At 41.4% G+C, this 144,179-nt stretch overlaps 7 protein-coding genes across 10 annotated transcripts; 1 reads left to right on the top strand and 6 right to left on the bottom strand.

The window, feature by feature from the left end:
• Positions 1-51,450: 51,450 nt before the first annotated feature.
• On the bottom strand, positions 51,451-54,992 carry LOC117432632 (gastrula zinc finger protein XlCGF7.1-like). Its single transcript, XM_034054610.3, has 2 exons — positions 54,653-54,992; positions 51,451-53,653 (listed from the first exon to the last, which is right to left on the bottom strand). The coding sequence occupies exon 2, from the start codon at positions 53,618-53,620 to the stop codon at positions 52,679-52,681; it is 942 nt and encodes a 313-aa protein (XP_033910501.3). The 5' UTR covers positions 53,621-53,653; positions 54,653-54,992; the 3' UTR covers positions 51,451-52,678.
• Positions 54,993-56,459: 1,467 nt separating this feature from the next.
• On the bottom strand, positions 56,460-66,889 carry LOC117432622 (probable ATP-dependent RNA helicase DHX35). Its single transcript, XM_034054599.3, has 22 exons — positions 66,663-66,889; positions 65,858-65,988; positions 65,385-65,477; positions 64,699-64,776; positions 63,602-63,706; positions 63,033-63,094; positions 62,700-62,769; positions 62,307-62,366; positions 61,679-61,791; positions 61,101-61,197; positions 60,824-60,982; positions 60,526-60,736; positions 60,265-60,389; positions 60,066-60,120; positions 59,488-59,583; positions 59,183-59,277; positions 58,860-58,937; positions 58,486-58,615; positions 57,865-57,946; positions 57,646-57,717; positions 57,237-57,348; positions 56,460-57,137 (listed from the first exon to the last, which is right to left on the bottom strand). Exons 1-22 carry the CDS (start codon positions 66,700-66,702, stop codon positions 57,102-57,104), a joined length of 2,100 nt encoding a protein of 699 aa, XP_033910490.3. The 5' UTR covers positions 66,703-66,889; the 3' UTR covers positions 56,460-57,101.
• Positions 66,890-67,886: 997 nt separating this feature from the next.
• LOC117430276 (protein FAM83D-like) lies at positions 67,887-72,755 on the bottom strand. The gene is made up of 4 exons (XM_034050153.3): positions 72,223-72,755; positions 71,121-71,288; positions 70,555-70,679; positions 67,887-70,468 (listed from the first exon to the last, which is right to left on the bottom strand). The coding sequence occupies exons 1-4, from the start codon at positions 72,706-72,708 to the stop codon at positions 69,511-69,513; spliced, it is 1,737 nt and encodes a 578-aa protein (XP_033906044.3). The 5' UTR covers positions 72,709-72,755; the 3' UTR covers positions 67,887-69,510.
• A 1,097-nt stretch (positions 72,756-73,852) lies between these two features.
• LOC117964517 (GEL complex subunit OPTI-like) lies at positions 73,853-77,681 on the bottom strand. Its single transcript, XM_034908318.2, has 4 exons — positions 77,326-77,681; positions 75,718-75,821; positions 75,016-75,145; positions 73,853-74,350 (listed from the first exon to the last, which is right to left on the bottom strand). The coding sequence occupies exons 1-4, from the start codon at positions 77,431-77,433 to the stop codon at positions 74,309-74,311; spliced, it is 384 nt and encodes a 127-aa protein (XP_034764209.2). The 5' UTR covers positions 77,434-77,681; the 3' UTR covers positions 73,853-74,308.
• A 1,759-nt stretch (positions 77,682-79,440) lies between these two features.
• LOC117433102 (zinc fingers and homeoboxes protein 3-like) lies at positions 79,441-91,065 on the top strand. Of its 2 annotated transcripts, none has more exons than XM_059003789.1 (3): positions 79,441-79,657; positions 87,062-90,120; positions 90,459-91,065. In XM_059003789.1, exons 2-3 carry the CDS (start codon positions 87,237-87,239, stop codon positions 90,467-90,469), a joined length of 2,895 nt encoding a protein of 964 aa, XP_058859772.1. In that variant the 5' UTR covers positions 79,441-79,657; positions 87,062-87,236; the 3' UTR covers positions 90,470-91,065. The 2 variants fall into 2 exon arrangements, with proteins under 2 accessions (XP_058859772.1, XP_034764130.2); XM_034908239.2 differs by lacking the exon at positions 79,441-79,657 and adding an exon at positions 79,664-79,936.
• A 1,957-nt stretch (positions 91,066-93,022) lies between these two features.
• On the bottom strand, positions 93,023-122,010 carry LOC117430821 (1-phosphatidylinositol 4,5-bisphosphate phosphodiesterase gamma-1-like). 2 transcript variants are annotated; one of them, XM_034051332.3, is made up of 33 exons: positions 120,747-122,009; positions 111,907-112,059; positions 111,091-111,184; positions 110,788-110,835; positions 109,011-109,095; positions 108,446-108,529; positions 106,867-106,889; positions 106,629-106,701; positions 106,278-106,379; positions 105,524-105,642; positions 105,299-105,384; positions 104,913-105,033; positions 104,473-104,641; positions 103,665-103,787; positions 103,379-103,480; positions 103,039-103,226; positions 102,484-102,684; positions 101,904-102,023; positions 101,500-101,680; positions 101,324-101,401; positions 100,681-100,784; positions 100,344-100,437; positions 100,179-100,248; positions 99,681-99,844; positions 99,270-99,366; positions 98,780-99,004; positions 98,279-98,427; positions 97,969-98,083; positions 97,567-97,728; positions 97,329-97,417; positions 97,017-97,213; positions 96,881-96,943; positions 93,023-96,751 (listed from the first exon to the last, which is right to left on the bottom strand). In XM_034051332.3, the coding sequence occupies exons 1-32, from the start codon at positions 120,967-120,969 to the stop codon at positions 96,883-96,885; spliced, it is 3,900 nt and encodes a 1,299-aa protein (XP_033907223.2). In that variant the 5' UTR covers positions 120,970-122,009; the 3' UTR covers positions 93,023-96,751; positions 96,881-96,882. The 2 variants fall into 2 exon arrangements, with proteins under 2 accessions (XP_033907223.2, XP_033907232.2); XM_034051341.3 differs by lacking the exon at positions 96,881-96,943 and having other exon boundaries at positions 120,747-122,010.
• A 1,789-nt stretch (positions 122,011-123,799) lies between these two features.
• On the bottom strand, positions 123,800-141,101 carry LOC117425897 (DNA topoisomerase 1). Of its 2 annotated transcripts, XM_034043208.3 has the most exons (21): positions 140,937-141,101; positions 140,570-140,594; positions 133,363-133,459; positions 132,308-132,422; positions 131,858-131,916; positions 131,647-131,736; positions 130,460-130,532; positions 129,872-129,966; positions 129,356-129,471; positions 128,864-128,985; positions 128,588-128,710; positions 128,297-128,484; positions 127,908-128,052; positions 127,611-127,754; positions 127,195-127,380; positions 126,533-126,601; positions 126,093-126,207; positions 125,722-125,849; positions 125,499-125,593; positions 125,236-125,385; positions 123,800-125,124 (listed from the first exon to the last, which is right to left on the bottom strand). In XM_034043208.3, exons 1-21 carry the CDS (start codon positions 140,967-140,969, stop codon positions 125,022-125,024), a joined length of 2,271 nt encoding a protein of 756 aa, XP_033899099.1. In that variant the 5' UTR covers positions 140,970-141,101; the 3' UTR covers positions 123,800-125,021. The 2 variants fall into 2 exon arrangements, with proteins under 2 accessions (XP_033899099.1, XP_058859767.1); XM_059003784.1 differs by lacking the exons at positions 131,647-131,736; positions 131,858-131,916; positions 132,308-132,422; ... (1 more) ...; positions 140,570-140,594; positions 140,937-141,101 and having other exon boundaries at positions 129,356-129,494; positions 130,460-130,512.
• Between the last annotated feature and the right edge of the window lie 3,078 nt (positions 141,102-144,179).

Genomic DNA, 144,179 nt, shown 5'->3' with positions numbered 1-144,179 from the left:
GTATTCAGATAGTCTTCTTGCATATTCAGGCTGTTTTTGAGGTATATTCGTGATGATTCTTCCTTGCTATCCACTGAGCAAATAAAACCACAAGCAGTGTCATTCTGAGCCTCCCTATAAGCAGGCCTCAGACCTGCCCTGGAGAGTCCAACCTCTAAGGCAGGGGTGGCCAGAGTTTGCCCTTTCATTCCTGGTCTTTGTTCCTGCCCTGTTCTAAATTGTTTAATTTAACCAATGAAACCTCCACCCGGACCCAAAAGTAGTTCATTCTATCATTTTACCTGTTAACCCTTGAGTGAAATGATTGGACACCACTGGTCTAAGGGGTGAAGAAGCAGTTCAGCCTGGGCTCATCTAATCCATGGCTTGTAAAAGCTGCCCAGTTTTTTTTTTCTTACAACAGCATCATCATTTCTCAGTACAGTATTTAGTCTTACAGGCATTAGTTTAATGAAGTAGGTGTAAGGAGTGTATAATTCTAGACTCGCTTTGTGGCACATTTTCTACACAGATGAGAAAGGCTAAGTGCACATTAACCCATGTGCCCACCCAGCTCTTTTTCCAAGACAGGTTGAAGCTACAACAAATAGCAGGGAGGGAGAAATAGCCAACTCAAACAGCAGTGAGGGAGAAAAAGCCCACTCAAACGAAAGCTACTGAGCTGTGAGTTATAAAGAATGTCCAAGTTGTTTAACTATCGGAGGCCTTGCGGCTCACTTGAAGAGCGCAGATCCACAATTTTATCTCCTGCAATCCTGGCTTTTCCAGCTCAGCAGCTGAGAAAGTGCCAATTGCACAGTTTAAAGGCCCCACTGGCGCGAGCATGATAGATAGTTTAAAAATGAGGACGTGTGTAAAAACACACAGACGCAGCTGTCAGGCAGCGAGAGGCCAGGCTAGCATGACGGTGTTTCTAGAGGAGGAACGAGACAGCCTCACAACTGGAGCCATCGCTCAGTTTTTACACAGCTGTGTGGGAGAGACAGCTCTGGGGCGTCATTGTGTTGCCTGTCAGCGAGAATGTTATTACACAAACAGGACACCACAGGGCCAGGACCCCAAACATTACTGGAGCACTGACAGAACACACCGCAATTCAGATACCTGTACAGAAAACCTGCTATCTACTGGAGAAAAGTGCCTTCTTTTTAAGCTGCTGTGTCCATAACGATAGCTACACATCCTATTCTTTTATTCTTGTTTATCCCAGATCTCATCTTATTCCTGTTGATATGTGTTTATTAGGTATTCTGTACTACAATGATCTCTGGTAACAAGAGGCTGTTGTCGCGTATGCAGCACTTGGATACAAGAAGATGGCTTTATACCATGAGGCAGGCTCAACTGTATAGATGTATTGTAAATCAGGGATGGAAACAAGACTCCTATTGCATAGCAGTTTCACTCATTCCTGGTTTTAATACAAGCTTGATTAGCCTCAGTGTAAAGATAACAAGCTCAGGTGTGTCTTATTAAACTCGTAGTAACACCAAAAATGGATCAAACTGTTATGCAATGGGAGTCTTATTTCCATGCCTGTAAATGCTGTAATGGGAGCAGGATATATTTATTTTGGTTTTAAGTTGTATCTTGTAAGAATCTGCGCTGTCTCACAAAACAGTTTGTGCCTGGCATGGTATTTTGCAGTGATGTATGTATTTCTGTGCACACCACTCATGGTAAATTAATAAGAAGTAACGTATAGGAATGGGAGTGAAGGGTTTTGATTGGCTCAGAGGGACTGGTAATACTTCAGATACTGTATATTTCATGATTTAAGTAGTCAAGCTGAGATTCCAGTGAGAGGAGACCTAATTTGAGATGCTCGCAGCGCTGTACAAAAACACCTTGCTGCTGTTATAAATCTACATAGAGTTTGGTAATTTCATGTCAAGTCAGACACAGCCGTCTTTTGTTTTGTTTCCAATTAAATACTGTACAGGATCACAATAATGTTGCTTGAGAACTCAATATTTATGCCTGATCTGCTGAATGTGAAAGTGCTTTTGGTTCTGTTCCAGTCGTTTTATTACCAGCGTATTGGAAATACTTAGCTCTCTAATACGATTCATTTCCAGCATCAGAGGCAGTTTTAGTACCGTTGATTATTAAAAATGACCCAAAATGTATTTTGTTTTTTAAATTTTATTTCTATTATAATTTTTTAAAACTTTGAAGTTTCTAAAAGAATCACTGCTACACACATATAGCTGAAATTGTGCATCTGTGCTCAAACACTAATCCCATATTTAATGAATTAAGATGGATACAATCAAATATATGTATTCACATAAATGTATTTCTAGCAGGGATGGAAATAAGTCTCCCATTGCATAGCAGTGTGAGGCGTTCCTTGTTTTACAATGAGTTTAGTACGACACACCTGAGCTTGTTATCTGCACTCTATGGCTAATTAAACTCATAGTAAAACCTGGAATTAACCTTATATTAACCTTTAAGCTTTTTAACAGAAACATGTTGTTTCCTTTATGCGAAAAACATTAAATGGTGTTAATTTAGCATGGCGGTTTGTGGATATATCCAATATTTTTAATAATTATAAAACATGTGTTTCTTATATTTTGTGGTAACCCACATAATCACACAGTGATTTGGAAAGAGGACCCATCGCCTGTGTTATTGTTTCACTGTGCCTCACTCTGTCAGTCAGGGCCAGCTGGATCTCCCAAGCAGACACGCTGCTAACTAATCGCTTGCTTCTGACCCCAATGGAAATCAATGGCTTGGTAATTGCAGCTTTTATCAAACCTCGCTCTGGAATCTGGACAATCCATAGCTGCACGGGGACTTCCCATAAGTCTCTGCTGACCACAGGATAATTTCAGTCAGATAGCCAGCACAGGGGCCAGTACTGGACTGGTGGAAGATTGTGCAGGACTTCCGAAAGCCTGCCAGCTTAATGATGCATTTCACCAGACAAGCTCAATGCAATTATTATGTGTAGGGACCCGGGATATGGGGACCCCTTATAATATATATATGCAAGATTACCAAGGGTACGCTTCTTTTCGATTTTTAATAGGAAGTGTGTTTTCTGTGATGTAATACAGGAATCAAGGTCGTGACTCACTTTTTAATTTGAGGATTTGAAATGTTTACTAATGGTTGTAAAATGGCTTTTGAAGCGATTTTATTTGTTCTGTAAATTGATCCAATTTCTCCCAGGCTGGTACAATCATGAGATCTGTTTATGCTTTAATTAAAAATCCCATTTCACTCCAATGTAATCAATTACACCGCAAAGCGAAGGGGCTCATTACTGAAAAGCACACCCCCTGCAGGGAGGAGTAGCTGAGGGTGTGTAGCTGGGTGGCTGTGCATGTAAGGCAGCGATCAGACACCTAACAACCAGGGCTTCATGCAGAAGCATGCATGCCAGTTGTGAGCTAAACTGTGTATTAATCTCCTACACGCACAGACACTCACACACTCTTTGGACATGAGGCCCTGGGGACAGTGGGACTGATGCGTAAGGGGTGGCAGTGATGAATGGAGGGCTTGTTCAAATCTTTTTAATAGCCTTTACAGAGTGCGCCTCTATGAAACTCGATACACTGTACCTGCAAACAGAAATCCTGTAAAAGAACTGTCTTGCGGTTGTTAACAGCAGAATCTCAGGGAAGAAAAGAAATGATACTGCCTGTCAAATTGAATGGTTAGTAGCCAGTTCATTTACTGCAATTATGTGGGCATTACAGTAAAGACAGCTTTTTAAGAATTGTATTATACAACAGTCACAGCCATGCCACCGTGCATAGAAAAAATACCAAACACATTGGATAAGCCCTAATAAAAACCTTTGAAAAAGAAAGGATACATTGCACAAAGGTATTGGATATCACATAAGCCCTTGATTTAATATACAGTACAGAACAGCAGGGCTTTCATTTGTGAACGAATCCACCCCAAGATGAGATGTAATGCATTCAATGGACAGCAGGTGGCATTGGTGTAAATAGATGTTCGTTGGTCATTATGGTAAAATATTTACATATTTTGTTTATTCATTTGTCATGTCTTGAGTTAAGTGTTTTAATGAGGGTCAATGATGGCATGTGAAAGACACATAGAATTATTAAACAGAATCATGTATTGATTCAAGCAAGTACAATACTAGAGAAATTAAAAACCTGGAACTGACTGCTACAGTTGAAGAAATTGGAGAATCTCCAGCCCCTCCTTCATTTCAGTGAGCTAGCTTGTACTGTATATTTCATTAGTTCTGGGTATGAGTCTGCAAGTTTTTCTACTTCAATTTTACCCCATTTGTCCAACAGGGGTCAGTATTCTCTAACACCTGTTACACATACACACATAGACACGCACACACAAACAACTGAAGCTATTGGTGCATCCCAAGTTATCAAGGTTCTGAAGTACAGAAAATGGTTAAAATGCTAGTCATAGACTTGTCATTTCATGTGCCAATGTATCACATGCCTCCGTAGCCATTCAGACCAAGAATCTTAGTTCTTATAGAAGCCAGTCAGAAGTGTCACTGTGTGGGCACTGCTGGTGCTAGCCCTGCTCTGGAGTAATAAGGAAGACGATCTCCAATGGTGCCAATCCTGCAGCTTTCAGAAACGCTCAAATAAAAATGTTAGAAATGTGCGTTTGTTGACGTCCCGCTGTCTCGCAGTTCAGCGAACACTTTTCACAATGTATTCCTTGGGTAATCACAGTCTCTGAGATTGATTCAGACACCCCTTATCAGTGAAGCTGACAGATTTAAAGGTAATAAAATAAGCATCAAAACGGTCGCGGCAGGCAGGATTTAAACATGATGACATGATTGAAAAACACTGCGCTATCTTTTCGGTATCCCGCTGGAGCTGTCAGTAAACAGCAGCCCGTCTCTTTCTACACCCCCCCCCCCCCCCCCCACAACACACACACACACACACACACACACGACAGCAGTGGGGGGAGAGCGTAAGTGTTAAACTCCAGTCGCAGCCTCCCTCCATGGAGGTGTAAATTGGGGAAATGATTGGCACCCGTGCCATTCAACAATGCAGCCAGCTCGTGCTGTGCAGAGCCTCACCTACCAACAAATTGACTCTTAATGCCAATGCCTTTTGAAAAACTCTCTGCGCTCCACTGATCTATAGCTATCCGTCTAAACACGGAGTGATATGAAGTTAGAAACCAGTGATAAAAACATGTGTGAGTGTAAGAGCTTTGCGGCCTCCCTCTGCGCTGCGCTGTTGGAAAGGAAGGAGGCTTTTGCACTCACTTGACAGCCTCCCTCAGCTCCACCTCCTTGAGCAAAGTAGAAAGGGCTTGTGCCAACCTTAAATCTTGCAGGCCTGTTCCTGAGTCGTGTTCCTGTATGTTTGGTGGTGCCCTCTATACCCACTTGCGGATCCTTGTAGACTGTGCTGTGCTGACACACCTACGCTGTCCCGCCACAAATACTTTAAACACCGCACCTTACTGCTCTACCCTGCTTATTCTGTATTACCCATGTAAAGGTATAAGGACTAAAACAATGAAGGGACTCCCATGAGCTGGAGCTATGGCCTTGTGCAGCTCCAGCCTGACTCTAATGAAGCCTGGCCTGGGTTTGTGAGCAGAGGGAGTGTGCACCTGTGCTCCCATTGTCCTCCAACATGCCCCACCCCCCAGCACCTATTGTCTCAACAGCGATGGCCCGCTGATCATTAATAAACATCCGGGGAGGGCCCGCAGCTGTGACTGTCCACCAATTACTCCCTAACAATGCCGCTTTGGCAATAAAAATTGGCCGTGCACTGCAGAAAAGTCTGGGGCCAGATTTATGTGGCAGCCAAGAAGTAATTAGCACTTGTGTGCAAGAATGCAAAAAAGAATAATGAATTAACCGTTGATGTGGGGGCTGCGTGTTTAGAGATGAGGACTGGAAGACAGGCTGACCTACTGGCTCGGTTTGCAGGATTAAGAGTTTAGCAGGACTAGTAGCTGGAGCCCTGGGATTGAGATGGAGTGTGAGCTGGCCTAGCCGTTGGAGCTAAAGACCAGGAGGTAAGTTGGTCTAATAGGATCTCAGGGGCTGGGAAGCAGTCTTGTGGCTGGTCAGTTGAGGGTTATGCTAGCTTCACCCCTGGGGAGAGGTTGGATCAGCTCTTATCTCAAGATATTTTAGTACTGTCAGGGGAGTGCAGGTTGTGTCCTGGCTGTGTGAAGTCGTCGGTCTTCGCTGGGGATTGCGCAGGGAGGTGATGCATTGGGTTAGGGAGGCAATGCCAGCAGGGATTGCTTCTCATCACGCTACAGTGGATCTTTCTGGCCAGGCCTCGTGACACCTGCAGGGCCGGCCTTTGTTCTCCAGAGGCCGGTAGCTCACTGACATCCGCTCTCGAGTTCCTGAGTGTGAAAGAGGAAGCTGGCCCGGTCATGGGACTGGAGGATGCACACTGAACCTTCAGTTCTGCTGAGCCATGTGGGGAATTGCTGTGATGAGTTCTCCAAACCCGCTGCTGGACATTTAAAAAATGACACACCTCTCCCTGCTGCAGCTGCGAGTCTGCTGGGTGCCCCCTCCAGTTAATCAGCGTGCATGTTTAGGACCTTGAATGAAAGTATTGCTATTGGCATCGGGTCTTTGTGCCGACCTTGAGAAGTTGATGACACACACAGGTTCAGGTGTGGCTGCTTCTGTGAAACAACATTCTCTGTCACTGTCAGTGATGTTCTCCTCTAAGCCCTGCGTATTCTATGACAGCAACTGATTCAGCATGCACATTTTAAAAGCAGTCACGTTTTTAAGACTTAAGAGAAGGGTATGGATCATAAAAGGACAAGCCTTTTTTTCACTTGCAGCTATTTTTAAAAACTTAAAAACCCAGGAAAAGGAAGCTATCATCTCTGAGCCCATTTACTACCTTCTCTGAATATGTCTGTATATACATTTTACATGTTCACTAACTCTGTCAGCTAACACAACCACAGTTAAGCCCCAGGGTTAAGTTACAAACCAGTGCTGAGCATTCATACGAGTGTAGAGAATGACATTCCCCCTGTCATCTTCTGAGAGAATTCCTACCTAGTTTGTAACAAAATATTATTTAGAACTAAACTGTCATCAGGAAGCATTTATTATTAGCAGTCATCTGAAATATGATTAGCAGTGAGCAGTGATGTGATTTTATTGTTGAAGAAACTGCTGAAGATAATCATCCCTTAAACACAGCATGCATCAAACAGACATTTAATGTGTTAAAATCATGAGACCTCTCCCAGCAGTATTTATGGTACCTCGTCAAAAAAGTGGGAAATATCAAGTATTTGCATGAATAGATCTAGTACTGATATCCCCCGGGTTCAAATGTGAAATGTGTAAAATAAACCAATTGGTGGGTCTGGTAAGCACAAAGAGGCTGAGAAGCGTGTTTTTTCTTTTAAAAAGGTGCCAATGAATTTTGTCGCCTCAGCTGTGATGGCTGTTCAGATTGAAAAAGAGCAGTGAATGAGGTGGGAGCTCACTAACTAATTCTGCTCAGAAAACACAGCGACAAGAAGCTGTCAAATTTCACAGCCAGGGGAGGTGCTTGTGGGTGAGAACACAGAGAGCTCACTCCTCACAGCACACACACTAACCCATGAGAACACAGAGCTCACTCCTCACAGCACACACACTAACCCATGAGAACACAGAGAGCTCACTCTCCGAGCGGTTGTTCAAACGGTTTCTTCTTGAAATACATTTGAGACTGACTCAACTATCACAAGGAAACTGACAATTTGGATGACCAGATCCAACCAGTCAGTACATTTTAAACTCTGTTTAACATTGAAAGAGAAAGGCAGTTAGGTCGGCACATTTGAACCTGGAGTCAGCTCAAAGCACATTAGCAAAAGATATATCCAAATAATTTAGTGGTTTACCTGGAAAAGGCACTACTGCATGGACTGCTGGGAGAGACATGCATTAAATCATTGGGGGCAGTGATTCACTGAGCCCGACTGAAAAGGCACCTGAAAAGTCCTGTTGGGGACCAGCTTGTAAAGAGGTGATTGACGTGACGTGAAGTCTGTATTTTTACTGTTCAGTTCTGATCAGTAAGTGGGTAGCAGCATTTAAAACTGAGAGGAAAATGGGGGTAAAACAATTTCACACAACTGCAATGATATCTTCTTGTAACAAATATGCATGTTGTGAAAAAATAGCCTTTGTTGCCCCCACCAATCAAAGATGAGAACTCGGGCCTATTAGGCAGCAATGAGTCAAGAAAATATTCTGGAGAAAGTGCTACGTCTGATTACCATGGGATCAAAGCTTGACACCATTTCATTCGAAATGAATGTATATGTTTGTACCATCAGTACAAATTATTAAAGACATTTTGATAGCTATGATTTCCCTATCATAGCAATATCACTCCTGTATCTTATGTCTCCAATTATATGTGTCATCAGATAGTTTCAAAGTGTATTATGAAGCAGTTTTTTCTGAACAGCCTCTGTTGCACAGTAAGAGAACTCCATATACCAGTCGAATTAGCTGAATGCATTAAAATGAGAATTTATATACATTTAAGACACATATTAAACACCTCACACCCAGCCAGCCATCCAGTAGGTCCCTTTGTTTGTTCGTAGTGCAGAATTAATCATTAATTCAAATGATTAAAGCACTGAATGGAGTGGCATGCAAGCAAGGCATACATATGGTGACGAGGGAAACGAGGAATAAACAATGATATGGAGTATATGTGCAGTAAATAAAATGGAATAAAGATGCCTTTAGGAGTGTCTTATATTTTACATTAAGCAAGATACAGATAAAATGAAGAAAAAGGAACATTATCACTTTAAACATACTGTACAAACCGCTCCAATTAGATCAGTGAAGCTTTCCCGGCAATTAAAAAACTACAAAGCTTGGCAATTTTTTTATTTCTCCTCATCAAATTATATGTTTTTTTTTCTCTCCCTCCCTCCATCCCCCCCTAATTCCAGCAGGAAAACATGTTTTCAGGAGAATTTTTTTTGTTGTTGTTGTAAAGGTTAAAAAAAGCCTGAATGCGTAGTTTGGCAGGTAGAGGGCTGTGAGTGCAGGCTGTCAGCCGGGGCCCCCTGATTACCCAGCACCATTCATCAAAGTGTCACCCCCCTGACAGCCGCTAATAAATATACTGCCACAGACCCTGCTCGCACCTGGCAGCCGCCGCAACGCGCCGCAACACAACGCAAACCTCATTTGCTAATTGCTGCTTTTCCCATCAATTTTACTCCTGTCTTGTTCAGTGTCAACAAGAACTAAAAAAAGCACGAGAAACGCGTAGAGATTATAGTGGATCACGTTTTGTTAACCTGTTTTTTTTCTGCCTTCCTCTTTTTAGTTTCAAATCATTCACTCCAGTAACCAAAGGGGTCTAGGTGGTGCAGGGGTTTCATGCTCCAGCCTCTCACCTCTGCAGGCTCAGGTCAGCGCAGCGGTTCACGTCACAAAGCCACCGTTCAATTTGACACACATGGCACTGGGCACATTATGCTTGGATGCGGAGGCTGAACTTCTCATCCCCCGGAGAGGATTGCCTCTCCAGGGTATGTCTGAGGCATGCATGCTTGGAGAAGTGTGGGGCAAGCTTTCTGCCTGCCTGTGCTATCCCTGCTCTGTGGATAAGAAGTGAGCAAAAGTAGGGATCATTTTACAGTATCTTTGTATGATGTGATTACATTTGAAGCCACTGACTTGCACTCATGGCTTATTATTGTCAACCTGCAGGTCAGGTTAGCCCCAATTGCATCTTGTATGATTCAATGGCTGACCACTGTTTTTCACTTGCCTTGTATGTAAAGGTCTTTGACCAACCTGATGCGAACAGACAGACAAACTCATATGTTTGAAACTACGAGAGGTTTAGCGGCGGGCAGGCCTTGCCCATACGGAGAGAGTCCTGCTGCAGTCTGTTTGTTGTGCGGCCCGCTGGTGCCAGTCCAGGGCTCGCTGTGCCAGCAGATGGTGTGGCATGGGCTCCCCCAGTCGAGTCAGCACAGCCGCCCGCCCAGGAGGAGGGGGACGGGCACTTGGCATGGCATCCGACATCTGCTCTCACAGCCATCCAGGGCCACCCACTACCGCCCACAGACAGACATGCACCTCCCCTCATGTCGGGACACCAGGTTCCTCACAACAGCTTGCGTTCAGTTTTATCAGCTATCCTCTAGAAGAAGCTACTACCACACCAACTTAGAAAGCTGAGTATCCTGACAACAATATGGGCAACGCTTCAGTTTAGGGGTTTCAAATGAAGCTTTTTACTGATGCATCAGTAAGTATTTTTAAGCAGTGTATAGGTAAGAGGCAGTGATGTGTGATCCACTTCTGTTTCGGATTCGAAACCCTGCAGGTGACGGGGTTCTACAGATGCTTGAGTACAGGCCTGGCTCTTGCACAGTGGTTCAGGTGCTCATCCAGGGAAGCATGGTCGCAAATAGATACAGTTGTACTACAATGAAGCTGCATAGAGGAGGCTATACCACAGCACTACCCCCACATATTAAGGCTTTAGACCCTACCCAAACCCCACAACCTACATGATCCAGCACGCCTAATGACAAAATACAGTAGCAAATCATAAATAATTGTTTTGTTACTGCCATTTCATTAGCATCTTCCCATGTGACATATATTTTATTGTGACATGTGTCACGTGGCGTCAGTGAATGATAACCTCTCCTCAATAACTTTCCACTGTTGCAATGTAGACTTTACCATTGCAGACTCCAAGCTCTAAGTGGCTTTAATGCTGGCACAGTGTATCTCTGCTGCCTCAGTCTCCAGTGTGCCACAATACAAGGAATACCAATGTTCCCATTGAGCCTCTCAGTGATTTATGAAGTGATCACAAAGCTGCCTTTTCAGTCTCTGGAATTCTGTTTCTGTGGAATCCAGACATTTCTTTAAACCACTTTGAGCTTTGAGCTTGGTCTTCTTTCTTTCTTTCTTTCTTTCTTTCTTTCTTTCTTTCTTTCTTTCTTTCTGGACCCATACTGTCTGATTCATGGAAGTTCCTGTGAAATGTTTAACACTTCCAGTATTTTTATTATTGTCATGTTCTAATGACTCAGCCAGCAGGCAGTCTCTGGTAACAGTGGACAGGTGGAGTCCAAGGGGGCCGCTTTGCTGTTAACACGCTCGTCCCGGCTCTATCAAACACACAGCTGTTAATTAGGGTCCAGTGATTAATGAAGGAGCGATTATGAAACGCTCTGTTTTTGCACCCCTCCTCCCAGCGTGTTTTGCATCAAGGCAGGACGAGGCAGCACGGCGTGCCTCTGCATTCAGGAGGTGTCAAGTGGAGGGGAGAGAGAGCATTCTAAATCATCAGGTGCTGTTCATACCATCCGTCTCGGATCACGGGTGTCAGAAGCCCCTTAACAATGATGGAATGACACCCTGTTGTGATTTACCCAACGGGGGTCCCGCTGTAACCATTTTTAAACCTGTACGTTTATCCCCATTTTATACTGCAAGAGCCCCCAGACTTTTGTATCTGTTATCATACCTACAGCCTACAGTTTGCTAATCCGGTTACCTTTCTGTGTATGGTTAATGGACTATGAAGCAGTTTGTTTGTTTTAATTTTTTTCAGTGGGGTCGTGACGATTTTTTTGTTCAGTTGAAAAGCGTCACTTTATTAAAACACTACATTTAAGGAAGGCACTCTTAAGTGGGTATTTTGGAGGGTGTGATTGCTTTGGGCTTTACCTGGATTTGTTATGCAGTTATGCACATTCATTTAATGGTGCTTCAGAAAATCCCTGTTTTCAGTGCAGTCTTCCTTTGTGAGCTGGGTGTCTCTGCTGGTGTTTTGGATCAACGCTGTGTCTGTAAGATCGCTTTTCCTCTTTCTTTCTTGCATTGCCTTTTCCTTGGCATTATGATGTCATGGCATTATGAATGATTTGATTATGGCAGCATGGCCTGACTGAGCTGCCCCATTGAAATGAATGGACACCAGACACCACTTGTAGTATAGCTGTTGGGAATCAAAGCACAAGTGTGTGTGTGTGTTATAATCGTAATAATAGATGTTATACTGTTATATGATTAATTATAGTTCTAGAATTAAATAACTTGCAAACTAATTACAGTATGTGTCCAGAATTACTAAGTGTAAACTACTCCTAGATATGTGATCCAATTATTTGCATTCAGAATGACTATTAATCACGAACAATATGCACTACAGCCAAAATTCTACTCATGTAAATGATGATTGTAAGACTGTGGAGTTTTACATATCACAACCAGTCACAATCGAGATCAGCAGGGGTATCCTTGTTCAGCACATGTCTGAGAAAGAGGCTGCAGTCGCCACTGTAAAATTCCAGCTCTACATTGTTGTTGGGATGAAGGGCTGTCTTTGTCAGAAACAAGGATAATAAAACTAGAAACAGAAATAAACAAACACCTCCTCGTTCCCAGCGAGTGCTTCAGCCACAAATCCAATCTACACATACTCAAACAGGAGCAGACGCCAGCAATAAGTGTTATTTAGCAATCCATATTAATTTGAACACTGGCACTTCCTATACGTCTTATGAGAAAGCAGTTACACAAAATCATTGGGAGCTCATTAAAGAGAGGGTGGCTGGGGAGGCTGTGTAACGATTAGACTTCACTGTCTGCAAACACTGCTGATCTCCGTCCTCCTAACCTGCTGCCTCCTCCTGAACCAGGAGCTCTGACCTCGAGAAATCTCTCAGTGGAATGTCTACACAGACGAAGTGACGCAGTGGAAGGAAGAGCCCTGACCCAGGTTCAAAGCTGACAAAGAGAAGTTGGCAGCTTGGACTTAGTGCCCAGTGAACAGTAGACCCCTTTTATAAAGCTTAAAAAATTATTAAAGTGACAGCCTATGGCCGACTTAACTACCTTTCACATTTCTTATGGATATTTAGAGAGTTTAGTTGGAGAAAGTGTGACTTAGTGTTTAAAGGCGGGGGACTGGGAGGCAGTGTGGCCTAATGGTTAGAGCTGATGAACTGGGAGGCAGTGAAGCCTAGTTAAATGACTGCAAAGCAGTGTGGCCTGGAGGTTAGAGCAGATGGACGAGGGAGGCATTGTGGCCTAGTGGTTAGAGCTGAGGAACTGGAAGGCAGTGTGGCCACTTTATTACAGGACACAGGAAGCAGAGTTAAGGCCTGCTCCAAAGACGAAGGGCTGTCCTAGAAGTCTGTGTTATTGAAATGTAAGAAGTTGCATTGTGACAAATGTCCCTCCAGGGATACAGCGTGTAAACACGAATCATTTGGCAGATGCATGCCGAGTAAATTGGCAGCGTATTCCCCCCGGTGAAGCAACGCGCGCCATTATCAGGATTGAGACTAATCGCATGTCGTGTCCCATATGATGAGCAATTAATTTATACAGAATCAAACAGCAGTGCAGGAAGAGTGATGTGATGAACGCCAAACCCGAGCTTCATTTTTATTTATTTATTTTGTAGTACCTTTTATTCAACCTTGTCTCTGCAGTGGCGCGGCGGGACCCAGGGCTAGCGAAATTTAACTGGTTAGTGCAGCTCATAGACATAACAATTGGAGGTACATTTCCAGTAAAAACAGGGATGGAAATAAAGAATGCTATTGCATAGCAGTTTCACCCATTCCAGGTTTTACTGTGAGCTTGATTAGCCAGAGTGTATAGGTAACCAGCTCAGGTTTGTCTTATTAAACTCATAGGAAAACAAGGAATAGATCAAGCTGTTGTGCAATGGAAGTCTTGTTTCCATCCCTGAAAAACCCAGGAATTGGTAAAGATTTGTGGAGTGGGGTTAGCCGGCCGTAGGACATACTTCAAAATACAAGAACATTATCTTCCCAGGACACCCAACCCAAATATATATATACAGTGCCTTGCGAAAGTATTCGGCCCCCTTGAACTTTGCGACCTTTTGCCACATTTCAGGCTTCAAACATAAAGATATGAAACTGTAATTTTTTGTGAAGAATCAACAACAAGTGGGACACAATCATGAAGTGGAACGAAATTTATTGGATATTTCAAACTTTTTTAACAAATAAAAAACTGAAAAATTGGGCGTGCAAAATTATTCAGCCCCTTTACTTTCAGTGCAGCAAACTCTCTCCAGAAGTTCAGTGAGGATCTCTGAATGATCCAATGTTGACCTAAATGACTAATGATGATAAATAGAATCCACCTGTGTGTAATCAAGTCTCCGTATAAATGCACCTGCACTGTGATAGTCTCAGAGGTCCGTTTAAAGCGCAGAGAGCATCATGAAGAACAAGGAACACACCAGGCAGGTCCGAGATACTGTTGTGGAGAAGTTTAAAGCCGGATTTGGATACAAAAAGATTTCCCAAGCTTTAAACATCCCAAGGAGCACTGTGCAAGCGATAATATTGAAATGGAAGGAGTATCAGACCACTGCAAATCTACCAAGACCTGGCCGTCCCTCTAAACTTTCAGCTCATACAAGGAGAAGACTGATCAGAGATGCAGCCAAGAGGCCCATGATCACTCTGGATGAACTGCAGAGATCTACAGCTGAGGTGGGAGACTCTGTCCATAGGACAACAATCAGTCGTATACTGCACAAATCTGGCCTTTATGGAAGAGTGGCAAGAAGAAAGCCATTTCTTAAAGATATCCATAAAAAGTGTCGTTTACAGTTTGCCACAAGCCACCGGGGAAGGTGCTCTGGTCAGATGAAACCAAAATCGAACTTTTTGGCAACAATGCAAAACGTTATGTTTGGCGTAAAAGCAACACAGCTCATCACCCTGAACACACCATCCCCACTGTCAAACATGGTGGTGGCAGCATCATGGTTTGGGCCTGCTTTTCTTCAGCAGGGACAGGGAAGATGGTTAAAATTGATGGGAAGATGGATGGAGCCAAATACAGGACCATTCTGGAAGAAAACCTGATGGAGTCTGCAAAAGACCTGAGACTGGGACGGAGATTTGTCTTCCAACAAGACAATGATCCAAAACATAAAGCAAAATCTACAATGGAATGGTTCACAAATAAACATATCCAGGTGTTAGAATGGCCAAGTCAAAGTCCAGACCTGAATCCAATCGAGAATCTGTGGAAAGAACTGAAAACTGCTGTTCACAAATGCTCTCCATCCAACCTCACTGAGCTCGAGCTGTTTTGCAAGGAGGAATGGGCAAAAATTTCAGTCTCTCGATGTGCAAAACTGATAGAGACATACCCCAAGCGACTTACAGCTGTAATCGCAGCAAAAGGTGGCGCTACAAAGTATTAACTTAAGGGGGCTGAATAATTTTGCACGCCCAATTTTTCAGTTTTTTATTTGTTAAAAAAGTTTGAAATATCCAATAAATTTCGTTCCACTTCATGATTGTGTCCCACTTGTTGTTGATTCTTCACAAAAAATTACAGTTTCATATCTTTATGTTTGAAGCCTGAAATGTGGCAAAAGGTCGCAAAGTTCAAGGGGGCCGAATACTTTCGCAAGGCACTGTATATATATATATATATATATATATATATATATATATATATATATATATATATATATACAGATAGATAGATAGATAGATAGATAGATAGATAGATAGATAGATAGATAGATAGATAGATTAGCTATACAAATCTGTGCAATAAAATTAGTGAATGTGCAGCAGTACTAGTCACTTGGTTGAAGAAAATGTTTTATATAGCATGTTTCTGTATTTGTACCTGCAATTATTGCTTGGTTATTTAGAATAAATCGAGTAAACATTAATGTGGGTAGTTGTTAATGTTACTTTTTTAGTATATTTGTAATTGTAATTGCTGCAGCCTAACTGTAACTGAACACAATAGCATTGTAACTGTAATTGCAATTGATTGTAATAAAACAGTGAAATAAGGTCTACATCAAAGCAGTTCAGATCTACCACTGTTTAGATGATTAACCCATGTAACTGGTGTTAAAGTGCAATTATAATATTCTAACTTCACTTACATGGCAGTTATTTTGTATAGCAGCTGTAGTGTTTCTTTACTGGCTAACCTTTTAGAAAAAAACGTTCCTGACTTTGATTATCACTCCTCTCATATTCATTGTGTAGCTGAATTGTCAAAGGTAGCCTCTTTCAGATTATTATGAATTTTTAATAATCAGCCCTTAAACTGAAGCGTCCTTTCTTAAAATGCACATAAAAATAGAAGAATGTATTGGGCCTTATTAATATGCAGATATGTGATATGCATAAGCATTCATTTTGTTAAAAAATGTAATAATTTGTACCAAAAAAAAAATTGTAATAAACAACAACAAAATATTATTGTAGAACCAATAAGATGATCTGAACTTGTAATAATCCTTTCAGCTTTATTCAGCAGTATATTAAAAAAAGACACAAATGTGTTTCTTTTATTTATTAATTGAAATTAATTTCCCTGGAAACTCCTCTGAGACCGTCTTCATTTCCAGTCGGATTGATGGGAAAAGAGGCTGAATTCGTTGCCATCAATCATCCTGTCTAAACACAATAAAACGGAGTGCACAATTATGAATAATCACAGACAAATCTATCACACAGACAAGATAAAAACTCCTGTTATGGTATCAGCTTCACAGCAAGCCATATTAACCCTTGCTGCCCTGTGGAGAATCCTGGGACGGTTCAACCAATTGTATATTGCATTTACACTGCAGCACCTTCCAGATTAGGCAAGCTGGGGCAAACTTGTGAAAATGACAATTCATACCAGAACGTGGAGTAAAGTCGCTGGATATGCTACAGCACCTGAAGTTGAAGGGGCGTGTAAAAAAACTGAATTACTTTCTCTGTAAGAGAACCTCTCTTAAAAAATATTTTGCACAATATCCGACCACCAGGTGGCGATACATTTATTATAATTATCCAATTATCATTAAAGGTAAACAATAACACCCAAAAGGTCATTTTAGCCAGAATAGACAGCCACTCGTCTTAAGCAGCCACAAATCCATTTTGGAGGTTAATTAATTAAAGATGTGTCTGCATCGTACTTGTATTCAAAGTATTGTCATTAATTAATTAAAGACAACATTTTGAATACAAGTAGGATGCTAACATGTACAACCAAGAAGAGACAAAATAATTGGAACAGACCAATAAGTGTGAAACAGCAGAGGAGAAATGGAACAGCATGCACATGGCTTCTTCCGTGATTAATTAACATACCCTTAACAATACCAACAGTAGCTGCATTTTTAATGTTGACAGGGAAGACATTCCAGCTGTATGCAGCTCCGTATGTAAAGGACAAGACACCAAAGTAATTTTTTTCTAGTACAGATTCAGCCAATGGGAGGGTCGTTCTGTTGAAAAGTTCTGTAGTTATCAAGCATTAACAGAGTAAGTAGATTTAAGTCTAACTGTATTTATTTCCACATCTTGACCTTCACTTTTTTATGATGCGCCCCAGTTGACCAAATATATTTTACACGTAGTCAAAACTATTTTTAAAATCCGGATACTGCACCCTGAAGTTGAAAAGAAATAAATAAAAAGTAGCAAGCTTGTTCTAAGCATTTTAGAGAAAATGAGAAAATCTACACGGCAGAAAACAAATAAAATGCAAATAAACAAACGACAAAAAGTTATAAAAAAAAAAAAAAACGAAACATTCATATGGCTGGCTGTCTAGTGACCGCCTGCTCAGTGTAATAAAGACACAAAGCTGACATTTCCCTATGCATAATTTACAAGTCAAAGGACGAGAAACACTGCGTCTTCATAAAGCAAAATAAAGTTGTCCAATTTCTATAGCTTCGGGAAACGTCTGCGCTGCGTTTGTCCTTATAAAACAATATGCATTATAAATGTGGTGGCTTTCCAATTTAACCTGCTGAATTTTTCTTGCATAAATAAAAACAGTTTGATGAATTTATTTGCAGATGATTCCAGCATGCAAGGAACGGCACAACCACTCAGAAGTTTCTTAATGCTTGTAATATCAAAAACTTTTTTTTTTTTTTTTTTAATACCACTGATTTAATTGACCCGATTCCTGTGTTGGAATGCATCATTTGAAGATAGGATCGCACTTTATATTACCGACAAACTTAACATAAATTATAAGGTAATTAATAGATAGCTGAGTAGGTATTAGCATGATGTCATAAACCGATGTCATAAAATTTACATTATATCCTTTTAGTCCCTTTTTGCAGAGATGAATTCAAATTTGTATAAAACTGCTGCTTTTGACTGGATCGTATATGTATTTTTGTATGTACAATATAATTCAAAGTATTCATCTAAATGTGTATAAAGACAAATGTAGGAGTTTGCATTTACTTAGATGGTTCATTTCATATATCCTACAGTCATTACAGCAGCACACATCAGCTCTCTTGTTTGCAAATTTGTTTTCATGTATCAGCTTTAAGATGTTTCTGGTGTTGTTCTCCCTATCTGTCTGTGCAATACATGTTACGCAGTGGCGGGCCTGATAGACTGAGCTTTGTGGATGAAAGCTGAGAAAACAAAGAGAAAAAGGGAGCTAATATAGTGATGAAGTAAAATCAATAAGATGCATTTTGTTGGATAATGCAGTACTGGTTTTAAAACAAAAGAAGATTCTTGGGTAATATTGTGTTGATGCATAATCAATCAAATTAATTTTGATGAATAACCTACAGTATGTTCGGAAGCCAGATGAGTATTAAATCATATTTATTGTAATTATGCAATACAGGATGTTGTCAGTCATTTCCTCTTCACTGGGATCATGGGACAGTCACCTTGCTCATAGGAGACACTGGCAGCCATTCCAAATGTGTACAGCGAGTTCCGATACTTCCCTATAATGTGGAACTATCATGTGTGCCTCTTGTATGCAAGTGTATTACAGCACTACATGACCCTTGCACTGCTGCATGGAAAGGACATTTTTGACAATATGACATCCATACATGCATTTTGTATTCGGGTTTTCCACATGGTACTTGTAAGAGAAGTGCCGTTGATTGCTTCAGTTGTGTTTTCGATGCAATTTCCTCGCTAGTCAATGGCTGCTAATAAGGTTATTTAACCTGCTATGTTTTCTCCCTCTCCACCTCTAAAACTGCCCTCCAGATCCCAGCTCGGGTTTCCATCTCTGCTTTGCTAGTGCTGAGTTCACGTTTGTTGCTGCTGTGAGGACTCTACATCTGCGCTGCACTGACAGGAAAGATTAATACCTCCCACACCCCCTCCTCGACTGCACAGCCTAACCAAAAATAAGAGCCAGCCCCCACCCCTCGAAAGAGAATCTCCAGGCCACAGAAAAACAACTTTCTGCTGATGCTAGTTTTATTTATTTTTGCCCATTTTTTCACACACCTTTGGTTACAGCAGCCTCCAATGAATTCAGTTTTAGACCAGGTCTGCAATTTTTTTTTTATATACTATATATATATATATATATATATATATATATATATAGATAGATAGATAGATAGATAGATAGATAGATAGATAGATATTCCCATTTATTTTCCATAAACTTTTAGAAACATACACGCATGAAAGGTGAGACAATGTGAGGTTTGCTTTGCCATTGGGTGTGTTTAATAGCCTCCTGTTATGTGTTTAAAAGTGTCAGTGCTTTTGCTTATTTTCTTTTCTTTCTTTTTTTTTTAGCAAATACTGATAAACTGTATCTAAAAATGCAAGGTTCCCTTTAGAAAGGAGCCGGATCAGTCTGGTTTTGCAAAGTCATTACAGTGATTTACCTTAATATGAGTAAAGACTGTTTTGAATTTAAAGTTGCACACGCTGTAATTACACTGTATTGCATAGCAACTGCCTTACATTTTTTTTCTTTTTGTAATATAAAATTGCATTGTAACTACACAATCTGTGCAATTGCAGTGCTATTGCAGTGTAGAGACACAGGCAAGTGGAATGAAAGTTTTGTTAAAATAAGCCCAGAATGAATCAGTAAGTTTACTGAAAGGTATGTTGTTGGTGTAAAATACCTTGGGGGGGGGGGGGGGGGGATAATATAAATGAATGTGGTAAACTAAATGTAAAATAAATACTTATTTGGGTTGAACTACCGATGACGTGTTGAATTAAAGATATATAGTTTCACATTTGTCCTGTTTACTGCATGAATTTATATTTTCCCAAATAGGTTTGGCACTGACGGGCATTAAAATTCATTGAGTTTAATGCAAGGCAGTTCATATCCATGCAAATAGACAGGCCCGTCCCTTTTAAAAATGTAAACAATATTCCTGGGCAGTCTTTTACATCTCTTCTCGCTCTGAACAGATTAAATAAAAACACACGGCAGGCGCGCAGACAGGAAAACAACTGGAACGGCCTGTGTGTTTTTTGTCCTGTTTAAATTGTCATCCCGTCTCCCTCGTTTCCGTGATTACCTCATGAGCACCTCAGCGGTGAACCTGCCTGTTTCAAATAAGCCTGTGATTATGACTGCATCATCTTCTATTTTTTATCTTTAAATAATGTATAAGCCTCCCCGCCCCCCCGCTAAAAACCTAAAGAAGAGGGTATTTTCAAAGTCATAATGAAAAACTGCTTAAAGATTCAAAACTAAACATCAAATGGCAAAAGAACGGGCTGGAATGCCGGGAGCTAATGATTTCAGCGGTAGGGGGTCTGGCGAGGAAGAAGTAAGCTTCCCTTTGAATGGGCGGACTTCCAACACACACGCCTCCCCGCCATCTCTCTTTTACAGATAGGTTTTTTAATTAAAATGAGGTAGGGAGGCCAATGCAGATGCATGCTGCTTTTCTGAAACTGCGTAATCCCTTCTTGTAACTCCCTTTCCTTGAGCTGCTGCAAGCAGAGCTTGAGATAAACTTAATGGTTCACTACTGATTTGAGACTAATAAGTAAAGTAACATCCCTTTGCTTACTATGGGTTTGGCTGGAAGTTCTTTGTATTTGTAAAAGAGCTTGATGATGATGACCTTACAAAAGCAGCTAAACGGCGTTCATTTAATAAGAGAGGGAAGGGCAGGGGGTAGGAACAACTTGACCAGGTCCAGCAGACCAAAAACAAGTGAACGTACCACACACAAACACCCTGATCCCGTGGTGCCTCTGCTTATTGCAGGCCTTATCATTACATTAGCCTAATTAGACCAATTGGGTCCCTATTAACTCCTTTGGATCCCAAGACTGCACTACACCCCACTTAATGAGATTTTTTTTTACTTGGTGCTTAGCTAATTGCGTTGTTATTTTTAAAAGATAATTTCAGTGTTTTCTCTTCATTTTTCTATTTCCCTATAGTAGGCTTTAATACGATTTTACTATGCTTTCACTGAAACTGCAGGTCTAATCCTTACCATGCTTTACTACACTTCCCTGTGCTCTCCTGTACTTTTATATAGTACCCTTTAAAAATATATCTAGCTGCAGAAACAGCAGCAAGGAGCAAGGCAATATGGGGTGCTGTCTTTTCAGCTCAGCTGGGAGAATTAATCGTACAGACGCATGCATTCTCTTTCACAGAAACACAAAGTTCAGAGAGGACATTTGTTTTCATCATTATTCATTACTTCTGAAGGTGACTGGATCCAGGACATGGTGTATGTCATAGAATCAGAAAAGCAATTAATAATTTAAAATACTAAACAAAAAAAACACACACACACACACAGCTCGGAGCAAAGACACTTTCTAGTTGGGTTTCTAGTAATACTAGAGTGGGGTATGAGGAGTACAAAAGCCCCACAGAAATTCTCAAAGACTGCTCAACCCTCAATAGCCCATGTTGTGTGTTTGTTATCCAGCAGGCAGGTGACTAACACAGGGCAACACTTTGATTCTACACTTTACATTTCTGCACGATACGTATAATCTTAACCCTAACCCTCGCTCTAACCTTAACTCTAAATCTAACCCTAACCCTAACTCTTTTCTGATACAATTGTGTACTTGCATATATTTGTGCAAAAAGATGTACACATTAAGTACAGTGTAACTATGCATAATAACAATGCAATGATGTGTAAGTGCACATGTATTTACAAAGTAAGCTATGGAAATGCACAGTAATTAGAGACACAATGTAAAGTGTTACCGAATGCAGCGTGAATGTATGCGCTAGGAATACTATAAAACAGGAAATATCTGTGGCAACTTCCTTTTGCTGATGTATCACTGTGGACATATTTAAAGCAATACTTATATGTGCATGTAAACTATACATGTACTGTATATAAACTGAATTGAGTAATCATGCTAATTTCACGACGTGTATATTTTGCTGATTTTTAAGAAAAGCGAAATTAGCGAATGTTTCTTGCCAGCAAACATGTCCTGTTTTACTGTAATGTGTATTTAGTTGTAATGTTCTGCCTGACTGTTAATAATTCTGGGTCGATTCCATTCAGTAAGGCTGTGTTCCCCATGCCTTCATTGTCAGCAGGTTCTGGATGTAGTGTTTAATGTGCAGAAGGTGGTGCGGACTCCCAAATGCAGATCTTTTTTTTTTATTGCCCATTGCTTTTCTAGGACTAATGTAAAATACAGACGCACCACCTCTATTGTCCAGTAGGCTATATAGAGATGTCACACCTGGCACACCTAACCCCCCCACCCCTCTGTCCCTCCATCCCTCCGTCCCTCTACCCCCCAGCATTTAATTTCATCAGAATCTGTTCCGCTTGAAAAATTTCAGTTGAAGAATAATAAAAACCTGCTTGTTTTCAGCATCTCTCGGTGTATAAGACAAAGCACTGCCGTGTGATTAATGACTGAGATGCTCTCTTGTCATGTAAGAGTGAGTGGGAGGGGAGCTATTTAACAGCACAGTGGAATGAAGGGAGATTACTGTCCTGAACTGGGGACAAGCTGTGTTCCGATTGAAATTACTACTGCCCTTATATGATTCTCCATGGTGAACTGTTGCATTCCATTACAGTATGAATCTGTTTAGTATCCACTAAATCCATTTAACACTTTGACTTAGCTGTGATCTCAACAGGCCGGCGAAGATATACTATTCCTCCAGTGATAAAGTTACCAAGAGCTTAACTCGATTAGTCTATGTAGCTGATCAGATTTGTATTTTATTTTCTTATTAATCGTCTGCTAATCCTTATATATTATAGTAGTGTTTTGGTTCCTCTTACATCAGAAAAAGACCTCCAATATGCTGCCCAGTTTTGACTCCACTTACAACAAATAAAAACATGTTCTGCTAGCATTGTGCATCAAAAAGGTTGGGTGCTGGTCAACTTTACTGATGTGATTGTCTGACAATAAACTGTTGCTTCCCAACACTAGTAGATATGTTGAGTGTCACTGTACTGCACCTAAATCAATCATTGGGGACATGGCTTTAGACACACGAGCTAGTTGGTATGAAAGAAAATCCGATTTTGAAAAAAGTAACTAACAGCGTAGTCATGCTTTTGACTTCTTAAATTGATCTTAATTTTTAGTTGCATTAACAACTCTATTTGCCGTTCGCAAAAAGTATTTGATAAGCCTAAGCAATCTGTCTGCTTCGTATTCCATCGCCTCTCCTGCAGCGTTGGTATCTGCTTGTGTCTCACTCCATTGTCTTCTTCCAGAGCGCTCCTATCCTACTGGCTGTCTGCATTATTGCAGTGTGAGGTCAGTTGCCATGCCGCAAACAATGACCTGGCTGCCTGTGACACCCCTCATTCTTTTAACGAGCCCCTTATCCAAACTTGGATCAGGAATAATTTACCTGGAAGGAATGAGTTCATGAGTTCAAGAGTGGTTCTTGTGAAAGACAAGAACGAGACAAAAGCAGGGAAGTAAGAGGAGAAAGGGGAATTAAAGGAAAGGGACGCATCTAAAAACGGTGAAATATTGAAAACGATGAATTAATCAAAGGCTCTTATACAGTAAAGTAAAGTGCACGCACAATTCACTGTCAAGATAGCCAAAGAAAGAACAGGTCAATAACAGAGGAGCATGGAATTCGATTTTGCATTTTGCATAATATTGTTTTTTGAAATTGAGATAACACATAAAAAACAAAAGACCCCATTGAGCATTGGAATGGACTCCAGTGGTGTGGATCACAGTCTAGTGGGCAGCTCACAGTTTTGATGTAATATTGTAATATTTTGGTTAGGGAGCACCGATCTACATTCATAAGAACAAGCACTGTATTTTTAAAGCATCAACACACTAATATAATGCAGTGGTTTATTTGCATGGCCCCTGGTATTTCAAATGGTTTTCAGTAAAGTAGAACTATTTCACAGTAATGCTTTTCCTCTGCAACTCCTTGCGTCAGCACATAGGGCTTGCTGTAGTGCCCTGTGGTCCATTTGCACATTGCAATAGCTGGAAAACTAACTACCAGAATAGAAGCATCGGCATTTTCAAATGGCATGACTGCCTGCTGCAACTTTGCGATGGTGTTGGAAGGGTGAGAACAGCTGTGCACAGGCTTGGCTTTGTCTCGTGTGTTACTCCTAATGTCTGTCAGTTTAACAGTTCACGTGCTGCTGCTTTGTAGTGCTGAATAACAAGTCAATAAGCACGGTCGGTTTTATTCCTTTCACTTTGCAGAACCTGAACGGCGTGGGTTAATCATTACGCTTTTGAACATATAGAGTCTATAGGAGAGTTGATTTTTAAGATGTGCAGTGACTGCGCAAAGACAAAGCCGTGAACGACAGGCAGTTTTTGCTATCTCAACAAAATAGAAATGTTTTACTGTAGAAATGGTGAGCTATTCATTCTTTTAAGATACCAGAGACATGCATGTCCCACAAAAAAATAAGCTTATATATATCTTATTTTTGCAATGAGGTGCACGAAACAGGGTTTAACATTTATTGTCAGTTTTCTTGTAATACTTGAGCCATTCTCAAATGTATTTTGAGAAGAAACCATTTGAACAACCGCAAAATTCCTTGTGTACCTTAAGGGGTTAAATATTAATATTATATACTTTTATCATTATATATATATATATATATATATATATATATATATATATATATATATATATATATATATATATAATTTGTTTTATGTATATGTATTTTTTTTCCTTACTGTATGCTTTCCAGTATTTCAGAAATCTAAAAACTTTCATTGGACTAAAGTCAGTTATTCATGACCTTCCTTTTTTCATTCAAGGTTACTGTACTTCAAATTCAAAGAGATTTTTTTATTTATTTTCAAGTCGGTTGGAAAATATTTAATCCTATCAGCTGAAAAGAACTGTATCATTTTGTAAATTACATTTAAAATGTTAGCAATATAATACATACAATGTGTGTCTGCATATATTTTAATTTATATATACTTTGAAAGATGTTTTTTAAACTATTTTAAATAAATACAAATTGAACAGATATGAATAAATCTGATCATGTAGGATTTAAAATAATATCATTGAATATAATTTGGTTTAGATATTTAAAAAAAAAATTATGTGCTTATTCATACATATTTTCTCATTTTTATTATTTCAATTTAGCATTAAATGTATATATTTTTTAATTATTTAAAGAAATTCTGTACAGTATTTTTACAGTATTTTTAAATTATATATATATATAATTTATTCAAAAAATATCAGTAATATTGTTTTTTGTATTCAATATTAACATTTCAATTCTTTTAAAATAGCAGACATGTTGTATCTAATGTTTCAGTATTTCTGAAATAGTCTCATAATACAAAAACTGTATACATGGAATAGCTTTGCATACAGTAGATGTTTAAAACTGAAATCAATACACACAGCCGTATGCAGCAGCTGTATACAACACACATACTATTAAATAAAATAAAAAATAGAGCTTCATATAAAAACACAATTTAGATTGTGTTCTATACTGTTAAAAAAAAAAAAACTAGCTTCTAATGGGTGCCTGCTAGCTAGCTAGTGTATGGTTAACTCTGCAGCCCTAGACCATGGTTTGCTTAATCTTTTCAGTTAAGCATGCACATCAAGAGCTATTGAACTATAAGGTAAACGTTGACCAATTAAAAAATGTGCCTAGTGAACAAAAACTGAGGATCCTGCCATATAGGTTAGGTGTGCATGTTTGTCGAAAGTGTTTACTAGCTTACTGTAAATCCCACGATGTAGCTGAGCAGATGGGACAGAGCTTGCTTAGTTACTTATTCCAGTAAACATTTCACTTTAGCGATATCCTTAACAAAGGTTTAGGTTTACTTTATTTTTCAGAATAGTATGCTTTAGAATCCCCTTCTATTTTATAGAATGGTAATTCTCAAAATCTTTAGATGCAGTTAAACCTGAATTCACATTTGTGGCTGTTGAGGTGGACAGCTGACCATTTCTGATGTATCTGTTTTTGCACAAAATGAGGCAATAATATCAAATGAATATCTACTTAAAACCATACGTGCATCTTTGTCAATATTGGCTCTGTATTGCACAGAATTTCTCCATTGTGTGGAAAAATGATTTGGGTAAACTTGCATTGATTGTTTCATTTAAATGTTTAAGTAAAATAGTTTTCTTCATTGTTAATGTAATTGAAATGTTGGTAAAACTTATTTTACCTGGAATATGGGGCATTTGGGATCACAAAGTATGCAACAATTACAATTCCGATAGATACACATTAGTAACATTTTGTATTTGATTGTGAAGTTATTCCAGTGATAGCACAGTCATTTGAGTAATGTATTTCAACAGCACTTAGGTCCGTGCCTAGTGTGGCCAAACTGAGCTCCGTACCCCAAATAAATCAGAAACGCTGACGCAGTGCTGCTCTGCTGTCTTTGCCTGCTTTTGTTTGATCAATTTTACTTGATAAATCCAGAGAAAATACAACTATTCAGAAGGGTCTGCTACCTTCTCTTCTGTGTCTGCTGTTTAAGCCACGCACTTACAAGACAAAATCTACTTAATCAATTTGCTTTTATTGCTTAAAATGTGAAGGCAAACCCTAAGATAACTGCACTTTCTATGCTAATCACATATATCAATAATAATAATGCTATTTAGTCATGCAGTTAAGACACTATGTAAGGAACACATACCTGTATTTAATTTCTGTAGATCCAAACACGCACATACACAAGGCAATTTTTTATAAAGCTCCTAAACTTACCATTGCTGCAAAGAGTACAATTTTGCAATGGATTGACAGACATAAAATTATACATGAATGAATAATGTCTATATGAAGATAATAAGTGCATAGAAAGGCAATGCATGTGTGAGTGTGTTTAAAAATGAATCGCATCAGCTTGCAGACAGAGAAGGGTGCCTGTGTGGGTAATTAATACCTCACCCAGGTATATCGGCTGTCATTCTGGGGAGGAGAGGACAGTACAGGCATGGTCATCGAACAGGAGGGGATGAAGAGCTCTTTTGCTCGATTACTTAATTGAACAATACAAATGAGAACTAAAGAGTCTGCACATTTATGAAGAACTGAGAGAGAGTGGGGCAGGCAGAATGAATAGAGCTTTGGCAAGCAGGGAGATCCACAGCACCACAGCGCCACCTTGTGTTCTGCTGCATCACGACACCTGACTGAAAGGAAACTGGGTAGGGGGAGAGCCAGAGATCTCACAGGACGACCCCAGCTGTGATAGATTCGCTCAACACGCCAAATCTAAAAGATTATTTAACTGGTCCGAACTGGTTTTATCTAAATTGTCAATTGTTAATCAATAATACTGATCTGCAATGCAAAATCCCATCTACCCCTCCAGCAAAGATTTGAGAATCCTAAAGGAGAGTGTGTCCTGTTAAAATTGGGTGTTGAGGTTTGTGTCCTGTTAGTGCTGCGCCCCAGCTGAACAGAGAGAATTGTGTGGTGGTGTTCTCATATTGTCTGATGGTTAGAATAACTTCTAACAAAAATGAGGTGGGGGAGATACTGCACACATGATTATCTGATTGTGCAAATATTTATAAATTAAAGTTTGCTGTGACATAAATGGATGCATAGATGAAAACAATGGATAAGTAGACAGTAGATCATTAAACTGACTGTGTTAAAGTAAAACAAAAGAACTGACATAATAATAATAATAATAATAATTTCTCTGAGTTTTTTTTTTTTAATTTTAATTTTATTTATTATTTTTTTGTATCTTTTTTACAATAATGCACAACCTAATTTGGTACTTAGGGAGTTAACACACCTGCCAGATTCCTGCTGACACATGGTGTTTTTTTTTTTTTTTTTTTTTTTGTTAAAACAGAGAGCGAGAGGAATAAAAGCCCAGACCTGAACGAAAACACTCCTGAGATCTCACGCTGCTGCCAATAACCGGGGCTAACACGTGAAAAATGTTGACTGCAGCATGATTGATGGAAGTTATTTGTGGCTTTCAAACCCCCTTCTCCCCTCCCCCCCCCCTCCTTTTTTTCTAAACTTCAGGCGTTTCCAACTTCAGATGTTGGAAGATGATTAATTTTGTGTAATATTGTGTAAGCCGCTTTGTGTCTCAGATATTCCTCTGGCATTTGGAAATACCTGACATAGAAATGTAGACTGTGCTGTCATGAGATCCTTCAAGCCTTGGTGGGTTGCGTATTAATTAGGAGTTTTAAAAGCAGCTGCATCCCCTCTCTCCCATTTTTAAAAACATATATATTTGCTAATGATTCCGGTGTTTTATTTTTGCAGAGGTGTGATCACTTGGCTATAGTGTTTTCATATTTGAATTTGTTATTTGGAATTAATTTTGTCTTTCATGAAAGCATTGGGTAGCTTGGGAGATCATCCAGAACTATTAAACACTCAATCGAATTTAGGTTTCTTTTAGTATATATGTAATGAGCATAAGAGATAAAAATCCTTTGCCTTCATCCATAACACAGGGGCAGCACAAGGAACGACAATCTGAAAGTCCTCACATTTTCTCTTCCCTGGCTTCAGTCTCCATGCTGTGTGAGTCCTTGGCTTTGTCTTTCTAAAACTGCCTGTCCTAGTGTGCCAAATCGTGCTGTGATAAGGGTGCACTTGAGAGTAAACTGAGACCACCAGATTTACTTATGACTAAAACAAGATTCAAATCAAGGTAAAAAGTAATAGGCATAGCAAAGGGAAAGAAAAGTGCCCAAGTGCAACTTATTAATGACTTATTGACAGGACACCATCAATCACTGTGTCACAGAGTACCTGAGCCTGTGCACTGTGGCAGAGATCAGCACACCTTTATTGAGTTTTTAACAGTCACGCAAACCCACACATACCCACACACACACACTTTCACTGGTTCAATGGAAAAATTAAACATAAGAGCTTTACAAATGTGAACCCATCTGAGTTCATACTGATGCCTATCAGAATAATTCTGAACCAGACTGAAGACATGTTATTCTTGTGGCTTCTGTAGCCACCAATGCAGAATTATTGGAGAAGGCAGAGGCGCAGGACTGACTACGCCTTATAGCAGTGTATATGCTTTACCATGCTTAACTGTTTCTGTCATGAATCTCTAGTCGCTAGAGATTCCAAAGATAGGGTTAATTTGCAAAAAAGGGGCCAAACACTGTGTTTGTGTTTCTTTCTAGATCTCCATTCGGCATCATTTTCCCATCACTTGAGAAAGTGCTGCCATGCAGCAAGAAGCCTGTTCACTATCACGGGGTTCTTGTTACTATCCAGGGGTAGTATTAAGATCTTGGTATCTGTGCATCTGAACCTGGGAATCCATGTAAGATTTAAACACAAAAGCACTGAAGAGAAGGTGGTTTAGGGGCAGTTCATCCAGTCTTTAAAATGGGGCTTTTTCCTTTTAAATAATTGAATGGAAAACCACAAAGGACAGACAGAGCTGCAGAATGAAGGGAGAGACTTGCTGAGCAGTACTGGTTAGACTCAGCAGAATAAGGGACATGCGTAGCTCAGTAGTTCATGGTGGTCTCATAGTAGCAGTCCTACCATTTAGATTAACTGGATTGTGAATGGACAGGACAAGGATAGGTGGCAGCTGTATGCCTGATATGTATCAAGGAGTTAAGCTCTACATTACCCAGCTGTCTTGTTTAAACCATATTAGATCACTGTGCAATCATCAATTGAAAGTCATCAGCCCTGATTTGGCTCTCCTTTACCATGGTTAACCATAAGCAGATGGTTTCTGGGACTGTATATGGCACCAGAGCTGAAACTAGGTTGAAACATTTTCATTGTGGGACAAGACTTTCAGTAAATGATGGTAGAACACAACCAGTCAAGTGACTTTCGTGGTCAACAATGGTACCATGGTTTGGGCATTGGCAATGCCTTTATCATAGACCCAGGGCTGATTTGAAAAGCACAGCAGAGACTTGACACACCTGCCTTTCAAATTAGCTCTTGCTGAGTAAGTGGAATATTTTCCTTGTAATATTATCCCATCTTGGGCTGTACAGCGGAAGAGGATCTCATCACAAGGATCCAGCCTGCCGGGTAGACTTTCTACTGTTTCAGCAGGAAAATCAAAACATTACTCACCTGCCATCTAGTGCTTTACACAGAACTGCTGTTTAACCAGATAGGTTACCATTTAAAAGCACGCGTATTGATTTGCCAGTAGGACAAACAGAAAACATAGTGGTTTTATGCAGGTTGCACAAAAAAAAAAAATATGTGAGGAATATCTTAAATATATCCTGGGACTCGTTACACCTTAAACAGTCCTGTCAAACAAAAAGTGGGGGCTTCCAGAAGCTTTCCCTGCAATGTTCAATGTGGCATCTAAACGAAATTGAGGTCTCATGGGAGGAACTTGGCTGCATCTCAAATCAAGGCAACCCCAGACTACTGTTATTTTGTGGCAAGGAGGCTGTGTGGTCCAGTGGTTAAAGAAAGGAGCTTGTAACCACGAGGTCCCCGGTTCAAATCCCACCTCAGCCACTGACTCATTGTGTGACCCTGAGTAAGTCACTTAACCTCCTTGTGCTTCGTCTTTCGGGTGAGACGTAATTGTAAGTGACTTTGCAGCTGATGCATAGTTCACACACCCTAGTCTCTGTAAGTCGCCTTGGATAAAGGTGTCTGCTAAATAAAACTGGTGCACTTTTGCACATACAGAAATCCTGACTAGAGGGACAGATTTATTGTGATTAGAAACCAGGAAACAGTGTATTATTGCCGCTATAAACATTTATCAAAGTTCCACCGTGCCATGTGACCTCTAAGGAAGCTTTTTCATTGGTGAATGAAAGTGCTGATGTTTGTTTTTGAGTTTTAGTAGCTTTAGTGGCACTTTCACTACTCCCTTCCATCAAGTGTTTGTTACCAGTATTTAGTTTTAATATTTTGTTTCATGTCCCTTTCTTTCTTTAAGCTTGCAACAAAATGTTTTGGCTGGGTCATTTTTTTTTTTTTTAACAACACCTTAGTTGCCGTTAGTTCTTTTAATTGACGATTTGATCCCACTTAGTAAATCCAGCTCCTGTATCCCCTTCAAGACAGAATATGTGTACGCCTGGCACATCAATTGCAGAAGCCAAGGTCAGGCAGAGAGGTTTCAGAATTAGGTGTCAGAGCTGTTTTGAGCTGGGGAACAATTATGTGAGGGCCGGGTTTCAGCGGCCATTCATTTGCGGCGAGGAAGGGAGAGGGTGCGGGGGGGGGGGGGCCTGGAGGATCAGCATTAGCAGCTCTGAACCGCGTGGGGGGATTAAGTGCTGAGCAAGCGGGGGAAGCGACAAGTGCTCCGAAATGTAATTCCTTCCACAGCATCCCCTCCCCACTTCCTGCAGTTCCCCTGCTCGGGAGTTAAATGCTGCTCTCAGAAACCCGATACACCACGGCCACTTACTTGAGACGTGCACACGCCAACGAAATCCAAATCCGTCACCCTACATCTGCTCCCTGCCATGCTGCCCCTTTGAAAGGGGATTAAGATGATGCTGGTGATGTTCATTATTATTATTATTATTATTATTATTATTATTATTATTATTATTATTATTATTATTGCTTTAAAGTGTCCATCTCAAATACAATTTGCAGCAGTACGAAGATATCATTGAATTTTTAACCTGGAAGTAAAATTGATATCAATGCTTTTGTTATACCATAGTATTTTTGATATACTAATAACAAAGTATTTGGATCTACAGTATATATTCAGCTCATCCATAATAATACAGCATTTTTTTTTTTAAAACAACCATATGAGGCACTGTAACTGATTCAGCTTTGTTTTGCTATGTTTTGCTTCTGTTTGTGGATTCGGGGATCAGTGTTACTTATTGCTACTAAATGCATGGCAAGTATTGCAAGTGTTCTTTTGCCAGCTTCCAAGCCTGTGTATCTCTTTAAAGACAATAAAATAAATCTATTGTGTTGGAGTCATGCTGGTACCACCAGCAGAGCCAATACAAACACTCATTACAATCTAAAAAAGCCTCAAGCATCTAAACTGTCTGGGAGAGGGAAAAAAAGGTAATATTTGAATTGCCCCACTAGGTTTGTAGACATATAAAGAGAAATATAAATGTTTAAAAAATGGTTCTTTTTTATTAGATGAATTGCATCATTAAATAACATTATAAAAACTAAAAATGCACCATTAATTTCCCCAAAACAGCAGTAAATACATCTCTCTCCCCGTCCCTGCCTTCAATTTAATTTTTGCCCCGGGGGCTGACATTTCCAAACCTATTGGATCCCATTATGCAAACGACGCAATTGAGAAAGATAGATTTATCCATATATATTGGGGGCTCGTACATTCGTAATGCGAAAATAAATGGGTTTCTAATTGTCTATAGCAAAATAAAATGTTGGGCTCAAATCGACCAAGCAAGAATACGCATGGCATCCTGTAAATTAAAATAAAAAATTCAAACCCTGTCTACTGGTTTATTTTCTCTTTTTTTCTGCACTGAATAATTTTGTTCATGCTGAAGAATTATCGGATCCTCAGCAAAATCGAGGGCGTATCTACAGTATCTATTGCCCGGACTTTACTTCCCTTTAAGAAAATCCAGTAATGGCCAGCACAGATCTGAAGTAGGTGTTTATGGTCACTCTGGTTCAAGAAATCTCAGTACTGGAAAATTGTCCCTTCTCTTCAATGAAATACACTGTAACTAAATGCAATGCAGTGTTACTGTTACCCTGATCCTTTGGTAACACAGGGGTGGAAATAAAACTCCCATTGCATAGCAGTTTGATCCATTCCAGGTTTTACAACGAGTTTAATAAGACACACCTGAACTTGTTACCTATAGAGCTTGTCAAGCACATATTAAACCCTAGAATGAGTGAAACTGCTATGTACAGTAATAGAAGTCTTGTTTCTATCCCTGTAACACTTTACTCTGAGTGCTTCTAACTAGATTGCAACAACACTGTGGTACCACATTGATTAATAATTATAAGGGATGGGATTTGCATTAATAAATAAAAAATATAAATAGATGCAATGAATAATAATAAAAAAAGGAAAGTTTGACCTGAGAATTCTTGAATTGCATGTCTTGATTTATTTTTGGAATGAGAATTCAGTATTAATTACCGAACTGCAGAGTGGAAATGGCTTTTGCTGTATCTGTCCTATCAGGGTGAGTTCCAGTGATCCCCTTATGAAACATGCACTGCTGCATACCTCATTAAATAGTCTGGGTTAGGGAAAGCACACTAAATGCATGGATTAAGCATGTGGCACTGCTAAGGCTTTCATTTTTGCCAAGCATTGCGGAAGTGTAATGATGAAGTGGTCTGGATGTTTCACTGCATGTGATAAAGGTATATGAAGTGCTCCCCCCTGATTTGAAAAGCAGAGGCTCCACACACCAGCCTTGTTCCAGCACAGGTTGTAATGATCTCATTTGATTTCTGTTTGGTAGCTGCGTTGGAGCCAGGGCATGGAATGAAATCCGCCTGATGGTATGAAACAAGAAAGAAACAACTTGGCGTCGGTTACTGTATAAGAACATGTCAGTTTTAGCTCCATTTTGTTCTGTGTTTAATTCCTCGCGATTTGCCTTTACCTTGTGCTTTTGGCTAAATAGGGCTCGCTGTTTGTGTTTTTTTTGTTTTCGGGGATGTGGCCGCGGTGGAGGAGTTTACGTGTAATAAACTGTTAGTCAACACATCAATAATTGTGTGCAGAAATAGAAGCTTGCTTAGAGAAATCAGCCTGTTAGTGGAGTCAAAGTGAAGTCTGTAATACACGATCACACTCTACACAGGGCTGTTCAGGCTAATATGTGGAAACTCAGCCAGCACAGCATTCTACAACATGTGAGCGACGCTGCTTAATCAAGTCATTAACACAATCGCGAAATAATAGCACAGAGGTTAGTCCTGCCACAGCCCTTTGTTGTGCGGACTTGACAGGACCTGATTTGGTAAAAAAAATAAAAAAATAAATAAATAAATGAATCCGCTAATATGTAGCGAAAGCAGTGTGAACTTAACGCGCTGTGAAAATGAATGCTAATGTAGGCACTCTCAGTGCAGTAATTGCTCTGGGAATTTAAAGAGACACACTTATTTACTGGCGGCGGGGGAAATGCAGGTAATAAATTATCGCTATTATTGCCCTAAGTAAGTGTCTGACAGTGACAGACTGGGAGCACAATTCATGGGTTCCTGTGTTTGTGATTCTGTACGGTCCAGACAGGGGTGCATATTATTATTATTATTATTATTATTATTATTATTATTATTATTATTATTGCTGCTGTTTGAAAGTATTGTTAGTTCAACTGCTGTATTCATGGTTTACAGTTGTACAATTCTAAGTATTGGTCATTTTTGGATTTGCTGCCTTTGTAACTACCTGGAATCTTCATTTATTTTTTGTTTGTTTTTATGGAAAGCATTTGAAACAAGATGTAAAATGATACTCACGTTAACTGCATTTATAATAACCTTGCATGGAAAACAAAGGTCAAAGGTCATCAACATGGGCATTTTCGCAAACCGCAGATACATTTTCACATCCCTGCTTTTGCATGCACACGACACCTGGCCTGGATCCTTTTTAACACCAGTAGCAGAAACACATGAATTTGGTCCACTTGAGTAGGAATGACCTATTCATAAGACATGTATTTATCAAACCTTGTTCTGTCTAAAAGGAGACAATGCATTTATTTATGTGGACCTTGAATTCGACATCGCCGTAGTTCATTTTAAAAATGCATCTCTACCAGCAGTCAAACACGCTCACTTACTTGTTTGTCAAATCAGCCATTACGTAAAAAGACAAAGTAAAAGCTGGTCAGTTAAGAAGCTATAGCCTGCACACTCTATTGCTATCACTGTCTCAGCAGGATTTAGGATCCATTTCAGACCATCCCCAAACACAAGCCAATGACTGTCATGATGAGCAGATTTATTGCATTGACCTTTTGCCTCTGGATCTTCTCCAGATTGTGGTGCTTAACTTGCTTAAAATATGCTGCTGAGATTATTGCACTGATACTATAGGAATGGCGTGGAGTGGCTTTCTGAAATTATATATTATTATTATTATTTGTTTATTTAGCAGACGCCTTTATCCAAGGCGACTTACAGAGACTAGGGTGTGTGAACTACGCATCAGCTGCAGAGTCACTTACAATTACGCCTCACCCGAAAGACGGAGCACAAGGAGGTTAAGTGACTTGCTCAGGGTCACACAGTGAGTCAGTGACTGAAGTGGGATTTGAACCTGGGGACCTCCTGCTTACAAGCCCTTTTCTTTAACCACTGGACCACACAGCCTCCTATATGTATATATATACTCATGGCGGTCACTCGCTAATTATACTGTTGTGTCCTCTTTCGGAATGACCCTGTGCTGACCACTGCAGAAAATGTCTGTCTATAAATTAGGGTACTACTGATAACTTAAGCTTGACTATTTAACTGAATTTATCCCTGGGCTTCCACTGCTTGCTGTACAAATCTTTTAGATTTTATATTGAGTGATTTGCATTGATTCTTGTATCTCAATGAAGAATAGAAGCAATATTTCTCTATCTCTCTGCTAGATTCCAGTACATTACAGATCGATAGATTTCTATTCACAGTGTATTACATCAGGACCACAGTACACCAGTGAAACTTGTGCCAGCACTGAGTATTGCTACCAGATTCTAAACTTAACTTGAGCTAATCAGTCCAATCTCAGAGCCAGATCTCTGAAAGCTGAGCGATGTTGGTGACTTGAAAGGGGTGCTCTGTCCTCTGGGCCAGTACTCAATCAGTGTCCCTGCACTGTGGGGCTCTTCCCACTTTTGGAACAGAAGCCACACGACATTAAAGATCCCATTATCCTGGTGAGAAGTGGAGGAGGGGTGTTAATTCCTGACTCCTGAATACATTCAATTCATGTTAAGAAAAAATATCCTTCCTTAATTCATACTGCCCTGGCTCTTCCGGGTGTTGAAAAGCCTTTTGCCAGACAGGTCCTTGTTACAGTTCTGAGATGAACGCAGGAACCAACCATACAAGGCATCCTGCACCTAGACTCTCCTACCCTCTCCTACCCTCTCCTGTCCCTGAATATTGTCTCTTCATTCTTTTGACAGCTCCCTCATTTCTCGGTTACAAATTGCCGGCGGCTCCCCTCGGCATGCATCACGGTGCGAGGCGCCGGCCCCATCACCGCATCCCTGTCGCTCTCATTTATTACCCAGTTTGTTTGCACTCTTATCCGCGGCCTTGCGCAGCCTCCCCATCCATCACCGGCACATCTGCTGCCTGGGCACGCTCCCTCCACTGTCCCAACTTGCCTTGACAGGACCGATGCTGGGACGCTCTGCTTCCACGGTTCCCTTGTCTCTCTGCTCCCCCTAAACCAGGTCTATAAGGACCCCTTCCTTCACACCACCAGCACACCACTGTGCAACCCCTCAAAATAAGCAAAACAAATAAGTATTCCATTTTTTAATGGAACATTTTTCGCAGCAATTTGGGAAGGAAAATGTATTGATTATCCATGCATATATATTACAGTACCCATACTGTAGTTTGTATCCTGGGCTTTCTATAAAAATCTGATCAGGTTATATAACTGATCCAGTGCAGATACATTGAAAGAAGGCAAGTCAATAGGGATAGCAGGTATTGGTTACTGATCGTAAAAATCACGGAGGAATTGCAATAGCTTTTCGGATCTTAAATTATTGTAAATTGCTGCTTCCCCATGATTCAAGGGCTTCTAGTGTCTTTACAATGGCTACCCCCTGTATAACCATAGTCAATTCAGCCAGTCAGAGGTTTGCACGGTAGCAAACATTCAGAATACAATGGGACAGATTCCTCAAAGTCTTTACACCAAAATGAAATTTCTTTCATTTTTTTTATTTTGTTAAAACAAAATAAAAACTTACAACACAAGTAACAGACAAGGTGTACAGTTAATTTAGGGAATCAAAGGTGTGCCTGTCTTGTTTATTTTCTATTTTTTTTTCCCAGTATGTTTTCTAATGCATTTGCCCACCCACAGGCAATCGTATTAGTGCTATTACCTCACAAAGTGTTCTAAAAATGGTGTTTAATATCCTTAACATTGTCATCTGCACAGCATGTTGCCCTTTACTTTGAAATCCGGCATCAGGATTAATATAAATAACTAATCGTGTATCAATAATGAATATTTACATGCAACTTTAATTGTATGTATGGAGTGTCCTACCTAGAATTATTATTTTTTATTTATTTTTCAAGTCCGTAATAAAGAATACATATTCTTAAAGACAACAATGGTAGACATGCACTGCTTTTTATTGAACTGAGCCCATTGTGTTTATGGTTCTGCCTTGGGCTACAGCTGAACCTAGACTGTAAGAGCGGTGAAGAATCCTCCCTCCAGATGCACTTGTTATAGTGCTGGCTGAGTGACAAGTATACCTATAGAGTAAGTATTTATTTCCGGACTGGTTTGTTCTGTTTTCCTGCGATGATGTATGTTTCTCTTATAAATCCATCTCCGGCCTTTAAACCATAAACAATATTTCTCTTGCTGAAGACTCCTTGTGCAGCAGTCTTGAGGAACCTTGAAATTTCCTCCCCTTGATTTAATGGCCCATAATTCTTGAAAGGCAATCCTTCTTCGGGTCTGGCCTGCACACCCTGGGGCCATTTAGAGTCTAAAGTGCACAACACTGCCCTGAGGAGTCTGAGCCCAAACCCACTGGCAAAACAGCATTAAGCATCATCTTTATAAATACCTTGAAAAAGGTTTTGCATATTCATTAGCTAAAGATTTAGTGTGTGTTGCATTGAGGAGTTCTTACATGTTTTGACGGCTCTAAATAATTGCATAACGATGTAACATTGAAACAAAACATTCCTAGGGACCCCATTAGTAATGTTTAAATGAGTAATGTTTAAAGTAAATTTGACATTAGTGTAATGTTTTTCTTGTGAGACCATCCTGAGATTCTGTACATCTCCTTATGACTGGCTTATCTAATTTCCTTATAGTATTCCCCTCCTTGCGGTCTATAAATTATTAAAAGTACATACTGTTAGTATTCAAGAATGCAGTACTGTATATATATATATATATATATATATATATATATATATATATATATATATATATATATATATATAATCACCTACCACATCTCCTCTCAATACCTACCACAGTCATCTCAAAAAATGTCCCCATTTGGATTTGAAAACTGTTCTGTTTGTTGTCGAACAAAATTACGTGAAAATGGTAGTGATTCTCAAAAAATGTTAATTTTGCTAGACACAAGTAGAATAATCCATCGAGTAGATTCAACACATTTTTCGTCTAATAAGGTCAATTCACTTTCCCAGGGTTCCACAGTGGCTCAGCTGGGGTTCAAACCTGAGAACTCCTGGTTCTTGGTAGTCCATTGCAGCACAATTGATTCAATTGCTTCCAGTTAAGAGAAATGGGGTACTGGGTGCATGCAAATATATAATCTCTTTCTTCAAATCTGTAAGCTCTCCAAAGATTTGCTGCAGCAACTGAAGCTAAACAGCATGTATTTATTTATGTATCTAATGGTGTTTTAGCAGGATAAAGGCTTGTGAAGCTGTAAGAGCAGATCTCCTAGGAGAGGCACTGAAGTAGAGGGATTACAGGCAGACACAGATACAGTCAATAAGATAGGATGAGTTGAAAAGGAATGCGTGCAGATAAGAGACTGCAAGTAATCAGACAACGGTTTGCTTTTCAAAACACTGATACAAGATTATATGTCACCCCAGCTATACCATGTTTTTTTGTGTTTTATTTTTGTTTTTTCCCTGAGAAAAATGCTTGTGGTCATAACAACGTAACAACACAGATTTAAATTATGTATTAATTTAAACTAGGTACAGTGCTTGATTCCAGATCTACACACAAAGAGTAATTTACAGAGGGGCTCTTTTGGAAGCTTTTAATGTCTCCTGATTTATGTGTAATTTCATCCTAACGTCACGTTAACCTCTGGATCGAAAGCATAATAGAGAACAAAATGGGACTGTCCTTGGCCTGCAAAGGTTCCAGAATCTCACAAATGGCCCAGATGGTTGTAAAAAGTCTACTGGGTCAGGAACCCCCTCACCAACAGGCAATAAGCAACATTTATGTTCATTCCCCCCAAAAAAATCAAACACTTAAATGATTTTATCCGCACATTTTGCTGCACACAAGTGATTGTACAGTATTTCCTGAACCAGCGTGACCATCTGCTTTGTTCTGGTCATCACTGGAATTGCTACAGCACTAGGGGTGAAGTGTGAGGGGACTGTCTGATTCATCTCATGACTCTGGCAACCTAAACCACTGAAACAGCTTACTGAAACCATGCTGGCATAAGACTCTGTAGACAGTGGTACTTTAATATAATCAGAACACAAAAACATTCCCAGATCAGGTGATATTTTGATCATCCTCTATTGCGTCTCTAGATAGGAATCTCCAATTGATGGTAAGTGCATCAGGCCTGTTGTTTAGTAAGAATGAATACCATTATTGGCTGAAGGTATTAGTAATGGCAGTAGTGGATCCAGACTTTCCAATAATGCTCTCTAATTGGAAAGCAGTGCAAGGCTGTAATGTGCTCTACATCAGTGCTCTGAAGATGCTTCTCAGTGAGCACCATGCTTTCGCTAATTTTAAATTAGCAATAAATACATCCAGTGGCCAAAGAAGAAAAAAATCATTAGCTCTCTATCTCTAATTGTTGTTTTTTTTTCTTCTTTTCCCCTGCATAAGCGGGAGTCCTTTACGCTTGCACTCATTAACAATGCATGAATTAATTAGTGGCTCTATAGGATTTCTGCATGCTGAAGCCATGAGATAAAAAGCATCCCATTTCTATTTCTCTTTTTTTTTTAATTGTATAGTTTTCGAGTCGTGTCAATAGCAGGATTAATTTCTCAATATATCAGGGATATTGAGCTGCCCATCAGTGTTTTTTTTATTTCTTTTAAAGTGCTAATTACACAGAACAACAAAACCTGATTGCAATGTAACCTGGTCAATGGGTTTTCCAATAGGAAAGACACACATTTATATAGCTTACATATATCTATTACTCTACATACATGTATATAAGGGAAAATAAGGAAAGATCTCTTACCCAACTACCAGCAAACACAATTGTTTGTCATCAATGTAATTATGTAATGTCTAATTCTTATATCAGAACTGATCTGCTTGGCATCTCCTTACAGAGACAGCCCTTTATAAGCTCAAAGGAACACGAGTGAGTAAATACTATTTCAACCTCTTTCTGCTTCCTCTTTAATGTATAAATGTGGTAATGAATTGGTGTTAAACAGTTATCTCACATTTTTAAAATGACATGGGCTGCTGGTGGGAAAGGCTGAGCATGGAGTTCTACATGAGGTAATGGGGATCAGCAATCTTCTAACGCCTCAGAGAGTGTGCGCTGTGTTGTGTGTTTCGGTCCCGTGGTTGGAGATGTCAGTGAAGTTGATCACACTAATTAACAACTGGATTTGGGCAATTGGTCCAGCTGTTATAAACAAAACAGTCCCTTTAGAATTAGCGTGACTAACCTCTCTCTGACACAATCTAAAGACCTGCACACTGTGTGAGGCTTTGGAAAATGGACTCCGATTTTCTGAGAACTTCCAACATTTTGTAGACCCAGAGCCCAGGCATGAACAAAGCCCTGGATGGGGGCAACTTGCTACCAGTAATGACTACTGGTGTGCTGATAAATATCGTTTTAAGCAGATAGGGATCTTGGTAGAGAGATAGAATACAGTCCATGTCTCTCCCAGTCAAAGTCTCTCGTCAACCAAGTCTATCAAGTCTCATTCCTTCTCTGTATGCCCCTTCCCCCATCTAGCTCCCTAACGAACTTAAAGGTCAAACCGCTATTAAAACTATTAGCAGAAATTAATCTCTCCGATGTGTTAATGCACTTTTAATTCCTGTTAGCAAATTTCATCCCCCAGCAGTTTGCTGCCGCTAATGAGAAATAAAACTGTGAGTGTTCAGCGGGGGCACATCGGGAGGCTGCCAGGCCCCTTCTCTCTCTCCCAGTCACTGGTGCTGTTACTCACGGGCGCAATTTCATTTCCAGTCGTGTGCTTCTGATGGGTTAATTAGAAAGTGAACTTCCATCTGTTCTCCTGGGCGGCAGTGAAAAAGCTTCTCTTTCCTTCTTTAATTCTTCTCTATGGGAGTGTTTTAGAACTTAAGAGGGCTGAGCAGCACAGCTGGTTTGCAGACAGGCAAGTCTAGTTCCTCTTTATTGTGTTCAGGTAAAGCAAATCATTGAGACAGCAGGTTTACTCAGCTTTTCATGTAATGCAAGTCCGACACCTCTTTGTATCCATGACTTGTACACTAAATCATAATTCAGTATATTGAAACGGTAGCAGCAGAAAGACCTGCCGATACACTCTGACACGCCCCCATTACCTATGGCTGTTTGGTTGGCCTGCATTAAGTACCGTGCATGGAGAGCAACATTCTATTACCAAACGGAGCCTTTTAATCAATAAAGAGATAAAAGATATTTTAATCAAAGACATATGTCCTTGTTTGTGTAATGGCTGCACGCACATAATCTTTAAACCCTGAAAACGATGCATAATGCACTCCCAAAGAGCCGCTCATCCATATAAATAAAAAAATAAGACAGTCAGCAGAAAATAACACCCGGTGCACAGACACGCCGCAGCCGCCAAATTGCATTAGGACGTTTATATTAAAGAAAACTGCATCCTGTAAACTCAAATAATATCCTCTATTCGCCGCCACCGATTAGATCCCGGGCTATTTGTCCAACACACAAGCAGCTGCTTGGAACAGCGATGACTCGCAATGAGATTAGCTTGAAACCTGACCTGCTTTGGCTCTGGGCTGCAGAGTTCACTCACTTGATAACGAGCTGCATATCAGGGAGGATAAGGTTTCTGCCTTTGGGTTAAAAGGCTCTTGACACCAGGAGGCAAGGAGAGTTGTTTTGTTGTTTTTATATTGTTGTTGTTGTTCTTGTTAGATATATAGTAATGAGATACTATACACAACCAATATTGGGACAGAAGAATGAATGCAGAACAAGTGGTATTCAGATATGCAAAAGATTTGAATGATCACGCCATCTCACAGCTATTACTATTGTCTGTAGGCTTGGCACGCGTTGAGAGGGAGGCGCAATCTTCCAGTTAGTTTATGGGAAGCACATTCTGAGAGGCTCTTTTTACATGTTATCAGGGGCCAAAGAAGTTGGGAGGAAAGGTATAGAAGCCAGAAGACAGGTTTTACAAAAATAGTCAGGGAGAGAGAGCGAGAAATATAAAAATAAAGGTGTGGATGGAATCAACTGAAAAAAAGGGTGCTGTTTCCTAGAATCCTATTTTATTTTAATTAGACCTTTCCACTACGGTGCAATCTGGCACCTGTGTCAGTCACTTGCCCTGGAAGTTAACACTGCATCACAGAGAGCTCTAGCCATAAGCTTGCTCCTTGGTAACTTGCAGATTATTTGCGGTTAACAGGCCGGTCTTTTATTAATGCAGAGGAAGCGTGAGCGAGCAAGCATCATGCCTCGGAAAGAAAACATCAGGCCTCTAATAGTGATTCATGCTCTCCGTCAGCCGCTGGGACAGGCCGGGTTCGATCCCTGTTCACAGCGCTGTAACGCGATCCCGGAGAACATCATAACTGCATGTTGGTGGTGTTCGGGCACTGACATATTGATCTGCTCTCAGTTAAGAGATTTGATAGATTATGCTGTGCGGGGGATTGAAAGAAAATAAGGAGAGAAGCAGCAGGAACTGCAGTGCACAGATGTCAACCATGACCTGCTTCATTGACTAGAACCATCGTATAGTAAGGGGCAGGTGTGCTGTTTAGTTTAGTTTTGTATCTGAATACAGACCTATTCCATCAACCAGTAACCCATGGCATAGAAATAGTATGTTTAGGAATAGTCTATTTATCTAGCAATGCTATTTATGTATTACTTGCTACTAATGGACTAAGTGTGTCTTTTTTTTGGTATATCACTGTTTATAAAGGCATACTTATATGGTCCAAGGCTGTCAATTAATGGACTTAAAAGAGCCCAGTTTAACCCTCAAATGCTCTTTTTATAGTTTTCCTCTTGTACTGGAGCAAAAGCCTAGAAGCTTGGAGTCAGTAGAAAAGCCTCCATCGTGCTTTCTTTGACCACTGTTTCTCAGCTGTAAGGCAGTAGCTAGTTAAGGCTTTTTGGGGGCTGCTGCGGCGTCCCAACGGGGAAAGCCTGGGAGCGAGGGAAATGATCGCACTAACCATGGAAGAAACGGCAGCGATCAGGGCTTAGCTATTGTTCTGCCAGCCCCTGACAGGAGATGATTTAGCACCAGAGGGGTACAATGCTTGGGTCACAGTCCTGCTGTGGGCCCTGAACTAGCCGTCCGTAAGAAAGCAGTATGAATCATGCCTGACTGGGCACCAGCGATCCCACGCAAATGTGACAAATCAGGTATTTATTTATTTACATTTAAAAACTGAGAAAGGTGTTGTTTTTAAGAAAAAAAAGTCGACAAAATCAATAGGAAGAGGAATGGCTTGTACATTTTTTACTGTGCTTTTTTTTTTTTTTTAAAGGACTACAGCTCAGCAGATGTACAGCACCTGATCTTTCCCCTGCATGGAATTCAAACAGCCCAGGGTTAGCTGGGTTTGCTGGTGGTGCAGAAGCTGTGAATTGAGGGACATATTTACTGGCTTCCTGCTGGGTAACCACCAGTGCTGAGATGGTTTATTTAACAGGGCAGAGGCTGGGCACAAACCGACAACCCCTACACACCACAAGCGAGTGTCTTAACCACAATGCAAAAGAGCCAGGCTCATCTGCATTCGTGGTTTTAGAGTTTAAACCACACCTCATCTCACCGACAGGGGGCAGTGCATCACACAGCACTGCCCGTTACACTTGCCTTCCCATGGAGTTGTATTATTGAAGATTTTATGCGAGTGAAAGTCACAGTCTAACCTTGCTCTTCTTTGAAAGAACACCATGGCATCTGTGTTCACTTCTCTTGCTGTTAACCTGCATCAAGGAAGGTAGGCCCTTGGCTTGAAGTCATTGATGCCATGAAGACCTGCTTTGAGCTGTCTCCGAAGCCATTAAATATACAAGTATCTTTCACTAGGGAAACCACACAACAGATCACACAACAAAGTACTGGCATCTTTTGTATTTCATGTAATCAAGCTCTGTGACTTAAAATACACAAGAAGGGCTTCAAATGCTCTTAGTTGTAGCAAAAGGGGAATCAGCTAACTGGGCACAATTGTTTGCTCTGAATAAGCTTTTCAGAAAGAGCAACTTTAGCCTCTGAATAGGGCTCTACAGAAGGGGCAAGGTGGGCATAGAAAGCAAGTCTGGGGACATAGGTTAGCATTTGACCCTGTCAGAAAGACTAGATATTGTTGCCACCTTAAATGAGTTATAGGGAGATGAGAAAAGCACATGTGTAGATTTTAAAGGTGTTTTTCAGCACCCTTGTCCCTAGCTCTTGCTTGGCACCAGAGATTGCTATCAGCAACAATCTAAAAATAGAAAAACGTGTTATCGGAGATGAGGAGGACAAAGAGGCACTTTTCTCTTTTCTTCTGTGATACTGCACCAGGTATTTAACTCAAAATGTGATATCAAGGGCAAGTGTCATATCTTGTATTGCTGCCCCATCTTGGGGCATTTTATATCACTGCAAGCAAGGGGCCGAGGATAAAAAAAAAATGCTGGAAAATTGAAGTAATGCTAAACCATTTTCTGCCCAACAGCCCCCAGCATCAGGAAGACAAATGGGTCCCCGGCGATGACAGAGTGCCTGGCCCACAAATCACTGCCCGCTGCCCCGTCCAGTTCTCCCCCTGTTCGCCCCTCTCCATTAGTCATCAGCTGGGAGAGAGCGCCAGCCGGGATCAGTAATTAGACAAGGACAAATAGCCAGGCACAGATACGGATGGCTCTCTCCGCTAAATAAAGGGCCGTTACCATACCGACCGGTGGGCAGCGCGCGGGGCTGGGAAGCGTTGCCCGTGCGCTGGCTACTCGTTTGTTATCCGGCCTCTGGCTTGCCCACTCCCCTCTCGCGCTCGGACACGCCGAGTTCACTCCCAGAGATGAGCAGCCATGACAAGTTTTATTTTTATTTGTGTCCGTCCACATATGAGGTCACCATGCATGAAAGTAATAAGGAATGATGTCCACTCTGCCTTTTAAAATTAAAAACCTTACAACAGCTCGGGGACTTTCCGATGCACTATAGGGAGCAGGACTGGAGGACTCCGACATATTGATTTATTTCATTTATAATTATCTTTATTGGATTTCATAATAAAAAAAACACTAACCGGGCTAGAATTTCATTCACGTAAACAGATTTTAAAACGCATAGTAATAGGTATTAAAAATAATTAAATAAATACACAGAAACCACATTGAGAAGCCGCTAGGGTAGGCATTGTAGAAGAGCATGTCTCTGTTTTGTATTACTCGATATTGTAGTTTTTACCCTTTTATCCAAAGGACACTTTTTTCCCCGAGAGGAATGTAACATAAGTAATGGTATAAAACTAGCAAGTTGTAGGAAAGAAGTGGTTTTAGCTTCTTATATACAGTTACAATGACTTTGTTCTGATCTGATGGAAACCCGTTCAGCCTATCTCAGCTTGACATCACAAGCCTCCTCATGTGTGGGAGTATTGTGGGTATTATTGCTGCCTTTGAAATATCACTATCTTCTGGAGAATAGCCAGAGAGACCAATTTACTGGTTGCATTTGCAGCCATGCAATCACTATAGAGCCCCTTCCAAGCTCAGGTTCTAATAGACTGCCCTACTCCTAATAGTTCCTCATAAAAGTGTACATTTAAGCCGTCACAGGCATTCACCAGTCGAGGCAGCGTGTCACAGGCTAACCAGATGATCTGGGTTCAATTGCAGTGTTGTAATGTTGACCTTAGAGCAGAATTCCCTTCACCTTCGTTTCACACCTGATCAAGAGCTGGATTTAATCTCTAGAAGCCTGTGCAATTCCTCACTGTCAGCCCAATGAAAGTCTCGCTCCTTTTTTTTGTTTGCTGAAAATCTTTAACAGTCGTGTGTGTGTGTGTGTGTGTGTGTGTGTGTGTGCGTCACTGTCTTGAATGGCTTTGCTGGCAAGTGTGTGTTGAGCGATTTCGGTGGGTGCAGGGTTAAAGCTCAGTCGAACTGCTTGTATTTTCTTTCATTATAGACAGAGAGTTGGGGATCACAGCAAATTAGGCATCAGTTCAAGGGAAAAGAAGCTCAGCGGACCATTAAGGCACTAAAGCTTAGCAGCTGGGAGAATAAAACAAGCTTACACATCTTTAAGGGGCTGGCTGGGTATGAAAGATGGAACTGCTGAAGAAAGTGAGAGAGACACAGTGGGCTGCATGCACAATTATAAACTGAGCTGATTTACCAAGAAGTGCCATTGAGGTTGAAACCATACGGAACATGGAACCTGTTTACTGTTCCTTGTGGTTTTTTATTTTCTTTGTTCTAAATATTTTGGCTTTGGGATATTTCTATGTTCCAGGCCTGTGGAAATACTCACATCTGAGGGGGAGGGAGATTGGGAAGGGGGTGCTGCGTGGCATGGCATTGCACTGGTCTAAATTTGACCCAAAGTAACTTCTAAATTGCTGACGTTAAACTGGGTAGAATGAGAAGCCTTAAACAGTGTGGCCAATGGCCCTGAAAGCTGGCAGGAACACTACAGCATTTGAAATGTGAGGGGCCAGTGAAGATGTTGTGGCCTTGATCGTGGACTGGATCGATCTGGCTGATTCTCTCTCAGATGCGTCTTAGTTTATTAGTAGCTTCGGCCTTCCGCTGCCCCATTCCAGTGTGATCAATACTGCTGCTCGGACGGGCAGTATTTTTCTCACTTTTAGTGCCTTAACGCTGTTTAACCGTGTCACCTGATAAACGGCGCGCCCTCCCAAAACGCTGATTTCTTATCGATTTCTGCTTGGCTTCACCATTTCTTGCCATCAGTCTCGCACTGTTTTTATCTCCACTTACTCTCCTCCAGCAGCTTAAAAAGATAGTGCCCCCCCCCCTCCTCACCAGGCCCCATCTCTTCTGTAGGAGGGCTGTGTAGCTGAACCCACCACCTCTACAAATCAAGGTATATGTGCTACAGACTGTGGATAGATTCCAAATGCAACTGTACTCAAGCAGCAGCACCAGCCATATGGAGCATCCTCTACGTAATTCAGAGTGGAGTCTTGCATGACAGCACTGCACAAGACCGCTGTGTATGAGTACGTAAGTTGGTTTCTGTTAAAAATCTACAGATTCTTAGCATTAGGCTCCCCGACTTGTGACTCAATGGCCCTAACTCAAGTGATTGTATTTTTTGTAATACAGAATTAAACTGGCTACCTCTTCAACTTCAGCTTGAGTACATAATCGCTTATTGATCTTTTTTCTCGTTTACATAAATTTTCTTCTTGCTACCTTAATGGCATTGTATCCTGTGCCTTATCATGGCATGATTTGTTGACCTCAAACTGCAGTCTCTCCAATCCCAGAATTAGCTGTCACCATGGGGTTGTTTCTCTTCTGCAGCATCAGTGACCAGTAACCCTGGATCTTTGATAGGTCACACCTTAACAGCTACAATGTTGAACGACTTTGCTGCAGGAAGTTATGGAATGTTAAAACCACAGCTTTTTTAAAGACAATCTTTTTGTCAGATGGCTGGTGATAGATGATTGGATCCTAACAGACAATGATCAGGAGTGAGAAGGATTAAGGGAAAGTTGGGAGCTGTGTTAAAGTGAGGTATGGAATGGTACAGAATGAGGGACAGTTCGTGTGTGTGTGTGTATACACCAATGGCCAAAAGTTTTGCATCATCTAGAATTACACGATTGAGACATAATTTTAGAAAAGTAACAATATGAACATAATTTAGGTCTTTTATTTAACATGTACTCAAAGAAACTACAAAATGATATTGCAAAAGTCTACCAGAAGTCAGTACAGTACAGTATTTCATATTAGATTTCAATTTGTCAGTTTTTCATTAAGTATATGGAAAAACTACAAAGCGGTTTGTAATTTAACATGTTAACCTAATATTATTCAGCAGGTTTTTATAAAGCAAAATGTTTGGCTATATATCTCTATTCCTGAGACACGTTGACATATGGATTGCTGGCGCCACCTTGTGGAGGCATCCTGCACTCACAGAGCCAGACGCATTAATCAAAGCCAAAGGAGTGTAAAATACAATCAGGTTCTTTTATCCATTTCAAGTCGCAGTGTGAAGGCCGGCCTTGTGAGCCTGAAAAAAAGCACCCTCCACTTCATCAGGACCCCTACTTATAACAAATGGAGTGTCTTTTTCATGGAGTTCTGCCATCAGAAAAGAGCGTTCTCTCTATCCATTTAATTCCAGCACGAGTGGAAGGGTCAGGGCGGGATCACCTAGCTACATTGACTCCCCAGTGCTTCCCAGTCGTGCAGTAAACTACCTTTTAGGAATTGTTTCTCAATAAGAAATGATCAGTCCATTTATCTGAGCCTGCCGGGCTGTCTCTTTGCCCAGACCTCCAATATTTTTCGTTTGACCTGATCTGGGCTATAAACTAGACTGAGGCACCTTCAATTTGTCACCCGTGCTGGAAGCGTCAACAACTGATTGCATCTCCAAATGTAAAAATTCCTCCCGCTTGAATTTCTATTCTTTAGTACTTATCGTCTCCACTCCTCCCTGCAAAATGTTTTTCAATCTGCTTGAAACACCCAGCCAGCAAGGCGTGCCATGCGGCACAGCAAACCCGACCAGGGCTATAAAGAAAAGAGCGTGGTGTTTATTCAGATTTAGTACATCTAGTATGTGCCCAGGATTTAAAGTAGTCAATGTATATTGATTGAGGCTCACACAAATGTATTTACTGATTCTGTAACCAGTCCAAACTGTGGCTCTAGTAGGGATGTTTAAGTACTCGTGAAAAGTGACTTAAAACTCAACTCCTCTTTGTTTCCACAGAGCCATAACCCTGCCCTGAAGGGACCATGTCCATCTAACTCTAGCCTCTCTCAGAAATGACCATCCGAACTCACTTCACACAGAGCTCCAACAGCTACCAGATCTAAATGACTTTCATCATTACCAGCCCGTGCCTGAGATCTGCTCCACTTAGCCAGTCTTTGTGGGTTCACATAGAAAATAAATGAAGCCCACAGATCATTACTGAAGGTAGGGTTTATTTTGGTGCCTTGTTTTCGTGTTTTAAAATGTGTTACCATAGCTTTTATTTTGAAATGGTGCGTCTTTGGATTTTAGATTTGTACTTTTGCTATGATTTTGAGGAAATGGCCATGTTTACTGTTTGTCTTCATCGCATTTTGCAGCATTGTTTTATCCAAACTGATTAATGTAACAAAACAAAAAAGGCGTCTTAAATTAGCATCCTTCACTGTCTTTTAAACATCAACAAGTTGTTATTCCTTAAAATTCTACAAACTTTGTACTGCAGCAAAATCTTAGTCAATCTGAAAAGTGGAACAGGGTTGTAATGAGTAGTTAGCTAGTTAAAGTTTCTCTAAAAAAGAAAAGCATGTTCAGTAATCATTAAAAAGACTTCATAACTTCTAGGACCCTTGTGAGAACAGTGCAGTAATCTTTTTTTCTTGTCACATATTCACTTCTAACCTAACGATCTCTTGGCTGTAGGCTTCCCAGAGCCTCTCATTTGAAGTCACGCACACTTTCCTCCCTGGCTCAAAGAAGTGTGCAGCCGCACCTGCAAATACAAGAGCTGGAGATGCTTTTAAAAAAGGCCAGGGCTGCTTTAATTACTTACAAAGGACAAATTAGTGAAATCCTGAACTTCCAGCAACCATACTAAGTGCTAATGCTATGTGGGATATAACTGGGACAGTTTAATCTGCCAGCAGTCTCACTTCGACACCCCCTGCCCAGCCCACTCTGCACAAGGCTCTCCTGGAAGGTAATTGAAACTCTGATACACTCTCCTGTGCTCAGCTTCTCTCTTCTATTTCCCAGGGGGGCAATGAAGATGCGCTTTCCGCTGCTCAGACCGATTGGAGAGCTAAGCGAGGAAGTCAGCCACGCTATTTCATACTGCCAGGGGAAGTGTATTTACATTTCCCTTCAACGCTTCGATCGATCGGCTCACAGTAACCCTACACCCGGAGTTACAAGCGCACTCTCTTTTTCAAAAGTCCACTTTAACCCTCGCTTAATGATGCAGGAAAAACTTTCCCTTTAAGAGGGATAGAAATTATTTTTCAAAAATAATCAAACAACTGCAATATGAAAAATGTTACAAATCTTGGAGACAAGGTTAAATTAGTTCAGACGGCAAGCCCAGATTAAAAAGTTCAACGGGACAGAGAAACTCCAGAGCAATCTGGTGGGATAGGGTGTCCCAGCTACTGCCGGGCAGAGACAGAAAAGCTTCTTCACACAGTACCGATTATTTCAAATGTCACTGTTTATTAGCAAAGAAACACATTACATATTGTCTTTGCTAAACGGTACACTTCAGACACATTACAACAAATATTAAACTAGCAACCTTTAATAAAAAAAGTGCCAGGAACTGGAATTAACAGAAAACAATACTAGAAATGAACAAGACTACATAAACAACGGTCAGGTTTTTAAGTTAACCTGTTCTAAATAATGCATTCATTCTATCAAATCTATTTCACACCATAAGGTACATCTTTATTTAGTTCAAAAGTTTCAGTATTGCAATTTTCTTACCTACAGATTTTTTTTTTTTTTTTTTTTTACATATAATGAACATTAATGGAAAATTATTTTTTTTGTTTGTTTTTGGTTTTTTTATATAACCTCATGATACATATTTTACCTTTGATTTGCAAACTAAGAAGAAAAAAAAAAAGCTGAGATGAAAATGATCTGTTTTTGGGAGAATTCTGCAATGTGGACAAAATGCATTTTGTTTTATTTATTTTGCTGCCAGGGTATAACTCCTGGGAATGCTCTAAGTGCAATGCAAAACAGACTGCTGTTTCATTATCTAATACAGGTGAATAGTGAAGGTTTTATTGCTAATGTAACCAAACCTCTTCTTTTGTATTTCTTAAAATGTGTTTAGTGTCTGTGAAAGATGCTGGATCAAATGGAAAACAAAACAGAGGTGGTCTATTTCTCAACACAACCAGAACCGCGTAGCCAGCTGCAAACGTGAGCTTCTACACGCTGTCCCGAAAACATGCCTCGACCCTGGAGCAAACATGCTTTGAGGTGGCGAGTTCAGACTCTGAGCCCATCTAGTCCAGGGACAGACTGTCTGATAAAGTGCCCATTAGTTACGAGGGAGGTGTGCTCTGCACTAGGAGCTCCTCAGAGACCACCTCAACTTATTTCACGCATCAACTCAACAGTAACAAGATGGAAACGACTTTCGATCACTGCTAGTCTCGACTAGATTGGAATCTGGACCTGGGGATGAAAGGAAGACTCGCACTGCACTGTATTTCCAATGACTTACCCTGCCCTCCTCAGCTCTGCTTTTGAGCTCTTCAGAACTGGTGGCTGTGTGTTGGATTAGTTGATAATGCTGGTTTAGGCGCCTCCTCTGCTGGTTTCAGAAAGAGGAGTCAAGACAAACCGATTACAATCCTTTGAATGTAATCCACTGTTCATTAATGTAACTTTAAGCAGTAGCTTCCCAATCTCTACAATGATTAACAAAATACACTACCAGAAGATCACCTCTAATGCATTGAGTTTTTGTATCGTATCATACTAAAACTTCAGCAATAAAAAAAAGGGAATTGGGAAATAAGTCTGCCACCTGCTGGTGTCTGGAGCACTGTTTAAACAAATGGTTTAGTGCAAAGAACTTTATATATCACAGACTGCCTTACTTACGGGTCTGTGAAACAAGTTTTACTATTACTTTATATTAATCTCTCTGTTTTTTTAAGACTGTCCGGTCAGGTTATCATTAAGAATATTCATCATACACACACACACCTCTACAGATGCAGGTGTCACAGATGTCCTTACTTAAAGCAGTATCATAATTTAAAAGCGGTTTTCACCTGGCAGAGCCAAATACAAAAAACTCAGGAAATAGGACAACGGGGTCAACTCCCATGGAGCATTTGATAAAAAATAAAGACTATCTACAACGCCCTCTTGTGGGCAAAATGAGTTATTGTTGCTACATGCTTACATTTCTATAAACGTGCATGGACAGCTCTGCTGTCAGTCTGAAAATCTTACGTACTGTACTTCAGTTGTCTTCAGTTCAGTTTTTCTTTTTATGAAAATGAACAGCTCAGATTCCAGGGAATAAAAGCGACCTGTTAAATTGATGGGTCGCTCTTCTTTTTCATGGTGCGCTGGTGTGATTTAAGGTGGGAGAGCTGAGTGAACCCTTGGCCGCAGTCAGGGCAGTGATATGGGGTCTGGCCTGTGTGAATGCGCTGGTGCCTTTTAAGGGTCCCTGACTGGCTGAAACTCTTCCCACACAAAGTGCAGGAGTAGGGCGTCTCAGCTGTGTGAACCCGTTGGTGTGCTTTAAGTCCTGCTAAGTGGCTGAAGCGCTTGTCGCAGTCCATACAGTGGTATGGTTTCTCTCCTGTGTGTATTCGGTGGTGGACCTTAAAGGTGTCCATCCTCCGGAATCTCTTCCCACACACAGTGCAGGCGTATGGAGTCTCTCCTGTGTGGATTCGCCGGTGTTTCTGAAGGTGCCCTGACTGAGTGAAGCTCTTTCCGCATTCAGTGCAGTGATACGGCGTCTCTCCTGTGTGGGTGCGCCGGTGTTTCTTAAGGTGCTCCGACTGAGTGAATTTCTTTCCACAGTCAGTGCAGTGATAGGGAGTCTCGCCTGTGTGAATGCGCAGGTGTTTTTTAAGGTCCCCTGACTGATTGAAGCTCTTCTCGCACACAGTGCAGCGATAGGCAGACTGTCCGTTGTGAATCCGCCAGTGCTCTCTGAGGTACCAGTACTGACTGAAGCTCTTCCCACATTCCGTGCAGATGTGCACATGCGTCTTGTGCTTTGTGTGAGTTTGCTCCTTGCATTCAGAACACTGGTAGGGGGTGTTTGCACTGTGTGTCTGCTTGTGAATGTCAAGCATTGCTGATTCATAGAAACTCTTCCCACAGTCATTACAGACACACCGGGTCTCCTCCACGTCATCGTCGTCGTCTTCTTCTTTAATTTTGACCAGTTCGTACTCGGGGACCTCGTCTTTAATGTGCACACATTCCAGTTCAGAACCCTGCCCTACAGATTCCATCTTTCAACCTTCCGTAGCTTTTCTCATTCGTCCCTGTGACAAAAACAAAAGTCTTTAAGTCCCCTGCAGGTCATTTATACATGGATTTATTCATATTTAAAGAGCAAGTAGCTGCAAAATTAATTTTCTTTTTTTTTTACTGTTCAGGAAATTTGATCCAAAGTGGCAGGATGCTAGATGATGCTGGCTCCTACTTCCATGAAGACGCTTTAAACTAGTCATTCATAAATATATATATGAGATAGTCGAATGAAACCTGCTTAATAATGATACATTAACATATTGAATTACATACCGCTTTGTAGTTTTCCATATAAATAACAAAAAACAGACAACTAAAAAATGTGACATGTACTACAATTATGGCTTCCAGTGGACTTTTGCAATATCACTTTGTTGTGTCTTTTGATTACATGATGTTAAATAAAAGATCCCAGTTATGTTCAGATAGTGTTTTTCTTCTCTCTCTCTTTTTTTCTCAATACTAAAATTCTAGGTGATGCAAAACTTTTGGCCATAGCTAGATGGATAAATGGATAAATAGATAGCTAGATAGATAGATAGATAGATAGATAGATAGATAGATAGATAGATAGATAGACAGAGATCTATAGCAGCCAACTGCAGCTGAAGAATAAACTGTCAATAAAGCATCTTAGCACACACACACACACTTATCAAGAATACAAAACAAACAGTATTCGATTAATCCCGACTGCTAACAACATAAAGTGTAGTGTGAAAAACTAATAACATGACATTTGAAGCTACGAATATATTTTAATATTATTAAATAATAAACACGTTTACAAAAATGCGATCCACTTTATAGTGGTAAACATGCCAAGGTGTGCTGCTAAGCACCCCCGAGACAGACACTTAACCATATATTATTAGTACAGTCCCATCAAACCCTTTATTGTGGGACCAGTGTTTACAAACAGCATGACAGCTCTGTAGAAATATCAATCTGCCATTCTAAAAACGAATCTGCAAAGAGTGAACAACCGCTAAGGCACAGCACTTGTTTACCTCCTTGGTACCGGCTTTCTTTTTCACGGAAGGACTGGGTTGTTGTCTTCTCGTACGCCTTGTAATTTGTTGCTATTTTTGTAATACCATGAAGTCTTTCCTTTGTCTGTGTTAATCAGGCCTAGAAAATGGTTAACGCTACAACCCACAATGTATCACTCCTACATTTTTTTTAAAGTCTAAAGGGACCAGTGTTAGTTTTTGGTTCAAAGCTTTTCTATCGATGCTTCTGCTTTGTAATAAATATGCTTTTCCTGTGCAGGCCTGTGGCAGCAGTGCATACTGGGAGATGTAGTTTCCACGCTGTAAGTTCCTTTCGTCTTTCTGAACCAGGAAGTAGTCAGAGCTGCGAAGTGCAAAGTGTGTTTCCAAGCCTGTTATGAGTTTCCATTGGATAGCGGTTGTTGCTAATAAGCTGAAAAAAAACGACAGGACAACCTCCAACCCATAACACAAAACCTAAAAGCAAATCGTTTTTAAAATGTGTGCTATTCTTTGTGACACAGTAATGGGAACAGTAATGTTGGAAGATGGACGCACAGAAAAGAGCTGTCCTGGGTGATACACTGACCGTCTGTCTGCACTGACTGTGAAAAACACGACATTCGCCAGCAAACACACAGTAGAAACACCCCGTATCAGTGTGAGCAACGCAGGGAGAGTTTCAGTGATTCAGGAAGCTTTTAAAATAATGTGCCTACAGTGCCTGCAATGTGTGCGAGAAGAGTTTCAGCCAGTCAGGGGACCTTAAAAAAACACCAGTAGATGAGATGAAGAATCAGCCTTTTAATACAGCTTCTCTTCAGTAACTTAAAGAGAGCGTTTCAGAAGGCTGGCGGGTAAAATCTGTTTCTCTCCCACCACGCCTTGATGGAATTGTGAATGATTTATATAGTTACAGGTTATTCAGGACTGTATTTTTCCAAGAGGTCTCTCTGCGTTGTCTCAATTCTTCTTGGCGTTATAGACTTTTGATTGCCATGACCCAAGTTATTTATTGTTTTTGCTGAATTGTTTATTTATTTATTTGGATGTAAATCTGTTCATGACAATAATCTAATCTAGTCTCTTCACCACACAAAGCAGCTGGTGCATTTCAGTTTTTTTGTGTGAATTGTTTGACACAATGTCTTCCCCTTAATTACACATTTTTCAGGTTAAACATCACTATTGTTAATTATGCTACCTTTAATTGGAACAATGAGTAGTTCCTTTTCTATTCCACAACCTTTGGTAAATGCTGCCACTGCTTTGAGGGAGGAGATGGTTACACGGGCACCCCTTGTGAAGTCCTTCTGAATAACTGCACACAGCTCTTACCACCTTGTACAGTATCTAGTGGATCACATAACGTACATTTCCATTAATTGTAGAATATGGCATTTTACTTTCATTCTCAATTTTCTTGACCAGTCACTATCTATATTGGACATGCAGAAAAAAACCCAGATCTATTACAGTAAAGTATGTTTAAGTTTACTCTCTGAAGTAGATGAAACTTTATGCTTTCACACTAGTTGTTTGTTCTACTTGTGACACTGTCCTTTTTCCCCCTAAAGGTGGACAACAGAAGTGATCCAGGAAAGTTATTCTGCCACTTGTCAGCTTTTGTAAGTTATTAGCCATGTACATCTAGTACAAAAACATGTTTTTACTTTATACTTCAATTACAAGTTAATGAAGAGTAGAAATGGTTTAGCAGTTTTGGTGACCTTAGTACCTATGCAGTTGTGTCTAGTCTAATAAATAACCCTGCAGTAATTCAGCTACAAACAAAGGTTGAAGGATAACCTTACTGACGCGACAGTGATTTGTGGGTATTTATTGAGTTATCTTACATATTTTTTTACATGACATAAAGAGCGTGTTTCTTCATGGAAGAATTAAATGACATTTACTGGCACACCCCTAGATCTAATGGAGCATGCAGGTGATGCTAACATCCTCATTCTGCAGACAGTTACAGAAGAGTGGGGGGTGTGTTTTTTTTTTTTTTTTTTTTTAGCTCACAGAGCGACCTAATAGCAAGCAGGTTTCAGAAGTGACAACTCGTGTCTCTCTAATTAAACAGACTGGCCAGTCAACACATTCTGAAAATGGAGCAATGGAGGAATATATAGAGCAATACCCAGGAGGGTAAGCAAGGGCAGCAGCACAGTGTTAAGGTTCTCCCTTGACTCGCTGGTCGGGGAAGCAGTTCTGCACTTGCTGTTTTCATACATCTCCGTGCCAGTGTAGATCAGACTCAACACAGTGAACGAGCACACCTTCGTCAAGTGCTTCCCTGACATGGAGTACAAGGAGAACCTAGCGGTTTTTTAACATGGCGTTCACTCTTTGGTTTGCCTGGCCCGGGTCCCCTCACATGTCTCCGAGTGCCATCCAGTTCTGTTGCTTGATTGCCCGCTACAGTAGTGACCTGTATGGGCCAGGCAGTCTCAAACTTTGTTCAAACTACTTTTGTTTTCTTTGAACGCGATGAATGCTAGAAAAAAAAGGAGGGTTACATGTTAGTTCCGACAAAGGGGGTCGCATTTGCTGGAGTCTATAGAAAAATAAAAACAGTAAGACTGGATGTCCTCACCGTTCCCCTCCGGTAAAAATGAGGGGCCAGTTCCACCAGCCAAGAGGACTCTATTGCAGACACGTCCCGCAGGAAGTACCTGGATGTCTGCATCACCTCATTGTACACTACCCTGCAGAGGAAAGTGGAAATCACGTCATCCCTGACAATCACAGCCACGCTTTCCATCTGTGAGCAGATGTATATTTTTATCTATATATATAGTATAATATAGCCACCTGTCAAGTTTGAATGTGTACAAGCTTACTACAACTATAGATTAAAATGAATCGAGATAGCCACTAAATCCACACATTATTATTTTTCGTATATTCAGTATTGCACATGCTTACAAACATCTGCAGCATGTAAGCCCTTATACCCGAGTATAGAATTTGGGCGGGGGTGGGACAAAGGTCTTGTAGCCTACCATTTAGGAGGCTTCTCCGCGTAGAGCACAGAGGTGGGATGAATATGCAGCTCATGGTCATCTCGAAGCGTCCTGGAAGATAAAAGGGTATTTTACATACTGCAGGTACAAATATACCAAACACAGGTCTCACTTGAAACTTAAATACATGTATTTAAAATATATATAATTTTCTTTTTAACTGCACAATGAAGTAATAAAGGGCATTTTCACTCGCACCTGTACGCCCCTGAATGGTGAAGCCTGGCCGCGTTGGCAAAGAACCCCGAGACGATGCAGCGCAGAATAACCTCCGGGTCACCTGAGAATCAGACACCACAGCACATTAGAACCAACCTTCACTTTGCTGCAAGGTTTAATAAGTCTAAACAGGCAGCGAGGGCATTCCCAAGTAAACCGGGGACTCTAGCAACCACCGTTCCAAAATTAAAAATAAAATAAAATAAAAAATAAAATAAATGTACTTGGAAGGGAATTTAAATGTCCGTTCTTCACCAGAAACATTTTCAACGTAATGGCTCGTTTAAACATACGGTTGGCAAAATTACCTAAAGATATATTATTATCTAGAGAGATACTCCAGGGATGGAAATAAGACTCTTGTTGCATAGCTGTTTGAGCCATTCCTGCTTTTACTACAAGTTTAATAAGATAAGAGCTTGTTACTTATACATTGTGGCTAATCAAGCTCACAGTAAAACCTGGAATGAGTGAAACTGCTATACAAAAGGAGTCTTATTTCCGTTCCTGCACCCCAAAAGGCTGAAATATACTGTTATTTTTATTAGGGAGAAATGAATGCTCAAAAATGGGTAAAACAGTATACTGCAGTGGACTCACCTTCGCTGGACTTCTTGGGTACCCTAAACTTGCTCAGCAGTCTCCAGAGCTGCTCCCTCACAGCTGCGGCTCTTTGCAGCCCTTTGTAGTTGAGGAAGTGCTCCTGGCACCACTGCGAGCTCCTGCGATTCTGCCCGAGACAGAAAAGGGCACACAAGCGTATCATGTTTGTGTATACTCACTTGACACTATGCAGTTATGTAGGAATTTTGCCCATTCTCTTTTGAGACCATATTAAAAATCCCTAGCACTAATTTGTAAAATAGCCTTGGTGTGAACCTGCCCATCCCCATGTAAAACAAGGTAATAAGATGCTGTGTGTGTCCGTGGATCAGCTTTTAACGATATCTTCAGTTTGAAAATGTGGCTCTTACCTTAACAAAGGCCTCATAAACATTCAGCATGGTCAGATGGTCCCCTTCTGCCACAGCAAACTTCCTGTGCTTCCTGGCCTGTGGAACAGGATAAGGAAACAGCTGAAACATGGAAGAAATTCCAAACACCAAGAGAAACACCTGATAAGTGGAAGAACTAAGAAACTCCTTAAAAAGAATGTACTGTCTATGCCAACAGACAGCTATTACATTAAGTGCATTGCCCGGCCATTGTGACCCAGGTTTTTGATCTTTATCTGCCTATACGCCTGTGCACGGAATAGCCTGTGAATGGAAACCTGTGTAGAAATTGTTTCACTTACAGCTGGCTTCTTCTGGCTGGGTGGAGAGACGAACACGTTCTGGATCTGCATCATGGCTGCGATGGTCACAATCTCTTCAGAGCAGCCGAAACTCCCTGCAACACCACATTCAAACAGCCGTCCAATGACGTTTATTACAGTTCACAAAGTGCAAAACTCAACCTACAGATAATCCATGGAACAACACCGTCATGCACACAACTGAAAGCGGAGTATCAAATCCACATTTTCAGCACACTCAGTCCACATACTAAATAACTGGCTGAAATCAGAGAGCTTAAATTGAAAAGTGTTTCCTTACTCACCCGATTCCAGTAACATCTTCGCAAACATGGGAATGAGGGGGAATTCAGCCATCCGCATTCCCAGCGGCTCAGTCAGTCGTCCATGCTCATCTAACCCTGCAGCACAGACAGGTACCAAACCATCACCATGGTGAAAGCTACTCCTGCATTGATTCTGGCTTGACCTTTATACTGGCTTTGGGGCTCTCCTACCCAGCGTCAACATAAATATAGACATGGTTCAAAAATATATCTTAAAGTCTCTTTGAGAATGTGAGGTGTTGCCGAAAATCAGAGTAAAGCGGATGCAGGCTTAAAAACCTGATGAATAAGGGAACTGCAATGTCTGATCAATGGGTGTTTTTTTTGTTTTTTTTCAGTGTTCTGTTTTAGAAAACATGGATGGCAGCAAGTATTGGCCAACAACGGGAATCCAGAAAGACAATTCATGTTCCATCATGCCTTAGGTGCTACAGCAGGTGTGTGATGAGCAGAGCAAAGCGGGAGATGCTATGGTGGAGCCCCACCTATCCAAACAGCCATCTCCTTAAGGTTCTGTTCATTTAGTAACAGAATATTGTTTCTCGCAGTGTTCTCACCTCCGAGTGCAAGGAGCAGTTCCAGAGCCTGTACCATGGACTGGGCAGGGGGAGGCTGTAAAAAAAAAAAAAAAAAACGGGGAAGTGTTATGAGGTCATTTCATAAACAGGGTTTTAGCATCTGCTTCATGATCCAGTCTCTTAATCATGGAAGAAATGCACCGATTCATTATGCCAAAGGTGAGGGAAAGTGACTTACAGACAGGAAGCTGAACCTCAGAACGTTGTCTATCCCCAGGGCTTTCAGCTGCAGGATCACAGGGGCCAAGTTAGTGCGCTGCATCTCAGGGACTGTCGTTGGGGGTAACTTTTCAAAGTCTTCTTCTACAAGGAAAAAAAAGAAAAGAAAAAAAAAACAATGGCAGCAGCACTTTTACAGGGCAGCACATGGGGGACCCCCCCCCCGTGCAAGCGGTATGAAATGAAACCCTGTAAACTATATGAAATAAAACCCCTGTACCTGTATAGAGCCGGTAACATTTCCCGGCCCGGTTCCTGCCGCCTCTTCCTGCTCTCTGACTGGCCGACGCCTGGGAGACAGGAGCCACTACCAGGGACTCGATGGCTGTTTTGGGGTTGTAGGCCCTCAGCTTCACAAACCCGCAGTCAATGACGAACACCACGCCGTTTATAGTGATGGAGGTCTCTGCAATGTTGGTCGCAACAACCACCTGAAACACACAGGAGGAGAAGATGACTCGGTTCAAATACAACATTTTTATTTCTTATCTTTTAATAAAAGATGACAGGCAATTCACCTTGCGCACAGTGTGGGGCACCCTCTCGAAAACCTTCATCTGCTCAGAGTAGGGCAGGCCTGCGTACATGGGAAGAGCTCGTAGGTGCTTCTTCATCCCCGAGCGGGACAGGACCCGGGACTGCTCTACCAGCATGGACACCACTCTCTCCACCTCCTCCTGCAAACACAACACAGCTTCACTCCTCTCGCACACGTTTCATGGAAGTTTTAATTCCTGCGCGGGTCTGACAGGGAAAGCCACAGGACCTCAAATGCTCCTGGGTTGTATCTTGTACCTGCCCGGTGAGGAATGCCAGGACGTCCCCATCGCCTTCAGACTCGTGGATCTTCATCACCGTCTCCACTGTGGCCTTCACATAGTCAGGAACCGGGCTGGATTGGCAAACAGTTAGTAAAATCAAGCTGCACGCTGCGCCCTCATCACAAAGCTTGCAAGCACAATCTGACCAGTCATAAAACTCCAGCTAGTGACACTCAGGAACAGTTTCATGAATATTAAAATGACTATCACTAGAATATGTTTTAATAGCTAACGGTATCATTTGTAACTGAGCCATTCCAGCTTTTTTGGCTGCTATACAATGAGAGTCTTAAACTCCCGATTTAAAAGTTTGCAGACAGACCCCATTGTTTCCAAGTGTATGTAACATTACTGATGTATGGTTTAATCCTTGTGTATAGCATTCTTTTCTATCACTTTATTTTGTCAGCTAACAAACAATACATATAGGATTACAATTACCGGAGTACACAGTTTAAGAACCTTTCATTATCACTCAAGCAATAGGAATGTCAATAACGTGTGGTTCAGTGGTCAGAAACACCACCTAGCAGTGTGCAGTCCCTGTCTTACCTCATTGTATAAAAGACATCCACAGGGAATGTCCTCCCCTCCACTGTTAGAATGCCACAGGTATCCTTACTGGGGTTTCCAGACTCATTCAGGTTAAAGAAATCCCGAAATTGCTACAGGAAAAAAAAAACACACACGTTCTGAACTGGTAATGTTGGGTCATGTTTCACATATATTGCAATGCAACGTGCGTTAATGTTTTGTTTTATGGATGGTTACAATTTCAGCTCAGATCATAGGAAAGCAGACCGTTTTCTTCTGGAATGCTGAAGTGTTCATTACAGTATGCCTTTATTAAAATTAGCCTGAAGGAACAGAAGATTATTACATTTGTTTGCAGCACATCTTGGAGGCAGAGCGATAAAGCTTGTTCAGACTTGGGTTGAATATGTACAGTATAGCAGGCTGAGTCACTGAATATATGTGTGTTCTACAAGATGTCTGATTAACTACTGCCACTTAAACCTCATCCCCGGACCCCAGCTGACTTCTCAAACACACTGACAGATTTCCTAACTGAGAAACACATTCCTTGCCCTTTAAGATAATTGCTGCTTTGATCATTTTGATCAATTCTGAGCCTGTACTTTCACCGAGGCAGTATTCTAAAGCCATAAAAAAAAACTACCTCAGCATCTAGAGTAGCTGACGCCACAATCAGTCGCAGATCTCCGCGCTTCTTCTGAATCTGTTAAGAGAGGCATGAAAAACAAGACCGGTGAATCCTTAGGGTACCTGTCGCTTTAAAGCACTGTTTCTTCCATTGGTTAAGGTAGAGTTTCTGTTAAGCGAGTACAAGAACTTTTCTCTACTCCGCCAGCACAGAGAGCATGTAAAGCTTGTATAAAAAGTGTCTGTCACCCAAATCAGACATGCTTCAAAATTAAATGACACATGCCGTTTTTCCATAGAACCAATGCAAAGTCTCAAGCACAGTGTAAACTGTTTACAAGTAGTGTTTTATTTAAATAGTTAATCTGGACCATGACGTAAAAGGTGAACTGTGACGGAGGGGGCTAACCTTCTTGAGAAGTCCGATAGCGATGTCTGTGTAGAGGGTTCGTTCATGAGCCTCGTCAAGCATCAGGACACTATGGAGACAGCAGAGCGGATAAGAATCATCACATTCACGTGTGTATTTACACTGGGCTCTGTCTCTGATAAAACACTGGGTGAGATAGAGGAACACAAAGCAGCCTGTGTGATCTGTGTGAGCGCGAAGAGACAGGGTCAGCTGTACTGTACATATTACAAAACAAGGGACAACATGCCTGCTGTTTATTGACTACTGCAATGCAAACATAAACTTTAGATAAACAGACGACTAATTCATAAAAAATAAAAAAACAAGTACCTGTACTTCTTTAATAAAGGATCCGCCATCATTTCTCTCACCAGCATTCCATCGGTCAGGAACTGAAACGAACAAGAAACAGACATAAACCTCCCTCTAACACTTCCATACATTTCCCATCAACCAAGGCAGAGGCAGAACAAAACTTAAACAGAGGGGTGGATTTTTACTGTTTAAAGGACTGCAACCCGAGGTTTTATAAACCACGCTCTTCATGTATTATCAGCACTAGTAGCAATATTATCACTGGTCCCATCTTTTTTTTCACAATTTTGTCCTTTGGAATATACAGGTATTTCATAGATCATGCTATGAAAAGATGCTTCCTGACACCTAATCAATTCTAGTGTCGTTAAAAATATTTAAAATGTGGCAGAAAGAAAATAATTTCATACAATTATCAAGAAATAACCCACAGTTACCTGAACTGATGTTACCTGCTTGTTTTATAGCATTATTTATGTATTTATTTATTCTACTATTCAGTTAATAATTGTGGCAATGGTGCAAAGACTTTGAAAACTGGGCCTGTTAGGTCTGTTTCTGTTCAACTTTAAGATTTGTATTACCTTGATGCGTGTGGCATGGGCATCGGAACAATCATCAAACCGTATTGTGTATCCAACCTCATGGCCCAGCAATGCCCCTCTCTCCTCGGCCACACGACCAGCCACCTGATCAGGGAGTGAATAAGAGGGGAGGTGTCAAGCCCTGGTGGTCAAGGGAAACTCTTAAACACTCAGGAATACCTGTACTGCGTATTAGTAACCTCTACTGCTGTTTGTGTTTTTAGGCAATGGTGTACAAGTAATTTATTTTAGAACTTAAATATTCAAATACCTACACTACATGTTCAGAATCAGAACATCTCTAATTCCATAGTTTTTGACTAGTTACGACAAAGACCTTGGCTTTAAATTTGAAACTTCACATTCAGGGAAGAAATGTTAAGAATTTGCCCTCAGGAAGGTTGTGACTGACACTAGCTGGTATGCAAATAAGTATACAGTACGACATTCTACAGCTCCAAACACAAAGCAGCACAGCTCTCCCTACCCCCACCTTTTACCACGAGGCCAACGTGCCTCTCAATCCCTCAGCTCTAACTACATAGCCACACTACCTCCCAGCCCCTCAGCCCCAAACACATGGCCATACTACCTCCCAGTCCCTCAGCCCCAAACACATGGCCATACTACCTCCCAGTCCCTCAGCCCCAAACACATGGCCATACTACCTCCCAGTCCCTCAGCCCCAAACACATGGCCATACTACCTCCCAGTCCCTCAGCCCCAAACACATGGCCACACTACCTCCCAGTCCCTCACCCCCAAACACATGGCCACACTACCTCCCAGTCCCTCACCCCCAAACACATGGCCACACTACCTCCCAGTCCCTCAGCCCAGAACACATGGCCACACTACCTTCCAGTCCCTCAGCTCTAACCACATGATCACGCTACCTCCCAGTCCCTCAGCCCAGAACACATGGCCACACTACCTCCCAGTCCCTCAGCTCTAACCACATGATCACGCTACCTCCCAGTCCTTCAGTTCCAGGCACTAGGCCAACCTGACTCTGTACTCGGCTCTAGCTAAAAGGCCACACTGTGGTAAGCAGCTACACAATTATAGACTAAGAAAACCTGCACAAGGAAACTCACCGAGACTGCAGCCACCCTTCGTGGCTGGGTCACTCCCACCACTTTCCCTTCTGCAGCCCATCCAGCCTCCAGGAGATACTGAGAACCGGAGAGCAATCAAGATGTTATTTCTGTAGGGCACAGGGTGTGGATTCTACCACAGTCAAGATGTGGTGCACTTTTGGAACCCATGACTTTGCAACACATGTAAATTTGCCTCTACAATTCATTATTGGTACAGTACAATGAATCAAATCATCAGCAAAGGAGTGTCAAAAAACAATACGTCTATCTAGTTGACCATTTTAATTTAAAAGACAGAGTGTCTAAGGTTACCATGCATGCCAAACACCAGTCCAAAAATCCTAATACTACACATTTTAAATTATTATACTGTTCTAGTATTGATGTAAGCAGTGGTGGATCTAAAAGCTGCCATAGTGTATATCATTAAAACAGAACCCTTGCTTGCATTTTATACACAGTGATACCCTAAATAAACAGCACTGTTAGGCGCTTTGATTTTTATAACCTTGGTACACACAAGTTTTAAATTATCTAGCCTAAACCGTCTGCTAGGTGGAGTATTGTAGTACCAGTTCCTGATTAAATCAATTGAATAGATCCTGTGCTCTTATTTAAAAGTGCATTTTTGTTTTGTATTCCTGTTTTTGCTCAAAAAGTATTTTAAAAAAAAAGTAATTTACCTGAGGAATCTGAGTGCTTTTCCCACATCCTGTTTCTCCAACGATCACCACAGTTTGATAGTTCTCCAACAGGTACAATATGTAGTTTCTGTGCTGAAAACCAGAAATATAAACCCAAGAATTATTACCCGACATTCAAGATAAATTCATTATAAAAGTACGATTTCTCTCAAGGATAGTATAATATATTCTGTACTGTGATTGACTCATTCTTTGTAGTGATCACCTCCCTAAGTAAAAACATTGTAGGGCTACAGGGAAAGACTCTTTAATAAGACGGGCTTTACTAGATACACTTAGAGAATGTGACTTACGTTGTTTCTAAAGCTGGGGTGCAACTAATTAGACTCAACTGGTATAAAGCATCAAACGGCTCGAATTGCTAAGCAGGAATCCTACTGCCAGCCCTGTATTCCTACTACATAGGATGGGTGAGCCGCAGTTCCGCGGCACTATGCGTCTTTCGCGGATACCTTGAACACGGGAAGTTTCTGCCTCTGTTTCTCGATGGACAGCGAGGCATGAGGGTTGTAGACTATAGAGCCGCCGACCCCTGCAGTTGCGTCGCGCTCCTCATTGAGACTGAGACCTGGACCCTCCGTTCCTGGAAAATTGCATTTTAAAAAATCGTTTACAGTCGTTCTCCGTTGTTTTTCAATTATGTCAGCCGTTAAAATAAACTATTCATAGACAATAATAGACGGGAGAAAGTGTGTAAACAATCTACATAACATTAAAACCATGACTGCTTTTTTTTCAAGGCTCGTAGCAAATAAATAATACGGCAATTACATTTAATCTGGTGAGGATACATTATACTGGCCGTGGAAGCTGCTGTTGTCTCTAAACACTACATATAATTATGTAAATATAATATGATCTCCCGTCAGTGTTTACATCAGCGGTTTGTTTTAATTTAATTCTACTGGTCGAAGGTCGAAAGCAATGTTATTGATACCAGAATACACTATGTTGTTTTCATTTCACAATAAACGTATAAGGAGAATCAGATTCAAGCACAGACATCCCCAGTATTATAAATGAATCGCTATTATGGTTCATGTTTTGCAAAACCAAGATGACAGCGCTATCCAAACTAAATGCAAGACAGCTAAACCGTAACATTTCGCTGCTTTACACATTTCACTGTGTATACAACCACAGGCATTCAAATTATGAGGCAATGTTCATAAATGGGGAAAAAAAACTACACAAATAAGACAATTATCCGATGCACTGGTCATTTATTGACTCTCATAATTTACTTTATTGGCTTACCAGGTTTCCAGAACTTCATTGTGGACCACGGCACCGCCATTTTCGGTCGAAGGTTGCGTCACAAAAACTTTATTTAAAACGCAATAATGCAGAGGAGGGAGGATTTATTTTGGCAGTACAGTACGGCTTGGTAGACGCTTTTAACGTGTAATCCTCGATTTCTGACAGGTTTACCAATATCAGTAATGTTTTCTTGATATAAAAAATAACAAGAAAATATAACTGTTGATGTACAAAAGCTGAGGATTACATGTTGTGTGTTCCAGTGGTTAAAGAAAAGGGCTATAACCAGGAGGTCCCTGGTTCAAATCCTCACCTCAGCCACTGACTCATTGTGTGACCCTGAGCAAGTCACTTAACCTCCTTGTGCTCTGTCTTTCAGGTGAGACGTAGTTGTAAGTGACTCTGCAGCTGATGCATAGTTCACACACCCTAGTCTCTGTAAGTCGCCTTGGATAAAGGCGTCTGCTAAATAAACTAAATAATGTTAAAACGGCTTGACATAGGCAGTTGTGTCGTGACTGAAGTGCGAGAAAACAAAAACATGGGTTAACCAGGCTGTCGCGCTACAGTAGCTCAGTAAACTGATTTTTAAAGTATTTATAGCAGGATTGGGAAATTTGTGTAGTCCCTTAAAATTAAAACCATCCGGAGAGTGTAAAATAAACGGGGCCTTTCACTTTACCATAAAAAGAATGCATACACAGCCAGCAATCGTGTTCGGGCTTGTTCAGAAATGAAATACATTCCTACGTGGTTTAAATGCACTGTGAATCAAATTGACACGTCCCACTATATCTGACCATGTGGTATATCTTCGAGTTTTGACTTTGCAAAGCAACTAAATAAATAAATAAATAAATAAATAAATAAAGGGTCACATAGCTTTTTTTACATACAACAGGCTAGATCAGTCAGTGTCTTTATAGCACTGCCAGCACTATCTTGTGAACTGCCACGTCACAACACGCTTCCTTTTCTTGCAATAATAATAATAATAAACATTAATGCAGAATATTAATTATTAAGATAGACCCTTGTATGTATAAACATGTATGCAACCAATAAATTTGATCCTAAAATGGCACGTCCATGATGTATTATGGCTATACTCTTCATTATAGCAGTGTGCATGGATCAGTTTGTTACACTTACTGTCTTTTTGGATTTGGAAGCTTGAGTTGAATACCCAATCTCTCTCAGCTGACAAGCAAGGAGCAAACATTCTGTTAAATTTTTTATTTTATTTTTTTTGTTTAAACTATTGCTACAGATAAAGCTACAAGTTGTTAACTTTATTACTCGTCAGAACAAGAATTGCACAGTACAAAAAGAAAAATACAGTTAGAAGCACAGGAAAGACAATTCAAGTTTAAAATAGACTAGTGTTTTACTTTCAAGTACTGAAGCTTTTCATAAATCTCAACCAAATAAACACAAACCCTATTAAGCGTTAGATCAACGAGTACCAGACCTGCCTGTATTCACTTCACAGTAACTCCGCACTTGTTTTTGGTTCTACCCTTGAAGTCCATGACAATGGCGGCGTTTACATGCACAAGTCACAACAGTGTTCCTCACGACCTGTTTGCTGTACTTTTCAGGAAATGCGCTGCTGTGCATTTCGGATTTAGGGAAAAAAAAAAAAAAAAAACTGTACCAATTCAGATTACTCAATTCATAGTCACTTAGGGGAGGGGATATTTAAATATCTGTGTCTGCTTACCAAGTAGGAAAAGAACGACTGAATATGGCGAGGAGAGCTTCATGCGTTGCCATGAAGATAAAAACATTTAAGAAGAGAAATTAATCCACAGCTATTTTTATCGTGAGAAAGCGACTGACCCTGTCAAAGTCGCGCTGCCAAAAGGACGTTCTTTTGCCGTTTCACCATGTATACGCGTGGCAACGTCACACAGTCATGACTGTACAGTGGATTTTCACGTGCATGTAAACCCAGCCATGATAGACATATGTCCTTCCCTTTGGTTTTACTGGGAGTGCGAGGGCAGGAATCACTGCATCACTTTTAAGCAAGTAAAATATTCACCCCAAATTACTGCTAAATTTTACTTTTGTTTACTCAAGGAAAAAAAAACATTTACCTAGAATAAGAGGCAAGGCACATACAATTCTATATAATTTCTTTAAATAAATTCAGTGTAATACTAGTTCTACCTTTTCACCATTTCACCCTAACCAAGTACTTTTAAAATGAATTTCTATATGAGATTGTCATGGCAAACGACGGGAGGTTTGTATTCGGTACCTAATGTCCCACATTCCTCTTTAGCTGGTCGCTTTATACCTAATTTCAGTGGCTTTTGCTCAGGTTGAATAGCAAAATGTAAAAGGACAGTAAATAAAGCCCCTTTCCATGGTAGTTGACCAGTAACTTTAAAACACACGTCCATTACATGTGCAATACTATTTTGTACCATTATTGATGACTTATGAATGAACTTTGAAAAGGCATTCAGACCAGTTCATGGTAGTGCTCCAATCCCAACATTGTAAAAGTTGTCTGTATTTAAAAGGAGCCACATGGGTAGGAAATATCAGACTTAATCTTAACAAATGTATTCTTCTTGTTGTCTCAGTTCACTTTGTATCATTTTCTGTTTCAGTCATTACATTGTGGGGACTTCTTAAACTACAGTTTAAAGCCCCCCTGGAGCCTCAGTAGAGCTCTCAGAATCATGTCTGACCTCCAAGTACATCTGGTACATCAGTGTGTAACCGCTGTACCTGAAATACATGATACAAAGCGAATACAAACACAAGAAAAATATTAGTTTGGGTATGATATTTAATACTCATTCCAAGCTGCTCTTCAAATGTCAGGTTTTCATTTGAGTCTATTTGGAACGGTCAGAGATGGCATTAGCGCACCATCTCGAAATCTCAAAGCATGGGGGTTGTGCTCCTGCATCTTCCTGCGGTTGTAGCAACTAGGGTTAAAGGTCAGCCCGACCAGCTCCCGGCGATGGGAGAGAAGAGAGACCATGTGGTCGAGCTTGGCGCGGATGGTAGAGTAGTGGTACTGGCGCTCTTTGCTCAGCTTCTGGAAGCAGACCCTCAGAGAGCCATCAGGAGACTGGGAGGAGTCCGGGTTTTTAGGGGGAGAGCATTTCAAGGCATCGGTCGTGTAAGGAGGAGACGCTTGAGACGAGGGGACAGGTGCTGCAGAGCTCTCCTGGCTGTTGGTTTGACTGGATGAGGCTGTAGAGGACGTCACTGATGACTGAGTGGACTCCTTGGAGAGCACATCAGTTTGGGCATCACAATCCACTGTCAGGACATTGGTTTGGGTGAAAGCATGACACGTTGTAGTGGGTTCCTCGGCAGCCTTCTCTGTTTGAGTACACCCAGGCACCCCAGTAGCAGCCTCTGTCGGAGTGTCAGCCGGATGGCCCCCCTCCACAGGATCGGGCTCCTGTAGCCAGTCTTCCATCTTGGGTGGTTCCTCTCCGATAGTGGAAGCTTCGGACACTCGGCTGTCTTTCGGGCGCTCGCTGTCTTCACCCCCAGGGGGCACAATGGCAGGCTTGGCCCTGTTGGGCGTGCTCGACAGCCTACACGGCTCCACTCCCAGCAGGTTGCCCAATGGTAGCTCACGGGCTGCAGGCAGCTTAGTGGCGAGGTGGTCATAGACCCCGCTGTTCCGGCAGCTGGCGGGGGCCTTGGGGTTGAGCGGCTTGGACTGAGCGTACAGTATCCGGAACTCCTCGTCAAAGTGCTCCGAGACCTGGCCTGACAGCTCCAGCAGGTTACTGCTGTTCAGTCTGCCATCCGTCCAGGTAAACCTGTGAGAGAAACAAGTATAACAAAAAGTCAGGTGGAAAGTGTCTACCCAGCCCCCAGCCATTCCATTGCCTTCCCTTCTCATTACCTGTAGGAGCCTGTGGCCACCCTGTTGCCATCAATCAGCATGAACCGCTCGTGAACCTTCCCCACAATCTTGACCCCTGATCGTGTGAAATAAGTGACTCCGGTTATGGTCCGCACCCGCATTTGCTTAAAAAAAAAGAAATGCAGATTTTTTTTTTTTAAATGAGAAAAGCATTAATTGCATATCTGATAAAAAGGCACATTTCTGTACCTGCACACATGTTGATGTGCACTTAAAGTATATATTCTAGCATCTTTAACATATCACAGTGCAGTTTAATGAAAACAAAAAACAAGTACTTATTGGTGAAAGAAATCAGGCTTTAAAACCACAAATGCAATATTCAAAAACTAACAAACAGTACCTGGTTACAATACGAAAATGAAGTTTATTCAGCACATGTCTACAGTATCTAGGAGAGGCTGCCACCTCTCTTGCATCAGTGGTGGTATTTTGGCTATGCTCAATCAGATCCTGCAGCCTTTTGTCCCCAAACTTCAATCTAGACTTTGCTCTAAGCTTCATTCTTGGCGGTCATACTGGCAGAGAAGTGAAGGGATTCTTACTTGCAGTTCGTCGAGTCGTACGTTGAGGCTCTTGCACATCTGTAGGAAGGAGGGGAGGCAGGACTGGTCCAGCAGGATGTAGACTGGGACTCTGCGCTTTGTACAGGCCTCCTGGAGGTCCTTAAAGATGTCCAAGTCTGTGAGAGAGTCCGTTACCAAGGCAATGACCTGCAACATGCAGCCAGGGTGTTGAAATGCACCACTTACAGGTAGAGGGCTTCACAAGTCTACCCATGTGTTTAATAACTGATTGGCAGTGGCCACAGGCAGGTTTTGTCGACCCCCAAAGGAACAGCTCTAGTGAAATGTGTATCATGCATGCACAACCTTATTACCGATAATTAAATACTTCAGGGAATGTCTCAGGGACTCGACACCTAGAGGTATGCATCGTTTGTATCGTGATACAAGACCAAAAGCACAAAATGGCTCATTGTAGCTCACCCAATGGTTCTTGAATGAAGTATAAGTAGGTTTTATAGTTGGTAGGAATACATACTCTCCCTATCTTATTCATGTTTTATTTTAATAATGCTTACTCACCATTTGATCTTATTATGCATCATACAAATAGCCAGTCAGAACAAATACATGCACTGCGATACATATCGTATCATGCCTATCGTGATATGTACTGTATCGCGAGATTGGTGTATCATGACACCTTTAACTAATGACAAAATTTAGGTCTATTGTTTCCGATTTCCCATTGTCCATGTTCACTCTCCATGTACTCAATGACGACTTCGAACCCTGAAAATTAGAACAGTCTAAAATAGTTTTAATTAAAAGTCAGTTTACCTTCCAGCTGTACACGTGCTCATATGTACTTCCCAGCCAACTCGCTATTTGGCCTGAAGCCGAATATTTTATATAATTTGAATTAAATAACTCAAAACTTAATATATACATAGGTCTTGTAGAGATATCAGACGTTCAAAAATAATGGATTTTACACAAGCACCTGGGGCAATATGGACTTCGGACAAAGTGTGTGTACTGTAACAATACAGCAACATAGCGACCAGACTTAGGTACTGTATCGATGCCACAGTAGCAAAGCCAGTTACAGTACGTGAATGGGAAAAAGTGACATTATTACCTCTTTCGCACTTTTGATCATTCTCCTCGCCGCTTCCTTGCAGCTGTAAATGCACTCCCCGTAGCTGGGCTGAAAGTGAGCCACAGCCCGGGTGACTCCTCTGTAAGAGTTGCCCGTGAAAGCCGGCCAGCCGATCTCCAGGTGGGGCGGTTCTATGTCCGAGACCTCCGGGAAGTAGGTGACGGAGGAGCAGTCAAGAGAGCTAGTTATCGACTGTTCCAGGCCCCCAGCGTCCCCGGCGAGAGACACCCATTTGGGTACATCGGCAGAGTGGACTATCCGTCTTATTTCATCGTCGGAAAGGAAATTAGGGATCTTCTCTTTTTTTAAAAACTCTAAAAAGCCATCTCTCCCACCCGATATCAATTCCTCCAGCGCCAGCCTGTGCGTTTCATTGTAAAGCTCCTGCGGGTTAAAGTCATTCTTAAACTGGTACATTCTGTGGACTGGGCCGGGGAAATCATCTAAGCACTGAGACAAAGCCATGATACACGGTGTCAAACGTGCAGTTGTTTCTAATTTGCAGGCATACGTATTTATATGGCTTTCGAAATGAACACAGACCAAGCCCACTGCTGCCGGTATTGGTTAAACCTGATGCTGTTAAACTTGCCTACCACTCAGCTCACTGCCTTCAACAAAGCCAGCTCATGCTGACTGGCTCACAGTTTGAATTTGTAAGCAAACACGGTGGAGCGCATCAAGTTTCTCATCGACTCCTATTCACTGCTGTCCTGCAACGTTTTTCCCTGAGGTGCCAAAAATCATTCAAATCGTGCCAAAGGAAGGGCAAGGCTGTGTGGACTTGGGAAGGGAGCCATGCAGGTGCTGGGAAACCTTTTCAGTTATATATTTTTTTTACACTAATTATATCTTTCGTGTATAAACATGTAATAATACAGAATACAAACCTAACAAGTTCCTGTTCCCCACCCCACAATATTATTTTCAACATTTAGGTGTTAGATCAACCACATGTCCTGATCAGTTCAAGTTAGTTGCATTATGATCAGCAGTGTGGAGTAGTGGTTAGGGCGCTGGAATCTTGACCAGAGGGTTGTGGGTTCAATCCCAGGTGGGGGACATTGCTGCTGTAGCCTTGAGCAAGGTACTTTGCCTAGATTGCTCCAGTAAAAACCCAACTGTATAAATGGGTAATTGTATGTAAAGATAATGTGCAAAAAATAATGTAATTGTATATAAAAATAATGTGATATCTTGTAACAATTGTAAGTCATCCTGGCTAAGGGCATCTGCTAATAAATAAATTATAATTTCTTTAAGACATTCTATGCAATTTGCTGCGAGGAGCGGGAACAACCCACAACAGGCTGGAATGGGCTGAAACATTGTGCTACTAAGAGCCACTTCAGACCACTATAATAGTTCCTGCTGGTTCAGATTACCATGATAACCAATCATCTGTTTTCAGACTCCAATTAGCACTGCTTAATGTAACGTTGGGTGAGGTAGTCCATGATTAGTGCTAATCAGGGTCTGTGTGCTTTCACTGTGTCACATGTTTTACTGTAGAAACACACATGCCATTATGAACCAACCATCAAGTCATATGTCACTTATTTCAACAACATTATCAAATCAAACTTTAACACAAAAAAAAGTCCAGACGTACAAATCAAAGCTTAATAAGTATCGTTGTTTAAACGAACATTTCAGATATTTTACACAGTCCATTAAAAATGCTTCAGATTACTTTATAACTTGTTTTTTGAGCAGGCTACCATATTAGAAAAGAAAAATCTAAGTTAAATAGTTGAACTGCTGTTGCTTCAAGACATCGCCATTCATTCATTAAAAAAAAAAATAATCCATGGCTTTTTTTTTTGGAAAATTGTCAAGATGTAAAGATTTTTTGTTTAAAAATCTGATGCATGAACTCAGCCTGGGGGGGGGAGGGGCTGTTACCTCAGGAACATCCCCAATCAGCACCCCCCCCTGCTCCACTCTGTGGACTTGTATACTGATTGTAAAAAAAAGACTTCAGACATTCCAAACTATGTTTCCTACATTTTAAATCATTTAAAATGTTCCATTCTTTCCATGATAAAAAAGATCTTTGATATCTTCAGTCATAGTGGAGGGCAGTGTAGAGGATTATCCATACAACCTAGTAAAAAAAGGAGAAGACAGACACAAATAGAAAACGGTTATTGAAATACAAGCTATATTCTAGTTGCAGAACCCCTGCTTTGGAGTTTCTGTATGTTGGTCACATTATTCCAGGAGGAGAGATCAATTAACTCTCGTCCAAGTTTCTACAGATTAATAAATCTAGAAAAAAAACACACATCAGTAAGAAATGAATAGACAAAATCTTTTTCAATGTCTCCACACCTCTCCTATCTCCAGTACAGTGTGGGAAAGAGGATTAGTCATGCTGCTGTATTTCCTCCATCACATTAAAAAACAGCCATAAGATTATGTTGAAATGATTGTTAAAAGTTGTATTATACAAGTTATGGAAATTAAATTTGTTAGGTTAAGAGATTTGTTGAATGCAAGCAGGACTACGCTGCCAGTGTATACTTTAGTAAGAGTATCATTATTGGTCCCACACATGACACACCTCTAATGCTGGTTGAGTCCTACTTCAGAGGAGACAGCGTGCCACCTTACTGAGCTGCATATGGTTTTGCTCGGTATATTGCTCCCAAACAAGTACTGGCCAAAACCGACCTGACTTAGCTTTCGAGATCTTGACACAATTCAACATGGCAAGGCTGCATTTATGAGGCGCCCTCACTTTTGTCTCAACTAAGAAAACACTCGTACCAGGAACAATGCAAAGGACGTCATGAAGCCCTCTTTGGTTAGTTCCCACAGTCCTCCATACTCCTCTTCATCTATTTGCTGGAAGCTGCTGAAATACAGGTACAGGACTCCAGCGTTGATTGCACAGAATCTGCACACACAACAGCAAGCAATTATTATATGCCAATCTGAATCTCAAAATACCATATACTGCATCATTTTGGTGATGGCTTCAATTTTAGTGCTACACGACCATATCAAACAATGGAAATGTTAATATCAACAGTGCTGCTCAAAACTGTGTTTATTTATAAAACCACAAAGTTCAGATATTCATATTAAAATGCTCTGGTGCATTATGCAGCTTACACACTGGAAGTATAAATTAAACTAGTATGCCCGTTTGTTGTAACAGGGCAATAGCCATATATGACAGTAACAAATGCTGTCTGATCTCCATGGTGAAAGCACGGTCCAACTAGGGTATTTTACTATAGGTTTCTCCCACACAACTATGAATTTGAACACAAGTTGAATCAGTTTGACATCTGTCCCGAAGGTGAGTGAGTGGCAGTGGCAGTTCTTTTAAATGTGCCTGTGCAGCATCTTTGATAAAGATCATTGATAAAACAAATGTAAGACTAAGAGCTCAATTCTAGCAGGAGCAACACAGAACCATCAGTCATACAGGGATTAGAGATGGGGGTCGGAGGCAAGACTTACATTGCAATTCCTAAAAACCCTTTCAGAGGTGCGATTCCCCAAACGACTCCCAAAATAATAGCAATGATCTGCCGAATCCAGTATATCACATCTAGAAATTCATCCTGCAAAACAAAAGGAGAAATAAACCAGGGGTTATTCTCTGATCTTAGACAACATGCACAAATGGGATGGAAATAAAACTTCTACTGCCTAACTCTTTGATTATTATTATTTTAAAGACAGAGCTTGCATACACTTAAGAACCTCAGGTGCCTCTATTTAATTGCAAGTTAACCTTTCAAGCAGACTATACTTGCAGTGCATGCTCGGGTTGTAACAATTAATTGTGCATCGATGAATCGTGATACTTTCTTTACATGATATATCGTATTGCGATAGAGGGAATAGAGCACAGCTCATTGTAGTTCACCAAGTGGTTCTTGATTATTAGTTTATTTAGCAGACGCCTTTATCCAAGGCGATTTACAGAGACTAGGGTGTGTGAACTATGCATCAGCTGCAGAGTCACTTACAATTACATCTCACCCGAAAGACGGAGCACAAGGAGGTTAAGTGACTTGCTCAGGGTCACACAATGAGTCAGTGGCTGAGATGGGATTTGAACCGGGGACCTCCTGGTTACAAGCCCTTTTCTTTAACCACTGGACCACACAGCCTCTTATAAAACACTCTTCTTGAATGAAGAAGTGTGTTTTATACTTGGTATGAATACACATCGTGACATTAGTGTGTCATCACACCCCTACTGTATGTATAATAGATGTTCTGTACAGCGCACTAATCCATAATCTCCAGTACAGGTTAATGACACCAGCACAAGAAGATTATGCCTCCTGGATCCCTGGTTTACCCAATCGTGCCATGCAGGACTCCTCTTAATAAGAACAGATTACAGTATGGTACTATACTATCCCTCCATGTTTTCAAACATGTAATACACACATTTACAAAGCTGTTCCGTCCAGGAGATCATACAGAACCGTAGCCTCATATTCTTGACATCAATAAAAGTATCAAAGTACAGAGGCTGTTCTTTATCTTTGTTGAACCTCCAGGTTTGTACTTTCTATCTATACTGAATACTAAAACTGTCAACTACAGCAATGTAAAGCCAAGGCAATATGCGGACAAGTGAGCCTCAAATGAACCTGAATAAAAGGACCGCCCTTGCCTCAACCTTTTAAGGCAGTGATTCCAGGTTTGAGAAACCGTACACATTGGACAGGGTGGGGTAGTGACTTGACCGCAACGATCGACAAATCTAACCTCTACGGGTCTGCATTAGCATAGCATCCTGCCTCAGTCCCAGTCCACCCTGAACACCAGGAAACAATAAAACAGCTCATCGCTGTAAATTATGCGTGCGACAGTATCTTAGCGATTTCCAGAGATCCAAGTGCGATAGTCGCCAGAGTTGAATTTTTCTCAAGCTGTAAGATGGTCGCGTCCCACTATGGTGTCGCATCAGTGGTCGCAAAACTGAAGTCTTAACTTAATACGGCACATAACACAGGCCCTGGCCGCTTATAACACGACGGTATACCTCGACAACTCCAGTCCGAGTTATATATAAATATTTTTAAAAAACACGATGAAAACACAGACCTTTTCTTCCCACACGGCGTTCCTGTTAAACGCTTTACTCCAGGGGGATACTTTCAACCCCCCATTGGCGACATGCGAGTCTTCTTTCCTTTTGCCATTGTTCGTCATTCTCCGGGTCAGCTACTGACTGAGGCAAGGTGGGGAAACTTTGATTGCTGCCGCCGACCCACGTTTTTAATAACTACTTCGTTTTTACGACAACAAATAAATAAAAAGAATAAACGTGGCTGTCACAGTCGCTCGCTTTGATTGCAAATTGATACGAGCCGTGCTGACGCTACACAACGTTGCTCTCCGCAGGGTCACCGAGCAGGCGTGTTGGACAAAAAGTTAGCAGTTGAGCCAATCAGAAGAGGAAACGCGAACAGCGACCGAAGAGTCAAGCGGACGGGGGGGGGGATACCAAAATATCATGGGGAGGAGTTTAGGACTGTCGAGACCTTCGACCTTTACTTGAATGAAATCCATTTACAGCTAACTTGTTAGTCTTAATTATGGTATTTGTAATTACAGTATTTCTGCATTGGTATATATGGGTTCCAGGTCGTGGGCGTTCTCTTTATTTGTGATAAAGCTATCGCTTGTGCAAATGTAACCCTAACATAAATGGAATTGTTTTGCACTGTAACTTTGTATTATCCTGTATCACCTGTAAAGTCGCCTTGGATAAAAGGCGTCTGCCAAATAAACTAATACGTGGGACAATCTAAAAATAGCATTTATATTTTCTGTCAGGATACATTTGTTCTGGTTACTATGCTTAAGTTACCATGTATTTTACAACGCATTCTCTGTTAACCATGTTTTTTTTAATGCTTTACATATCTGTGTTTACCGTGTGCTTTGCTTTGCGCAATACTTTAATCTGCTTTACATACAGTTATTTTAAAAGAAGAAAATGAAGGAATGTGCCTACAGTGGAACACTGAATGAAATAAATAAAATTATTCATGTTTTTTCACAGTATAGTGTTGCCCAATCTGGTCGATACTTTGTTTGACCACTAGATGGAGTCTGCATCAATGTTTTCCTTTATGTTAGTTCGCACCCTACTACCAGCGGACCAACATGGAAATGAACACAGCGGTATACCTGAGATGCAGTTACAAAAACGCATTAGAAATACAACGTTGAATTAAACAGTAAACAAATAACACTTTTTATGTTATTAAATGGACAATGTTAAAGTACAGATGGGTTGACTACAATACAAACAGCGTTGGAGATCGCTCCTGTTCACAGATTCATACATATACGATACATATATTAAATTAAATTAAATTAAATTAATCATACACAGGTAACTATGAAAGTTTTGTTTAGCTCGAAGTGCAATCAAGCTAAAATCTGCATTTGGTCATAAATACTAGTTATGTATAAAGGGTGACTAGCAATGAACGAGTCATAATACAGTTTCTTGGTATTTCCTTTGCAGTCCCACCTCGTAGCGTCATAGGGAATTCCCAGAGGGAGGGAGGTCTTTCTAAGGGTTTCCTATTTCCTCAGGAACCCGGAGTGGGTTTTTTGGTTTTTTTCGGGTTTAATTCCAAATGATATGAACATTGGCAAACTATATTTTGACTGGGATGTTAGTTTCAATATATTATTATTATTATTATTATTATTATTATTATTATTATTATTATTATTATTATTATTATTATTATTATTATATCAAATAGACCAGTAGTGGCACAGTATGTTTTATTTGAATGGGACCCAGCGATTGCAATGTGTAGCTCACAAATAAAATAAATAAATACAATCCGAAACAAAGTCCTTTGTTCAGAGTACCAGTCACATCCAAATCGGGAGGGGGAGGGGGTAGAGTTGAGAAGAGGTGATCGTCTTGTTTTTTTTTCTATCTCGTTACTTACGTCTTACAACACTAATGCCAGACCACACATAACTTCTAAGTACGCAGCTGTGACGAACGATTCACCTTTCGAGGATTTAAATGAACGGGTGTACGCTGGGATACACAGTATTCTAGTGCTGCATTATATTGCATATAGGTAATAATCACAACAAGAGTGCTTTACGTGAATATGGTGTGCTGTGCTAATAATACTACAATAAACGACACACAGTTTAAACTAAACTAGAAAGCTATACTGTGTGTTGTTTTGCATAGCATCGCATTCATACATTCATCTGAATGTGTGCTTTTCGTATATATCACTGCAAAAAAATATTTAGAAAAGTTTAGTTTTTCTCTAAACTTTGTTTTTCTCATTGGGGGGGGAGAAAGCACAGTGCTCACTGAGTAGCGCTCTCTCAGAGCTATGTGGGTTTTTGCTGGTGGTGACGCTGCGAGATCACGTGTTCCTGGGTACGTCGTATTTTCTTTTCCCTTTCTCTCTACCTCTGCTCAGATCCTTTCGAAATTAAACTACATCGACTCCATCCCCAGCCTGTACCTTTCCGTGGCGTGTTGCTGAAGGGGCTTCTTGTTACATCCTGCGCAGGTTTTTTTGGGGGGGAAGGGACCCCCCCCCCTCCATTGCAAGCGGTACTGGCTGCAGTCGAGATCGGGGGGTTTACGATTTTATTTATTTATTTATTTATTTATGTTTCGTTTCCATTTGTTTCCACCCGCAGCAGTTGCAAGGTAAGCGTGTTTCAATCAGTTGTTTTTGTCCACATTCTCTGTAAACCGTACCAGTTTTTAAACCCCTTCAAGTTATTCTGCTTGTTATTTGCCTACGCTACTGAGGCAGTTTAAATAAACTCCCCAGCAGTACTGTGTTTAAAATGGCGACACAAGCTGGGGGGCGCTGAGTTTCGGTGGGTTTATTTTTCCCCCAGCGTAATAATCCTTCTTCATTATCTGCCTGACTAATAACCAATTTACCAATATGTGTAAGTGTTTTTAATTAAACAAAAAAGGAGAGGGAATTAGGTGACGTTGTTCTCGTTATGAAGTCGTAGTATTATTAAGTTGCTGAGGGTAAAGCATGTTGCTAGAACGTACAAGTATTATTTTCGCAGTGATTTCTTTTTTAAAAAAAAAACACGAGCCATTAACAACAAAACAAGTACACAGATGTCTATGGTCTTGAGTGTATGAATATGATGTTCTGAGTTGTGGTCAAAAAACTATTACTGATATGTGTTTTGTGTGTAACTACTTACGTTTTGTTGTGTGTAACTGTAATGTTTATTTCACGTGTATTATTTGATTTCATGACTTAGATTCGATTTTTTTGTTCTGCAGTTAAATAAAAAATGACTTGTTTATAATCGAATACATAATGTATTTGTAAACAGTATATATTTACCCCGTGTTTGTTTATATTTCTAGTTTTTAATATAGTATCAAGTGATTAAAGTACGATAACAGTGAATGTGATTTGAAAAAGCAACTGTTACTAATTATATATATATATATATATATATATATATATATATATATATATATATATATATATATATAAATTTTAGGAGTTTGAAACTACTGTCAAAACTCTATGCGGTGGAATGCCACCGCGTAATACTTGAATTAAATAATGGCGTTTTTGTGTGTCAATAAAAGAAAACCGTTAGATACTTTTAATTTCACTTTTCTTTTTGAATGTAATAAGACTAAACATTAACGGCTGGGTTCACAGATTCCGATTAGCACAAATCTTGGACCACTTAATGTTAATTTAGGTAGGCCACCATTAAGAAAATCAGAGCTTGAAACCAGCCGTAAGATTTGCATTACCTCCTGGTTTCAGTTTAAAGTTACATCTCTGGTGTATTAAAAACGAATAGAGTTGGGATTGTGAAAGGTTAAGAAATAAGAATTGAACTAATTGAAATATATTGGATAAATGCATACCATATTTCTGAATTTCTTTAGAATTTTTGTTAGAGACACTCTGCTTCACTGTGCTGTTTTAAACATGAGGCCTAACAGACTCACATTTCTGGGCTTTAACCACTAGCCCACACTGCCTCCCAGCCCCTGACATTAACTGCTAGGTAGTGATCCATACTGCCTCCCAGCCCCTCTGTTGACTCTAACCTCTAGCCCCGCCTCCCAGTGGTGCAGCTCTAACCTCAAGGTTCTACACCCCCCCCAGTCCCTCAGCTCTAACCTGTAGGCCACACTGCCTCCCAGTCCCTTAACTTTTACCACTAGGCTACGCTGCCTCACAGTCCCTCTGCTTTTACCTATAGGCCACGCTGCTTCCTAGTCCCTCAGCTCAAACCACAAGGCAACACTTCCCTCCAACCTCCAGGTCACACAGACAATAGCTGTATGGCACTATTCAGTCTTCAGTCTGTACCTCAGTGTTGCCTAGTCCTTGAGTCTGAACTATATGTCTCACTGCTTCCTTGTCTTCAGCTTTACCTGTTAAGTTACATGCCCATATTATCAGCTCTACCACTAGGCCACACTGCGTTTCGGCACTCTGCTGCGACATGTAGGCCGCACTACCTTCGTCCTCTGTTTACAGACAGTGAAAGCGTAAAAAAGGAATAGATCATGCACTGGAGTGTACATAGCTGGACCTCAGCCACTTCGTATTCATGTGGCCTACTATCTCTAAAATTCAGGATTTTACAGACCTTGCTACTACAGTCACGTCACTAGAGTCAGCTCTGGATTTCAAGTTCCCTGTTGTCTGTTAGGAACTGCCGATGCCTTTGTGAGAAGGAGGGCTAAGTTGTCGGCCATTTTAAGTGAGACTGCGTCAGTGTAGACTATAGGGTATACAACCTTTTTCCACAGCAGGACATTTATATGGGTTTTAACCATTGCAGTGCTGGTACTGAGTGTAGTCAGAAATATTGAAATAAAAAAAGTGAATGTGCCGTTTAAAGACAATGTTAATAATTATCAACATTGCAGGCAGATTTTATACAATGATTGAAAAGAATACCCATTGCTGCTTATTTATTTTCTTTTACAGTAAACTCTCAATTAATGGTAAAAAAATAAATATATATATAATGCAAAACACTGGTGCAATACCTCCTGTTTTTACCATCAGTGGACTCCCAACTGTGGAGACTGGCAAAGAAACAGTACAGATACATATTTGAGGGCCTCTAGAAACTTGTTTGGGAGGGTAAATGTCTTCTGCCCCCCACCCCCTACAATGCTAGAAGATCACAGTCCTACAGTACGTACTTGCTAATAAATAAGGAATGGGGGCCACTTTAAGAAAGCAGTCCTAACCGTCCAGTGTAGTTTACTCAGGCTGTTGCTGTTTGGGCAGAACCAAGCACCAGCTTGGTTAGGGTGGCACCTACTTGACAAAGTGTACCATTATCTGAAAAAATCATTTTTCATTAAATTGAGTGTCGGTGTTCTGTAATGTGCTGGTCATGCATGTTACACAAGGTCATTGTTAAGAGTAGATTTTACTTACGTTTCCAAACTGAAACTGCTGTGTCAGTCAGGAACTCCACCCAGAATATAAAAGCCTGCAGCTAGCTGTTCTTGTTGTCTGTCTTCCATTCGGAAGTAATTATTTTAGGGGTGTTTGTGGTACAATATCTCACAGCCATGGTGCTGCAGAAAATGAGTTGGTTAAGACCTAGTGTATACTATGGAGCTGTAAGGTAGTTATAGAGATTGAAATGCTGCAGATTTGTTAGCCTGGCTTGTCTTCGGAGTTACATGAATGCATCATTGCTTATATATATATATTGGACCCCCAACATACACCCTCACAAATCTGAAAAGACTTTTTTTATTTTTCAAATCTGAAAAGATTTTTTTATCTTTCAACTGTGTATTATGCAAGGCCTGCATGGTGCCATTTTTTATGTCATCATTGTACTTGATTACAGAACCCATGCTTACAAATATTGAAATGAAAGAACTGACTCACCCATCCTAGACAGGCAGGGACTGTGTTTATCTTCACACCCTTTAACACATTGTGTCCATTTTCATAAAGCAAGTCTTCTTCGAAGCTTTTTAACATCAGTATTTTCTCTTTGTTAAACATGTCAGTAACGTAACATGGTGGTAAATGCTTTGTCAGTATGGCCAGGGGACTGCTCTGCTTCAGCAGCAGGAAAATAGTAGTTCCATCATTTTGCATTGTTTCATGCTTTTAGCCTTAATTTATTAATCCCATGAATAAACAGTTGCATGGCTGACACAGCCTTGGTTTTCTCTACAGTCGATGGGACTGAGTTTGCAGAGTAACTGCATTGATTGGACTGGTGTTTAGCGTGGTTTGCTGTATTAATTAGCTTTCCGAAGTCTAAGTGATGGCACAATGTTTATTTCCACACAAGGTGATCTCACCAGAAAGGCAGGGCTGTCATGAACATCAGCCCCTGGGAGACGCATGAAATGTTGTACAGGATAATTAGCTCCAAACAGATCTACAGTACAGAACCTGGGATTGATGGGTCCTTTTTTACTATAATAGCATGTTACAATTGAACCCATAATTAGCCCTGTAATGCCCAAGCATTATTGAAATGAGAAAAATTACTTTATGTAACCATTTCCCCCCCCCCCCTCCCCCCCCACACCCCCCCCACACCTCAGTCTAGCAACACATACTTGAGGCTGGATTTCAAAAATAATAATCCTAGAAGGGTGAATAAGCACGGTATCCTATGTGATGCAGAAATGGGCATTGCAAGCTTAAAATTATGTGAAAACAAAAGCAACAAACACATTTTATTCACATTTCAATACGTTTTTTACACGTTGGTAGCGAGCGCTATGCTGTTATGTGGTCGGGGTTGCCATAGCAACTTTAGCACATCAGTGCCCCTGTAGGCCTCCACCCCTCCCCAGTGGACTGACCCTGGGCCTAGAGAGCGAGCAAACAGGCAGCTTCTGGAACTCAACAGCACATTACAAAAAATAAAGACAAAGACATAGGCTAGGATATTGATGAACCAGCAATACATTGGGTTACTGTACACCAATCTTTGCCCTCTTGCAAAGGTGCACAGTGCCATTTGCTTCTCAATGTGCATTACCAAAAAAAAAAAAAAAAGTGCCATGTGGTGTGGAAACATCGGTGATTAATCGTGCTATACAGTAGAAGCTGAAGAAATGCTTCTGGTTGTCTCTTGTTACTGTCTATTAGGATGAAATACTAGCAGTGGCTCAACATGTAGACATCGCTAATATTGCTACGACTAGTAAGTAGCACGACCCCCCCCCCCCCCCCCCCCCCCGCCCCCCGCAGAACCATGTGGTGCACTAGACCCCCACCCCCACATCCTTTTGTGTGAGTCATGTGACCTGGAATCTTGGCAGGCCAGTGCCCCCTCATGCGGAACGGAGCCCAGCCTTGCGAGCGAGGCTGCTCTCAGCTGCACTCGGAACATTCTGTTCTTTCTGCTGGCTCACAGTCCACCTCCCTTGTTGTTAACCCTGTACACCGCCTCAGCGAGGTGCCATTTTGTTTTCTGGAATCGCCTAGTCTGCATTTTGATGCACGCTCAAGCCTTTACTGGAAGTCATTTGTTTAAGTGTACTACAGCAAAAAAGCTCTTCAAATCCTATACAAAAATGCAACAGTTTTCAATTAATTTGGTTCATGGAAGTGAGGAATTTACTGGATTTTAGCCACTCTGGTTAGTCACCCCCCGCCACCCCCGGTTTTTAAAATGCCTCACTCTCATCCCAAGGCTGCCTAACAACATGCCGGGGGGGGGGGGGGTGGTTTTGTACCAGCACAGAGGAGCGCCCCCTATTGTTCTTGGCCACCAAAACCACCACTTCATATACAACAGAACAGTATTCTGTGGAGGTCTCTCACTTAGGTTAGTTTCTTTAATCAAAAGTGGTACAGCCACAGACAACTTATTGTATAAATACTCCGGTAATGTAATGATGGCCCTTTATAATTGTTAATGATCATGTTTTCCTTGGTGGTGTGGAGAACGGATGACTCTGGAAATCCAAATACACCCCGGAGGATGTCCAAAGCAGATCTGCCGGCAATCCACAATTACGCTTACAATTACAATTACAGCAGCAATGGTTGCTGAAATTGAAATTACAATTGCAATGCTATTTTGTTCAATTACAAATTGGTTACAATTATGCTGCAGTGATTCTAATAACAATTAGAACATAAAAAGTAACATAAACAACTCCACACATGAACATGTTTATTTATTCCTAATAACCAAGCAGTAATCACAGGTACAAATACAGAAACATACAATGCAACTTTCTTTTTTCAAACAAATGAGGTCACCAGAAACGGTTGGAAATACAAGAATAACGATTGACTGACATTGAACTGTAATGGATCAATTATGTGGTATGATTACAATTACAATTACGCAGGTGTGCCAAGGCTCAACTTCAATTGCAATGTAATTGCAGTGAAATCTGAATTGCACAATTCAGATTGGAATCGAACCCCAGGTCTGGTCCAAAGAGCAGCGCTCCAGCCCCGATCCCCCGCCCATGTCCCTTAGAGGGTTAACAGCACTCAGACTAAATGTACCATGACCTTTCTGCTGGCAGAATGAATGTGTTTGAATGCACTGAACTGGGATTAGGAAGTAAGATGGCGGTGACCTAGATTTTACTGGGAAACAGCCGAGAGCCAGCACTAAAAAGACACTTGTGTGTGTTTGTAAAGGGAATGTGTGTTTTTGCATGGGTGTGTGCGCAGTGAAGTATTATTTATTTCTTAGCAGACGTCCTTACCCAGTTGTATACAAAAAATACATATCGATAATTACAGTACAAGTATAATCTATAGATCTTAGTGGGCTCATACTGTATGTGGGGGTAGAATGCTGAGTAAAGTCAGCTAATTGTATGTTCTGTTTTTATTTTTATTTCTTGAGAGAGAAAATAACTAATCCTCCACTCGACACAGCAGACCCGGTCTTGGGAGTGCCAGTATAGTGTTTTTTGTTTTTTTTTGTATGACTTTCTTCCATGGAAGACAAACTATATTGCACAATAGTTATAGCCGGCTTGTCTTTCTGCAGATTTACTTAGTCCTGAAAAAGTGAAGTTTTTTTTATAGTATTCATTACACACTTTGTAATGTACAGTATTTCTGTTAGCCAGGACACGTCTAGTTAATTTGCCTTAAGAACACTTTTAAAGCTTTGAAAATGTTGTTGTATGCAGTACACAATACATTACCACTCAATATGCAAATGCATGGAAATACTGAAGAAAGCCCTATTGAGTTATTTTAAGATTTGCTTTTTCTATGGAACTTTGTGAACAGGGACCATAATTCTGAAACATGCTGTAAAATGTGTTGGTGACCAAAGAATGTCAAATGTATTCCTTTTGTTGAAACACAATTTCAGTTTCTCTGCAAAAGACGATGAGAGAGACTTTGAAATGTCTGTCACTGAATTTAGTTTATTTTTGTATTTTGAGTTACTGTTGAAGGTTTCTTTGTTAACAGGTATTCTGTATTAGAAGGAGACATAGGTGGGTAGAGCTCTTAACATGACCAAAAACAATGTTCAGGGACCTGATGTTGGCGATCAGAGGGCCTCTGTCAGTTAGTCCCCCAGAGGGGAGGGGGTGGAATGTGATCAGCTTAGCCACAGCCTAATGAAGAGAGACAGGCCAGCCCCAAGCCTGTGTTTCTTCCAACCTCTTGCATCACCCAACGCATACAATGCATATATATTTATATACATATATATACACTGTAGCACCTATCATGTCAAGCCTGTAGTAACCTTCACACGATTAAATAATTTTTAGTAGTTTTAAATAAGATAGATTGTTTCTGATATTCATATTTTCCACTTCTTCGTTTTTTTACAGGTGGGTAATCGCAGTCATCCTCTTGCCTTCTCTAAACTAGCGAATGAGGTCCAGGAGGTCATGAGCCAGCATTCAGCCTGCTTTTGGGTGTGCCCAAGGCACTGAGAAAGCAGACCCTGCCCCATCAGCTTGTAACGCACTGCTGTGCAGCACTCTCCTTGCATCCGTAGCAGCCATGGCGAGCAAAAGGAAATCCACTACGCCATGTATGATTCCACTCAAAACCATGAACCTGCACGAGGACCACGAGCCAGATGCTGAGGAACCCAACAGCAGACCCCAGTCTCCACTGGACCTCTTCCTTCCTGGAGTCGAGGGGGGCCTGGACACCCTGGAAGGCAGTGAGTCATCTGGAGAGGGGAGCGAACTGCACAGAGGAGAGGGCACCTTCGCATGCCAGTCCTGTTACTTTGACTCCCAAGATCTCAATCTCTTCCTGGATCACATGTACTCCCAGCACCCTGACTTCCGAGTAGAGCCCAGCTTCTTGTGTCTGGACTGCAGATTGTCCACCAAGAGCTATGAAAGCCTGGCCTTGCACAATGCCCGGGTGCACCCCAACCTGGGAGCAAGGGGTGGATCCTCAGAAGGTATGGCCTGGCAGGTGGGCAGGAAAGATGGGCGGACGGTTGTGGAGCAGAGCCTGGTAACGACTGACGGCTTGGAGGGAGGGAGGGAGTCGGAGATATCGATCACTAAGACTCCAATCATGAAGATGCTAAAAGGGAAGTCAGAATCTAAGAGGATCGTGGTGTCCCATTCAGGAGATGAGCCTGATGCCAGCAGCCGCAGCAGAGAACCTGAGAAGAAGAAGGAAATTGTGGTAACAACAGCAGCGACAACGGTTGTTCCTAATGGAGCTGCCTCCAAGGTTTCCCATCCGACAATGGTGCACATAGTCAACAGTTCAAGTACAATACCAGTCTTGAAGACAGCCATCACACAAGTAGTATCTGTACTCCAGAACCGGAGCCTTCAGCAGCAGGCACCTACGGTGTCAAAGTCTTCAAGTCACCTCCCCAAAGTTATGATCCCACTGAGTAGCATTCCTACTTACAACGCCGCAATGGATACCAACTGTTTCCTCAAGGCCTCCTTCAGTAAGTTCTCCTACCCCACAAAGGCCGAGCTTTGCTACTTGACGGTGGTCACCAAGTACAGAGAGGAGCAGATCAAGATCTGGTTCACAGCCCAGAGGCTCAAGCAAGGCATCAGCTGGTCTCCAGAGGAAATCGAGGATGCCCGCAGGAAGATGTTCAGCACCATCATCCAGTCGTCCCCCAGACAGTCCCAGCAGCAGCAGACCATCACTGTTTTGCCTGCTTCTCTGGGCTCCAATGGCATGCACCACATCCTCCAGGGCAGCTTGCTGGGGCAAACAGGGGTGATTGTAACTCAGCCTGTAATGGCAAATGGCATCCAGGTCAGCAGATCTCCCATGGCCCTGGCCGTCACCCCAAAGCCTCAGATGGCGACCAGACCTCAAATGGCAGTCAGGCCTACTGCCGCCCTTGTGGCTGATAAAGGAGCAGCCATGATTGTTAGTACCCCCAGTAGCATCAGCAGCAGCAGCAGCAGCAGCAGCATCAACAGCAGCAGCAGCAGCATCAAAGTGGAGGGATCATTGCCTCCCATTGTGAATGTCACCCCCAGCACCCGTACCCTCCCCAGCAGCATTCTGGACCCCAGCTTCTATAAGAACAAGAAATCGCAGGAGCAGCTGACAGCCCTCAAGCAGAGCTTCTTCCGCAACCAGTTCCCCCAGCAGGAGGAGGTGGAGCGGCTCACCAGAATCACAGGGCTGTCCACCCGCGAGGTGCGCAAGTGGTTCAGTGACCGACGCTACCATTACCGCAACCTGAAGGGCACACGTTCCTTCATGGGGAGTGTGATCAGCGGGGGTGTTGGAGGAGCCTCCCTACTGGACAGTGTGGATAGCTCACCCTCTTTAGCAAGCCTCTCCCCTCAGCAGCATCACCACAACACCCACCACCACCACCACCAGCAGCAGCAGCAGCAGCAAGCACCATCCACTCCTTCCCGACGGACAACCTGGCACCAGACTCCAGATTTTACAGCCATCCGCTACAAGGAACGGGACCCGCAGCAGGTGCGTACCCTGGAAGCCAGCTTCATTGCAAACCCTGAACCCTCTGGAGATGAAGTGGACAGGCTACGTTCCGAGACTAAGATGACCCGCCGGGAGATCGATGGCTGGTTTTCAGAGCGCCGGAAGAAAGCTGCTGCTGATAAGGAGAAGCAAGAGAAGGAGGAAGAGGAGGAGGAGGAGGAAAACTACAGAGAGGAGGAGTCCTCTGGAGAAAAGGCAAGGGCTCAGAGACGAGAGGGAGATGACAGGCAGAAGGAGTCATCTGCAACCGAGCTCAAGGTCAGCCCCATCAAGATCAATCTAAAGATGCTGAAGGTGACAGAGTCCATTAATGGCAAGCATGGCCCTCACACCACGCAGGTCAGCCCACCTGCACAAACAGAGAGCCCCAAGGTATCCCCAGCCATGTCTTCCCGCAGTAAGAAGACCCCAGAGCAGCTCCATGTACTCAAGCAGCTCTTTGCCCGCACACAGTGGCCCTCCAATGTTCAGTACGACCAGCTATCTTCCCAGACTGGCCTCCTTCGGTCGGAGGTGGTTCGCTGGTTTGGGGACAGCCGCTATGTCTACAAGAATGGGCAGCTGAGGTGGCTAGAAGAGTATCAGCGGCTAGCTGATGAGCAGGAGAAGGGGGACATAGAAGCGCTGGAGGACGACCAGACCATCCCTAAGACACTGCAGGAGAAGGAGCTAGTGGAAACGAGCAGGCTTAAAGAAGAAGAGGTCCAGGGATGGTCCTCCAAGCACACCACTGAAGAGGGGGAAGCCAAAGGAAGTGTTGAGGAGACTGCAGATGGAAAGGGGGTCCAGAAGCCGAGGGATGAGGACGAGAGGTCAGAGAACTCTGAGAACAGCGGAGGTGGCTGTAAGTTGGAGACCTCAAAGGAAGAAAGAACATCACAGGAACCTGAACTATCAAATTCTCTGAGCTCGGCTGCAATCAAGTTAGGTAAGCTGTAAGCTAAAGGCTTTATATATATATATATAATATATATATATATATATATAGTGTTGTGATAATATATAGTGTTAGCCCTGCAAGGTATGTACTGGTAAGGACTGCTCTGTTGATTAAATGATACATTTGAGCAAGAGCCCACTAGCATTTTACATATTTATTACTTTCATCCCAAACACAGTTTATAAAGCAGTCTCTTTGGAAACCGACCATTACCATGGCAACCATGACCCAGTAAAGCTTCCATCAGTTGTATGTGTTTCTTCAGCTTATTACACTGTATTACACTGTTATGTGTCCTTATACTGAAGTGTGTTTTGTGTTTACAGAAGCAGACTGACAATCGCGGACTCAGAGTGGTGGTTCAACAACAATAAGACTTTGGGATTGTAGGTCAGGACTGTGTGTGACCGCTGAGGAATCGGAGAGGGGACTGGACTGTGCCTTAGGAGGGGCACTGTAAGCCCCCAGCAGTGCCAGAGGGACCAGGACAGGGCACAAACTAGGCCGGCCAAATGAACCAGATTGCTGTCTGTTCATTTAGTCTGGGTGAGAGGGACAGGCTTCCCCTGACTACATCTGGAGATAAATAAAAAGGAACAAAACTGTTGCAAGATTGATCAAGCTTGTCTTTGCAAATCCACAGAATTTGCAAGTGTGGATTGACTGACCGACATTTTTATTTTGTTATTGTTTTTTTAAAATGATGTTTTTAATGATGGGGTGAGGGCAGTTATGCATTGATCACTTTTAAATGTATCGCACAGAGGACTTTGAGAAAGTGGACTGGGAGATTTGATTTCCCAGGTCTGACGTAGCATTGGATTTTTTCCGTCATTTAGACCGTTTTACATTTTACTAATCCTCATCTTAATAAAAGACGAAGAAACTGTTTTCACCAGAGACGTGGAAAATAAACAGAAGTACATACCAAGGGCTCTGGGTTGTTGTGTTTTGTTTCCATATCAGTGTCTCCCTCCGGTATGTAAGTGTAACTCCTTTGAAAATAATTAGCAATGCCTGCAAACATTAAGTACACCTACCCCTCGTTATATCGCCCCTCGCTATACTGCGGATTCGGATATATCACGGTCCTGGAGTTGGCTCCCTATTTTTAATGTCTAACTGCTTATGCCCTAGCTCCAATATACATAGGCACTTAGAATTACTGTTCGTTTTATTTCGTTCTGCACATCACAAACAACAATATACAAAGCAATTAAAAACAAAGCATTAATATCGTACTGTTATCATATACACACGTATAGCATTATAACACAAAGCAAATTAAATATCTACTTGCTGAAGCGGTTTTTATTTTAGCCAACGAGGTGTTCACATGTGGCAGCAATGCACTCGCAAAAGTCACAAGGCAGTGACGTCAGCTCCCTAGCAACAAGCCTCCTATGTTGGAAATGGATTCTTTCAATGCAGCGTGTATGTGCATTTGAGAAAGGAGAGGAAGACTAATGAAATTAATTGGAGACTGAAGTTGATGAGAAGCAATTACCCTCCGCAGTACGAATTAAAACGGTGTGCTGCTTTTTATATGAAAAATGAGAAAAAGCGGGTTGCGTAGAGAATTTATACTGGACCCTGACGCCCCCGATAAAACGAGGGAGTGGTTGTACAGTATTTGTTAACCTATTTGTTCTTCTATGGGTCTCTCGCTATATCACGGCCCTCCACATATATAGGATTTATATTGGACCCCGACACCCGCGATATATCAACTGGGTGGTGTATAAAGTTATTCATTTACATTGTGAGCAGTTCACTGTGAAATTTGGCCTGTTTCTGCTGTGTGTCATATTTTCAATACACTAGATAAGCTGCTTAATGTTTTCATAAGAACTGATGCCACTGGCAGTTTTTTTTGTTTGTTTGTGTTTGTTTTACGTCTTTAAGTAAACTGATCTGTGTGTTGTAAAATGAAGGAATAAATAGACCTACTGTTTTAACTTGAGGTTCACTTGATTGATCACATCCAACAAATCCACGAATGACACAAAGAGTTCTGTTGCTTTACCGGGCCTGAACCAAACTGTAAAGCTGCTGAGGCTTGTGATGTTAAAGTGGAGTTACCCGACTGTTCAACGTTGAGTTCTGGAAGGGGAGGCTTTCATTTTACTTGTAAAGTACGGCTGTTCAGTGGCACAGGTTAGATTTCTCAGCCTGCTTTCCAATCCACATGCCTCAAGCCTGTCTAGACAGGACCACCCTCGTAGGGGTAGACAGAAAGATGTTTGTCTTGTATCAAATGCTGCAACTATTTTTAATATGACCCAGAGGTTACAGGAGGAGTTTAATGTGCAGTATTTGAATATGCAACTGTTTTAGATACCGTTTAGCTTGCAATTGCAATGGCATCAAAAAGGGCAACGTTTACCCAAGTTTGACCCTTTACTGCAAAACGATTATAGCAACGTAATTTAGATTTAGATGTAACCAAGTACCCAGATGTGTCTACACCTGGTAGCAAATAATATTTCTTTGGACCACACTGTAGCAGATCAGTTGCTTGATATGATGTGTTGCACAAAACTGCAGCCAGCACATGTCAGGACCCACTTGTCCCTGAAGTTGTGCTTTTTGGTGGTGGTTTTCTGCAAACATTGCCATTGCAGGAACCAGGAGAGTGTCTGGATGGAGCTTTTGGTGACTGCGTTGAGGTATGAGCTAGTCGCATGGGCACCGGCTATCGTTCCTCTTGTGAAGTCACAGGAGGTCCTTCTACATGCCCATGCTTGTACATGACTTTCACACAGCTTACAGTGTATAGATGTAATGAATCACATGACCAGAAATTGCATACAGCTGTTTTTCATATGGTTTTCATATTTTGCATAACCAGCTTTTGGGCAGGAAGAAAGGAAACGCAGGATGCATAAAATTCTGGATAAGTACTTATTTATTTCTCAGGCTGAATATGTTTTCATATGAAAGGCAACAAGAAATGTACATTTGTCTTAGCTTAGGCACATTACAGAAAGGCTTCTTTTTGTAAGTAGAACAAACAACAAAAAAATGACACAAATTCAACAAGTAATTCACAAGATACGGAGGCACGTTGAAGCTAAAGAGAACGGAAGCAGCACCCGGCTCCTGTATCCCTATTTCTGGTCGCCTCTGACAAATTGGGCACCTTTTAAAAACTGATCTAACAGGGTTTCAGGATGGAAACAGCAAGAGGTTGCTGTGGAACACCTCATAACAACGTTCGGTGGCTTGGACGAACAGGAGTAATGTAAGCAGTCTGCTTAATTGAATTGATCTGGTTATTGACCTAAACCCTGAAAAACAAAAGTTGCATTACAGGAAAGAAAACTATTGCACGCTTCTAGCTTTGCGTACTTTAAGAAGCACAAAGCTGCAAGTTATAAATCTCAGTAGCCTGCCAAATCCAAATTAACATCTTAACCCCTGTTCATTTTTGTAATTTTATAAATAACATGACTGCTTAACTGCCCCTTTGTCCCTAATATATCGAACATGATTAACTCAGCGGTTTGAGCATAGGAATAAAGTGTGGGAATGCAGAAGGGTTATGGGGTTTGGAATTTTTTTGGTATGTAAGGCAGGCTTCAGTGACTGCAACAGGGATACTGTTGCATGACAGACACCTAGTTCTGACAGAATTTTTATTCAACCTTCAGTCAGGTTGATATACAATATTTGTGATCTTTTCATCACGGAGTATTTTTAGGCAGCATAATTAGTCTCACTCAGGGAATATTGGACAATACAGGTAATTGAAAAAATAGCAATTAGGTTTTTCCCCTAAATAACACTGAGCAGGGGGAATGTACCTTTAGTAACAGGCATATAAAAAAAATAAAAAAAACCTTTGCATTTAAACACTGTACACCCAGTCTGACTCGGCTGACTTATATACACTGTACCCTCCTATTGGTCCCCTCATTTAGAATTCCAGACTCCCAATTGGTCCTTTTTTCTCGTCCCAATTCTTGACCAACACCATTCTACCCCTCCTTATTGGTGGAACTCTAACATTCTACTAGAGGTGTGGAAACACTGGAACCCCGGCTGGTTAAGTGTTCGTGGCTGGGAGAACAATTTGCATACCCACATTGCCCATTACGCACAGGAATCTGAGAGCCAGACAGACTTAACACAGAAAAAAAAAATGATAGCAGAAGGAGGAAATACAATGACGAGATCAGGATTCAGTATTTTGCATTACATTTTGTCATCCTAAAACTGCACTGTGACTAATTCAACACACAACTCCTGCAATTCTACAGGATGACCCACCAGTCCCAGAACAGTTAGCTTGGTTGTTTTGTGTGTGTTTTTGCTGTTGGACTGGTTAGACAGACAATTATGCCTGGCCCAGCACTTAACCTAACTGCAGTCTCCAGTAGATTCATTAAATCGACTCTTCATTTTGCCACGGTGGAGGAGTTCAAGATCACCCTCAAAACATTTCAGTGTGCGATCACTAAGGCTAGTTGAAGCAGACGTTCTCACAGAACTGGTTTAATCGCTGCTCGGTGTGCCAGGAACACAGGAAGGAAGTCACACGTGTGCTGTTTGTGTGACTAATTTGCAGTCTTCAGCTCTCCTTTTAATGTATTAATTTGCAGATGTTGTTTACAGTATAATTTGTTATTAGTCAAGTAGGAATACACACACAGAGGCATGATAGGGTATAGAGTCGAGACTAAAAAAAACTCAGGTGAGAAATACACTGGCTAATACTGGTTGGGTGGTTAGTAACTGTACAGGGATTAACAGGACCAGTAATATCTCACCTGATACATCACTGTCTGGCAAGAATATTGGAGCTAGAGCTCTCTCTCATCTGAATCTGCCGTTTCAGAAAACACTGAAGTGGGTTTTGTATATCCAGCGTGTACCTGTGTGATGAGCCTCTAGTGCTCCAGGTAAGCGACTGCAAGGTAAACAGCTGCTTGTGCTTGTGAACAGTGTGCTTACCTGCTCCAATGCTGCTGGCTGGTTGCACAGAATACAATTGGGCTACCTTAGGTGACATTAGGTAGAACAAGATTAGTGCTAAACCAGGGTCTGTCATATGAGCTGTAACTGTTTAAAACTGGACTTTTCACAGTTTTGCATGGATTTGTCTAATAAGAGAGTATGGAAATTGTATTTACATTATAACAGTCATAATAAAAAAAAACTTCCTTTTCTTCCTATTCAAGCTACAGGAAACAATTCCAAGGTGGCTGGTTTGATGCTTCTATAAAGTTTGATAAGCAATTCTGTGCGTAAAAGACAGAAATAAAAAGAAATGAAAAGCAAAACAAAAACACCCCGACTGATAAAATAATCACACTGTTAAAAAAAGACAAATTACTTCCTCAATCCACTCAGACTTTAACATTATTACAGCACTTAACTTAAAATAAAAAAAAAAAGTCTGACGTTATCCTAACAAAGGGGGTAGACATACAAGAGCTCGGAGTGCAGATTGTAGAGAAGGGTTCATGTATTATTTGGTCAGGCAGTAGTGTACAGAGCGAACTGGACTGTCATTATTCACTGCATTTCCTGGGAGCTTTGTAACTTTATCTCCACAAGATAAAAAGCTTATGTACAAACAAATCTGATTAAATTCAGATAAAACGAGACTTTGCTAAACATAAAAGCCGAGCACAATAAAAAAGAGAACGTTAAGAAAAAAAAAGCAAATAATACATAGTAGCTACAATCAGGCCCTCTTTATCATGCATCTTTTAAGTATTTGACTTTATTTTAAGACAAAGTGAAGGGTAGGCTAAATCCACACTGTGTGTCTGTAGAACATACCAACTCCAGTTACACGGACAACCTTTCAAACCATGGGGATATAGGTGAAGAATAAAATGTTTCAAATAATAAACCCTCACTGGAGCTACTACTTTTATCAGTCTCCTCAGGACAGACCTGGATTTTAAAAGCTTTGTTGCACTAGTGAGCATGTCAGGGCTCAAATTACTGACGCGTTCTCGTAGCCAAACTGATTAGTACGAAGTGCTTTAGGAGCTGGACATTAGGTCCCCACCCTGGCTGGAATGGATTGCTGAGGCAGTAGGGGGAGTGAGAGGAATCTATTGAGAGTCCAATACACACGTCTTTTCTTACAAACTGATTATCCACCCAGAACCAGGTGATCAATGCAGATCTTTGACCAGACATGAGGGAAAATACTGAGCTACACAGTCTTACCTCTATTCCTGAAAAGAAGATGGGCTTCACTAGCTACTTAAAAGCTTTACTTTGCCAAGCAGAACAGGAATAAATATATTATTGGCATCGAAAACAACTGATCCCAGTTTGAAACTGGTTTTCAAAACAACCATTTTGGGCAATTTCTGCTTCACCCACTGATGCTTAACAGCACATTTTTATTTTTAACAAGGACAGATCAAATGCATTCTTTCTTGTAACTGATGGCTTTTCTGCACAAGTTCTGTGAGGCCTAGGACAGGTGAGAACAAGGAAGAGCTGCCTGAAAATGTAGGCCAGAGCGGTAACGTTTCCATAGAAACCAGTTTTCACAGCAGTCAGTGACATCATCAGTACTGGAGGCACTTGAAACAGGCCCCGCTTCGTCTACAAACGGTTGTCTCCACTCACCCGGGTCCTCCGCATCAATCTGAAAGATGTCCACAACAAAACAAAGTGTGATGTTAGATATTAGATCAGCAAAGGCATACTATTTTTTATAATGCATTCTTCTTTAACCTTAACCACCACCAAATGTTATTAGTAGTATTTTTCCTACTATTATTCAGCGTTCACAACATGCTGGGTGTACTCTAATGTCCCATGTCTGTCAAACTCTTCTCTGTAACAAGACAAAAAATATTTAATAACACAATAAAAATCCCAGTTGGAGAGAATAGAATTGTAGGCCTCACCTTCTGTCTCTGGAGTCGGCTTGCTCGAGCAGGTGCTCCTGGGACAGACGGAAGTCATCGAGTGGGGTCTGGCAGCGCGTCTCGAGCGATCCCTCCCGCCCGCACTGCGCCAGGTGAAGGCCGGAGGAGGGGTCGCTGGTCCTCTCCCGGACTGACTGGGCTGCAAGAACAAAGGGGCTCGCATCCCCATTCTCGTGCTGGGGGAGGAAAGCCACAAGTCATTTCTCACATGTCCACATCACGCAGACAATACAGGGTGATTGGAGATTACCTATCCCCCCCAGAAAGACGTTGGGATGGCCAACGGCTTACCCTGCCACTGAAGATCTCCACATGGACAAGCAAAACTGCCAGCTCCAGATCTTCATTGAAGCTGTTCTTCAGAGGTATCGATCTATAGCCTAGTCAAAAATAAAAGGACAAACATTTAACCTTTTCCTTGGTTTTGGTCTTTCGTAAACTGAAACCTTTCATTAAAAACCTCCCTTTGTAGAGTAAGATCCCAGGCATCGCCTCCTAAGACGCCCCGTGTCGACGAAAGAAGAATTACCTGTCTTGAGTCCCTTGACGGGGAAGGTAGCTTGTGCGAGGAAGTTCTGGTCGTTGAACATGTCGATCTCGTACACCACAAACCGCAGGAAAGAGAACTCCGAGTTACAGATGACGAAATGGAACTTCTTTCTGGGCCACGTGGGGTTCAGCCCATTGTCCGCTGCAACACACAAACGCTTTTTTTTCCCCAATATGAACATTAGGCATGAAAAGAGGCTGTTTGTCTCTCGCTGGTACACCATTACCCTTCAGGACCATATATGATTGTTACTTGAATGTTCCCTTGTGTTTGTTAGTGTAGTAGATAGAACCGATTTTACCATTCAAGTGAAAATTATTACAAACGTCAGCCATTTAGTAGAGTTGCATAGACACATGTCCGTCATCCCCACCCCCTTACCTTCGGAGTCAGTCTTCTGCTTGCCGCTGTCGTACTCGGCCCCGCACACTTCAATCTCGATCAGCGGGCTGACGATACCCCTGCCGTTCTTGGGGAGGTGGCGTGCGCCCAGCACCTGAAGGAGGAGAGGAAATGACGAGGAGACAGTGAGCAAGGCACAGGGAGTCCAAAGCACTGTTCACTGTAGCCAGCCTCATGGGTTAGCAACGCGGGGACCTTGTACCTTGCCAACTGAGGATACTTCGTCTCTACTTACACCTAAAATGCCCCCCCCCCCCCCCCGTTCGGTAATCTCAAATGTTGCGGTTACCTCAATCTGGACAGTGATTGGTTCCATTCCCCGAAGGGAGTTCCGATCGAAGGGGTCAAAGGTCTCCTCTCTCATGATGGACGGCTGCAGGACAAAGCCGTTCTTCCCATTCAGCATGAATAAAGCCTGGTTCATCTGCATGGGCTTATCTGCAAACACAGCGCAGTACACTGTCCTTGAAGACACAGCTCAGAGCAAGGATTTACATTCACATTACACTGCATACAATCAGTTCCAAAAGTGAAGGTCATTTTGCCTAATTAAAAAGAACAGACTTTCACCCACGGTGAAGGGAAAAATCAGATTTCCTGTAAAAGCTTATCACTAAAAAACAAAACAAACCAAAAAAAACAACATTTTTTTTTTGTTTGTTTGTTTTTCAGTAAGCAGATATTGCAGGAGGGAAAACTAGCAACTACTTTTAAACAACTTTAAAAACCCAAAGTTATTTGGTGGTAGAAACAGTTTCTATAGATCAGATCGGGAGGGGCCACTCTATACCTGGGGTCTGGAAGTTGAGGGCCACCAGCTGACTCCCGCACAGCCACATGGGCAGGGGGTCGTAGTTGGAGGAGTCCAGGCGCTGGCCCTTGGGGTAGATGCGGGAGAGCTGGAGACGGTTGTACTGCAGGAACTTCTTGCCTTTGATCTTGTTGACGTATTTCTCAGCCTTGGTCTCTGGGAAGGAGGACATATCCCTGTAGCAGGCACGCTCCGTGCCGATCTCTGCCGGGAGGGGGGTGAAGAGACCATTTGCATTTTAATTTAACCTAGGCGATAGGGTTGCCCTGGCAAGGCAACGGAAGCAGTGGCCCCAGTTAAAAGTATGGTAATGCAATAAAACACATGTTAACAGTGATCTTTTACGAAAACTCAATATAGCATCTGACACTGGGGAACCGTCTTCAAGACGCATGCATAGCGGAGCACTACATCCTTTAAAACAGGACCCCAGAGAGGGAAGCCCAGCAGGGAGAAGGGAGTTACATACTGTCCTCGTCGAAGGGGACGGGCCGGCAGTAGACAACCAGGTCAGAGAGCTCCAGAGCAATCTTCTTCCTCCTCTCCATCATCTTCCCTTCTGACAGCTACAGGAGACACACCGGGCAAAAACTGACAACTACAGCAACTGAAAGGATGAGCTTTTTATTTTAATAAATCAATAAACAAATAAGCCATGTACTATACACCAAGGTATTTAACAAATAAAAATCAAAACATGCAAGCGATTGGAATCCCCAGGTAACAAAGCAAAAACAAGTTAAAAGTTCAATGCTTCTCTGTAAAAAAGGTCTGTTTATTTTGTGCGAATCAGATGCCATTGTGTGATGCAGTGGGATTTTCTCTGCATCAGATTTGCAGGGGCAGGCAGTGCTGGAACAAGCAGTGTTCAGAGACTCACCCTGGCGTCGGCAGTCACCGCCACATCGCGGATCTTGAGCACCCAGTCCTGCATCTCCTCATACGAGTCGGCAGCGATGTCCAGAGCGTGGCCAGCCCTCTGCACTGGGCCCATGGCGAGCGTGAAGACAAACTGACGACTGCCCTTCCCATCCGCGCGCACAGCTGTGGGGATACAGCACAGACACAGGAGTAAGCAGCAGTTCTCTAGTGCCAGTGCTTAGATCAGTCTGCAGAGTGATCAGCTGGAGTGTCAGGCAGCACACATTAGAATTAAATCCTATGGTTCCTGATAGATAAACCACATGTGATGGACAACAGGGTTTCATGGTAGGATAGACAACTCCCATTGCAAAACAGTTGAAGGTTTTAATTATTCACAACCAAGCCTGTAACTTCTCTTCTAAAGCTCATCTGGTACAAATAAGGCTCAGGTTGAAAAACCTGGACCAAGCTGCTGTGCAATGGTGCATTCATTTTAAATGTCAGCATCACTTACCGATCTGACAGGACGGCACGTCAATACTTCCTCTAAGCAGATCACCCAGGGGGCTGTTCTCGGTCAGCGGCTGCAAGGAATAAGCTAACTGGTCAGAGCCCTGCTGAGATGCAGGCAGAGAAGCCATTGCAGTAGCTTTCTGTTACTTTGAGTGACGACACTTACAGAGCTCTCTGGTTCAAGTGTGCTTGGGCTGATCTCCTCCACGTAATTGGCTGGAAACCACAGCTGCTTCTTGCCACCATATTCCCCCTTCCACCTGCAGAGGCGACACAAGCACAGTTAGAGGCGGTTTCCTCGCACTCTGAAGATTGGAATCCCAAGACGTTTCTATTTCACAAGTTTGATAACATACGGGCTAAATATCGCATCACCAAAGATTTCCTATAAAAGGATCAGTAGACTACCAATTCCAAACCACTCCCCCAAAAGACTCCTGCATCTATCCTGTCTCAGCACCGCCCCCAGCCCCCAACCCCCCTAGGCATACAGCTCAGCTCACCAGCCACCCTCCTGCTTCTCCACATTATGGATCACAGCGTTCTTCATGAACGAGAGTTCATCGTCTCGCTGGGCCTTGTACTCAAACAGCGCCTTTACTGTGCACTGTGACAGAGAGAGAGAGAGACACAGAGGAGAGTCAGAAGGGCAGACAACAGAGAGACAGAGAGAGAGAGAGAGAGAGAGAGAGAGAGAGAGAGAGAGAGAGAGAGAGAGAGAGAGAGAGACACCAAGGAGAGTCAGAAGGGCAGACAACAGAGAGACAGAGAGAGAGAGAGAGAGAGAGACACCAAGGAGAGTCAGAAGGGCAGACAACAGAGAGACAGAGAGAGAGAGAGAGAGAGAGACCAAGGAGAGTCAGAAGGGCAGACGACAGAGAGAGAGAGAGAGACCAAGGAGAGTCAGAAGGGCAGACGACAGAGAGAGAGAGAGACACACCAAGGAGAGTCAGAAAGGCAGATAGCATCAGAGTGTCGGGGCTAATAGGAGGGGGAAGAGAAATGCACAAATACGTAAAGACACAAGACACTGGACAAGGACTGTTGCAGCACAGGCAGAGAGGCTCAGAACAGATTTCAAGGTGCATTACAGGTGTTAAGAAGTGACCCTTGGCAAAGGGTTGTCTTTCACAGAGCAGGATGTACCTTAAACGTAGGCATCTGGTTCGCCTCCACATAGAATCCTGGGTTGCGTCCTTCATACAGAGATCCATAATCGGGTTCCTGAAGAATAAACAAAAGAAGCAGGTCAGTTTACAAGTGGCTGCAATGCACCATTTGCAATTGGATTTGCTGGAAATGCTCCGATGCATGAGGCTCACAGCTGTGCCGATCTTCTCCAGCGTCTCCTCGTTGATGGGGTAACGCAGCTTCATCTTGCGGTACAGTGGGTGCTTCTCGAAGTAGCTGATCAGGTCCACCAGGCTGTCAAATTCAGAGTTCCCCAGAATCACCAGCTGGCCTTCCTGCTGCACCCGGCAGTGCTTGATCTTCCCTTCAGCCCTGCGGAGCCAATCATAATTTGTGCGTGAAACAATTACAGCAGTCTCTTTAATACTGTCATTACCTTTTATTCTGTATTTTGCAATTAGGAACATTTGTGTGGAACACACATGCATTTTTATGGGGCTTCACAGATGTGATGCAGTTAAGAAGAAGACACTGTTTCCAAGTATGGCTTAAGTAATACTATGCAGACACACACACACACAGTACAGCCCCTCACCTGAAGGAGATGGCGTAGGAGTTTGGCTCGGTCCTCTTGCGCACCAGGAAGGCTCCGTCACGAGGGACCCGCATCAGCATGTTCTCAGCCTGGCTGCGGGTCAGGTTAGCGTGGTACCACCTGCAGGGCACACAGAGAGAGAGAGAGAGAACACAGTAAGCTGCTTGCCTGCTACCTGTCCGTCTTGCTCTAAAAGGCATTGTATTCTCATCACCATTTTCTGCCCTTCAACAAATTAGCATTTCCCTTGAAATATTAAACTCAAAAGTGTACCTTGTCACATCTGGTATCATTTTCAGCCCTCACTCTCACGCAGTACTTGAATTTATCATATGTGGATATTTTAAGTTTACTCACACTATTATAATATTGATGTTACAGTACTGGTGTTTATTCACACATTTGCAGCATTTTTTTTTTTTTTTCAAATCAAAGCTCTGCTGCCACCTGCTGTTATAATCTGGTACTGTAAAACCTACATCAAAAACCAGAGAATCCAGGCAAAATACAATGATCGTCATAGCATAAACCAAGTAGACTCTATTGGGTAAAGAGCCCAGAGGTAAGGGTGGAGACTCACTCCTTGCTCTCGTGTGCGTTGGTCTGCGGGACGGGCTCGGTCAGCCTCATCTCAAACTCGTTGCAGCGCAGTGGTACCTGCTGGTAGTGCGTGATGAGGGAGTAGAGGGTGTCGAACACCAGATTGTCAGTCAGGTAGAACTTGGGGCTGCCGGCCTCCTGGCGCGAGTGGATCCGACAGTGCTGCACCCTGCCAGTGCGCCTGGGCAGGGAAAAGAACAATCTTAAATACAGCTCTGCTTTGTTTAGAATCATTGTGGTTAACATGTGAGGTACCAAATCAAAGCTATTCATCAAGGTTACTGTAACAGACCTTCACTCTGTCTTTAATCAACTCATCGATTTACTAAAGGATATTTCCTGACGTAGAATAGGGGTTTTTACTAATCAATACATTGCAATCTCAAATAAAATGAACACACAGTACAATTAACCGTTAGTTTCTAAACAAAGCCTACAATGCCTTCGTTACCCTCAGAAAAGGTTTTTCTGTGTGTAAAAAGAAAAAAAAAACTAGCATTAAAATAACCAAGTGAAAGAAGAAAACAGTCCGCACCAGAATGAGAGGGTGTAGTCTCCCACGAACGTCTCGCTCTCTCGAACGAGGAAGGAGCCGTCCGGGGCCCCAGTCTCTAAGCAGTACTCGGACAGCAACCTCTCTGCGATCTGACGGCCATCTCGCCCAGCGCCCAGCTTCCCGTGGAACCACTTCTCTGTCACGTGCAGGTCCATCCCATTCGACGCCTGCCCAGGACAAGCGCCACGTCACTTTCTACTGCATTTCAATTCAGCAGTACACCACATGCACTCCAGGGATGCAAGCCTGGTGTTTGGAATGCGTTAGGTAGTGCTCCTCATCACATACTGGACTCTAGTCCTCAGGGTAGTGAACTCACCTCCCTCTGCTCCTCATCATCCTCGCTGCCCTGGTTTATCGAGGTCTCCTCGGAGTAATAAATCTTATTGCTCGTCAGCACAAAGAAGTGAGGGTACCACTCCTGCAGGGAAAGAAACAGGACAGGCTGTAGAAATCTTTTTAACGCACATTAAAACAACTAGGAAAAAATAAATAAAAAATCACACAAAATCACACAGTCCCTGTGCGAGTGTGGGGGGGAGGGGGTTGGTATGGAGGGATGCATTTCAATGAATCCAGTCCCTGTACGAGTGTGGGGGGCTCACATGGTTGATGGGGTCCTCGAGATACAGGATGCCATTCTTGATGGAGTTGCTGATGTCGTTCTCAGAGTAGGGGGTGGATGTGGAGACCTCCTCATAGGCACTGCCCTCTGCCAGCTTCTTGTGCTGAGAGAGAGAGAGAGAGAGAGAGAGAGATTGTATTCTCATCAACATCAGTTTCTGCCTCCTTTAACAACCTGATAATTCATGGATGATGCAAGTGTGTATTTGTTGCACCCTTGTAAGATGATCCCTTTTTCCTAACTTGCCCGCATGTTTTTGCCTGTGACTGAACCAGCCCTGTGATCAATGCAATTCGTAATTAGTTGAACCTTGGCACACCTGCGTAATTGTATTTATACCATATAATTGATCAATTACGCATTTATTTGTCATTCAATCATTATTCTTGTATTCAACCACTTCTGGTGATCCCATTTGTTTGACAAAAATAAATAAAATGTATATAGTATGTTTCTGTATTTGTACCTGTGATTACTGCTTGGTTATTTAGAACAAATAGAGTAAACATGTAATGGTGAGCAGTTGTTTGTTACTTTCTAGTGTAAATTATAAGTGTACACAATAGCACTGTAATTGTAATTTCAGCAAACAAGGCTGCTGTAACTGTTACTGTAATTATAACTGAGCCCAGGCCTGCTGCCAACAGGTCCCCACACTGTCGATGAGCAGACCTGAGCTCTGAACCCAGGTACGAGCAGACCTGAGCTCTGAATCCAGGTACAAGCAGCCCTGTGTCTCTGTGCGAGCCACAGCTGGCAATGCCCCCTCCTTCTCCCCCTCCCTCTACCTTGATAAGGATCTTCCTCTTGAGTTGATTGGGCGAGGGCAGCCCGTCGGCCGAGATGTCCACTGGCTTGGTGAGCAGCATGTCTCCGAACACCTTCTTGAAGGTGGTGGCCATGTTCCTCTGCTGCAATATACTGCAGTGGTCCTCAATGGAAAGGATGACAGGGTATCTGGAGGAAGAGGAAGAGGAAGAAGGAACCAGGTGTCAAGACCAAGTCAGCAATGGACAGAAAATAAATCCATCAGAATCCCGATATGTTATTAATAACAGACTCTTCTACGCTCTGTTCCAATGGTTTAGTTTCAATTCTAAACTGCATGCTAGAAGTTACAGTCTCCTGGTCCAGAGGCCTTTTGCCCTCCATGTTGCTACAGAACTGTAACACATCAATGTAAAGGATCACAGCTGCTTCACACAGACAGACGCTGGCTCGCTCTTACTCAGATGTGACAAAGGCGTGCTCCTTGATGGTATTGAGCACATCACTGAACTTGATTTTGGTGGTGAGGGTGTGCCCGTGGTAGATCACTGGCATCCCATCTGGACCATCCCAGCAATCCACTGAAACACAAAGCAAGCCCATTAAAAGAAAAAAAACAAACACACTGCCTTGAAGGGGGAAAGAGGATCTTCATATTCTTAAATTGGTAGCAGACAGCTGCAGTGTAGTTCTAATCTCTATGACGGGTTCAGTGGGAATTATTATAGGGTGCCTGTCTGAAGAAAATGAAAAGGAATAAAACAAAGTAAACCAGAAACTGCTTTAGTTCCCCTACTGTCTGGCTCTTTCATATGCATTTGGAGGTGCAAGAAAAGGATTCCTTACACTCAATACATCGGCAGCCCATTCTCAGGCAGCGTGCGTAGGCTTCCAAAGAGGACTCACTGGAGAACTGGTCCCCGGTCAGGTAGCTGTGAAGGGGGGGAGGGAGGAGAGAGAGAGAGAGAGAGAGAGAGAGAGAGTCAGGCTCTAAAGTGCTGCTAATGAGTAGACAGACTCATGATGAGCTGGAGGCGAGTTTAACTGCATATATAAAAAGATTTCCCTCACGTGTTGTGGGAGGAGGAGATCCAGTAGTGGGACAGGGGGTTGTTCATGTCTTCAGGACACACCTGGTCCAGTTTGGAGTCCCAGATAGTATTCTCTTTGGAAAACAAGTAGGTCAGAAACTAGAGAGGAAAAGCACAAAGCAAAAGTGAACAATTATTCAGGGTCTACGCAGCGCTGACATTACCCTTTCACGACTCTGTGGTGCAGACAAAAATGAACCAAAAAAAGAAATACCACACCGCACAACTGGCTTGTTTTGTGGTTAATAAAAGCTGCTAGCCAAAGTGATAATTAAGTGTTAAAAGGTTTGTGTATGGGGGGGGGGCACACAACACAGATCCTAGAAGGTCTCACTTTGGTAAGACAGTATGAAACACTATGTGGTTGAGAAGCTATTTCAGGATTTGTCGTTCACTTTCAAAGACTGTGCTGCTGCAGAGTGAAAAACACACACCATTGGGTACTATTTTGAATAATGTAAGATTTCTGATCGCCTCAAAGTGTCACATCGATAAGAATAACAATCCTGTCTCAACAAGTCTCTCCTGACTGTTACAGAAATGTTTGTTTGCACCAAGTTGACAAGAACGAGGTCTGATGGGGTGTTGTACCGACAGTGATTCTAAAACTATTTTAGAAGAGAGACCTGACCAAGAAACAGGAATTCCTGATAAGAAACAAGGGGATTTTGAGAAACAAAATGCATTGGAATAGGTTTTCTCCACTCTTTGTAAATGACTCCCTAGCGTCTCACCTCGTCCTGGTAAAAATAAGGATCTTCAACCTCCCTCAGAGGATCCTTCAGATAGGTCTTCATGTACTGCTTGACCTGGCTAATGTTTGTAGCCCACAGCTCCTGAACACAGGCACACACACAGAGGAGAGAGCAGAGTTACAGGAAGCAGCAGCATTTTCCCTCTTGAGACACACTTCAAGTACACAGAGCTGACCTAATAAATGTATTGCTACTTTGTGTTCAGTGATACAAGGGCATAATAAACTTATCTGATCAATTCCAGCAGCTGTTCGGATTGATTTGTTTATACCTGGACATCGAACATAGAAAACCAGCAGGGGTGTATATTCAGGCGTGCAGAGGGCCTACCTTTTGATAATCAATTAAAAATGACTGGAATTCATCCATGGTGACTTTATGCTGATCTGGTCTCTCGTCAACTCTGTGAAAACCCCCCAAAAAATAAAAAAATTGATACACAATAAATGGACCACATGCACAGATATTTCCACATTATTGAATTCACCTCCTCCCAGATCCCACTACAGAGTTCTGTTCCTTGATTATTTATATGACCTCCCCAATAAAATGTAACAAGACTCCTTACCTTTGGATGAAAGGAATCTCCATCTGCAAAGAAAGAACAGACCAGATCAGTATCTGCTGTACCTCCCCAGTGAGGATATTAATCCATTGGAAGTGCAGTGTAAATGAGACACACTCACGTCTTTACTGTCAGTATCCATCTTAACTCTGGCTCCAGACAGTGTAAGCATTAACCCCTTAGTCATCATATAACAGTGTCCAACCTGAATCCGTTTTTCATTAATGATTATATTCAAACCGACAAGCACAACGCAGGCGAGATGACAATAATATCTATAAATTAGATAAGGTTATGCAGTTTCTCACTACACTGTCATTTGGTCTGTCAAATCTCTATTGGAATGGATTTAACCATTGACATTTGTTTCCATTCAGATCAACTGAATAGGCAGCATTGGCTTTTTAAATTGAAATTTTAATATGACTTCCTTGTTCAGGATGTTTAAATCGTAGTTTTAGAGAGGATTTTATTTTAAAATCTCTGTAACTATCACTATTTAATCATACCCTGATGTAACTATCACTATTATCTGCTGTATTATTGAATTGTGGTTTGTCACACTTATACTTTGCTTGAACAAAAGTTATTGTATTTCTTGCTCTTATTGTATTACTTGTATTGTAACACTTGAAATGTATTTGCTTACGATTGTAAGTCGCCCTGGATAAGGGCGTCTGCTAAGAAATAAATAATAATAATAATAATAAAAAATGGTAAGGTTTGGCTCCGTAGTAAATTTCATAACGCTGACGCATTGATTAAAAAAATGTGTCATTTATTCTATAAAATCCAGGACGCTTAGTGGGATGAGCATAAAGAACACATGCACTCATGATAGATGGTTTGATACCACAACATGCTGACATCTACAATAGCTCTCAACTCGAAACCCACACAGCCTGCACGTAACATCCATCCACACACGTGCTTATTAAAAAAAAAAGAGAGATGCAAAGATAAACACAGACCACAGGAGGAGGAAACAGGAAGGAACGGGTTTATTGCACAGCTATAACAGTGAAGTGTTGTACCTAACAGACTGGAGGTACACTATTTTTGCACCTTATTTAGATGGCTGAACAGCTTTAGAATTACAACATGACCTCAGTTTCAAGATGTAGGTATTGATTTTTGGAGTGGTGCAGTATGCGGTTAACATTAAACATTAATTATTTTTGTGAGCAAAGCCATTACTCGCTTTGAGTCCCTTGTGGGTCTGAGATTCCCATGGCCTAGCTACAATCATGTATCATGTAACACAAAAAACAAAGAGTCTTTCTCCCTGTAGATGGAGTGGAAAGGTCTCACAGCAGCGTGCAATGAATTTATTTCTGTGGTGAATACATACTGCACTAACAAAAATACAGGTAGGGTTAAGATATTTAACACTGGGTGTAACAGTAATATTATTTAACAACCCTAAATGTATATTTATTTAACCGCAGTGTTGAAAGATATCTCTTTATCTAGAGTAGAGAGAATCTAGCAGCAAGACGGTTCAATTTGAATTTGCATTGTGCTAATATTATTCTCGACTCCACATGTACTCACACACAGCCAGAGGCATGAAGTTACTTACAGATTTCTGAGCATCATACATCAGGTTGCGATACAGCTGGGCAAACTGGCTGTAGGAGACATCCCCGTTCTTCAATTCCACATCCTGAGAGACAAACGACAAGCAAGGCATTTTTATTGCGAGGGCACTCGGGAGGAGGTGCTGTAAGTGACCCCAAGTCCATGTGTACACACCAAACATCCTGCTAGGGATGGGCTGGACTGCGGAGATACTGGACTGAGGAGAAATCTGCACTGCTTTCTTGTGCATATACAACACCCAGACAACCTACTGCACTTCAAGCATATTCTAGACATCTTTGTACGATCAGAAAAAAAAGCCTGGAAAGCCATATTGCTATTAATAACCAAAAGTTTTGCATGGCCCCAATAGAATTAACTAATTTTGCTTCATAAAGTCGAATGAAACCTGGCAAATAATGTTGCGTTAACGTATTGAATTACATATACCGCTTTGTAGTTTTCCAGATACTTAACGGAAAACTGAAAAATGTGACATTTGCCGTTATAGGGATAATGGTCAAACTATTCCGTGGAACATCAGCATCTTTTCTTGTAATCCATACCGGAAATTTCTCTCGTAAAAACCTCATGTTGGGGACTTTGTAGTTGACCTGAGACAGCATGCTTTTCAAATCCTTTGAGGAAATCCTGAAATAAACAAACAGATACATAAACACAAGTCCAGAAATACCTACAGTACTATAAAAAAAAACATGCCAAAACATGAATTGTGTCTCAGCAGGTTATACCCCAAAATAGTTCTCAAAGCACCAAACAATGGGATGTACCGATCAGACTGCAAGGAAATATATCTGTCAAATTTATGGTTGATCCCTGGAGCCAGTATCACCGCCGTTGTGTGTGCTGATGCGCCAGGGAGGCATCAAACAGGCTGATCCCTGGAGCCAGCATTACACTTCAGCCAGCAACACAGGGCCAATAGGAAATACACATTACCTGGAGGAAAAGCACTGCAGGCTCATATATTATATCGAAGCTACATCTTGGTTGGTTCCCACCACAATTCTCATTTTATCTGGGCGAAAGCCGAGTACAGTATTAACATGAAGTAAATAATACTCTCATGCAATATAAATCCTGTGTAAAAACTACCCTACATGCCCAGCATAAGGGGTGTGAAGTCCTCGTGCTTTGCAAACCCCTACCCACTACCCCCAATGAATAGGGCCATTATGGCATTAATATGTAGTACTGACTCCCATCAACAAGGAAATTAATAAATCAATGAGCTGCATCTGCCAGGATACTCAGCAACCAGCAACAGTGCACCGTCTTTATGGGTCACTGGTCACGTGATCACTACAATACACTGCAGTCTATGTGTCCTGGGCACAAGACAAAACCAGCTAGGGAGGCCACCTAACACACAAACACAATGCACTGAAGTATGCAGGATAAGGGGACAGTGCAGCAGAGACCCTGAAATGCAGCAGCAGCCGAGAACCTCCGGCCATGCAGGATACACATGTGGGGGGCGGGTGTAGAAAGTCAGGTTGGCAGCGAGAAGTGGTTTGTAAATCCCTATCCAGGGGTCTGACTGACAGGACCTCTCAATCGTTGTTCAGTAGAGCTCCGCTCGCTTTCCCTCTCCAAACAGAGCAACAGGAAGCAGCCACACAATAGACCAGCAGCCACTGAAACCCAGCACGCCCTTTGTTCTCAACGCTCTGAGTATCACTCTGCACCTGGAATTCTTTCATGGATGTTACACCATCTGCAATTGGAGGATTATCTCCGTCAAAGCAGTCCAGCCGGCAAATGGGAGTGCTGGCTGCTGATATAGGGAAACATGTATGTGCTTATTGATAGTGATAATGAATGCTTTAGTGGGGAGTCTCGAACTTGCAGCTTGGCAAGGTCGCCACTATAAACTGCATGCCTTTGAACGGAGATTTGTTCTCTGTGGATGGCCGTGGGGATATTTCACATTACAGTACATAGGCCAGGCTTCCCCTGTAAACGGTGAAATGCATTAACAGCGCAGCTAGGTTGCCAGTAGGTTTGCAGTGTATATGTAGGCCTTAAAAAGGTAACAAAGCAGAACTGCAAGATTTAAGAGCACAGGCCATGCCCCTCTCCCCCTGGGCTCCTTGCCAGGAATCAACCATCTCAGCAAAGTTCATTCATAAAACCACTCACTGGGAGAGGGAGGGAGAGAGATTCACCTAATCACTGACAAATGGCAACACATGCTTAACAGTGGCACGTTTTAAAAGGCGGCCAACCTAATTTAAAATAACAGACCAGAACGTGTCATTTTTATTGTTTTTCTGAACAGTATCGTCATCTTTTTTCTGGAAGGTTTTTGTGTACACTTACTTGTCTTCTCTGCTGCGATCCGCTGCATAGAACTGCTTCCTTAACCACCTGTGGAGAAACAGGAAGCGGACATTATTGTTTCACAGAATCTGAACAAAATACATGCTGCCCCCAGTCCATAGCTCTAACCGCTGGGCCACCCTGCCTCCCAGTCCCCCAGCTCTAACCAATAGGCCCCATTGAAAAAGACTCGAGGTTGAAATGTTTGCCATTGGATTTTAGCTTCTTTTAATATTTCTCAATAGGCGACCCAGCCACTCGACTCAAACCGCAATCATGTAGGACCCCAGGTCAAGCACCGACCTTTCAATCTGCAGGGGTGTGGAAGAATTGAGTGTGTCCGCAACAAGCCAGGACAAGCCCTTAACCCACATGGTCATCTCTTCATCTGAAGTGGCTGTGAGGAGGAAAAAGAAAAACAACATGGTCGGCTGCAAACGCAAAATCAGTGCCAGCAGTCACATGATGTCATGAGCAACACGTCTCCGAATGCATGCATGTGCAAAAACAGCACACATCAGGACCAAAGCTTAGACTCTGGACTTATTTCAAGATTTATTTTCCCCCCCCCAAAGTATGAATAGGATTTATCCATCAAGTTTGTGTGAGCCATTTTAATAATTGTAGCTAACAAAACCGTTCCATAAAAACGTCTCTCCCATGTGCATCTATTCATTATATAGGTCATAAATGTGCAGTTTTGAAAGAAACACCTGCTACAGTATTTTCATTTCAAAACATGATACCTGGTGCTACACTGGGTTAAAGAAAACTCTGTTCACAAGTCTTGTTTTTAGACTGTCCTGTCCTTCCTGGATCATTTCACCTGGAGAGTCAAACTGTCCCCACCCCTTCACTGGCTTCTTTCCTATCAATAAACAACCAACCAATCAGCTGCTTCCCCTCTTGACTGACATGCTTTCAGCCAGTAACATGACCCAGAACTCACTGCCGAGGTCGACCTGGGGAGTACAACTGCAAACAGGTGACCCAAGAATAAGTCACAGAAATCATATTTTAAACTTAAAATGCATGTGTGCTGGAGCATGTGTTTCTTTCAAAACTGCACAATTGAGACGTATTTAAACAGCTTGATAAACAGCGTGGTGTTGAGCGTACCTGCGAGACTGAGGGTTCGGAGGCGGAACTCTGTGCCATACAGAATGACGAAGCAGAGCGAGTGTTCCAGCCGCACAGAGGTATCCTCGATGCAGCGCTCAAAATCCCGCGAGTTCCTGCCCGCTCGAATCTCCTTGATCTCGCGGATATCAACTGAGAGAGGGAGAAGGGAAAGAACATAAGATTTGGACCTTAACTATTCCAAACACGCAGGTGAAAACATAGTTCAATTACAATGCACCAAAATAGATTTTCTATGAGAACTAATCATCTTGCTTTCTGGGATCCAAGGGGTTACCGGCGAGTCGAAACGTCTTGTAGTTTCGTAGGTTTTTTTGCTTATCTTTTTAGGCTTCTAGTACAATAGAAGGAACCTAAAGCAATGAGAGGCTATACTGCTTATGTTGTTAAAAATGCAAGCCATCTAATCTAAGCAATAAACTGAGCAGATGGCAGCTGCAGTCTCTGATAAATCAATGACTGAATAAAGCAAACTGTAAATCGATGAAGTTGCTGGACTAGTTCACAGATGAAGATACAAATGAGGTAAAACAATGTGCAAGTTTCATAGTCCTGGTTAGTACACTTAAGTTAAAAAAGGAGGTTTTTTTTCAACTGCAAGCTTATTTTTGCACAACAGGCATGTTTCCTGTATTAAGATGTAGAGATCAAACATCCCCCCCCCCTCTCCCACACTACACCACCCCCATTCAACTGAAACTAAGTTTTCCTCTTCTCTGCCAAACACCTAAATAGTACACAGCCTCCTCCTCTTCCACCCCTGTTCCACTGTAGGTCTGTGTGAAGAGGGGCAGGCCATATATTACACTTACTGTAAAATGACAGACCAAACAGGAAAAAAGACACCTGCTTCAGAGATTCAGTTCTATAAAAGAGAGGGGGTCCAATTCCACTGGATGCAAAAACTTCAGAGACTAATGAACAGTTTAAAACATGTTCAGGGGGAAAAAAAAGAGCTGGACTATTATAATATTGATTATATTTCATTTGTTTTTGTTTTCCTTCCCAGCAACTCATCAAAATAAAACAATTGAAGACAAGATCACACGTACCATGACATGCAGGTCGCAATAAGATACAAATCACCACACATGTTACAGCCCTGAGGGGCTACTTGTATAAAGTTATATACAGTATAAAGCTCGGTTCATTTTTTAAAAAAAATTCCTTTCATATTCATATTTTTTCATTCCTTTCATATTCAAATATGCCTTAATTGTGTGTTGTATAAATCCAATATTACAAATATCATCGTCTATAGATTTAAATATCTTGAGTTATTTGAGACTGAAGCAAAATAAATACATAATCAATAATTAATAAATAGATCTGACAAGCTATAAGAGAACAGAAGTGCTATTCTAATGTACAAGCTGGAATTCCATCAAGAGGTTCTGGTGATATAAACCACAAGAGCAATGTCTGAGTTGTTTATGACAGTCAACAAAACCCAGTGAGAGAACTACAATATACACCGTTTATTATATGCTTTTGGTTTGAACGCATGGAACAGTAAAGACATGTGCTGCTAATTGGGTCTGGCTGAATTTCATGAATTTATTTCTTTATTTTAAGCAGATGGCAGAGAACTGAGCTGTAATAAATATGTATAAATTGTATTTTGCTGGTTGTTAAAGCGTGGGAGTTGGTCTTCATTCTCGAGGTCTGTCTTCTTTACAGAGAGATTAACCACAGAACCACGCTGTGACCACTTCTTGAGATACTTGGTGAGGGAAGCTGTGCTTTCTTAACCCCCAGAATGTTTTCTTGAAGTAACACAGGTATGGAGAAAGTCGCAGGCTGTACAGGGTAGAAATAGTTGCTACATGGAACTTCATGGCTGCTAGTGTCACAGTCTCATTGGGTCGGTACAATATTAGAAAAGAAAATTGACTTGGCCACACATCTGCCAAAAAGCCCTGCTTAGAGTACCAGAGCTTGCATTTCAGCGCGGGAATTGCACATTTTCCAAGTTGCTCCCCCATATCTGCAACTTTCAGTGCAGGAAAATCCTACAGAGATATTTTAAGACACCAGACTACTGTATTTTCCATCCAATTTAGAATGCCTGACACGCTACAACAATCTTCAAGGAAGTGGGTGTCAGAGACGAAAGCACTATGAGCCACATTCTGAGTAGTTCTGTTTAAAATAAATAAATAAATAAATGTAGTGCTGGATATTTTAAGTGCCGCGAGACTTTATTCTCTCGTATGTGATTCTCGACCGCTATCTTTAGCAGTATAGAAACTCAGTACACGGCAGTAAGTAAACAGTTTTGAAAAAAAAAAAAAAAAAGACGCTTTATCTCTTAAAACTCATTATTCTTTTGGAAAAGCGTTGTTATTAATTTGATTTTACATATATTCTCATCTCTACCACATAGTATGCCTGATCCTGTTGCAACTTACACAATATGAAAGGAAATTCAGCCATGTTACATGCATGCAGTACAAACTATCCAATAGTTAAACATACATAAATGAAAACAGTGAAAAACAGGCGGAAATAGGGCTGAGTGTAAAGAGTTAAAGAAATGGAGCGCTGGTTAAAAAGAAAAGCACCTTTTTCTTCTGCTGCAGCAAAAACTTCACGTCAGGCAATGGCAAAAGCAATGGAGAGTGCTCTGTGTCACAGTGATGATTACCCCCCTGCAGCACAGGGGGGAATCCCCCCAGCACACAAAAATGAAATTCAAGCCCCGAGTACAAATGTTCAAGACGTGACCCAATTAGAGCTAGCAGATGAACATGAGAAATGTTTGATCATTTCAGTCACACACAGTGCTTTACACAACAACACTCCAAGTGAGAGGTTCCAGCTGGCAACGGTACCATTAAGCCACAAGACAAAAACCAACATCAGGGCAATATGGATGTTAGCAAGGCATTTTTTTAAATTCCATTGTTAAAAGATTTTCTATTACATTAGAGGAATCCTAAACTTCACACTGAAGAAGAATCTTTTGCCTACTTGATTTAGCAGCTGGAGATTGCCATAGCTTGCGGAGGGATTGTAAGATTTGATCATTTTAAAAACATACAACCTATTGCCGTTTCTGAACTGAAACGAAAAAATAAGCAGTGCCCCGCTTTTTTTTCTCTCCTTTTAAACTTCCGGTATAATTAAAGTCCTCAAACAAATCTACTGGTTTGTGACACAAATACAAGATGAAGACTGACAAAGTTCAATCTGCAGCCAAATTATTTAGATTAAAAAGAAGCTATAATTAGAGATTACATTCATTTTGGTATGCAACCTGATAAAAATCAGACAATGAATATAGGACAGGGACTTTTTACCACAAGAGGACATGCCCTGATCTCCACATGAAAAAGTGATGCATCCATGAGAAAACTCACCAGAAACACGTTCATTTAGTGTTACTCCGATATTCTGCCCATTTAACTGACAGTATTGCTGTGACAGTGATTTGCCCCAGTGACCTCATTAAAGACTTTCAACAGAAATAGGAAAGTGTAAATGTCTAACATGGGGTGTTCATGATCATGACTTTTCTTCTAGTGACTTCAGCCAAAAACAGCTAAGCTAATCTGCAACTGCAATAGACTAAACCAAAAGGCAAGCTGTAGATATTTCGCAGTCAGAAAAAAATAATGCAATCAAGTTTCTACATGTTTGATATTTTTTTTAAACCATTCTCTATAGTACAGTACTCTCCACGTATAGGAACACCTCCTAAGAGAACAGCCTTGTTGTGAAAGGGATTTTTCCCATTGCAAATGCTCCACCTAAAAGGAACAGGAGCCACGCTTCAAACCTCTTTGGCACCGCTAGGGATTTGTTCACAACTGATACAGCAATGTTTTGTAACCCGATAACTTATCAAACTTAAGTTCACATAGGAACATAAGAAAGTTTCCAAACGAGAGGAGGCCATTCGGCCCATGTTGCTCGTTTGGTTGTTAGTAGCGTATTGATCCCAGAATCTCATCTAGCAGCTTCTTGAAGGATCCCAGGGTATTCAATCTTTTCAAAAGCGACTTGTCACCGCGAGTGTCTTGAGGCACACTGAATGGTTTATTCAATCTTTCCAGAACCGCCACCATATCATTGCCTCGTTTTGTATTCTGATTTCCACGAGTGCACCTCATCGCTATGAAATGGCATGTAAACAAACGTCTGTTTTAGCAACATCCCTTACAATATCTTGATCAGGTTCTGACTCTCTCTAGGCTTGGTTTTACACAGACCCTGATTCACACTAATCCTGGACTATCTTTCCTAATGTAATATTAGGTAGTCTGATATTAGTGCTGATCAAGGCATGTGAAATTCTAGGTTAGAAAGGTGAGAGGTGGCTGGGGGTCCCAGCCCGAGTTCCTGGGAGTTTACACTGCAGGGGGGTGATGCCATATCAACTGCTCGAGCAGGGTTTATGGGACTCTGCAGTTTCTAATGCTGGACAGACAGCGGTGGAGAAAACCCAGGTGCTAACAGACCTCTGGCAGTGGCAGCTCAAGGACCACAGAGCTCTCCATTCAGGGCTCCATGTTGACAGCACTAGGGGGGTTCTGGCACTCTGCACAACTGCACTGCAGACCTGCACAGTCCCAATACACTAGTAGATCTTGTTTACTGTAGACAGGGCTGCCTTTTAGGATGCACTATGTTAGGCTTTGTATATGGCTTCACCCCAAAAACCAAGGAGCACAACGATTACAGTCCCTCACATAGGTCTTAAAACACAGCCTGGCATAAGGAAGCGGCCTATTTTAGGAATACACATCTCGCCTGTCACAGCTGTAAATACAGTAACCCATTAAAAGTAAAATCAGCATCATTTACTGAAAAAGGTGCAACATTATTACAACATGCTTTCAGTTAGCAGGATGCTTGCTAGTTTGTGGTTTCACAAAGAGCCTAGGTAGACTGTTTTTTTTTTTTGTTTTTTTTTTTTAAGAAGCTCATGTGCTACAGCCCACAAAAAAAACACATATTTGTATCCTTGTTATGGGGCTTTATGCAATGCAGCCTCCTTATTAAAATCCTACCCAGTGGAAAGCTCTAGCTTCACAGAGTGGCAGAAATAGTACATGAAAGAAACAGCAAGATGAAAAGAGAGAGAGTCGTGTTCAATCTTATGGGCAGAGAGAACATGCCAAGTTACATCTTTTCAGCTTCCGGTGTGAACCAGACTTCCTGTTCATCCGCTCTTTAGCGTCTGCACATGCAGGATGGGGGTGCTGAACCCAGCAGGGACTGCACTCCTCCTCCTCCTCCTCTGTGCGGCTGAAACGTTCTGAAAGCACAGCCCACTATCAACATCAACCCCACTAAAAGCTGAACCGGTACATCATGCAAGCTTTGGTATAATGAAAACAGACTGAAAATAACACCTCCCTCCTCCCTCTGCGGGACCTGTAATTTGCCCTGTTCTAATTTGGTATGAAACTAGGATCGGAGGGCTTACACATTCAAAAGCAGGTTTTTAAGCATTAAGATTTAAGACCTGACACAATCATGACACAGTCTGCAGTGGTATGTTTTAGTTTAACATTTTCTGTGATCAAGACAGATTAAGCAGTGAATTTACAGAAGGCGACAGGCATTTCAGAGGAACCTATTTTTTAGTTTGATTGTCAAAGAGCCATGTTACCTAACCACCAACAGAACACAAAATACAGGTGGGTGTTAGCCATGTTCCTGAGTTATCAGTAGCATCAAAATACACAAAACTAGTATGCTCACAGGTAATAAATATCAAGGTTTCCATGATCCTAAAAGTGGTGATCAATGTAACTAGGGCACAGTGGGCCCCAGTAACTGATGCATGGTGAAGCTGCTTTTTATAGACTTAGAGACAGACCACCTTACCAGCATTCCAAGTGCTAGACAGAATGCCAGGCTCAGATATTTTGTTATAATGACTGACAGTCACCAAGATGTTTAACAACCTCACAAGGTCTTAATTACAGTAAAACACTGATTGCTGCTACCCTATACTTTATTTGTGTGTTTTGTGCCGACTGGTATCAAATAAAATGCAAAAGAGGCTTGTTAATTGCACACTGTCCAACAAACTAAATGTGAATTTTAAAACAAGGTGAATTACAAACAAACACAAAAGAGTGTGCCGCCTAAATAAGAACTCTCCAAGACACGTTAAAGCGAAGGAGCAAACTGGAGGAAATGCCCCACACGGGTCCTTAACCTATTAAAAGCCATTTTGAAGGTTTTGAAAACCACATCACATGTAACAGAAAACGCTATTTTCTTCAAATCGTTGTTGAACCATTTTTTCAGAAAGGAAAAAACATCCATTTAAAAAAACAAAAGCAGAAATAAACAACACAGCCAATTCGCACACAGCTTCTCTGGCTATGAGATTTAGCTGCCTGAATAAAAGGACCAGCAGACTGAGACAAATTAAAGTTACAGAATTATTCAGACCACCAAACCCTTAGATGGAGCATTGTGTGCTTTAAATTGTTGCAGTTAAGCAAATGAAAACAGACACCTCGTTCTTGATTTTTCTTCTATTTCGTCAGTAAGGGCTGGAGATCCTGTCTATGTTATTGAGAATTTTTATTTTATTCATTTCAATTGCACGTTATTACAATGCCTGAACGGCAGGTATCAAAGTAGAGAAGCATTTTACTGAATTTCTGAAGTTTAAGGATTCCTAAAGTTCTGTAATGTGTCAAAGTTGTACTGAATTGTATTTTTGATGATATTCAAAGTTTGGTTTATGCTATGGTTAATTGCAGTATTTCATTACCTTAACTGTAGGTGTTAGTGTTAATTTAATGATTTGTAAAGCTTTGTAATTTTGTATGCTTCATGTGATATAACAGGTTACTAGCTACATATCATCAGTAGGTACTTGTGTATGTTAACTTTATTCTATACATTATTAAAGGTACAGTAATTGTTATTCGTACCTGTTCAATTATCCATGCAAATAGATTATGCAAACTAGTATCAGTCCCAATTAGTTTGGATAATTGACTCTCTACTGTAGTACCAAACTGTGCTCAATTCAGTGCTGCTTTTGTGCTGTGGACTGGTGTCCACTGGAGGCAAGGTTGAGACCAGCCCTGGACTCCATTCCAATTGTAATTGTGTGAATGTTCACGTGGGTGGTTGTTTGTTACTTTTTTTGTATATTTGTAATTATAACTAACTGTAATTGAAAACAGCATTGTAATTTGAATTGCAATTTCATCAAACATTGCTGCTGTGATTGTGTCCAGGTCTGGCTGAGGCCGCTGCACTCACTTCACTAGTGACTCGGTCCCGCAGTGAACTCAGGCACCGAAGGTGAAAGGCATGGCCAGGCTAGGGAAACAGCACACTGGGCTTTTAATGGGCTGGCGTAGCCGATCCCAAACACACTGACACACATTTCTTAGGTTCTCTGTAATTGACTATGCACAGGAAAGCAATGCAGATTTAAACAGTAAAGAAGGAGCGCCTTCTACACTGGATAGACTGCCCCCAACTACTTACTGTACAGAGAATGGTATGCAGAGGCACTGGATGTCATTTCATAAGACACAATAGCACAGTATTGGCAATACACTGGGAATGTTTTTACAGTATGTGAAGCATTACTAATCATATTAACTGGTCATTGTGGACCCCCATCTCAGGTAAGAACACATATAGATAGATAGATAGATAGATAGATAGATAGATAGATAGATAGGATATTATATCTAAAACAAAACACATATCAATGGGATATATGTCATAATTTATGCTGCATGTTTTCCCCTGCACATTTCATGAACTGACATTTTTGTATGACACTTGATATTCATTAAAAAAAATATTAGTACCCGGTCACAAGTTGACAGCTTTTTGGAGACTATGTGGCCGAGTACTTCAACCGACAGCTCACAGGAATACCTGGTCTTGGTCACCATAAACACGGCACACAGAAAAACACACAGTGTATCTGGACACACACTGGACCCATTATATACACCAATATATTCTAGCCTGCAAGTTACTGCACTGTGTAGAGGTCAGTGCCGATACGCTTATTATAACGGACAGCATTTACCAGTTAATAATGACGCGCCACTTTGTATCAAGTGTCTGTGATCTCCAGTGGGGTATAATGAAATTCACAACACGAGAAAATGATGCAGTGTACTGTAGTTTGCCAGCAGGCTCCTCGTTCACTGCTGGGGCCTGTGCTGCAGTTTTAGCAATAACGTGTCATCACCCTAACACAGCAGCCAGACTGGCCATTGATTAATCCATGTTATACACACCACAAAGCAACTGCCAGGAGACTGAAACCTCTCTACCTTTACTGATGGCAAGCCACCGTGACTAAAACCAAGACACAGCCCCCTATGCACAAACTTCAGGGAACAGATTAAAACGCTGCTTACTCACTGGGTAGGAGTTCAACTGAACAGGTTACTGGAATTGGATCGTGATTTCAGATGCTGCTGTGTTACAGTAATACAGCGCTGCTACTGTACTGCCCATCTGGTAACACTTCGTATTAAAATACCAATGTGTAGCAGTTCAATCTCCTATTCCACTATCAAAACACGTTTTATTATGACCGCGCGAATAACCCTTTACACTTGAAAACTGGCACACGCTTTTTAGCATTTCGTGTGCTAGTAAACACTGAAAACCACACCTTATGAGTTTGCAATAGATGAGGTTATGCAATTTGCATGAGGTTGTGAAATGTTTCACAGGTGTTATAAATGCACCATAGCACTTCTGTTTTCTATTGGAGTCATAATACAGTTATACGGTAGTGTATAGGTTTTCAGAATGCAGCCCCCTGTAGGTCCCTTTGTCTGCAGGAGGACAGTAATACTTACTTTCTCCTTCTATTTTGTCCGTCCCTCTGCTCCAGATGATTTGTCTCGTCTCGAGTTTGACATGAAACGTTCTCCTCTCGGGCCGCTGAGACTTTTTGGAGTAGAACAGAGTTAGGACGGTCCCGAGCTCAAGGTCTCTATACAGGCTGTTGGCCTCGGTTTCACTCCCCATCCAGGGAACGGATCCATTGGAAAATAAGTTATTCGTCGTAGCCATGGCCATTTCCTCCCGTTTTTTTCGTTCCCTTTCCTTAAAAAAAAAAAAATCTGCAAACTCGGGGAATCTACAAAAACAATTTGCAAGATCTTCCCCTTCAAAACGGTGGGCCGATGCTGAGCAGTTCACTGGTCCATTTTGATTTCAAACTCCTCAGTCACTACTCAGAACAACAACAATGAAACACAGTACTGTATTCCTAATGCTAGCCACCCGGTGCCAAAAAAAATGTAATCCGAACTTCAGGGACCCCGCTGTATAAACGAGGGTCAAATCTTTAGAGCGATGATTCTGCACTAACTCGGCTTTTTATTCTTGATATAAAATACAAAAATAATAATTATTTATTAAACAACTGCTTACCTACAGTGCGGTTATTTATATATATATTTGTATTTTTTCTCCCCTATTTATTTAAAGTTGTTTTTTTTAGCTTTTTTCATGCAGCGGCGGCACCTGCATCTGCATCAGTCCACATGAAAACCAGTCTGTCTGTACTTTCTTGCCCCGCTTCAGCAATACGGGGGTATTGATTGGATCACACTGCAGTCAATCCAGGTTGTCTAGTACAGTATTTCCACCCGTTTTGCACCCTCTTTCTTTACCTTTTCAGCCTGAAAACAACACAAGCGATCTTAACAAAAGGCGCACCGCAGGACACTAATCACTGCCTTGCACTCGCATATTATTATTATTATTATTATCAGCCCCTTTGGGTTCCTTTTTTTTATATCCCGTATATTCTCGTTGATGCTTTTCGCTCCCGTGGAAAGATTCGTGGATTTCCCTTGGCATCCTGTTTCAGAGACTCCATTGAGCCATGCAAGCTGTTTTCTTTCTGAAGCACAGCCCTCCCTCCCCCTTCAATGGAACAAAGCGCAGATCTGCCTCTTAAAGACACAGGGACCCGAGTTCTTTCGCCCAGGCTCGTTTATTTTTATAACTGAAGATCTTCCCTATGTTCCGCTCTGCGGTGCTGCTTGTGACGGGCCGCCCCGGTGTTCTCAAACTCCAAAACATTTCAGATGTGACGATAATGAGATTGAACGGCGTCAGGAGGAGCGAAGCATTTCATAAAACAAAAGACAACCTATACTTAATCTGTGGAACCTGCTTCAACCTTTTTTCAGTGGTTACACAACGGAAGTTTGAGACGCAGAGCTCCCATATAAGTTGGTGTGCTTTCTTTCTACTTCTTGTTCAACTTTTTTTTTTAATTATTAGAAAATAACGTTAAAAGTTTCTTATCCACTCAATAATAGTGTTAATAACGAGGATATACCTGTTACTCCCCAATGTCTGAGCTGTTCCCTTTTTCAGCACTGTTTAATGTCCAGTTGACATTTTAATTTCTTATAATTTTCATATTATCTTTGGTAACCCCTTATATAAATAAATAAATAAATAAATAAATAAATAAACTAACGCCCTACCTAAAAGTAACAAAAATACAGTTTCCTGTTGAAATTCCTGTCGATTTTTTCATAGATTCCAAAAGATTTCTTTAAATTTTTACTGCGGTTATGTAATTTCTAGTCTGTTAGGTGAAATCTATATATTTAAAAAAAAAAAAAAAAAACAAGTACTTACATTTAATGCACCTAACTGCAGTACAACATTTAGTTTTATCTCTACAAAAAAAAAACTCTATCAATGTATTTATTTATTATACTCAGTTTTATGTTCAATACTTACTGTTCAACCAAAAATGACTCTACAGGGCCCTCTAGTGGTAATACGTGCAAATGCATTATTTTTTTACTGTGGCTCGGGTTTCCCATCCGTTATCCAGTTTGCATGGACTGACATGTGGCTGCGCCAGAACGCTAGCAAGTCAGAATGCACCATGATGAGGACAGTCGTTATCATTCCGAAGCACCTCTTGTTTTTTAGGTTGCTGTTAGATCCAAGTAGTACGTTCCTGTTTTTTTTTCTGAACAGTGTTTAATTGTTTAAATAGAGATCCCAAAGTAACATGTCAAGTCTATAAAACATTAACGGCCATAAGTCACTTGTAGCTCAAATACATTCTTTAAATAAGTTTTGTGAATAGGATCCAATTGAGCATGGGAATAGAACACTAAGACTCCCAGCCCAGAAGTGTTGTTACAGTTTTAATATTTGCACATGAAGGAAGCGGTTTTGTAGCAGCAGTTATTGCAGGGGGAGGTTAATGGAAAATATGTCTCTTTACATAATGACACCTGCATCTCAGCAGCCTCCCCCGAGACGCACACAGATGACTCAGGAGTATCCGTTTCCTGCCGATCAATAACACTCAGCCCGCGTGCTGAGCCACACTGGAGCTCTGGAAGGGTCTGCACCAGACCAGCTATTTCAATTACTAGATTCCTGCAGGGGTCTCACTCCTGCTCGAACAGAACCCCTTTCGGGTCAGCAGAATCTCCCACACCCCCTTAGTTATAGGATCGAACGGCTGCAAAATTGATTTTCAATGAAGATTGAACTGTACATCGTGTGCTCGAGGAAACAGGGTAAAAGGACACGGCTGTAACTGATTCACCATTTCCAAAGGTAGGGTATAACCAATACAAAATAAACTGGGATCATATCCTTCAGGACTGATATGAGACAAAGTTTATACCCTTAATTAGTTTTGAGAAAACTCATTACAAGTTATCCTTTTTTTTTGCAGGAATATAACTTAATTCCATGACAAGCTGCGAGTACAGCAGTACAGTGTAGCATGGCATATTATTTATTAAACACAACCATCCCTTTTCCTAACCATTAAACTCACAGGTTTACACTGAAAAAAAAACAAGGTAGTACTTGGTTTCCAAACAGAGTTCTACTTAAATTACAGACAAGACAGTTTGGATTTGTAGGATTTTTATTTTTAAATAGCCTACATGGACCCCCCCCAAAACAAAAAAGAAAATCATGATTCAGAAGCAGACAGTAAGGGATAAACTGATGACAGCGGCTGAGTGACACTAAAACGATGCTCCTAAAACAAACTGATCCAGAGGAACAATTATTTCACATTAAAACCCTCTTTAAAAGTTCATTTTTTCTTCAAATCTTTACACAATTACAAAAAATAAAAGCCCTAACTTGTTGTATCTTAGATATATATATATATACTTTTTTGGCAAACATTTGGATCCCTCACTTATGTATCTGACCCATGAGAAAAAAAAAAGTATTCCCTCCCAGCCCGCAACTATACAATAACATTTTCAAGTAACAGACATGGGAGTCTGTAGTTTAAAACTGTCCTCAAAACAAAATGTTAAGTTAAAACTGCCTGGAGGCTCGGAACACTGTGGAACGTCCCAAGATAAGAAGGACAGGAAACTGCTATTTATTAAAAAGAAAACTACTATTCACATTTGAATATAAGTCCGGGGATTCACATTCTGAAATCTAAAATGGTAAAAAATATCCTAAATATACTGGTTACCTTCCTGACCTTCACATTTTTGGGTCTACTAGCCACAGAGTTCCAAGTTCAGTTTAAAATTAATAAAATACACCTTCGCACAACTACATACGCACTGCTTTGTGGCCAGTTATTACAAAGCATGAGTTAACCCAAGGAAGGGCTATCTCTCTTGTGTGGTGTGTGTGTGTGGAAGTTGAGTAATTCTTCGTTTGTCTTTTAAAATACAGAAGTTATCAAAAATCCAACGGCGAGACCAAATAAAATATTAAAATACACCCACACACACACAGTTGGCTGTACACAGTAGCGATAAGGACCACAGAGTTTAAGTTGCGACCTTGAGAGCAGGGAAAACAAATCTGATAAACCATAGCCCCCAACTGGAGTCGCACCGTAATGATGATGGGGGCAGGTTTAGGAGGGAGGGGGATTAGTCTGCTACAATTGCCCTCTCCTTGAAACTGAGAACAGTTTAGCCCCCCCACCCCAAACCCCCTTATTTGACCTGCCCCCGACAAGCAAAGGCTTCAGGCCTGTCAAGTTCCTGTCCCCTCTTTCTCTTGCCAGGTCAACCTGCTTGGCGGAAGAAAAAAAATCAATTAGGCTAAAAAAAAATAAAATAAAAAAAAAAGTAAAACTGTGAACGAGATTAAAATTCATAATCTTCCTCCGCCATGTCGATGGCCCAGGCAAACTTCTCCCTCTGGGTTTTGTTATAGATCTTCTCAATGGGTACATCCCACTTCTTACACCTGGAAACCAAAAGAGACGGTTTCAGTTTGAACAAGGTAAGGAGTGACACACAGCACAGCTTTGGGGGCTGCGGGGCGGGCAGTTCATTGAACATTTGAAGCCCTTCTTACCATGCCACACTGATGCGGGGGTCCAGGTAGTTCAGTTTGGATGTTCCCAGAGCGATCTGCTTGTTCTCCTCTCTGTCTGTCGCCTGCACTTCAAGCTTCATTAACTGTTCCTCTAATCTTTGAACGGCTTTCTTCTTACTCTCAACACATCTTGAAAAGAGAACAGAACAACGTGTAAGGCAGGGGTCCACGGGGTGCTAGTTTCTGCAGCCATACATTTCACAATCCTCCATCTCAAACCTATACATTTTGCAGACACTCACTTTTTGGTCTTCTCATCTCTCCGGACTTTGGCGTCAGCCTTGGCGCTCTTCAGTTCTCTCCGTGACGCAGAAATCTGGTCCTTCTTGGAATCAATCTAAGGGAGGAACAGACTGTGAAAGGGAGAACAGGGGCAGCAGCAGAAGAACCTACAGGTTTAAAATGCAAGGCTATTCTCCAGACATGCACGGCTGAAGGGCACTGCCTCTCTGCACTGTCACATACCTTGGTCTGCAGGTTCTGCATGGATTTCTCAAAGGTTTTCGGTGGCGCCCTCTGATGGTTACAAAGAACAGCAACGGCTCTGTTTGCTCGGTTGTAAGACAGGATCTTTGCAGGGAGGTTCTCATCAGCTAAAACACAGAGAAGAAACAACTGGCTATAAAAGGCTGTAAGGCTTATAGATAATGGGTAAACTAGATTTGATTTGGCGACAGACCCCTGATTAGCATACCAAGCGCACCCCCCTTCACACCAGCCTCAGTCATCTATTTGACTAAGGTAATTAAGGACCAGCCTTCCAAGACATTGTCCCCCGGTCCCCTATAGTGGGATTTCACTGTGTTCGGGAGAGCAATAGGCCGAGGTTCACTTACGGTTGGTCAGCTCCTTGAGCTGCTGCTGCAGCGTGATGGAGGCGTTGTAGGTACGGAACACTTTGGCCGTCAGTCCGTCCATCAGCTCTTGAAGATGTTTGTTCAGGATGGAGGTCTAGGGTGAACACAGAGAGGTTCATTTTTATTAAGGGGCTGTATTGTAATTTGGAGATATGGCGGTCAGAACTAATACACACATCTTCCTTTTCTGTTCGTGTTTACTTTTTTGGAAGGATCACTCACCAAATGGGGGTGGGGGGGTACATTAGACGTAGCCAAAATCATCCAAATGCTAGCTCTACCTGGGCATCAAGCGCTTTGCTAGAGTAAACTGGGCATCAAGCTCTTTGGCTCTTGGTGGGATTTGAAGTGCTCCGACTTCAATTAATGTGACGACAGAAAGACAAAGAGGAAACTGGAAACTCAAGATTCCTGCTTACATTGAGTCTGTCAAAGAGGTCGTCTTCAGGCTGCTTGTTTTCCATAAATAACTGAAGATTCTTGAAGACCTGAAACAATATTGTAGAATCATCACACAAAAACAAAGTACAATAAAACCACTGCATTAAAAACAACAACACACACACAATGGAGTAAACTAGATGCAGTTCTCAATAAACCCCACAAGGGGGAGACCAAAACACTTCCCAGACACGTCTGGTAGGTTCTAACAGGCATTGAGCAATCCCTTTATTACAACATTAGGAGGAGTGCTGCCAAGTCATGGCAAAAACAATGACGTGAAGGAAAAGAAGTCTGATAACAGGAAATAAAGCTGCCAGCATGATACCTGCTCTGTTTACTAAAGGTTGGTATAAAGCAAATTTGAGGGTTACTGCAAACAACTATGCCAATATCATCAGAGAAACTGATCCTCTACAGCAAAGAGGAATAAGGATTCAGTTTATGAACACAGGTCTGTTGTATTTACACCATACAGTATATTCTCATGTGCTTTGTTGCAGTTTGCTTACTAGGTCCCCCCCCCCCGTCCCATCTGTTGAACTCATTCCCTCTTTAGAAACGGATTCAGGCTATTCTTTAGTTGAGAGGTATGCACCACTTCATCTAAACTTTCAAAACACAGATGGGAAGCACTGACCCTCTTCTCCACAGGAACCTTGTTGTAGTAGCGGATGGAGTCCTTTCCCAGGAAGTCAAACTCCACCACAAACTCCTGGCCGTCCATCTCGGGGTACAGCTTGATGTGTTCCACTCGCAACGAGCAGCAGCCCACTGTGTCAGCAGACTCTCCTTCCTCCTTTTCATTACCTGCTCTCAGAGCCAGCTGCAGAGAGAGACAACACACACTGAAAAACATTACTCAAGCAAGGGCGTCTGAACATGCCGTTGGAAATCACGGGACTCCTAAAAAAAGAGGTCCTGTTTTCATGTATGCTCGGGACTGAACGGGTTAGTACGCACGTACATAGAAGACTAGTTGCTCCACTTGAATGAGCCCAGACACACAGGGGCAGGTTAGGTGATGCTCAGAACCACAGGGCCCGCTGGACTCACCTTGTCAATGAAGTACAGAGCCACGGCTCTCTGGCGGATTTTCATTTCCTTGGATTTCCAGTCTTCGCGGTATTGGTTCCGGAGTCTGTCGACGCATTTCTTCAGCTTCCGGGCCGTCTCATACTTCTGCCAGTCCTTCTCTCCCTGAAATGGGCAAAATACACAGCGGGGTTGAGGGTCACACTCACACTCTAGCTGACTGATCAAATGCAAAAGCTGCTTCAGACCTTAAACAAGCGAGCCTGGTGACGTCTGGTATGTGCAAACTGAAAGAAACACAGACCAGCTGCATTTTACCTTGATCCTGGAGCTGGGGTTCAGCATGATGTACTTTATGGAGCCCTGGATGTTCTCGTTCCATGACACCAGCCACGTCACCTTGTTGTCGTGCCTCACCTCCTTCCACTTGTGTCCAGCCGGGGCCGGTGGAATCTTAGAGTCTCTGAAAGCGGCAAGAACACATTCGTTAGTTCAATAAAACGACCTGGACCACCAGTTTAACAAGCATGATAACATAAAATATACAATGATCCGCTCAAGTTAATGCAGATGAAACAGTGATGCAAAAATATATATTCAGATCCCTTGGACAGGCCTGCACACAACCAAGCATCTTCAGATCCGAGTACTAGTCTCTGGAAGCTACAAACCAGGTCCTGGACTAACCCACCCCCCACCCGACTCACTTGCTGCAGTTGATGATGATCTCCTCGGGCTGGATGCGTCTCTTGAGCATGCCCATCTTGGGGTGGTCCCCTCTGCCCCTGAACAGCCCGGGAGGTTCGATGCGGAAGTTGGCGATGCGTTCTTTGTGGTTGTCCATGACACAGAAGCCGTATTCCTGCAGGAGTCGCTCATTCTCCTCTTTGATTTTCTACAGTCATGGGAACAAGAGAGAAAATGTTATTTTGTCAGCTGCTTAACTAGATAGGAGAGTTCACTAAACCCCCCCCCCCCAAATAATGTTATTGACATACCAGCTTTTCTTCTTTAGTCATCTGTTTTCTGGCTTCTGACTGCGCCTTAAAGTACTCGGACATCTCTGTAAAATCACACTTCTTAAGGTCAGTGAGGATGGACTTTTCTTCGGAGGTCATTTCCTGGTGGAAAAAAAATAAAAATAAAAATCAGCGTGTTTGTTTTCTTCACTGTCGTTTCATGCCCCACACTTTCCAAGTTGGCAATTCTTTTTTTTTTTCAGTGCTTTTATCATTTGGTGTGGAGAGGCTTGCACTGCAATGGGATGCCCTTACCTTCCGCCAGTCTTTGAAGAAGTTTTTCCGGAAGATATCCTTGGTAGTGTATTCGTGGTCCAGCATTTTAGCAAAGAATGTGGCAACCTCCTCTGTCTGTGGACTCAGCTTCATAGGTTTACCTGCGCAAAGCAAATTCAGGCCAGGTGATTGCTGAGAAGGTGTGAATTTTGTGTAAAATAACAAATAGACATTCTGGTTGCAGCCAGCACATACAGCTTTACTAATTCATTAAATACAGGGTGATCATTGATGTGGTGATGCCAAGTAATGTATTCAATTTTTCTTCAAGCAAGATATTGATCAAAGTACTTGAATAATTATTTCAATTTAGTAACTACACTCTTTACAAGCTGAAACGTGTTGTTTTAAAACTAAGAAAGCAGACAAATACGCTCCCGACCTCTAACTTTTCCTGTGATAGCTGCTAGACCAAGAGGGCATGTTAGCTGGTTTTCACTTCAAACACTGATCAGATTTTCAAAAGCTTACCGTCATAATAAAACTTGACTTTACTAGGCAGAGGCTCATAGTCGGGTGCAAAGACAGGTCCTTTGTGTTCCAGAAATTTCCATTTCACTCCATCAGTGTATCGCTCCTCCTCCCACCTGGCAGGACATCCGAGAAGAGACTGAGAATCAAATCGCAAGCTTTACCACCCTCTCGTCACCACATCCCCCCCCTCCTCACCGCGTACACCTTCCGAATCAGCAGGAACGCAAGGACCGACTGCTACCTATAGTCTAATCCTTCACTAGCTACGCGCAGCACGCACATGCACGTCCTTTCCAAAGGCAAGGACGTCACTTACATCGCATATATGCAAACTGCCATGTTCCATTTCAGTTTGCATGGGCTTTCAAATTTCTTTACTAAGTAGCGCAGCACCTGTAGCACTATATCTTAAAGCGCCAGGTATTAATGGGAGATAGATTGGCTTAAGGCTGTTGTTTCAAACACAAAGAAACATAAGGGCCCCAGACTCCACCATGTGTTTGTTGAACCCACCATTTCCATTTCTCTTCTGGCTCTTTCTTTACTCTCTTCTTGCCATCAGCAGCAGCTCCTCTTTTGTCCTTGGTCTTCTTTTTGGGTTTGATATCCTGGAGAAAGTAGAAAATTTATTAACTCATGACGGGCCTCATTCGAGGACAGGCTACTTTGTAATTTTCTGACTCCTCAATATAAAAGCAACCGAAGCCAAAAAAAAATGGATACATTTCTTGGCGTATTCCTACCCACAGTTATGATAAAGCTCCATTTTGTAGGTGTTGAGCTTCACCGAGGCGTGAAATTCCACTGGTCTGATTATGGGCACGTCTAACCTGAATAGTTTAGAACGCTAGGAATATATGTTGCAAATATGCTTGCCATTTCACACTTCTAAGACTGAAAACTCTTAGAATGATAGCAGATTGATTAAGAACGTATCAAATTACATAAATACAGCTTGTGTTCTGATTTTTTCAAAGAACGCTTTGCTTCTTAATGCGTTATCAAGTTCTACTCCCAAAAAAAAAAAAAAGTGCACAGGTCAGTCATTTCAAAGTAGCTGAGCTTCAATGCGAAGAAGGTTCATGAAAACCACAAGCATACCTCCTGGTCTTGTTTTCTCTTTTTTGCCTTCTTTTCGTTTTCGATCTTGATTTTTTTGGGCTTAAAGTCGGTGCTGAAAGAAAAACAGCAGTCACAAAAAGAAGTGTGCGTCCGCACCTTTAACAGCCTAACAGGAAAGCAAGTATTACCCATGCAAATGGAACTATTTACCCTTCCGCTCCAGTGAGCATTCGAACCGTTTGAGGTCTGACTGACAGAACTTGACTTTCCCTTGTGTATCAGGACAAACATCCACCGAAAGTATATCGTGTTATACCTTTCGAAACAGCTGAGAGTCTGAAGATTATTAAGAGAATAACATTTTCACTCTGTGATGAAATATACCCTACTTCCAAGTTTGAATGTAAAAAATACATTTTAAAATGTACTCTTATTTCTTTAGATGTCTCCATAAGTGTAATTTAGTGTACCCAAAAACTGTAAAAGTAGCTACAGCCCTCAGGAAGTAGGATCAGAAAGAATTTTATTAATACTGTGTCTGGTTTTGATTTTACACCAAATTGTTTGACAAATGGCCTGGGGCTTTAGTGAAATGCATTTTGATTGGAGAGATGCGAGATGTTTATCCTATGAATATTTCACTAATTTATTTTTGGGTTTATAAGCATTTTGGACAACTTCTGGTAAGCTTGTACTTGTGATCACCAAATCTGCGGACAGGAAGGAGAAAAAAAAACAAGAAAACAACAATAACCTAATTTATCTAGCTTTCTGTCTATCTAACTTTACTTTCTATGTATATAAAACCATTCCTGACTGGCTGTTGGAGCCTTTGGCGTGATCAGTCATTTGGTAAGCAACCAATGGTTGTTTAAAAACGGCTTAAAATGGGCGTCTGACATCACCATTACATCATCATTCATATATGAATGATTTCTAGCGCCGGCTTAGCAGAAGGGTTAATACGCGGCTTTACAAAATTGGCTTTAGATTTGAAAATGTTCCATTAAGTTTTGTATATAATCAATTTCTCAAGTAAGACTAACCACTGTTAACTGCCATTTAGCAAGTGATCAGTCAATATTTCTGCCCAAAACAGCATATTTTACATTTGATAGAGTATTAAAAGCTGAGGAAATATGAAAATCCCAGCTCCGTCAGCGAAGCTTCATGTGCTTGTAACATTTCTCTCCTGTATAATAACAGGGCCCCATCTCTCTACTTACTCATCGTCATCTCGTTCCCTCTTTAATGACTTGTTGTGTTTCGGGGAGAGGCAATGGTTACTCTCTGGCTCTGCTTTGATTTGAGGAGGGCTTTAGGAGGAGACAAGAATGAAACCCATTAAATAACTTAGAAATGGGAAGATCTTGAAACAAACACACACTTATTTAAAACGCCCTCCAGTTAAAGGATGCACACAAACTGGTCACTCACCTGGCAAACCCGTTTTCTTTTTCCTTTTTGATCTTGGTTTCCCCGCTGGAGGACTTGCTCTAGACAGAAGAAAACAGAAGAAAGCATTGCAGACCAGCAGAACATTCATCAATAACTGCAATTACAATGTAACTCACTGCAGTTGAACCTTGCAACACCTGTGTGATTGTAATTACTATAACTGATCAATTACATTATTCTTGTATTCTCAGCCACTTTTGGTGGCCCCATTTGTTTGAAAAAATGAAATAAGTTCTAGTATGTTTCTGCATTTGTACCTGGGGTTACTGCTTGGTTATTTAGAATATGTTAAATGTGTGTACTTGTCTATGTGTTACTTTTTAGTATAATTGAAACAGAATTGTAAATGTAACTGAACAAAATAGCATTGTTATTGTCATTTGAATTGACCCCAGGTGTGCTTGTGACTCAAGACAGCCGCTGCCTCACCTTCTCGTCTTTTCTCTTGTCTTTGTGTTTATCCTTGTGTTTTTCTGAGCTGCCATCTTTGTGCTTTACTTTATCCTTGTCTTTGTTTTTCTTTTCTGAGGAGTCCTTGTGTTCGCTGTGAGGAAGTCGGAAAGAGATACAGGCGTCAGAGACAGACACTTTCAAATATATCTATTGACTGGAATCATTCCCTTTTGACTCTCAGGCTCTGGGGGGGTGGGCTGGTGAGTTGGTCTCACTTTAAAGTGACTCCATTTTAGCAGGCATTCCAAAGATATTCAGCTTCTAGACTTTTTTTGCCAGAGGGCTGCAGGTCAGAATGTGGAGGAATTTCCGAGCTGGCAACGGAACGGTTTTTGACAGGAATATGAGGGGGCGGGTCAGAACCTCCCAGCAAGAACAAAGAATGTCCTGAACTCACCCAGGGCTCCAGACAACGCCACTTAACAACACAGGCAACCCCTCAGCCAGAGCTCAGGTCACAAGACCCCTCTTCACAACCCCTGATCCTCTGGGACCACCAATCATCTAGGTTCTTATTTCTAAACATTTACTTTTAAATCCTGCGGTCCGTCATACAATAATCACAGGACCTTTGTTACTATCTGTCTGAGGCTTGGGGTGTCATGGGTACGTGAAAGCAGTGCAGACTGGCAGCTAGACTCCGCCTCCAACCTGAGCAGCTGTGAGGTTTCACTATGAATCACTTCTACACGGAGCATCCGTTGTGCTGCACTTTGAATCTTCAGGTGTTAATCAGCAGTTTCGATACCCCAGCCATGAACTGTGCAACAGCCTGGAGAGAATTACCCTCAGCTACTTGCAAGGAGATTTACAGCCTTACCGGGGAAGCCATTCTTCCTATTAATACATCTTCTTCAGATCACCTTATCTACCATAGCCCATTAAACACAAGAGTTAGAAACCCTAGTTGATGGGGGTGTCATGCTGCGATCTTTCTTTAAATACACAGGGTGCCGACTGGATTCAGCCCCTGTCCAGTGTTCGTTGAGGCAGTCGGAATATGCAAGAACAGGGAAATTCACTGGCGTTACCTGTTGCTGTGCTTTGATTTCTCTCGTTCCTTGTCCTTCTTGTGATCTTTGTGTTTGTGTTCTCGGTCCTTATGCTTGTCTTTGTGTTTGTGAGAATCTGCAAGTTAAAACAGTGCACATGTTAAAAGGGTGCCAACATGTCACCCCACACTATACACAGTACAGTGCCTTACAACTGTATCTAAACACGGTGTTGGGTTTTATTCCAAATCAGCATTGCCAAAATTTTTTTTTTATAAAATCTTAGCAACATACACAGGGATGAGGAGGGAATACCCAGTCATTAAAAACTACAACAATTATAACCAGCCACATCTTGCAACTCTGCAATATTAGATTTCCACAGCACTAGCCTAAAGCAACAACAGATGGCTTCAATATGGTGCAGTAATTAAATCATACCAATAATCCTTGAAGAAACCCTCTCTCTCCACGAGATATGTTTGAGAGGTTATTTTTGAAAACTCTATAGTTTTTAGCGTTTCTAAAACCCTTTTTCACACTGCTCTGGACATCACAGTGATGGCTGGAGTTTCAAAGGCAGTTCAACGTTAACAATGCCTGCCCAGGGTGTCTGTTAGGTTACGTCTGCCTGCGATCATGGTCATTATTGAACCTCTTTTACATATAGGAGTTACTTGATCAAACCTGTCCAATACACATGGATGAGATCAAAGTATTGCACAATTGAAAAATCTTTATGTGCTAAACGCTGCTCTTTCCAATACTTTACAGCTGGTAGAGTCCCTCTGAAGATGCACAATCTTCTTCTCAGATACTAAAAAGGTAGAGATTGTAATCGATTGGGATCTAGGCAAACAAGCCCATACAATCGAAGTGTCTGTGTAGCAGACTTCCCTGTGATTTCATCGGAAAGCCAACGCTGTGTCTGGGAAATCCCATATTACAGATCATTCGCTAGAATATAGGAACTTCTGCACTTCACATTACACACATAATCTACTTTTAGAGGAAGTGCAGATGATAAGGATGTTACTGTCTTAAGTGTGACACAAAGCAACAAAAAGTTAAGATAACAAAAGCTGCCCTCCCCCCTTCCCCCTCCCATCCCACAATATGACTGGAAGCCAGATCACGATTTCCCTGAACGCCCAGCCCTCCCACATCTTTATTACAGGCTGCAGCCGTCAGAAGCGAGTCAGCCCCTTACATCAGGGGATCCCGACTCCCACACAACCTAGCAAGTTCCTTGCGTGACAAGCAGGGGAAGCGAATACAAAAGACAAAGCTTCACCACTGAAGAGCCACAAAAAGGGAGTCACTCTGAATCAGACACGTCACACCAGTGGAGTTCGTAAGAGATCATTTGTTTGTAGGTGCAGTGTAAAAGGAAGTAAATGTTCACAATATTAATACAAGGCCTGCCAAGTCTTTGTGCTAGACATTTTCACTTTTTACTTTGCTCTCTTTTGCAGTAGTCTTCCGTGGTTGCCAGTGATGGAATGTTTTTTCAGCTTTTTTAAGCAAGTTCCATTTAATACAAAAGCTGTAGCATATCCTACAGCAGCGGAGCAATCTGATTGGTTGTAAAGTTTGCGATGGTGTAGAAACTCAAACTCTGTATTGCTGTCGCCAAACTATATACATTTGTCATATTAAAATAAAAAAACAAGTGTGTTTGGAACAAAATCCCCACTGTAAATACAAAAATCAAGACCCATCATGAAAAAGTTGACCATTAACCACATACCTACTTTACATTTTCTAGCAAGATTGACATACGAATGGTGTTGTCTCTGTCTTAAATCAGAGATATTCTCCAATATCATGTGGTAAAGAAAGGCTAAACCAAGTTCTATCACAATTAGGTAGGTGGTTCTCGATATCTCCAAGACTGATGTTCTCAATAACGTGTTCCCAAGAACGTTCCTACCACGCGTCATCACAGTTACGTCAGGGGTTCACTATATATGAAAAAAAAAAACCTAGTGCCAACCTCATGCAAGAGTAGAGACCAACGCCAAGTCAGTTCTTTATCCAATTTCACTTTCCCCTCCAGCTCAACAGGACCTACATCAATTCATAATGCAATCCCCTACTTGAGACCTCTGCTCCATAAACCAGTTTCAATTCACTTGACTTGAATACAATAAAACAGCACAACAAACAGCATAGAAAATAACTTCATGCTAATGCTCAAGGGCACCCTGGTGAAAAGCTCAATATCCTTATTGAGTAACTGAAAATAAACAAGTCACCCTGCCTAGAACCTGATCCAGTGGGAGATGGAGCATTCCTGCAGACAGGAATATCTTCTGCCGGTAGACTGACACCAACAGTCTTAGGCTACCCATTAAGAGAGTGCCCTCTTGTGAAGACAGTCAAACGTAGGGCTGCAACGAAGGGTACGTTTTGACCTTCGAAGGTTCGGAACACATTACCGAAGGAAGGTTCGAACCTTCGATGGGACTCATTTGCATAATTTATTGGCGACGTCACCATAGCTACTTGTTTATATTTGATTAAAAATCCTATTTTACAGGTAATCCATATAAATGGAATAAAACATTCATATGTAGTTTAAAAATATGCTATATAGAACAGTAATCATGTTTAAATAATTTAAATAAAAATATAAATACACCTCGTTTATTTCTACGGAATTGAGTCTGCTTCTGATATATATGCACTGCACCACCAGGGAGGGGTGGATGGTGCTCAGTTTTCAAAATTAAAATTATTAGTGTTTGCGTATATTTTGTATGTTTCAAACATATTCTACCATAGCACTTCTCTTACACTGTCTTGTACAACAGGCATTCAGTACATATTTTACTGCTTTGGATGCTGTACCCTGCTCCATACACGGCAGCAGCGCCATGTAGAGTTGCTACGTATATGATTTAGTAGCGGATTTTAATAACAACTTTTGTTTACTTAATATGCATTACACAAATCAAAACATCGAATTTTGCATGCGAGTGACATTTAATGTGCGATTTATAGTATTCATGCATTGTCAAACAGTTTCTGTTAACAGGAAAAAGAAAATAATACAGTGCGTGAACCTGTCTGACGAACCTTCTGAGGTTCCCTGGCTAGCGAACGAACCTTCGGACACAGCCCTAGTAAAATGTGTCGTGAAAAGGTACAGGCTGAAGTGAGGGTGAAAATATTGGAAAATCCAGACACACAAAAATAGGACACAACAGCAGAGAAAGGAAAAGAGAACATTTGAGATGCATCTAAAACACAAAGTCTGAGTAAAATCGAATTCGAGAAAATAATAAAATAAAACAGCAGCAGCACTGTCAACAGGAGCAACTCACACAAAGAACTTGAAGGGCATTTGTTATGTTTTATGACTTACTTTAGCAGCACAGCATCCTTTAATGATATCTTATATTCTTGTCTTGAAGCACAAGATACACAGGCATGCAGGGAAAAGGCCACTCAACCCACAGAACAGGCAGAGAGCACATTCAGAGGAGAAACAGGAGAATGCTGAGAGAGGCTGTCATGGAAGGACAGACGCATGGTTAAACAAGACAGAAGCCGTGTCAGAGCAGACAGCAGATCAATACCCAGAGACTCACAAGTACAGGGAGACCAGGATCACCTCCCGGCATTAAACAGTAAGGTGAAAAGCATCCAAGAGGCAACATTTATCAAACACTGCACACAGGGATTAGGAGAAAATTAGCATTTCAAATCAAACATTTTCAATTATGACAAGAAATGGGATTACAGGTTTTTACATTAGCAAGGAAAGGGATAAATAAGCAATATCTGACAGCATGTGCCGTATGCGTTTCAATCCATGTGGTTTCCACACAACGATCACAAGAAAGGTCGTAGCTTGCTTTACTATTAAAACAACAGCGCAAGACACTGCTTCTACAACGGACCTGGGGTCCCAATAGAAAACAAAAACAATTTAGAGCAATTAGAGGCTTGCCAACATGCTGGAATAGTAGCTATGAATGATGATTACAAGACTACCAATTGTTTCGACTTCCTGAATTCAAAGCAACAGACAGGTAATAAAATGTTGATTTTCTACTCTGTGTGCATTTGTCAATGTTAATACATGCATTTCCCTGATAAGTGACAGGTCTGTCTTCATATACAGCTGTTTTACATCCATCTATAAAGTGCTTACCCAACTAAAACTTCAGCTGAAGGCAGTGACAAATTCCAAAGTGACACTGCCCTCTACTTTATATCTTGTGCTGTTATTTGGAAAAATGCTGTTTGGTTTGATTTCATGTGGATAGGCTGCAAGGTTACGTTCCTAGGTTTTAATAGATAACCTTTTGCATTTACTGTATATACTAGCACATATATGATCTGATACAAACACCAAGTCACTCGGCAACCACCTTCAGAGTGATACAAGAAGACATCCTGCACACTACACAATTCTAGAGTTTGTTTTTCGTACAGAATTATTGTTTGTGGTTTTCTTAAGATAACGGGGTGGAAAATGCACCCTCCAGAACTCATGTGTTCTGGAATTGAACCCGGGTCCCTGAGGTGCAGCCTGTGTTCTTACCACTACACTGCTGAGTATTGTGACTCTCCAGTCACAGGCAGTGTACACTGGGATGCACTGAAGAGCAACATTCATTTACTACACAGAGTTACAGCGCAAAGCAGAATTGGAGTCAGTGCCTGAACTGATCACTAGAAACACAGCTAGTGTTAAACAAGACAGCTTGATCAGAGACAGGCACGATCTTGATCAGAGATGTGTCACTTCTGTATCTCTGCTGGCTCATGAAACTCCCACAGCAATTCCAACAAAAAAACAAAGCTCAATTAGGAAGCAAGTGCAGTGGATTACAACTGGACTGTAGAAAACTACCGCCCCACCCAGATTAATTAGAGGTGTGGGAAAGAGAAATGTTAGACACTTAGATTCAAGGGAGACGACCTCATAGTATGTAATGAAATGCCACACGCGTTGTCTGGTGAATGCTACATTCTGAAAATTGACCTACTTTAAAAGGAGTTCTTTTTTTTAATGTAGATAGTGGAAAAATATTGAATTCTACCTTTCAAGTTTGGTTGGAGCATCATTTCCGCACTTGAATTACACAATGCACTGTGGTTTAAGAATCAGTTCTGACGCTGATTTGGAGAAGTCAGTAGACAGTGTATTTATTTTATTAAGTTACAACACTTCATTGAAGGTCACTCCAATAGTACTCTTAAGCCCCTTTCACGCTGGCATGCTCTACCCAGGTCAGAACCTACCCGGGCCAGGACCCGCTGTCATGTGGGTCGGCTACATGATTTCACACTGCTTTTGATAAAGCAGGGTTGACCTGGGTGACAGACGCAAGTAAACAATGCGCGTATCAATGCCCTGGAAGCAGCTTGTTACTGACGCTTCCATCCAAGCTTCTCTGGATTGAACCGTCGGCCCAAATGTTGATTCGAGCAAATGTTTCTTCATCCCTGCTGCAATCTGGATCATGGTGTGTCTCAAGCAACAAAAATACAGCTAAACAGAATAAACAAAAAACGTTCCTTGCGGAAGTGAAACCTTCACTCAGCTGTGGCTGTTTGTTATTTCATCGGCTTAAGAATGGCCGTCATGCATTTTGTCTCGCTCAACCCGAGTGAAAGCGTGTCGACCCAGGTACAACCCAGGTACGTGGTTTCACACTACACAAGATTGTGACGGGACCCGGGTAGGAGTGATGGCGTGAAAGGGACTTTACATTCTGCGGTACCTGAATCCACATTGTCTACAATAGCTTTAAGAGTTACTGTATTACCCTACCAGATCCATTCATTCATTTTATACTGATCAAGGATTATGGTTTAAACAGTTATTTCCTTGTTAAAATCAGTGTACTACATTGAAGTGTATTACAACGCAAAGCATACTTGAAGTACAGAGTTGCAGAGTTGTTCTGGTTTCTGTTTCTCCAGCACTAAGTAATTATCATTCGTCTCTCACTTGCTTTGAGCTTGCCTGTAGATCCTAACTTCTGACACTGATAGACTTGTGAATTATCTAGTGCTACTGGAGAAAAAATAATTTGAAGAGAATGCAGAAAGTTATTTCACTGCAAACCAGAATTGACTTTATTGCCCTTAAATGAAGACTTCTATTATAGATGCTGATTTATATCAAATTGCTTGCCCTACAGAGAATTATATTTTATCTGGATTATTTGATCATTAATACTTTATGGTTGCCACATATTCGAAGGTGAAATCTTACTTCAGACAAAAAGACTAAAAAAAAAAAACATAAAAGATTTTAAGAAAAGCAGACGTTGACCTCTGGTGTGATTGTGATCCAGTATTCAATCTAAAATTATTATTATTATTTATTTCTTAGCAGACGGCCTTATCCAGGGCGACTTACAGTGGTTTACTTCTGCATGTGCCAACCTGAATCCGAAGTTATACCTCAGAGCCCTGACCAAAATGTCACATTTAAGCCGTTATTTGCCCCTTTTTTTTGTCTGCTTGTGAAATGACATTGAAAGGTGCCAATTATATCAATTATAAATTGAAGAGTTTAAAAAAAAAAAAAAAAACTTTATGATTTATTTCTATTTACAACATGAAAGGGTAACATTTATAAAAATATATATATATATATTTTTTTGTATGTATGGATCTTACAATAGGCTTATGTCACCAAAATGCCAATTCAGAAATTGTTTCTCTAAATGTGACGTTTACTTATTTTGCATATATAATTAATAAAATACTTTAAAAAAAAAATTAAAATAAGCTTTTGTTCCAAGGTTATGATTCAGCGAAAACCCAGCAGCATTCTGCCTACAACCCGTGTCTGGAAAGTCCTACCGAGTCACCCTCTGCCCGTGCCTCCATATCACAGCGGATCTGCACTTTGTGTTCGCCTGCACAGAGGTGGATAGGCAGAGAAAAAGAAAATGGCGCAGAGACTAAGTCCTCAACCTCCAAACCCCAACTTTCGACCCCAAATTCCTGTCCTAAAACCCCTCGCTAAACCCAATCAGAGGTTAGGTTGTGATAAACACTATCTCCTCTACAGGAATCCGCGTTTCGATCAAAAAATTGACCATTTTAAGTACTGTTTTTAAGCCCTCTATTTGAACAATAGGCGCTTGTGAGCAGAGGAGAAGGGACTTAGTCTCTGGGACGCCATGTCTGTCTCTAAAAAACTAACTACAGAATCGCATAGGCTCAGATGAAACGAGAGTAACACACATTTGCGGAACACAAAAATACTTACCATTGGTCCGAGATCCAGAGTCGATCTGTAAAAAAATGATATTTTTTTAAATACAAGTACACGCTTTTTTATTATTTTAAAAAAAATAATCTACGTAAGTTTCAACTAAGGTTACCGGTATGCGAAAATGGCTTTTGATAGATTGCTCTAGCACAAAAATACCGTTAAACTTTGTGTAAAGTTGTTATTAAAACGGCAACATGCAATTATATTTAAAATATACTTCAACCGTGACCCCTTAGCATTACTGTCCGTGTTCCCAAAATTATTTTGATTATGCAAGATCACAAGCAATTTGTAGCCACCCTTAACCACATCAGATACTTGTTTTCATCACGATTGTAACACATATTTTTTTTAATTTTACCTGTGAGTCATTGTGGAGTTGATCCCCGCTCATTTCCTGGTTCTTTATTTTAAAATTAAATGTGAAATGTGTTGAGAGCAGTAGCCGGTGAGGTGCAAAAAGGCAGAATGGAGAAAACACCAGTTGTGTAACAGACTAAGTCCCGATTTCCATAGACTGCGCATGCTCCAGCTCGTTTAAATGGGGGGAAGAAATTCTGCGTACTGGTCCATTAGCTCCTCCCCGTCTTTAAATGTAAGCATTTCACACATAGCATTGCAAGCATGGAAGCCTTAGCCATGTGGCAACAAAGAACTTTATAGACTTAGCACCGGTGCTAGACAATGTCTGTACCATGTCATCTGTGTTTCAACTTACAGACACGTGGTAAGATATATGAAATTAATCATGACGAATTGTAAAGAAAGTAGGGCAATTTCTTTGTATTTTTTTTTAATAACATGCATGCAATCTTATAATACAAACATATTCTCAAATATATAACTTTAACATTCATACATGCATAAATTAGTGCCATTTCTGGAGGAAAAGCTAATTTACTTGGTAAAAAGTGTTACATTAGTAAGAAACAACTTCAGAAAGCTTTGATTTTTTTTTTTTTTTTTTTTCTTTAGTATTCCACTAGGTATGGTTTTGCATGGGTAATTAACTGTATGAAAAACAATAAACTGAGATACACATGATATCATACAGAAATCTTTCACCATGTTCCTATAAAATATGCATTAGTATTAAAGTGTGTTAATGTTTAAAAAAAGTATCTTGTGCAACAGTTGTGTTGTCTTGTTTGTTCCCCTGCAGCAGCCATGTTTAAAAGCCACTCTCCCACGCACGCACCAGCAGGCTGCCTGTCAATCGCACTCCCAGCTGGGCTTACCCTGCCAGTGATCCAGACCATCTCAGTGTCTGACCACCCCCCCCTCTCTCTTTTCCAGCGTTAGGTAATAGTACATAGTGAAACTCATTCTGCATGCATTGAAGTTCTCTGGTTTGTCCAAGTTCCTTTTTTATTTACCACTCAAGGTTCCAGTGGACTGTATTTTCAACGAGCCACAAATCACTTCTTGTTCCTGCAAAGAATTAAAAAAAACCTTCTGTTTAAATATTTAGTCTTTTTCAAGTTTGCCATTTAGTTTAAATACAAATCAGAACCAACACCACAGCACTGTGTTTTCTGAAAATCGGAATATCTTACTAACTGCTTGTTAACTTCTCTACCGCATTGACAGTATGGATTTAGATCTTTCACCCAAATAATGGGTCTATGATTGTAGAAATACTATCATAAAGCCCAGAACTTTCACAAACTGAACACACACACACAAACCAATGCAGGTAAAATACATAAAGAAACACTCCATTATAAACGAGAGGCAAAGCACACATACGTTTGATAGAGTATGGATAAACATGTTTTAGCATGGTAAAGCTTCACACATGCATACCGTAACAGGGATGGAAAAAAGACTTCTATTGCATAGCCGTTTGATCCATTCCAGGTTTTGCTACGATCTTGATTAGCCACAGTGTATAGGTAACAAGCTCAGGTGTAAAAGCAGGAATGGATCAAAGTGCTATGCAATAGGAGTCTCATTGCCATCCTTGTATCAGCATAAGCATGGTAAAGTGCCAAACTACTGTGCAAGGTTACACTAGAGAACGTTTATAAGGGTGCTATCATGATTACTGCAAGATGTACTTACCTGTATGACTGTATACAAAAAACACACCTGAAGAAGTGACCTTTGAGGTCTTGAAAGCCATTGTGTTTGCATAAAATAACTATTGAAATAAACATACCTCAATTAACTCTCTTTTTCTCTTCTAATTTTGCATGAGGGAAGAATACATTTTGGCAAAACATATTGAACTATACTACAGTTTTGAACACATAGTAATTAACATGCATGTACTACAGTAATAACTCAGTATACATCAGTCTAGACTCAGAGTGATAATACTGCAGTATTGTTTTGTAAGAAAGAGCACCAAGTTCCAGGCTGACATTAAAATGTCTCTCTTCCTCAAAATGTATCAAATTGTATTCGGGTCCTTTCTCAGCTGGTAGACTCTGCAGCGATGTCTATGCTGGTACCCCACTGCCCATTGCAATACCTGAGCACGAGTGAAAGCCTGTCACTCTCAGAGTGCTTTGTAAATGAGACCCTTGTTCTGACACTGACTCTTGACTGGGGCTCGTTTGCACTTCCCTAATTAGCTAGGAGATGTTTAAGTTGAAAGTGAGAAGAGGACCACCAAGGCTTTCAGCTGTGTTTAAACAGTTGGCACATATCATTGCAACAGAAAAATATCAAACGAGCAATTGAAATCGATGTGAGATTGTACCTCACCCAAAAAACTATTTTGTTTCCGTTAATGTCCAGAAGGTGGTGCTCGTTTCTATCATTTTGAAATGTCTGCAAAAGCAGAGCACGCATGTACAGTAGACAGATTGAAGAGCCCACACACAGTACTAACACTGCATTGCTTTGTAGGATTAATAAGCAGATGCATTTATTATTCAGTAAACAGTGTATTTAGAAAAGGATAAATACACTTACAAACATTGACTAAGTCTTCAAACAAAGGAAAAAGACTTTTAGATGTAATGTTTGTCTTTTAGTGTTTCTAAAGTTAGCACTATTGGTGAAACTGTGTGTTTACATATTTAATAAATACATGCATGTTGAAGATGTCAAAAATAGCACATGTTGTAGAAACAAAAGAATATGTATTTTATTTTCTGGGTTGTTCTGGGTTGAGTTAGAACAAGGCTTCTATGTGTTATTTATACTTACCCAATACATTATTATTATTATTATTATTTATTTCTTAGCCGACGCCCTTATCCAGGGCGACTTACAATTGTTACAAGATATCACATTATTTTTACATACAATTGCACATTTATACAGTTGGGTTTTTACTGGAGCAATCTAGGTAAACTACCTTGCTCAAGGGTACAGCAGCAGTGTCCCCACTGGGGATTGAACCCACAACCCTCCAGTCAAGAGTCCATAAGACTGGACTTGCTTACATTTCAGATAACGTACAGTGTAAAGGCTGCACAACGAAAACAAATAGTAAAATACTAAAACAGACAATCACAGGGCACTGCAGTTTAACTGAGCACAAAGTAGAGCAGAATAAAGTGCAATCTCCAAGATCACCACCTGCCCATTGTTCAAGAGCAGTTCAGATGTGGGTTAGCACAACTAAGAATTCAGGGACATTCACAAGTGT

This window comes from Acipenser ruthenus, chromosome 29, assembly GCF_902713425.1.
Source record: "Acipenser ruthenus chromosome 29, fAciRut3.2 maternal haplotype, whole genome shotgun sequence".
NCBI lineage: Eukaryota > Metazoa > Chordata > Actinopteri > Acipenseriformes > Acipenseridae > Acipenser > Acipenser ruthenus.
Note: the sequence above shows the minus strand (reverse complement) of the source record. Positions and strands in the feature narration are given on the sequence as shown.

Bases quoted from the DNA above. Each gene is read 5' to 3' on its own strand.
- LOC117432632 (XM_034054610.3), bottom strand. From the start codon at position 53,620: ATGGAATCTGTAGGGCAGGGTTCTGAACTGGAATGTGTGCACATTAAA.
- LOC117432622 (XM_034054599.3), bottom strand. From the start codon at position 66,702: ATGGCGGTGCCGTGGTCCACAATGAAGTTCTGGAAACCTG. The intron at 60,737-60,823 runs GTGAATTGCCTG...TGTGTGTTTCAG, and splicing joins TGCCCCACACTGTGCGCAAG to GTGGTTGTTGCGACCAACAT. The intron at 59,278-59,487 runs GTGAGTAAGGAA...GTGGTGTTGCAG, and splicing joins GAAGATGTTACTGGAATCGG to GGAGTTTCGGCTGCTCTGAA.
- LOC117430276 (XM_034050153.3), bottom strand. From the start codon at position 72,708: ATGGCTTTGTCTCAGTGCTTAGATGATTTCCCCGGCCCAGTCCACAGA. The intron at 71,289-72,222 runs GTAATAATGTCA...TGCATGTTGCAG, and splicing joins TGATCAAAAGTGCGAAAGAG to GTCATTGCCTTGGTAACGGA. The intron at 70,680-71,120 runs GTAAGAATCCCT...TTTTTTTTTAAG, and splicing joins TACGACTCGACGAACTGCAA to CAAATGCGGGTGCGGACCAT.
- LOC117964517 (XM_034908318.2), bottom strand. From the start codon at position 77,433: ATGACGAACAATGGCAAAAGGAAAGAAGACTCGCATGTCGCCAATGGG. The intron at 75,146-75,717 runs GTAAGTCTTGCC...TTGTGTGTGCAG, and splicing joins GGGTTTTTAGGAATTGCAAT to ATTCTGTGCAATCAACGCTG. The intron at 74,351-75,015 runs GTACGAGTGTTT...TTTTTTTACTAG, and splicing joins CGTCCTTTGCATTGTTCCTG to GTTGTATGGATAATCCTCTA.
- LOC117433102 (XM_059003789.1), top strand. From the start codon at position 87,237: ATGGCGAGCAAAAGGAAATCCACTACGCCATGTATGATTCCACTCAAA.
- LOC117430821 (XM_034051332.3), bottom strand. From the start codon at position 120,969: ATGGCCATGGCTACGACGAATAACTTATTTTCCAATGGATCCGTTCCC. The intron at 112,060-120,746 runs GTAAGTATTACT...TCCCTCTCTCAG, and splicing joins GGACAAAATAGAAGGAGAAA to TTGATATCCGCGAGATCAAG. The intron at 97,418-97,566 runs GTAATTCTTCTT...ATTTTTGACTAG, and splicing joins CGTCAAGGGACTCAAGACAG to GCTATAGATCGATACCTCTG.
- LOC117425897 (XM_034043208.3), bottom strand. From the start codon at position 140,969: ATGAGCGGGGATCAACTCCACAATGACTCACAG. The intron at 129,472-129,871 runs GTGGGTTCAACA...ATGTCCTGCCAG, and splicing joins CCAGAAGAGAAATGGAAATG to GTGGGAGGAGGAGCGATACA. The intron at 125,594-125,721 runs GTATGTGACAGT...TTCCTCCCTTAG, and splicing joins TGCAGAACCTGCAGACCAAG to ATTGATTCCAAGAAGGACCA.